This window comes from Esox lucius, chromosome 22 (assembly GCF_011004845.1).
Source record: "Esox lucius isolate fEsoLuc1 chromosome 22, fEsoLuc1.pri, whole genome shotgun sequence".
Lineage (NCBI taxonomy): Eukaryota > Metazoa > Chordata > Actinopteri > Esociformes > Esocidae > Esox > Esox lucius.
The window spans coordinates 11,986,412-12,128,146 of record NC_047590.1 but is presented as its reverse complement, the minus strand read 5'-3'; the positions used below and the strand labels follow the sequence as shown (position 1 = coordinate 12,128,146).

Sequence of the window (141,735 nt, the reverse complement as noted above, 5' to 3'; positions counted from 1 at the left end):
ACAGCTGCAATTATCAAACTCCACGCTAACTACTATTGATCCCCTCTCAGGTCAGGTGATAACAGGGCATTTCCCACTTAATATGAGAGCTGTTCACCACTAGTACTTATCTGTCTGTGGAGGGGAGCACAAGGACTTGCTCAAATACCTGATGGGCGCTACACAAATATTGGTACAATGTAGGTGAGAGGGAAAGGGAACAAGGTTGCCGTGGATTACATTTTCTGCATGGTGTGGCAGTCGTGTGGGAGGTTTTGGGTGTGTGTGCGTGTGTCTGTGTGTCTGTGTGCGTGTGTGTGTTTTGAGAAGTGAGAAAACATCTCTCAGGAATTGACAAAGGGTGTGCGACACGTACAGCCTATGATATTGACCTCTAAGAAGGGATCCATATTGAAAAATGACTGCCAAAGGGACCTTGCTTTACTGAATAGAAAATCACACACAACAACTGTTATTCACCAAGTAGAATAGTGAGTTATAACCCATTACTACACAATCAGAACAGTACAGAGCCTTTTTAATTCCCAGGAGACGGCTGCAGTGACAATGAATACAAGTTAAAACCTTGGGTCATTTGCATTGATGTCACACAATAGGAAGTAGGTAATAAGTAAGGTCTTTATATCCCATCCAATACTGAATGCTAAAGTGAAGCTGGGTTTCTACTGTCATTAGTTTCAAGTCATTAATGACCCTCTGAAAGAATTAATTAACGGGTGGTTTTATTGCTTGCTATTTCCTACTACTGCCCAGTAACATATGGCAGACCTCCTCACATCTGGCTTCGAAAGTGCCACACCATCAAAATAGACTTCAGTACTGAAGCATTCAAACTGTTGTCAGTTTTACAGAAATTCAATGATTTTTCTGATCTCCTGGTTGGGAGATTCACAGAATAATAAAGAAAAGCAAGAAATCAAAAATCCTCTAGCCTTGAAGACCTGGGAATTTTTAAGTTATCTGAATTTTCAAACGAGGACAAATCAGTCAGACTAATAGCTATTTATGATAATTAAACACTACAACTTCTATAAAATGATCATGGCTAACATTTGCAAGACCAGCTAGATGCAAGCAAAGACCCACTGGAAAAAAGCAAAACACTGTCAATTCAGTGAAAGGTTCGATTGTGTGGATCCTCTAGCTACAGTATCTTCTAGCTAAGTCCTCTCTCTAACTATACCATTTCTATGAACCCCAACACATCAATACATTTTTTAAGGGCTTTGTGCTAATCACCAGTGTACAGATAAAAAGGCAAGGTTAATGGTGGCTGACAGCTTCACCTACAGATCTTGATAAGACCAGGGAGCCTTATGTCATTGCCACACTGATAGCGTCGTCCATTTCCTGGTCAAGAACCAGGGCAGGAAGGACACCGACGATCGATGCCCAGGAGCCAATGGCCATGCGTCTCACATTGTAACATATATATCGTCCATTCAGATAGCTCCTATTCACAGGGAGCAGGATATACGAGGAGCGCAGTGGCTTAGACACACAGACAAAAACAGGCTTTTGTTCCATCCTGTCACCTTCTCAGGATTTATGATGTCCAATTACAAAGGTGTACAGTGAACACTATTCCCCATTAGCCTATCAAATGCTTTAGTGGTTGTTTGTGAATGGGTTATCAGGCCTTTCTGTGGACACAGAATTTATAGCTCCCTGAATTCCACAAAGAAGTCTAGGATTTCTTTTGTTGTCGTGAACCACCATGTAGAGGACAGGTAATTTAGAGAGCAGGAGTTTGTGCTTAATTTGTTAGATGATTATCTTAATTAAACTTGCATCTCAGTTCTGCACTTTTCCCATCTCCAACATCTCCAATTTGAAAGAAGAAGTCAATAGAGTATTGTTCTGCAGAAGAACCAAGCACACAATTACTGTTATTTTTTTGGTTTCATTTTGCTCTGAGTAAATTAAGATACACGAATACATTAGGTTGGAGAGGGCCTCTATGCAATGCTTGGAAGGGGCAGCTTCACTAATCATGCCACTGACACTAGTCAAGATGGCTAGTTCTGAGATATTGAACTTCACATTTTTCCCATTCCATATCGCAGAACTGTTTTGTAGTGAATTCTTCTTTCATGATCCAATTCTTCTTTCATGATCCAGTTTCTCAGTTCGTTTTCATAGGGCACTGCAATCTCAGATAGAACATTATGGTTCAGAAATGTACAGTGAATCTGGGTTCTGCTATATTTGCATCTGCACAAAATGTAATAATTATTTAAATAGAAACATGGATAAATGGTATAAGCAATAAATTATTAAATGAAAAGAATACCATTCAATCTAATAATATCGTAATTGACGTGAAATACACATTGGTTAAAACAATATTTAAATGAAATGACAAACAACTATCTGATGGCCAATGTAACTACTTGAATGATTTTCAACTTGCAAATTTCGGATCTTTTGTCATGTCGTCCTCTATGTCTCAACGCGTTCATCACCCTTTACTGCATATTTACTTCTGCTATCTACTACATCTTGCATGGGAGGGACCAGATAAAGTCTTAAATCGAATTCATGAATTTATTTAGGCCTGCAAATAATAATACATTCTCAAAATATTGTCAGTATCTATGTCTAACATTTGTTTTAGCTTTTTCGTTATACAGTATGTTTCACTGACTCAGGAAAAGCGAAACTAAATTCTGCCTAACATTTTATTGCCAAACTGTCCACTGTTAAGTATACATAATATATAAAGAAAAATATGAACACCTGAAAATACAATCAGGCTACACGGTGAAATGGAATCTTAGCAATCGAATAAAGTTGATGGAATATCAGTTGATGGTTAATTGTCGAAGCCAGGGTTGTGCCTGCTCCATCTCAGACAAACACCAGTGCTGGAAGACGATCTTATTCTGTCACATTTGTTGGCAAGTTGCCATCAGGGCATGACAGGAAAATAACACACTTCAGGGGAAATAATACAGTCGTACGCCGTCGGCTTCTCCAGACGGGCTTTAACTAGTATAGAGTGAAAACCCTACCGTCAATGACACACAAAAGGGTTTACTTTATACGATTTACATGCATCTTTTAGAAAATACATGGAGCACAACTTAGATGTTCAAAATGCTTTTACAGTACAATTAATGGATTAACAAATTCCTTGTCACAATGTCTAATTCTAATCAAATGCTTAGAAAGCACTGTAGACATGTTTGTTATAGCTACTGTAGAACCAGGCAATGCCCTATATACATGGTAGTACTTCTTAGACTCTTGCTAAATAACAATGTGTGCTTGTTAACGGGTGAGTGTGTGTGTGTGTGTGTTCAGCCACTACGTGGGGTAGATTGTCACATCGTAAGAGGTTGATTTTGATTGTCAAAATTGTTAGTTGTGTAGACATAAATTAGGCAACGTCAGATTGCTAGATCCAGGAATAAAAATTCAAATGGATAACATTTTGTCCAAATCATCAGGAAACGTTTTAATGCCATTGGAGGTTATAGTATAAATACGCATTTTTCAATGGCATTTCGTATACTCACTTCTCACTGATGCGCTTCGAGGCAGTGTGGAGGTATGGCATATCAAATAATTTGGCTAATCAAAATGTTTAGTTTAAAATGCTAATAACACTCATAAGCTAAGCGCCTCAGTTCCAAACCGTCATCTGTGTGAAACAATTTGATTAATTTATGAGCACAGCCCATGCGAGCAATTTCATGGGCAGAGGTTGGAATTAACTATATGTTAGCTATTTAGAAAGAGAAGAGATGCGAAGATCCTACTACTAGCATGGGTTGACTATCATAAATCACTGTCTGAACTCTTGACAATGAAAGAAAACTAACCGATCCAGAATAAAATTATGATTTCTTGAATGAATCTGTCATTTTTTTGTTCACTCCATCTCATGTGCACATATATATATTGCTTAATTACACCTTCAATGAATAATATATATATATATATATATATTTCCACAGACATCAAATAGTGTCTTTAGGTAGTTTTTAAACATTATTGAGGTCTTATACCATCCACTTTGTTGTATTACTATTCAAAAGTATGACATTGAACACAAAATCTTTAATAAAGACATAAAATAAATCCATATCTTATATATATAGAACTGCACAAAAACTTGTTGGTGTCAAATTTAAATAGAACTGCAAAAAGTTACAGTGAAACCAAGGGAAAAGGCAGTAATTGCCATTAGACACCTCAGTAAAGCCTTTTACCTTGGCTTTACCAATCTCTGTTCAATTGTATACCTTGATGTTATTGACAAGTAAACATTTGCAGAAAGATTGTCATGGAAACTCAATCCAATGGGTTTATATAGAAGGACAAAATAACCCAACACCATGTCAGGGAATCAGAAAAAGACATCTGCAACATCTGCCTCCTCATTTGGCTGAATATTTTTTTAAAACATCCCCACTTGCACAGTGCCGTTTGGGTTGAGTGTTCGGCACTAGTGGAAACGAGTGGAAACCACTGACAAATGTAATTAGTCACTATGGCACAAGGGTACCTTATACTTAAAAAAAATAAGTATAATATGTATGTATATTTATATGTGTATTTATATGTTTATGCATATAAAACATTCTTACTTAATATATACGTTTAGAATTTGTCATTTTTTCATTGCTGGTTAGAAATTTGGCCTAGCTTATCCTACACAATAAGAAGAGGTAAAACATGTGAATACAGCTAAATCATCTAGCTTGACATTTAACAACCCTAACATGAAACAACAATTTAATATTAACTAAACCCAGCCCCAATCTGACTTCATTCATATAAGTGCAAGGCAGACAAGCCTATCGATATATTTAATTTGTAATCCCTGCTACTATTCCCATATGTCATTTACATTCTGTCCAATACCTGCACGGCTCAATTCTCAATGTCAAATAGATTGTGGCGACTAGGAAATGGCACTCAATTTTCCTTTGCTAATGCAAACAATAATGTTTTCTCAAAATCAATTTAATAGGGATGACCATTACCCTGATTGAATATCTTCTGTAATGCACTTACATCCGACGACCTAGCTACTTAGTTTCCTCATACGGGCAAGCATAGGTAATAGACTAAATATCCAAATTAATGTTGATGGTTTGGAATTACAGTCAATCTTCCTGATGGGCATTTTCTCTACACTCCACCTGTAAAATAAGGGTAAGGATTATCAGAGAATATATATATATATATATATATATATATATATATATATATATATATAACAGCATTAGGATTACATACATCCAATTCTGTGGTATTAAAAGACTTAAGAGGTCACACAATGCTGTGAACAACGTAACAAAATGTCTGCCCCAAATACACACCCACTCCCTGCTTTGGCAGTAGTTGAAATTTGGGCACCTGCCTGACCCTCTGTTCTTTACCAAGGAATTGTGTTGGGAGGACAGGGTGAGGGGGGGCGGGGGGGGGGGGGCTTTAACGACCAGGGCTGCCATAGAAACGGGCGTTGAGCTCCAACCCTGCTGAGTCACCATCCATCTCCCTGAGTGACAGGAAGTGAGAGTTGCACAGTGGTTGGTCTCATGTAAACTTTTAAGACTTCTACAACTTCTAGAGCTCTGTTTCTCTCCTCTGTTTTTTTCTACATCTTCCTTAAAGTAGCTGCCACAGTCCGCCAGGGCACTCAACAATCTGCTGAACAGACAGGAAGCCTGGGGGGGGTCAGGTCAGAGAACTTACAAGTGGCAGAGGAACTGCCTGCACTTTAACTTCGAGCCTCTACTTCTTTGTTTTGTTGACTCTGACAGACGCAGAGGAAGTAGGAGTGAGAAGTTAGGACTGTGTGTAAAAAGCCGGTATGCCCTAGGACCAGCCGATTGTGTGAGGAGGAGTGGAGAAGAGGAGGAGCAGGCGAACACGTCTGTGAGGCCCCGGAGGAGAGGAGTAGGAGGTAAATCCACGGGGATAATTGAGCTAAAAGAAATTCACTATTTATTCCCGCTGGGGTTCACCATTACAGAGGCAAGGTTTGGCAAATGCGTTACAGAGTGACTGCTCCAAAATACAACAGCAGGCAAGCACCCCTCTTGCATCTTGGGGTCAGGGTTAAATTGAAGTGAAGAAAAATGCTGGATCTTTGTGTCCAGTTTGTGGCAGAAAAAAACCCACCCAAAACCAGCTGAGAACGCTGCTACCTGTAATCGCCAAGCCCGTTTACACAATCATGCACAATGAATGAATGTCCCGCTGAACAGCCACAAACACTGCTAACATGCCTTGATAGCAGGCAATTCTGGGTATATTCTGATAAGAAATGTGTGTTTGCATTGTTAGAGTGAGGAGCCCTTCAGAAAAACGCACAATCTCAGTAAGCAACGGTTGTCTTTTAGGCATCTTCTCTTTATGTCAAAATGATGATCTATTTTGGTATTTTTATAATTGTATAATACTTATTTCCCAGACATTGAAGGAAAGCCTTATTCAAGAAATGGAATATGTGCCTTTTCCAGAGAAAGACAGCATGTTTATTCTATACATACAAAATATGACTTTTCTGGACTATCATGTTTTTTTCTGGACATTGAAAAGAGACGTTAAAAATCAGTATTTTTTTTCATTCTGTGGTCCAATTTCAAATGCATTCTCAGTACATTCTCAATGAAATAAGCATTGTACCACAATAATACCAAGAAAATCTATTTAATATAGCAATGATAAGCAAATTTAAGATTGTCTCATGGAATACTTCTTCCCATCAGTTCAATGCATGGGAGCAAAGATCATTCTAAGTAGTTCAACCTACTGAATTAACCAAAAGACAACATAAACTAAAATAAGACTCTTAGTACTTGTTATGAAAATATGTTATGAATTTCTTGTTGATGTTGACATGGTATTATCGAAGTAGAAAGCATTAGAAGTTGCCAGGATAACAGCTTCTGATAAATTAGCAAAAATGTAAATATTACAATTAAAATTAAGAAAATCCACGCAGGGTATTTTTGGAACAAACTCTGCCCTCAAACAAGTGTACAACAAGGATTGTCTTTTAGGCTGCACCGAAATAACGTGCTGGTCCACACAGGACTCTAAAATAGGTCCACGATTAGTTCTAATTTGGTGTCTGTGAATTTTTTAATGTTCTATTTGTTGTCTGTTTAAATATCCTATTTCGTATCTGTGGATGTTTAAAATGTCAGTTTGGACTGGGGAATTTAGGCAACAGGATATGGCAGTAAGTTCCTATTATATCAAGCTGACATTCTTTCTGTACAGACACGTAGCCAGTACCTTGTGGGCAGCAACTTGTTTGTTGCAAGGTGACTGAAACAATAGCTCTGTTTGACCCAAGAATATATTGGACACTTTCTCTGAAGCTTATTCAATGGTGCTTTAATCAACATAGAAATAAGTCAATTTATTTCTGAAACTACTGAAAGGGAAGAAACCCTATGAATCTAAAACTCTACCTTATTTTTATGTCCAGGGCCTGTTAGGATCATCAAATAATATATTATTGCTTTGTGAATAATTTGTAATATATATATATATATATACACTCACCTAAAGGATTATTAGGAACACCTGCTCAATTTCTCATTAATGCAATTATCTAATCAACCAATCACATGGCAGTTGCTTCAATGCATTTAGGGGTGTGGTCCTGGTCAAGACAATCTCCTGAACTCCAAACTGAATGTCAGAATGGGAAAGAAAGGTGACTTAAGCAATTTTGAGCGTGGCATGGTTGTTGGTGCCAGACGGGCCGGTCTGAGTATTTTACAATCTGCTCAGTTACTGGGATTTTCACGCACAACCATTTCTAGGGTTTACAAAGAATGGTGTGAAAAGGGAAAAACATCCAGTATGCGGCAGTCCTGTGGGCGAAAATGCCTTGTTGATGCTAGAGGTCAGAGGAGAGTGGGCCGACTGATTCAAGCTGATAGAAGAGCAACTTTGACTGAAATAACCACTTGTTACAACCGAGGTATGCAGCAAAGCATTTGTGAAGCCACAACATGCACAACCTTGAGGCCGATGGGCTACAACAGCAGAAGACCCCACCGGGTACCACTCATCTCCACTACAAATAGGAAAAAGAGGCTACAATTTGCACAAGCTCACCAAAATTGGACAGTTGAAGACTGGAAGAATGTTGCCTGGTCTGATGTGTCTCGATTACTGTTGAGACATTCAGATGGTAGAGTCAGAATTTGGCGTAAGCAGAATGAGAACATGGATCCATCATGCCTTGTTACCACTGTGCAGGCTGGTGGTGGTGGTGTAATGGTGTGGGGGATGTTTTCTTGGCACACTTTAGGCCCCTTAGTGCCAATTGGGCATCGTTTAAATGCCACGGCCTACCTGAGCATTGTTTCTGACCATGTCCATCCCTTTATGACCACCATGTACCCATCCTCTGATGGCTACTTCCAGCAGGATAATGCACCATGTCACAAAGCTTGAATCATTTCAAATTGGTTTCTTGAACATGACAATGAGTTCACTGTACTGAAATGGCCCCCACAGTCACCAGATCTCAACCCAATAGAGCATCTTTGGGATGTGGTGGAACGGGAGCTTTGTGCCCTGGATGTGCATCCCACAACTCTCCATCAACTGCAAGATGCTATCCTATCAATATGGGCCAACATTTCTAAAGAATGCTTTTTGCACCTTGTTGAATCAATGCCACGTAGATTTAAGGCAGTTCTGAAGGCGAAAGGTGGTCAAACACAGTATTAGTATGGTGTTCCTAATAATCCTTTAGGTGAGTGTATATATATATATACTGTAACAGTCAAAAGCTTGGACAAACCTACATACATTTAAGTGTATTTCTTTTAAGCAGATTCACGAGGAAGTCACCAGGAAGGCATTTCATTTAACAGGTGTGCCTTGTTAATTTGTGGAATGAATTTCCTTCTTAATGTGTTACGGTGGGTATACAGAGGGTGACAATGTAGAGTTGGTGTACAGAAGACCCTCACTGTGTCTGTACTTTAGTAGTCCATATTATGGTAAGAACAGCTCAAATAAGCAAAGACAAACCGGAGTCCATCATTACTTGGTCACATGCAGTTCAGGCAATCCGGTAAAAACCTGCACTATAATCTTGCGCTATGATAAAACTGGCTCTCACGAGGAGCGCTAAAGAAAAGGAAGACCTAGAGATACCTCTGCTGCAGAGGATGCATTCATTAGTGACCAGCCTCAGAAATTGCCAATTAACTGCACCTCAGATTGCTGCCCAAATAAATGCTTCACAGAGTTCAAGTAACAGAAACATCTCAACATCAACTGTTCAGAGGAGACTGTGTGAATCAGGCCTTCATTGTCAAATTGCTGCAAAGAAACCACTACTGAAAAACATCAATAATAATGAGAAATCTGCTTGGGCCTAGAAACAGGAGAAATAGAGTGGGCGAGCGGTTGATCTCCACATTTGTGGTTCCCACCTTGATGCACAGAGGAGGAGGTGTGATGGTGTGGGGTTGCTTTGCAGGTGATATTGTCTGTAATTCATTTAGAATTTAAGGAACACTCAACCCGCATTCCCATCTGGTTTGCGATTAGTGGGGCTATTATTTATTTTTCTACTAGGAAAACTTGCAAAAACATTATTTCCAGGCTGTATAAGGACAATTTGACCAAGAAGGAGAGTGATTGGTGCTGCATCATATAACCTTGTATCCACAATTACCCAACCTCAATCCAATTGAGATGTTTTGGAAGGAGTTGGACCTCGGAGTGAAGGAAAAGCTGCCAACAAGTGATCAGCATGTCTGGGAACACCTTCAAGACTATTGGAAAAGCATTACAGATGAATACCTCACGAAGCTGTATGAGTGAATGCCAAGAGTGTGCAAAGTTGTCATCAAGGCAAAGGGGAGCTACTTTGAAGAATCTAAAACCTATTTTGATTAGTTTAACACCTTTTTGGTTACCACATGACTCCTTATGTGCCATCGTTGTTTTGATTGCACATCAATAGTCTTCACTATTATTCAACAATGTGGAAAACTAAATAAATAAAGCAATACCCTTGAATGTGTAGGTGTGTCCAAATGTTTGACTGGTACTGTACGTCTTTTAAAGTAGTTAGTTATGAGGTAGACACAATGTAAAATCGTTCATGTACACCTCTTTTGGACACATAGAAATAGGTAGAATATTTTCAGCAATATTGGTTGTCAGTGTACCACCCAATTTTCAAAGTTGGGATGCTGCGTAAAATGCAAATAGAAACAGAATGCAAGGATGTGCAAATCATTTATGCCTATATTTAATTGGAAAAAGTACAAAGACAATATATCAAATGTTGAAATTGAGAAATTGTATGATTTTTGGAAAAATACATGCCCATTTTGAATTTTATGCAATCAACACCCCAAAAAGTTGGGACAGGGGCATGTTTACCACTGTGTTGCCATGTTTACCACTGTGTTGCTTCTTTTAACAATACTCTGTAAGTGTTTGGGAACTGAGGAGACCAACTGTTGTGGTTTTGAAAGTGAAACCTATTGCCATACTTGCTTGGAATAGGATTGCAGTGCCTCAACATTTCAGGTTCTCCTTTGTCTTATTATTTGTTTCATGATGTGCCAAATTTGACTGCAGGCAGACCAGTTTAGTACCTAGACTATTTTACTACAGAGCCATGCTGTTCTAATATGTGCAGAATGTGGTTTGGCATTGTCTTGCTGGAATAAGCAAAGCCTTCCCAGAAAAATATGTTGTCTGGATGGCAGCACATTGTTCAGCATTTATGGTGCCTTCACAGATGTGTAAGTCACCCATGCCGTGTGCACTCGTGCACCCCCATACCATCATGGATGCTGGCTTTTGAACTGTGAGCTGATAAAAAGCTGGATGGTCCCTCTCCTCTTTAGTCCGAAGGACACAGCATCCATGATTCCCAAAAATAATTTAATATTTTGTTTCGTTAGACGACAGGATAGCTTTCCACTTAGCCTCATTCCCTCTTAAATGAGCTCGGGCCCAGAGAAGGCGACAGCGTTTCTGGATTTTGTTTATATATGGTTTCTTCTTCTTTGCATGTTAGAGTTTAACTTGAATTTGTGAATGCAGCGATATACTGTGTTCACAGACAATGGTTTTCAGAATTGTTCCTGAGCCCATGCAGTGATGTCCAATATAGAATCGTGTCTGGTTTTACTGCAGTGTCGCCTGAGGGCCTGAAGATCACAGTTTTCGGCATTGTCCCTTGAGTAGAGAGATTTCAATCTTTTAATGATGTTAAGTACCGTGGATGATGAGATCGCCAAACTCTTTGCAATTTTACACTTAACAAATATGATTTGACTCCGCTGTCTTTCACAGAGTGGTGAACAACTCCCCATCCTCACTGGAATGATCTTTTAATACCCAATCTTGTTACTGACCTGTTGCCAATTGACCTAATTGATATTCGTGATATTCCACCAGGTTTAATTTTCTTTGCATTACACAACTTTTACAGACTTTTGTAGCCTCTGTCCCAACTTTTTGAAACATTTGCTGGCATCAAATTTTAAATGTGCATATATTTTTCAAGAAACAATAAAGTGTCTCAGTTTCAACATTTCATATGTTGTCTTAGTACTCTTTTCTATTGAATAAAGCGTTTAAATAATTTACACATAATTGCATTCTGTTTTTATTTGCATTTTATGCAGCGTCCCAACGTTTTTGGAAACAGGGTTATATTTTCATCAGTGTATTTTCTGCCTTCAACTACACTCTTCCACTCTAGCCCACAAATGTATGGTTGAGGCGTACTGTTTTATCAAAGCTCTTTGGTGACATCTAGTGGGGACTAGTCACAGGTGCACATTCTTGTTCTAGAATCCAGAGGTGCGTTCGATCAGCTTAAACGTTTCTGCGTTGCAGAATTCTTTGTTACTGAATGATTGTACAAAAGCTTCTTGTACGTTCTGACGTACTATATATTGGTTATACCTTTTTCCAGTTTAGATGGTGTGGGGAGGTGTGGGTTGGAGCAATGACTGAATTACTAAGGCATTGCAGTTGGCAGTAACCGGAGAAGGCAGGTATTATAAATGCCTAGAACTACAAACCCACATACTTAACAATAAAATTTCTAAACTGTAAAAGCTGACATTTGTCCGTTGTTCAGCCAAACCATTAAACGTTCATACCCTTGTTAATGTCCGATGCAGAAGTGTATTTTAATTAAATCAGTACATCTGCTTGTTATGCGTGTATGCAAATCCACCCAACCCGGTGGTCATTCAGATCAGCACCTTTTCTGTTTTTCATGAACTGGACAAAGCCATCAAATAATCAAAACATTATTGTGACTGAAGTCATCAGTAGGGCGTGAAGTAGCAGTTCTTTAGGCAACACTGCCATCTACTGACGAGATGCTGAAATCAGTTCTACATATTAAAAAGAACAACCAACAATTCAGACAAAATCGAAGGGCTTTGTTGATCCAAAAGCTTGAGGCTAATGGATCAGGGATGAAAAATGCCAGGAAAGTAGTGTTGTGGAGCAAACACTAATAATTTCTGAAGCCATTGTTGAAAACATGGCTTCACAGTACCGACAGACAGTATTTCTCACCAGATGATGGCAACCAAGAGCTTATGGTTGCACATGGATAACAGTCATAGATACTACTGGGCAACATTTCTGAAAAGCTTTGGTGAAGGAGAAACACACTTAGGAAGGTTTATAAACTTTAATGGAAAGAGTCAGATCAGATGAGTGGGACACACTTACTTCTTTTTTTATATTAAAGTGATTTTCTTTCACTACTAGCCCATGTTTTATCCCTGTCACAGTTGAATGTTCTGTCTTTCACCTCATCTCCCTGTTCCTCTCCTCTATCCCTCTCTCTTGCTTTCTCTCTGTCCCTCATGCACACTCTGTCCATCTTCCCTCACTCCCTCTCTCTTCGTCCCTATCTTTTCCTCCATCTTTTTCCCTCTCCTCTTTCTCTGTCCCTTTCCTCCATTGACCTGTCTCCTTTCCTCTCTCAGTCCCACTTCCCTCTCTCCTCTTTGCCCCTGTCTTGTTCCCTCTTTTCCTCTCTCTCCCTCTGTCCCTCCCTCTCAGTCTGTCTTCTCTCTCTGTCATCCCTCTCCCTTCCCTCTCTGTGTCTTCTCTCTCTGTCATCCCTCTCCCCTCCCTCTCAACATTGGGTCAGAGACAGAGCCCCCTAATCTGCTTTACTCTGTCTCATCCCAATTCCCCTCTCTCTTCTGTCTCTCTCTCTCCCTACAGTCTATCCACCCACCTCCCTCAGTTCTTCCTCTGAACTCCTTTAGAAGGTTGCCATCCTATTAAAAAGCGAAGAAAGAGAGCCATCAGGGTTGTCTCAGAATCAATATCCTTTTTACTCCTTCCCTTTCTCTCTGTCCCCCCTTTTCTGTCCCCCTCTTTCCACTTCTGCCAAGCTCTGGCTAATTCCTTCATTGCTCTGTGTCCTTGGTGTCCTCTAGCCTACATCTGGCAATTCACCTGCACACCTGTCAGTGTATTCCCAGAAAATGTGCTTTCATATTAGCTCATTCAAACAGGCTGTATGTTTCTAATTGTATGATAGAAATGTATTGTAGATGACAATTATTACTGTTTAGATGATGTGAGATTTTGTTGAGAGATTTCTCTGCTGGTCTGCTTAGTTTAGCCACACACAGACCACAAAGCCTGAACTACAGATACCTGAGAGAGTTAAGCAGCCAACAAGAGGTGTACATTTAACAACTGATAATAGGCATGATGCAGTCTTTGTGGGTCATGTGGGGCATAGAAAACCCGCTATGATTTTTGTGCTGAAGGCGTCTTGACAGTCAGTCTTCTGGGAATTTGTATACTGTAATTTACAAAACAGTTCAGTAATTTTGGAAGCACCTGTTCACATCAATTGTCATCTTAATGACACATTGTCAAGACAACAGCCTGTAAACGTGTCTGATTTGAACAGAAAAAAAAGATTTTCCCTGTCTTCTTTTGCAATATGGCCATATACTGTCATCACCTTTCACCACCACGACTGCCTACATCCACTGTACTGTCATCACCATTCATCACCACTACTGCCTACATCCAATATACTGCAATCACCATTCACCACCACTCCTACCTACATTCACTATTCTGTCATCACCATTCACCACCACTGCTGCCTACATCCACTATACTGTCATCACTGTTCACCATCACTGCTGCCTACATCCACTGTATAGTCATCACCATTCACCACCACTGCTGCCTACATCCACTATACTGTCATCACCATTCATCACCACTACTCCCTACATCCAATATACTGTCATCACCATTCACCACCACTGCTGCCTACATCCACTATACTGTCATCACTGTTCACCACCACTACTGCCTACATCCACTATACACTGTCATCACCATTCACCCCCACTACTGCCTACATCCACTGTACTGTCATCCCCGTTCACCACCACTACTGCCTACATCCACTATACTGTCATCACCATTCACCACCACTACTGCCTACATCCACTGTACTGTCATCCCCGTTCACCACCACTACTGCCTACATCCACTATACACTGTCATCACCATTCACCCCCACTACTGCCTAAATCCAATATACTGTCATCACCATTCACCACCACTACTGCCTACATCCACTATCCTGTCATCACTGTTCACCACCACTATTGCCTACATCCACTATCCTGTCATCACTGTTCACCACCACTACTGCCTACATCCACTATACTGTCATCACCATTCACCCCCACTAATGCCTACATCCACTATACACTGTCATCACCATTCACCCCCACTACTGCCTACATCCACTATACTGTCATCCCCGTTCACCACCACTACTGCCTACATCCACTGTACTGTCATCCTTGTTCACCATCACTACTGCCTACATCCACTATACTGTCATCACCATTCACCACCACTACTGCCTACATCCACTGTACTGTCATCCCCGTTCACCACCACTACTGCCTACATCCACTATACACTGTCATCACCATTCACCCCCACTACTGCCTAAATCCAATATACTGTCATCACCATTCACCACCACTACTGCCTACATCCACTATCCTGTCATCACTGTTCACCACCACTATTGCCTACATCCACTATCCTGTCATCACTGTTCACCACCACTACTGCCTACATCCACTATACTGTCATCACCATTCACCCCCACTAATGCCTACATCCACTATACACTGTCATCACCATTCACCCCCACTACTGCCTACATCCACTATACTGTCATCCCCGTTCACCACCACTACTGCCTACATCCACTGTACTGTCATCCTTGTTCACCATCACTACTGCCTATATCCACTATACACTGTCATCACCATTCACCCCCACTACTGCCTACATCCAATATACTGTCATCACCATTCACCACCACTACTGCCTACATCCACTATACACTGTCATCACCATTCACCACCACTAAAGCCCACATTCACTATACTGTCATCCCCGTTCACCACCACTACTGCCAACATCCACTATACTGTCATCACCATTCACCAGCCTACTTTTACAATGTCCTCTTGACAATATTAACACCGTAGAAAACAGAATGAAACCAAAAGCTTGCAAATCACTAGAAAATCATCATCACGATTCAAAACATCCCAAATGATCAATCTCTTCAAGTCAGTCAAATCAGACTTTATTTGAACACACCGGAATTCTCTATTATCCTCCCCACACACACACACATCACAGACACACATTACACACACATATTATACACAAACACTACCAGCATACAGTGAATCTAGGAATGTTCAAGTCTAAACCGAACCTCTGTAAAAGTGTTTCAGGAACACTGAATAGAAACATCAAAGCAGCAACATGATTACAAAAAGGTTGTAATGAACACTCACGGAGCCAGTTCAGTTCTCCTTTCAGCCAGGAAGTGCTGTTTATATCCTATAGTTCCTCTTCCAATAGAAACTCTTCTAGACGCTTTCTGGTCCAGGTGATGTTGTGACAGCAACACACTTTGAACTTTGATCGTTCCTTCTTTGCTCTAACAGCGACAGACCTGACTGGTGCATGTGTTTGTGTGTGTTCATGTGTGTGTGTTTGTGTATGCGAGTGTGTCTGTGTCCAAAACTTCAGGAATTGTTTGGCAGGTGCTTTTCAGTCTTCTAGGAACATACACCTGTATCTTCCAGGAACACACTCACGCTACAGTTGTCCCCACCCACCCACCGCCTCCAGGTTCGGTAAACCCGAAAAAGTAATCCAGACACACACTTGTTGGTACCTAATAATTAATCCTCCCCCACACATCTCCATACATCTGCTTGAAATAGGTCCAGACACAGGAACAGGTTCCAGAAGTGAAGTTCTGCTGGAGTAAAACTCGTAATCTGTTGCAGCCCACGAAGCAGAAGCAGTAAAGTCAAATTCCAGAGAAAAAGGGAGAAAAAATTATGTGAAATAAAAAGACAAGAGAGCAAATAAGAGAGATGGTTGGAGCAGAAAGAGAGGGAAGATCAGCGAGTGGAGAGAGACAGAGAGACGGGAGTCTGGAAGAGCAGGGAGCTCAGCAGAGGCAGCGACCATCTCTCAGAGTTGTGGCAGTAGGACTGCTGTCTCCTCCAGCCCATGTTGCCTTTTATATCCTGGTCCCTATACAGTCTAGAGTCTAGCCCTGTCGCTCCGGCTTTTACCTTTCCTTCCCTGGGAGCACCAGCGTGAATATATTATTATCAACACAAAGGCTCTGCTTATTGTTTATGAATTACCAGCCTTCCAGGCAACAAAGGCTATTTTCATAAGAAAACTCCATTTCATTTCAGCTCCAATTTGATTACCAGCTAAAGAAAAGGAGCCCTTCGGTCGAACCCCCAAAGGATTTTTCTTTTTTATTCATGCCTATTGAATAGGGCTTTATTGCTTTTCTTTTCAGAGCTGACATGGAAAGCTTTTAGAGTAAAGCATTGACAAAAAATTATTGCACAGCTATTTTGTACAACAACAGAACCTAAGAGAGGGGCATCTAGTCTCTGCCGTCCTTTGTCGTATTCTCTCTTTTCTTTCTCTTTTGGGGAAAATTGCAAAGGCTGGAAATTAATGACAGGGCTGTGGAGAGAGACAGAGGGACAGAGAGAGACTAGCTATGTGCTTCACAATACATGTCAAATCTAAATGATCACTAGCTATTGAACAGAGGCAGTATAAAGAAGTCAGGAACAAGCCATGGAGTGTGTGTGTGTGTGTGTGTGTGCGTGTATACACATGGGGGCTGTACCCAGCTGATTGATTCAGGCCTTGGAAAATAAAGACACCTTGAAGGTTTTAAAGACGTACAATTGGCTGAAACCCATTGTAAAATGGATGCACTGACTTGCTGTCACTTTCATTATGTACAGAACTATTGATGGCAGACAGGTCTCCTAATCTCAACTTTGACAATACCCCCTGCTCCCTTGGGACTTTGTACACCGCAGGTCAATGGCGCTGGAAAGAGTAACACAGACCTTTCCAGAACAATGTATTTTAACCAAAGGCCTGAGGTGCCACAAGGATTATAGAAGGGATTTTGTTCAGCTCATTTCACCCACTAAACGGGAACTATTTCACATCACGGTTCGCATAATTGTTGTCTAATGACATCATGATACTCGTCACGACTGTCGATGGCATATGGGCGGTTTAACAACAGTTATGAGCAGAGATTGTACATGTTCCCCAACAGGTAACATAACTACAGGAGACACACATGGCTGGGTGGGATGTGGGGGTGCGGGTTGAGAGTGAGACCAGTGGCTGACCATTGACATTCGAGTGTTAAATTCACGCCATTATGAAATGTCGAGTGCCGGCTATTGGGAGCGCGTGTGAGAACAACCTGTTGCTATGACGATGCCAACGGTGATCTGTAGCCGGATGAACGTCGGTGGTTGTGAGTTTGGTCCTACCGTGTGAACAGCTGTCTGAGGGTGGGGGGTGGGGGGGGGGGGGGCGGCGGAGGTCAAGCTCTTCATGAACACGTCGGTGCGTGTCGTGCGGACGCTGCCCACCTTCAGGCAGGAGAATGATTTAAACGCGGGATGTGATGAAATGACTAAGGGGAAACTATTTTGTGCAACAGGGAAAACTTTGCAGCGTGTCACCATGTCAGGATAATGGACGTAAACCTTTATCTTAAACAGTTAATGAACCGGAGAATCCGTTGATAGGGATATCAGACCGTTCCTCCACACGGAGTCCCAGCAAATCCTTCATGTCCACAATTCACACCACAGGCTGTCAATGGATTTCCATTCAAAAGAATCATATGGAATTTGGAAAAGGTTGAATTCCTGTGATTCACTACTATATTTACAGTAGTAAGGGGTTTGATGCCACTCACCCAGGCTCATTTCGAGGCCCAAAAAAATTTAGATGGTGTATATTTGATTGTATGTATTTTTGACTGGGCCTATGGGATTTTATATGAATAACAAACTACCTTTATTAACCTTCTATTTTGGGCTGGATGTTTAATATGTTATTTGTATGTGCAGTGTAGAATAATTGTCATACAAAAGCCATGAAATTACAAGTTGGAAAGTAAATGGTTTTGATGACTTAGGGCACATATCGGAACATATTACACAACATACAATTTCCAGGGACCAGTTTTGGCTTTAACAATTTTACAACCAGGGACCAAAAGTCCCAGAATGCATCTTTAATGACTTCATTAACTTTTCCCAGTACCAGGACATTTTGAAAAACCCAATAGGTTCAAACTTGGCCCTGCAAAACAATAATGTCAAACAAACATCCAAATCCACAAAAAAATGATCAGATGCTCACAAATATTACTTACATTTTCTTATGGTCAAATGTCTGTAGCATAGAATAATAGGTATTTTAATATCTTTTTTTTTGTCACTTTTGCCAATCTCTATCAAGGATGTCAATAATTTCAGACCTGCTGTATGTGTGTCGATGTCTATCTGCCCTTATCAGACAACTAATCTGCTTAACCCTCCGCATTCAGACAAAACCAGGGATGTTTCCCCAACACCCTATAGTAACACTGTAACGTTTCCTCTAATCTATTTACACCAAGCTGGAACAAAAAATGAAACAAAAAAAGCACATAAAAAAATTAAGGAAACAAGAGAAGATTCCTATAGTCAAACTAGTGTGACACTACAAGGTTGACCGTGATCTCAGCCCTAATCTTGGCCCTAAACTCATTTAAGACCAGCCAATTATTTCTTAACTCCAAGAGAGTAACAGGCAGACCAAACTAGACCACACCATGGTTCACATGCTCATTATGAACGCTGGCTGGCACATCCCAGCTATCACAGCGTTTGATCTGCCAAGTGAATAGATACATAAGATGTTCTTCTTCGTTTTTCTGCCGAGCTTTTGTGTTCATGTAAGAATATTTAACGGTAGACAAAGGTGACTTATCAATTATTCATTCACCATCAAGGCCCGGGTTGGCATTCTGAAAAGAGCTGACATTTGAGCCTTTCCACCAACATCTGCAAAATTATATCCTTTCCATTGTAAGTCAATGAAGCAGAGTCATCGCCCCATAAAGGCTGTAAATTGCCTTGTCATTTTAATAAGGCCATCTTTACAGAACCTTCACTCTCACCGCTGCTGCTATGAAGCCACTAAATATGCAGCATTGTCATCTTACAATTCACTGTCTGCTTTGCTTTTGTGTTTCAGCCGCTTGCCTGTACTTCTTTTAGAAGTCTATAAAGAATGACTGCAAAGAAACCAGGAAGCGGTTTGGAAATAGGCGCCGACCTGATTACCTATTGGTGGTTCCACTTGGCTACTTTCTGAGGAAGTGAAACATTGTCTGACCTCAGGACAACTGCTGCACTCCCAAAGTATGGAAACACACCTCATCTGGCTTGATTCCCATCCAGAGGGGCTGCACTAGGCCAGTGGGAACAACCACTATTGAAAACCCCAGTCAAAGCTCCCGCTGTGGTGAAACCGTAGAGGACAACACTGGTCGGGCTCCTTGTCAGTTCTGTATGCATGGAGCCAAACAGAACAGCCACAGGCACCAACAAAACATTGTGTTCCAAGCCTTTATTCTGGAGGTATACAGCTTTATTGTAATCAGGGACAGACAGGTAACATTCTGCCTCTGTGTGGCTGTCTGCTGGGCAGGCCATCGCCACAGGCTGCTCCCGAGCTTTGTCCGCATGTAAATGTCTGCTAGGTGTCATTCTCTCTCCAAATGTCATCTCCCGTTTCGGGGAACAAACAAAGGGAAGGAAGAAGCGCTCGTACCCGACCGTCCAACTACGTGGCTCCGCCGTCTGCTGTGAACGGGTGTCCACCCGGTGATTAAATCTCCCACAATGCTGCTGAGGTCTCTGTGGGACTGGGAGGATGCGGGTTGATTCAGACCTTTGTGTTTGTTATAATGGTGTGGGTGTGAAGGCTGTTGTGGTGCTGGGTTATTGAGCAAACAGAGGAACAGGGTGCTCCGTGACTTGTATTGTTATACCTGCTCTGTACACTTGGCACTATATTCCCTGCTCTTAAATAACATGTTCTCTTCTACAGAGGGTAGCTGATGGAGAACGGCGCCGGATGGATTTCACCCACAGTATATCAGGTGCTTTTGGTCCGTACCGGCCCCAAAACCCCCCGATCAACCTGAACCTGGGGTGTTAACCACCCACCATTAGCTGAACACAGCAGAACCCGGCCGGCGAGGTTCAACACGGGACCAGAATGAGTGAGTACCAAGCCATCAGAGGCTGAAACAACGCTCCTATTCTACCTCAAGACGCACTGCTCCTTCACCGCGGCTTCAATGGAGGCCGCCAGCCCCATCATCATCCCTTCTTCCTCGGTCTTTCCGCCATCTCTTTCCCCTGCCCAAACCTGGATTACCGTGGAACAATGCACAGCAGCAGTGGGCAGGAGGACACTCACAATGCTGGAATTAACGCGGGGGGGGGGGGGGGGACTTACTGCCCAGCTTATGGCAAGACAAAGGTGGGCACAGCCCGCAAAGGTTTCCAGCCGTTTGAATACACCCATCCCATCCGCCACATAAAGGAGGCTTTGTCGCATGGTCCCTCCGTGACAGAATGGGCTCGGTTCAGGCCAGATATGCCACAGTGCCAACAGAAGGCATGGAACTCTGGGGTACCAGCTCACCTGCTGCTACGCTGCTGAAACCTATATGGAATAACAGGGCCTGTGGTAGCTACACTGTTGACTGTTTCACTGAGGAGTGCAATTACACAATTCCTCACACTGTTTACAGTATAACATCACCCCATCTAGATAACACTCTCTAATGAGTTAGTTGGGGTTGGGGCCAATTTCATTTCAGGAAGTTGACTAAAATTCTAATATTTCTGATGATAGGCATTGAGGAAAAATCACAATCAGAATTTCAATAGCTGATAATTCCTGAATTGAAAGGGAACTGGCAACAACACCATTGGAAGTGCTTCGTAGGACAGAGGAGTCAAGAGATTTAGTGTACTGGTTTAATCCACAGAGACAATAACAGGAACTGAGAAAAGTGAGAGATGATATAAATAGAGGGATGGAATGGAATGGGAGGTTTCTTGTGACTTAAGGAGTTCACAATACAATTCTCAATATATTTCATTTAAATACAGACGTAATATAGAATCTTGAATGGATATAAGTAGCTTCTTTAGTGTTCATCAGTGTTAACATTGCATTGGAATATTTGAGGAATCAAAGTGCCTGCCAGAAATGTATGCCAATATCAAGGAATCATATTCCCAAGGCACATTTCATGACATCAAATAGAGCTGTGATTATTTTCTATAGAAATTATACTGTAGGTGACAAAAAGGTAGAAAAGCAAAAGTAGAAATAGTGTGTCCAGCAAAATATTTAAATAGATATTCCATTATCAGGTCAAATATGGAAAACAATAAAAAAAAAAGTCATTCGTGACCAAAGAAAAACAATTACAAAAAAAGAGCAAAAAAAAAATCACAAAGATTCCCTGAAAACTTTCCAGTATTGTATTGCTGAGTTTTCCATGGAAAAAAATCCAGAAAAAGTCGATTAAATCCCATTCCGGGTGTTGGCCATAGGTTCCTGCAAGGCTCAAAGGAATGTGTAGGGGGGTTGGGGGTTGGTCTTAAGACGAGCTTAGCAGCAGGGTAAGCAGGCAGTGACTAAATCCCCATCTGTTAAACCCCTCTGGGTTGCATGTATATATGCCACCGTTTTTCGTTGCCTTTCATCGACTTAAAACTGGACAGGTGAGAGGAGATTCCATTTGAGGTTCAGGGGAACTGCTTCACATACATACAGTAAGAAGGCAACGTTGACTATTAAGATGCAGTCACGGCCTGTGGCACTGGTTTCCTGAGACTACTGCTCTACATGCATAGGAGGGATCTCAATAGTCTATCGCGGATGTTAGCGTACTGGATAAGTGAGAGGAAACGTCTCCATTAGTTTTCACCCATCTTCAGGTCAGTGCAGAAGGATAGAGGTAGAGGAATCCACTGTTGAGATGCATCCAGGAGAACCTGAGAGCCGGTGGGGACAGATATACAGTATCCTCGCTACTGTTACGTCCTCTGTCCAATGCAAGACAAACACAGACATTGGGTTTGACGTCCATGGTGGAAAGTGATTCAGGGACGCCGCGTTCCATTTTCACTGACCGTTTCCACTTCGGGTCACGCCAGGCGTTTTACAAACGGAGACACAGTTCAGCCTTCCGGAACGTCAGTTCACAGCGTTTGGGTCCGGTGGATTTGTGGTCAACTGGTCCAGTGACGGTGGTACTCACAGGTTGGTCTCGTCCCAGGTGGGGTCGTTCATGTTCTTTAGGACTCTCCTAACGATCTTCTCCAGCTCCTTTCTGGCACGCTGCTCTTCCTCCAGGGTCCTTCGCATCTTCTTGTTGTCCTGTTCGGGGAGACAGAGATGGCGGTCAGATCTTAGAAAATGCTCTTATTGCCACGTGACAGAATTGGATGGAGTAATAAGACTGTGGCATTGCGTTGGGCCTGGCAATGGCTTTGCAAAAGCTGAACACGATAACCGCCCTGAACGCTCACCTGTTTCAGTTCTTGCACTTCATCCTTCAGGCCGTAGACTGTGTCCACCAAAGTCCTGAGAAATAAAAGAAATTAAAAACACATAACTAGCTTAACGAAACACAACACAACAGCTCTTGATCAATGATCCTTATTAATGACAGTGGAATCAATCGAATGAGAAGTGAGGAGTTTAATCTGTGAACTGATTCTTTCAGTGGTACGCAGCTAAGGAGAACTAAGAAGGAAACTTTATGTAGTTCTTACTTTTCCTCTATGACAGTCTGTCCATTGCTCTTAGTCTCTTCCACAATTATCTTTTCCTCCTCTGGGAAGAGCATATGCAGACCTGACTTCTCCCTGGAACCTGATTGGTAGAACAACAGTCAACAGAGGTCATTGGCTGATGGATGACCCAATGATTAAAAGACACTAGAGGCAGGATGAGTGACCTTATGGAGGTTAGGGTTGCAAAATTCCAAGACCTTCAAATCAATTCCCTGATTTTCCCCTGCTAAGTTCTACATCTTCGTCACTAACCAGATGCTCTTATATAGAGAAATGTACAGAAGATATTCAAGTTACCTTTCTTGAGGGAATGAACCAGCAACCTTTCAACTGCTGGCCAAACGATCTAAATCAAATGTTTGTATTTCCTGCTTATTTACTCCTGATATCCGGAACTGGGATTAAAAGCTAAAGCAGGGAATGTTTTTCAAGTCTACGGAATGTTGCATCCGTGGGGGTGAAAGTGGGACAGTCTCACTGTAGCTGTCTCTCATATTTAAAATCAGCCTTCTGTCCTCTGGTCTTTTCCTCTGGGACCTGGCCATAGTAACTGGTTCATTCAATAAAGCAAAGGTGACAAGGAAATGAGGCTAATTTAGAGCCCAACATAGATTTAGGTGAATGAAGGTTCTGTAGAAGGGAGGGCATGCTGTTTTGGAACGGAATGCAGCCACCATCAGGTAGATCAGTAGGTAAGGGCTACTTGACTGGCCACTCAGGCCCGTCTCATACACCATTTATCCGTTATTCATATGGGCTACCCCACTGAGATTCAATGTCTCGGTTCTCCAAGGGAGATCTAAGCCATGACAGCAGAATATGGACTCATCATTTTAATGATTTGTAACATGATGCCAGGTTCTTTGAAGCAGTTAATAGTTGAGAACAGAAGGCAGGCTGAGAAGCAGTTATTCCCTTTGAACAACTCTGTTCTTTTGAGTGTTTGTGTGTGTGTGTGTGTGTGTGTGTGTGTGTGTGTGTGTGTGTGTGTGTGTATGTGCGTTCGTGCACAACTCTCAAGGTAAAGAGAGTTCATTTCAGGTTCCTCCTATTTTTGGTTTCACTGAAGTTGGCTTTAGAGAACCCACACAGCCGACAGAGCCACACTCTACCCTCCATAAACTGCTAGGCAGTAGTCACGGCAACTGCAGGCAAGAGGGGGAATTCAGGGACGTGCTCAAAAGGACACAATGCTGGCCAACATTCAGGTAGAGGTGTATAATGTTCAGCCAAACATGTTTACGTATTTAATGCGGAAAACTAAAACGATATCAGGGAAAGCGCGATGGTCCAATTTCAGTACAATAAGGAATCATACAAAATGTATTTCTATCTGCAACGCTCCACATTGGCTAATTGAATAAGTCGTAATTTCCTTACAAATAAAACATTTTAAAAAACAAGGGGGTGGAAGGGGGCCATGCTGGAGGAGTGGCTGTAGGTCTTACGAGAGACAGAGGTGTTCCTGTAACTACTCGCATTCCAAACACTGTCATAATCCAGGTCCTCCGATAGGTCAGACCAGGGCTCGGTCCCTCTGGACAGGCTGCTACGGCAACCCAGAGCATCCACACTGGACCGGTCAACTTGCTCAGCCAGTATGTGGTTGTGCATCAAATCAGTACCCTGCCATGCTAGGAGACGGGTCAAACCATACCATACAGGAACGGGGGAGTGGGTCAAACCATAACAAACAGGGACGGGCGAGTGGGTCAAACCATACAGAACAACAAGTGGGGGAATAGATCAAACCATACCAAACAGGAACGGGGAAGTGGGTTAAACCATAATAAACAGGAACGGGGCAGTGGGTCAAACCATAATAAACAGGAACGGGGCAGTGGGTCAAACCATACCAAACAGGAACGGGGAAGTGGGTCAAACCGTACCATAAAGGAACGGGGGAGTGGGTCAAACCATACCAAACAGGAACGGGGGTGTGGGTCAAACCATATCAAACATATTAATGATAATTTAGGTAGATTGTTGAGACAGGGAGTTGCAATCGTAGGATAAATAATAGATTTAAAACAAGGAAGGAAAACAGTTTGGGATGGGTGGAGATACGGAGGATGACAACATCATATATATTTGAAGGGATAAGGGAAATAAAAATAAACAAACCAACAGAATGGAGAAGAGAAGAATGCAGAGTGATGATAAGAGAACAGAAAGAGAACATTATTATTATTATGACAGCAGAGGACATCTCCGATAAGCAACAGATCTATCATGTTAGTACAGAAACAGAGGACATCTCCGATAAGCAACAGATCTATCATGTTAGTAGAGAAACAGAGGAAGTAAAGCACACCGACAACAAAGACCAATACAGTTGTTAGAACATATCTAGCGGGACTCTGGAGGGCGAATGTCTGACGGGTTTTGTGCCCGCAGGGCAGTCTTACTTGAGTTGAGTGTCTGCCGCGTTTTGGCGCTGGTGCAGTAGGCCTCGATCACTTTCAGGATCTGGGCATCCTCCTCTAAGGCGGCGGTACTCTTCCGGGACGCGAAGTCCTCCTCCGAAGGTTTCCTCTCAGGTTTGCGCTTCGGCAGCAGATTCTTCCTATTCTTAGGACTTCTGCTAAGATCCTGGAGACATGAGAAGGAAACACGAGGATGGAGAGAAAGAGAGAGGAATGAGCGTTGACTTCTGTTAGGGCCCTAGTGGGGGAAGTGTTGGGCTCTGTGAACGAGCTGTGACTTTTGATTGTGGTGGGACGGCTACTGCTGTTTTCATTAGGGGGCCAGCAGAATACAGTACCTCCTTATAGCAGAGAGCCGCCGAGGGCTTGAGTGGGGGTGCCGGGCGTAGGCAACTGAGGCTCCAGGGTTTGGGGGTGCTCGGGGGCTCCAGGGGACCCCACGCAGGGGAGGATTGAGGGGCCCCAAGGGATGAGGGGTGAGGTAAGGTGTGGTAGACTTGACCCCCAGATACTGCCCTACTCTCTGAATGTCTAGAGGGGGTCAGGGGGTGGGAAGGCAACTGGGAGGGGGGGGGGGAGAGAGGGAGAAAGGTTTAGGGTTCAGGCATAGCGCAGAGCATCACGTTTGAATTTGAAATCCAATTACTTGTCTGAGGCAAATGACAACAATGTATGCATAGGCCCTCTAGTTCAGGACACCAAATATTTTAGGACAGATAATGCTGACATCTAAACCTTAAAATGTCATTAACAAATCATTTCCAGCAAATTCATATCTCCTTTTTGATAAATTTAATAAATCTGGAGGTTGACTTTGGCCAGTCACATTGTTGCTGCCTTCGGCAGTTTCTCGGTCAATGAAGACAAGTGAGCCACTTCCAGTGGCACCACTGTTTCTTCACACTTCCCTCTTGTCATCACTGTGTTATATGTTATATATATTTGTCTCATCTGTACAAAGTAACAATTTTCCAGAATCCTGCAGGCCGATTGGGCGCTCCCACCCGGTCTTCCATCCACTGACCACTGTGGGGGCCTCCCTTGGCCTACCATGAAGAGTTTGCAGAGCTCACTAGAGTGCCTTCCCATAATAATGATGTTGGGGAAACATTTGTTTTGGTAGGCTTAAGGGTTTGGGTACGTTCTTGATTATGTGTAAAATGAGTTTTAATTTGAAATTGTCAAACCAATTTGTACAAATAATCCCAAATAACAGCTGACCATCTTAACTTTAACCTCAGAGTAATTGTTTGATTTAAAATCCAGACTTTTGGAGTATAGTGCCAAAAGAAGAAATAAATCCTTATGGAATATATATATAAGCATCTCTTGGAATCACATGGTGCTAATCTTTCATATTAATTTAGAATGTAAACTTAATTATCCGGATTCATCACCCTAACATTAAAAATCCAGACAAACTTTAATAGCTATCCCTTTAACTGACTGTGAGACAACCATTAATAACAATCCCTTTAACAAACTGCCAAAAAAAACGTGTATAGCCATCCCTCTAATAGAAGGTCATGGGTCAGGTGCGTTACCGTGTGGCACGGGACAGACTGGGGCTTGGAGGAGGGCGCAGTCATAATCATGGAGGGTGTATTTCTGATCTGGGTGTGTCTCGATAAATGCTCCACCCACTCCTGCAGATCCTGCTGGTTATTACACACCACCTGCATCCGCTCAAATGTACTGCCTGCAAATCACGCACAGACGCACAAGTTCAGGGGAGTATGAGACGCTTGGTTGACCGAGACAAGTGCAGACAAAACCAACTTCCTGTTAAATCTGTGTTTGCACAGACCCAAAGAAAATATTTTGGCTAAGTTTCCAGAAGGACCCAAACTATAACTATATATAGTTATAGTTTGAGAATAAATAAATAAATTAAATATAATTATATAATAATAATAATAATAATAATAATAATAATAATAATAATAACTGCTCCATTGCAGGTGAACGACAGACATACCGGATATTTCAAACGCGTTTTTGACCATCTCACAATCTTCCATTCTTGAAATCAGCATTCCTGCCAGCGGTAGTTTACCCTTCAAAACACAACCACAACAAACAAGCATTTCAGAAACCTCTGCTGATTATGTACTGACAAGACACAGACTGACAAGGGGCAGACAGACAGACAAGGGGCAGACAGACAGACAGATGGAGGGATACAGACCTGGTAGATGAATCCGCTCATTCTGGGGCTGGCAGACAGCAAGAGCAGAACATTTGGGAATAGCAGGAGGTAGCGTTCAGCCTTCTCCTGAAACACACACATAGTTAACACATTCATGGGTTTAGATTATAGAGGTGTGTGTGTGTGTGTGTGTCTTACCTCTGATCCGTGGATGTGGCAGATTGCCTGTGACATATAGAGGACTGGGCCCAGGGTTGTGATGTCATCACCATCCCAGCGTCTGATAGTTTCTGTCAGAATCTGTAGCTCCAACTCCTTACGCTTCCGGACCTCCTGACAATGACCCTTCCGCCATGGAGAATTTTTTAAAACACACACACAGAAACACACACACACACACACACACACACACACACACACAGTGTTTTGAAAAGACAAGTGAGTAACACATGCACACATACACAGAAAACAGCAGGATCCAGGCTGCATAGAAGCCCAAGCCAGGGCACCAGGCCACAAAGCAGCACAGCCAAACTCCAAACCCCTGAGCTCAGAGCCAGGCTACAGCTTTAGCCTCAGTGAGGATTAGCAACACCTCACTGACTGCATGCGTAAACACACCAACAAAACGGAGACTGTTTAACACATCATTTTAACCCTTCATCAACACTAGCACGATAACACATTTTGTTTTAGCTAGCCATCAAAGAGGCACACAAAACAAATACTGTGGATTTGTTTTGTATTTCCCTTTAAGAGCTAATGGGGTCGATTCATTCCACATCTAATGAGAAAGGAATACGCAGGTTCAATGAAGATTCTGTTTTCTTGTTGCTCATTTAATGGCAACATCTGAAGTTAACAGATACAAATGACATCCTCAAAACATCAGTTAGTAAGGCCTACTTCGAAAGGGTTTTAGGGAGATTTCAAATATTCCAGTCAACCCACCAGATGGTAATCATTAACCTGGCTGCACACGGAGTTATAGACAAATGTGCACACAGCACAGGAATCTAGCCAATATTACTGTTAATGAATGGCCAAATAATGTGTCAGCGCTGAGTTGATTTGATAGTAGCTGGGAGCATTCAGTGTGTGATACTTGTTAATGACAGTTAGCGGTGTGTGATTAGGTTGTTGGAGACTTTGTATTACATTCATTAAACATAGACAGTAGCTAACCAAGCTAGATGCATGACTTACAGAGAGGCTTTTAAATGCGGTCAGACACTTCAGGATGTCTGGCCGATCAGGATGATGTTCCTGAGGCAGAAGAGAGACGTCTGATTAATGACATGATCACAGGTCTACACTTACACACTGATGATCATTCATATTAGCGGCCAAGCCCCCATATCTGACGAAGACAACAGCAGGCCCCCAGCCTCTCACCTCCATGTGCCTCTCGAGCTCCTTCAGTAGAGTGGGGTATTTGTCAAGCCTCATGAAGGGTTTGCTTAGGCCTGTGGTCAGGGTTAACACCCCAGGATTACTGGCTCCCCTCTCTTCCATGAACTCCCCTAGCTCCTCACTGGAAGACACAGAAGCACTTTATTTTTTTTAAAAACTTTCCCTTACAATATCAAATACATTTTGAATTTTGACCTTCACCACAACAATCACACACGCTTTAGTTGGTTATACAAACAGAAACACACACGCACGCAGTCACTTGGGGTAGACACACGATTACCTGTGTTTTGTGAGGACGTTGACAGCCGAGGGGTGGTTGCAGCAGTATGCCACGTAAAGGCTCTTCATCTGGGGCATCAGGTTGAGGAAGAAGCGTCCTACTCTCTGCTGGTTCTCTGGAAGCCTTTACACACACGCGCACACGCACACACACACACACACACACACACGCACGCACATACACACGCACGCACATACACACGCACGCACATACACACGCACGCACATAGGCACACAGAAAGACACATTGAATTCAACAAGCACTACCAAAATCAACCACTAGGTGCCAGTATAACCTATAGAAAAAGTGTGAAGTGCTGCTGGAGAAGTAGTAAATCCCCACCATAGGGCATGTTGCAGGGTGTGGCTTTAGATCCTATTGGCAGACAGGATAGGGAAGTTGCTTCAACTTCCTCTAGTCTATTTTAGACTTGTTTCATATTTCATGCATGCGTGTGTTCTCACTTGGTACATTCCTCGTAGGACTGAACCAACATCTGCTGGAAGGTAGAGATGTCCTCCAGATTTCCAAGGATGTGACTAATCTCTGCACTGCTCAACCTAATTAGATAAACAGAGAGTGAGCGAGAGAGACCGTGAGATAAAAGGGGGTGGGATGAATGCATAGTTATGGAGGATTGACTGAGAACAGACACTGGGAGGTTTCTAGAATATTCCAGTCAATCCCAAATGTGTACCAGACCCTCCTTGACAAACACTGACACACTCACTTCTCTGTGGGTTGAAGGGAGCGCAGGTATGAGGACAGCAAGCTCTGGAGCTCCTTGGAATACTCAGTCTCTGTTTCTAGAATGTTCTGGAGCACCTGGAGAGAAACGGAACAGGGGGGTCAGGGCTGCAGGATGGCCTTCTGTTTACCCTCGATTCTGAAAGACAGACAGACGGACACTCAAATCCCTCGCGTCTCACTGGTCCTGTTCCATCTACCACAATGAGGCAGTCTTCTTTATTCTCTTTCAATTTAAAGATCTTCCCGTGGCGTTTGAACATTTCATTAGAGGCAAACAGAAAAAACACCACGCTTTCCTTTTTCTCTGGTCTGTGTCATTAATGGCCCGCCTTAAGACTGGATCCAGAGAAAGAACTAGCAGAGAGCTTGAGTTGCTTACAGCTCATATTTCAACAATCTAATTTCTTTGTTGAAACACTGGACACACCAACACTTTGTGATGATGTGGTTACTGTCAAGTGTATTGTAAATGCCCCTTCTCCAACTATTGACATTTTCCTTTCTTCCATTATGGTATTAAAACGTTTCACATTGTTGCGGGTGAATCTTAATGCAGGCTCATCCATTGGGAGAAAATACAGTACATCCCCAGTATTCACCACTCGGCTCCAGGCAACTTTGACCGCCTAATCCTGAATAGTTCATATCTCCCTCCCTGGGCTACTCTTCTCTCAGCACTAGAACTAACAGTGGATCTCCCAGGGTGCTTTGCAGTGTGGCCCTATCATCGTCACGGTAGCAGGACTAACAGTCCCTGCACACCATAACTGACCCAGACACCCGCATCACACACACACACACACACACACACAGACAGACAGTTTGCTACCACTAGGGAGACCGAGCAGCCTGTCCAAGCGCCTCGAGGCACAGCTGGCCCGGCAACCAGTGAAACGGAAGAAATGACCTACATTACAGACTACACACGCACACCCTCACACACCATGTCCACGGACACACACACACACACACACAACCCCCCATAGCCCCCCCCACACACACACAGACAGAAACACACACACACACACGTTTGTTCTGAAGGTCATGAAGGTGTGAAAGACCTCCTGGTATTGCACGCAGTGTTCAGTGGAAAGATCTCAGCAGTTTCTCGTCAGTGCTGAAGGTTCTCACCAGGTTATAGTATGTCTTGCTGACAGGGGGGGTTTCGAAGCCTTTCAGGGGGGTTGCGGGTGTCCCGGACTTAGGAGACACTGGTTTGTCTGTGTAATACAGTGTGGGGGGAAGAGAAGAGACGGAGAGAGAGAGATGAGACGAGGTATGAGAAGATGAAATGTACAAGAACAAAGTAAAGAGTATAAGTAGACCAGACAAGCCCTGAAACTCATGAACTCATTAGTCTTCTAATAGAATATGATGCCTTGTTTATCCTGCAGGGCCTTGTCCAGGGTAAGATGCTGGCTTCATTAAGCTAACGACCACGACCAGAGGCTAGCAATGCACTAACCAGAAATGGGGACATGCTGCTGTGTTTTAGTGATGTCCCCTTAGGCAGAGGTAATATTGGAATTCAGAGAGCAACATGCCACACCACAAAAAGCCAGGCTGCAGCCCCCTCTGTCTCTAGGACATCCGTCTCCCTGTGTCTCCATCACCCTGTGTCCCTCGGTCTCCCTGTGTCCCACAGTCTCCGTCTCCCTGTGTCTCCGTCTCCCTGTGTCTCTGTCTCCCTGTGTCTCTGTCTCCCTGTGTCTCTGTCTCCCTGTGTCTCCCTGTGTCTCTGCCTCCCTGTATCCTTGTCTCCGTGTGAGACAGAGAACATATGGTGTGGTGTAACTGACTGTCTACAGAAGGAGGTGACATTATGTTAGATTGGTCCATAGTTAGATAGCAGGGCTACAGTAGGCTATGGTTGGTGTTTGGTGAGGGGAAGTCCCATCCACACTCTATGGCACGTCCGGTCTTTGTTGCCCCATGGAGTTTCCTTCCTCTCAGGCCTAGATGTGAACACTGCATTTATAGTGAACAATGGCTACATTAACAGCTGCACACATATTGTCCATATGCTCTGATTGAATCAATGAGAAGTGAAAAACATTAAGTGTTGCAAATAAAAAACTACTACAAAGACGTTATAAAGACCCCGATCTGTATTATACATACATGCATCAAGTGTCCATTCTATTTGGTTTGCCTACAGCAGCCCTCTGACTACATAGCTGGCACTGGGCCAGGGCTGAGTGTGTTCACTATTGGTAACACGTACCTTTTCTCTGTAATTCCTCTCGTTATTCATTCCCTTCACATCACACTTCTAGCTGTTGAGAAATGCTGACTGTGCAAAAGAGGTTTGTGACTAAAAGCCTATGAATACCTCTTGGAGAACCACAGAAAAGGTATAAACTGCAACAGCTATCAGCAAATAGACACCTTCAGAACATCCCATTGTGGTCTTCAACAGTGAAGAATTGTGCCAGTGTTATGGATCCATTATATAGTTGTTATAGGCATACAGAAACCCTGTACAAAAACCCCTATACACACACTGTACAAAACCCATTTATCCTCCCAACGCAAACTAAGGTAAGTACTTAACATTCGAAAACAAAGCCGCGCAATTACTGACCCCCGCCGCTGCCTTTGACCTCCTTGACATAGTTGCTAGGGAACCAGCCCGTCTTGCCATTGAGCGATCCCTCCCACCAGCCACCATTTTCCTGTCGTGACACGCTGATGATGTCCCCCTTGTTGAAGGACAGCTCGTCCTCGTTGGTCTGCTGGAAGGCGAACTTGGCCTTCACCAACACCGACGGACCAACGCTCTCTGACATGTCCTGAGGAGGAGAGACACGTAGGGACAGAAGACGGAGAGGAACCAGGAGAAAGGAGAAATTGGGAGAAAAAATAAATAAATAAGAAATGGGAAAAGTTTTGTTCTGGATTTGTTGGGTGCCGCAGGGTTCTGTTGGGCGCCATGAGATTCTATCGGATTTACTGGGTTGTTATGAGGCCCTGTTAGGTCCAGCGTGGTTCTGTTAGGTTTCACAGGGGTGTGTTGACTGACCAGGCTGCGGTACTGGTTGTGGAGGACTTTGGAAGAGCGTCCGTGGGGATGCTGGGCGTTCAGAGAGTCGAATGACTTGATCCGCAACGAGGACGAATGACGCGCGCACACAGAGTCACCGCCCACTCCAATGTCTGTGGATGAAAGACAGTGGCACATTCAAAGACACGTGCACATCAGGAACAGAGATAGGAACTCAAATTCACATGCTGCTAGCAGCCATCTTTCTACACAGGAAACACAATCACTAATACTCACCAGAAACAGATGCTAATCATATCTAGGCTCGATATCCTTAATGGAATGGATTTGAATAGGAAACAGCACACGTTCCGTGAATCGTCACAGGCAGACACACTTCTCTGTTCGTCAACTTACCTTCCGTGGCTTTGGCAAGTGCCACCAGAGAGTTGAGAACCTTGGTGAAGTTCAGTCCCTGGAGCAGGTCATTGACCTCAAATGGCTGGAAAAAGAAAGGAGAGATGAAATCAAACCAAACACTGCAATGGTGAACGTTCTTTCAAGTAACCTACTGCGATCAATTCTTCTTTTCCTATTATTGGCAGACATAGCTTAGTGCTTGTACTTTGGTAATCTGGGTAATGTCCATAAACACACTTCTCACTGTGAGGAGGCCTTAGCCTGACACCTTGAGAATATCACTGAGTTAAAACAACTGCTGATGGGGCAAGCGGGAGACATCAGCCATAATCTCCCGAGACAGGCCTGAGACGTTAAACAGACGCCGAGATTTCGACAGTGCAGAGTTACTACAACCATGGGAAGGCCTACAGAGACATCCTGCTCTATCCTTTGTTCTCAGTCCAGACAGGTCAGGAATGTGACTGGCATGACGAGCTGCAACCTCTGTCTAACTGGAGACAAACCACATACTCCATAACACTCTCAAAATGGATTATTCTCCACAGAGTTACAGGGTGTAAAGGTAGCCATTTATTATCTGAACTTCGGACATTTAGTACGGGAGTGCAAAGCCTGACGGCAAAAACCAGAACCTATTAATTGTATTTCTTCTAAATGTCTGACTTAGGAGTTCATTTAATGCCAACATTAAACCAGAGTGTGTCCTAACTGGATGGGGTGTGTCTGTTAATTACCTACATGTGGAGTACAAACACAGGTTTCAGCAGGCTTCCTAAGGTGATTAACTGTACCAGCGAACTAGATCACGGTTTGAGATACTGACTGTGTTGCACAACCAGGACAACACCTTGCTTTGTTCACCGCCACATTACTTAATGTTACTCTACAGCGAGGGAGCTGTTTGTCGTGGCAGTAACACTAGACAATCTAGGAGGTCTACTTCCCAGTCAGCTCATTTTCATGGCTGAGGGCAGTACAGTTCTCTCATTGGTTTATTCAGCTCCTGCTGTCGGTAAAGGCTTTGCATTTTTCACTGAGTCTGTCCCAGTCCCTGTGGCAACACATACAGCGGAGATGTAATCGCCACGCACTCTGTGCAGTGCTCTACAAACCCCTACCCTGACCAGAGGCCATTCTGGACACAGTACAACCACCACCCTGACCAGAGGCCCGGCCCGACACACTAAAAACCCTCTATCTAACGAGAGGCCCATCTGGACACATTACAAACCTCTACCCTGGTCCAGAGGCCCGCCCTGACACATTACAAATCCTTTACCTGACAAGAGGCCCGTCTGAAAAAACACTAACAATGTTTAACCCGACCAGATGCCAATCGGGGGTGGGGGGGGATTACTACCAGTCTGAGCTGTCTCTGTAATCCATGCCACATCATGTTCTCTTAACTAACACACACACAACCACCTAACCCTCTTTAACCCCCTAATCCTATACACACACTTCTACATGACCTCTTCTTGGTCTGGCTGAGAGGACTAGGTAGATGTATTAAGCAGTATGGCGGGGCAGATCGATGCAGCCTCTAGATTGGAGTGACCTATTACAATCACCAAAGGGTCACGAAGAAAAGTTTACATGCTTGACAACGTTTCGGAACAATAAGCTTCCGTAGCCATGACTCAAGAAGCTTACTGCCTTCTTCAGACCACGGTGTATGCCGACGTCTGGTACCTCAGAAATGTAACCGTACGATCACATAGAAAAAAAGATTTGGTCGATAGACTTTATTGATTCATCTATTCGGTTCATCACCTGTTGTAAGGAGCGGATTGTTTGATTCAGTTAGACGTGAATCAGACAGACAGATGGTCAATGTCCGGAGAGCTGAGTTAGGTGTTTGAGGACAGTGCTACCCTTTTACAGCCCAGCTTCCAATCCTTCCGCAAGCCGCTACCGCATATATGGTCACGTCTTATTCCTGCTAGAGGTGAGGTACCATATTCCCGGTCCAGTATCCACACTAACATGGGGAAGGCATGCCACTTTATCATCATTGGTATGTTGTGTAAAAACAAAACCAAAAAAAGCTGTGTTTCTGTGAAGCTTGGTCTTGAAACAGTCAGTGGTGGTGGGACAAGACATTTCAAAGAACTAGGACCTGATAAAGTCTGCAACAAGGTGTACAGGTGGAGTAGTCTAAATCTGGAGTAGTGACTGACAAAGATACTCCACATCGGATCACATGTCCACAAAGCTGCCATATCTCCGCATTAGCAGACGTTTTAGGCTAATTCTGTTTCGGTGGCAAACCAAACACTGTTAAAGATGTACCGTATTCCCAGAGACAATGTGCTTTAAATCAAATTCCAAACACTCATGTTTCACAGAGCAGAATCACAGCTGATTATTATTGATTTGAAAGATTTCTGTCATTTTTGGCGTTCACGGTTTTGACTGAACTGAGTTAATGTTGGAAGTATGGCATAGAGGGGGCATTGTGTACACAATCACATTTCCTAGTTCTGCATATTGACCTCAGCTGAGTATGCGATTTAATAATACCCTTTTGAATTAAACCGCCAAATCAAGTCATTCTATCCCACATGGGTATATTCTTCTACAATACAAATGTGAAACTACTATGTTGTACATGTGTCACAGAATGTGGGTATTGTTTATTGAGAACAAAGTCATTATAAATGATAGCCATAAATAGTATCCTATTACAGAATCAAAATGACTATTGCGATTCTTGAAATGAGCTCGATCTACTACGCTGTGATACCGCATGGGACAGGCTTCCCGTGAGCTGGCACACTGTTGATACACTGAAATGTTGATAAATGTGTCCAGGCATTTATAGAATGGCGTAATGTACTTTCGATGTTTGCAACGTTGTATAGAGAACAGCAGTCAGATAACACAACTCACCTCCACGCGAAAAGAACCGCAACCTTTCAGGAACTCTTTGATATTGCTCTGGCTCTCGCTATCATTCCTTGGTTCTTGGAAGATCTGTGGGAGGCGGGGGGGGGGGGGTTAGACGGAAATTCCGACAAGTGCATGTACACACACGAACGCCCGTAGTTTTGATCGGCAAAAAATGTTAGGCCGAAATGTCAACATTTCAGTGTGAAAAGTAATCTATTGGCGTCCCTAAAATACCTCTCAACCTCCGATCGGGAAGTTAGATTATTGGAGAGGAAATGACGTTTTGTATATATTCCACCACCAGCTCCAACGTGCTATACTGAAAATCTAAGCCCTCTGGCTACACCTTGTTGCCTACCTGTGCAAATACATTAGAACCTCTGTGACTAAAGCCTGTTATCTGAAGGAGAAATCACATGCTTCGTAACCTCAATACCGTTACTATCAACTGCTTTAACCTTATAACAACCTAACAATGTGTCTATTATAGAAATGTTTCCATGTATACAATTTCCAATTGTAAATAACCTAATTTAAAATCTGGATAAATGGCAAACTTGCACTAAAAGTAATATGACCATTAATCAGATTTCACCCACCTCTTTTTTACACCACTATCTGTGCGTAACAGTGACATAAATCAATGTTTGTTTTTTTATGTCAAGAGAGGTCCACTATGTCCATATGCTGCCTTACTGTTTCCCTGTATTTCAATTAATAAATGTGAAACTCCCATAGTTACATTTCATCCCAGGCAAATGAAAGGGTAAATGGTGGTACAAAAAAAACACTGTTCCTTTAAAAGAGGGGGAAATTGCAGTCAATGGCGGCCCACTCATGCGAATCTATATCTGTAGACTACCCTTTGATAATCAATAGCAGTTTGATAAAAAAACTGTTTATTGAAGCAACATCATTTAGTAGAATATATTCAAACGCAGTGGACAAATGTGCACATACCAATTGAGACGTTTTGTATAAAATAAACAGGGAAATGTCCCTGTTATTAACAAGGAAATTAAGATTTTAACGCGATGTGAAGGCAATAGTACAGTTATTAATACAAAAACGAATGGAGTTATGGGGTATCTTGTAATAACTTGTAAACCAATGCTGAAGTAACATCTATACGGAAATGTCATTCCATTCAAGACAATAAATCTCTGTTTATAACCCAAATTGAGGTTTCAGAACATTCCAACCAGATAAATACATTACATTTGGATAAAGTAGCATTAATAGAGATCCAAGTAATAAGATATGACCTTACTTTCTCAACCGTCCCAGGGCGCAAACGCTCCACCAGTTTGCACAGGACAACTCCATCTTTGAGGGAAGACTGCAGGAATCCTTCAGGATCTGAAATTGTCTTTTTCGGTGACTCCAAGACCCCCAACGTTATCAGCCACGTTACTGTCTGTTCCGCCGAATTCATTTCTATTATTACAAAATCATCCAATTAATCTAACCGTATAATGTTTTTTGAGAAGAGAGATGTGACGAGAAAAGATTTTAACAGCCTATTCAGAATGAAAACCTATTCTTGCGGATGAGGAAAACATGAGTGCGTTTTGGAGAGATATACGCACAGCTGCTTTCTATCCACAACTTAGGCTTTTGGTTTCGTATCTTTGACTCCTGGTTAACTGTCAAATGACCACCGAGACTATGTTTTATCATCCACTCAATGTGTCGCCACGAAATGTTCCAACAGAAAATGACATCACATAGCCTACATGTAAAATTATGGCTGCTTTCGACTGTCCCCCTGTTGGCGGATTCATATCTTACCCAAATTATTTGCATGACTTTGCATGAGGTAGCTGGCCAGTCCTACGTGAACTGTTATGTAGCTAATTTTCCAATTAATCATATTAGATTTCAGATTACTGTATTTCACAGCTCATGCTAATACTTATTGTATTTACGTATTCCATAGGTAGCAAACTTCGTGTTAAATAACAAGCCTTGCATACAATACACTCCATTGTGGCTCCAAAATGTCATTCCCAACATAATCCTAAAATGTAAATATATACATATACAGATGTATATACATGAGCTGTAGCGCCCCCTAACTGTTAAAATATATACAATCTACACGAAAGGGAGCTGAATACATTGGAACATATGCAATGTAACATTTACCTAGATAAATGTAGATTTGAATATATCCATGCTGATGGAATAATGTGGAAAAAATATATACGGAAATATACATGGAAATATATAACAACCCATTGTAAAACCATATTTATAATAAATGAATTGCTCTATTCAACAGCAGATACAAAATAGCTTGTTCATACACTCAAATAGCAGAAATTGCAACTGGAGAAACCCTGAGACGGGAACTGAACACCAATAAGAGCAAAGGAAACCAGGCCAAGTAGCACTTAAGCTTTATTTTTCATAGAATTCAATTCAGTTTCCATTCATACCATTATCCAAAATATACAACAAAGGCAGAGGGCAGGGGCGGAGACTTCTATAAATATGCCATTTCTTTATTGATGTTAATGTTTTATCTTTTACATTCCAAACTCAAGTAAAGAGGGTCTGAGTAGTTTTTAGTCAGTTCATTCATGGTAAAAACAAAACATCCTTAGGCACCAGCTGAACCACCCAGACGAGGGGGCTGGTGATGGGTGATTTCAGAGTGGGAAGGGGGGAGACTTTAAAAGGACCATATAATAACTGCATTCGAGAAAAGAGAAAACACGTGACAATATTATTCAGACGTCTAAAACTTCTGATAAGCATGTCCCCGCCCCCTCCCCCATATTTTAACCAGGCCTGGGGTTTGCAGCCCCCGCGGAGCCATGGCAGATCTCAGCGAACCCCCATGTCGACGCCGAACACATCATGACACTAAGACTCATCTGCGTTCTCAGTGGAACGTCGTTGTCCTCTTGGGACTTCACCTGGGGGAAACCTGACACGTCAGAACTGGCCTCCTAAATTCTGTCGCTCTGCGGCTCCGGTGACGCCAGACCCGGTCCACGACACGCCCACCACCGATGCCCTCTCCGGTCTCACCCAGCCTGAACAGAGTGAACAGACCGGGGGGAGCCCTCGGGCAGCAACCGGGTGTGGAGAGTGGCGAAAAAGAAAAATACAATTCAAGATGATTCTGAAGAACAGGCACGTTGGAATAGTGTCGACGCTGTCTGAACTGTCACTGTTAACGACAGCGGGAAGGTTTTGGTTTCTCACAGAAAAACACTGTCGTCCTTTAATCCGCTAACAACCCCCCCTCACCCCACCCACCCACCCACCCACCCACAGCCCACCACAGGGGATGAGCAGGGGGGGGAGAGAAGGGGGAATGGTGCAACACTGCACAACTCTCCCCATTTATGAATGTCTGTGTATATTTGATCAGGTGTCACATGATCAGCGGTGTGTGTGTGTGTGTGTGTGTGGATAAGTGGATCAGTGGCCGTCTGAAGAGATGGAGGTGTCCGTCTGTTCAGATGATCTCAAAAGTCTTCTTGAGCTCCATGATTAGTTGCCAGTCAGATTTGCCCATTTCATCTCTGAACCAGTTCTTTAGGGCATCGATGGACGCTCTTGTGATCTGTGTGGGGGAGAAACACATGACAACGATTATGAGTCCCAAGTTCCCTTTTCACTGTGTTTTTTACGGGCCTCGTACAGCCCCCTTTGAGCTTACATTTAAAAGCTACACGAATACCAGTCTGGTCAGGCTGTGATTCAAACAGTTTGGGCATGGGTCGTTTCCAATGGGCATTGAGAAAAGATCGGATCGACCTTAAACTAATCAAACCACTAACACACATGACTTAGCACCAAAGCACCATCATTTAGTAACTTGATGTTCCTTCAATGAAGCGATCCCCTCCTGTTCAGATATAACTAATGCTGTAGCAGTGTTAAGGATGTAGCGATCCCCTCCTGTTCAGATATAACTAATGCTGTAGCAGTGTTAAGGACGTAGCGATCCCCTGCTGTTCAGATATAACTAATGCTGTAGCAGTGTTAAGGACGTAGCAATCCCCTCCTGTTCAGATATAACTAATGCTGTAGCAGTGTTAAGGACGTAGCGATCCCCTGCTGTTCAGATATAACTAATGCTGTAGCAGTGTTAAGGACGTAGCGATCCCCTGCTGTTCAGATATAACTAATGCTGTAGCAGTGTTAAGGACGTAGCAATCCCCTTCTGTTCAGATATAACTAATGCTGTAGCAGTGTTAAGGACGTAGCAATCCCCTCCTGTTCAGATATAACTAATGCTGTAGCAGTGTTAAGGACGTAGCGATCCCCTCCTGTTCAGATATAACTAATGCTGTAGCAGTGTTAATGACGTAGCTATCCCCTCCTGTTCAGATATAACTAATGCTGTAGCAGTGTTAAGGACGTAGCGATCCCCTCCTGTTCAGATATAACTAATGCTGTAGCAGTGTTAAGGACGTAGCGATCCCCTCCTGTTCAGATATAACTAATGCTGTAGCAGTGTTAAGGACGTAGCGATCCCCTGCTGTTCAGATATAACTAATGCTGTAGCAGTGTTAAGGACGTAGCAATCCCCTCCTGTTCAGATATAACTAATGCTGTAGCAGTGTTAAGGACGTAGCGATCCCCTGCTGTTCAGATATAACTAATGCTGTAGCAGTGTTAAGGACGTAGCGATCCCCTGCTGTTCAGATATAACTAATGCTGTAGCAGTGTTAAGGACGTAGCAATCCCCTTCTGTTCAGATATAACTAATGCTGTAGCAGTGTTAAGGACGTAGCAATCCCCTCCTGTTCAGATATAACTAATGCTGTAGCAGTGTTAAGGACGTAGCGATCCCCTCCTGTTCAGATATAACTAATGCTGTAGCAGTGTTAATGACGTAGCTATCCCCTCCTGTTCAGATATAACTAATGCTGTAGCAGTGTTAAGGACGTAGCGATCCCCTCCTGTTCAGATATAACTAATGCTGTAGCAGTGTTAAGGACGTAGCGATCCCCTCCTGTTCAGATATAACTAATGCTGTAGCAGTGTTAAGGACGTAGCGATCCCCTCCTGTTCAGATATAACTAATGCTGTAGCAGTGTTAAGGACGTAGCGATCCCCTCCTGTTCAGATATAACTAATGCTGTAGCAGTGTTAAGGACGTAGCGATCCCCTCCTGTTCAGATATAACTAATGCTGTAGCAGTGTTAAGGACGTAGCGATCCCCTCCTGTTCAGATATAACTAATGCTGTAGCAGTGTTAAGGACGTAGCGATCCCCTCCTGTTCAGATATAACTAATGCTGTAGCAGTGTTAATGACGGCTCCTCAGAGGAATCCAGTCATTTCTGCACACTGGGAGCACTGAGCAGGCGCAAATGAATCAGACATCTATGCAAGGCTTGTGAGGTTTACTACTTTTTGTCCAGAACCCAAATGCTGTTAGGGTTTAGGCCTCCTGCTGAACACAGAACTGATAAAGCGTTGACCTAACACATCGCGTCCACCACTCCGGGAACGTACCTTGCTAACGAGGATGTCAGTGGCCTCGAAGTGTCGTCCGAACATTTTGGGCGACTCCCCGGGGATGGGCTCGATCTTTACACATATCTCCTGGCCCTTCTTGGCACTGTCCACCATCTTGTGGTTGATTTCAATGCTGGTCACAATGCCGATGTCCACAAACTGACCAGGAGTAAGCAGAGAGGGAAGGTCATCATGCCGGTTTCTACTTGCATAAAATCCCGGCCTGGGACGGAACAGGCCCCATCAGGCTATGCATAGCACAAAACGTGGTACGCGCAGACCAGCAAACACACACACACACACACACACACACACACACACACTCACTCACTCACTCACTCACTCACCCCCTTGGTTGGCACACAGAGTGGGGTTCCCTGTCTGAGAACACCGGCCTCCACACTGACTCCCATGACGATCGGGTCTCTGGAGTTGAAGATGAACTGGGGCAGGATTTTCAACTTGGCAGGGAACACAGCAACGTGTCTGAGGAGAGACAGAGGAAAAGCACCCTGTTACTCTCACCCGGCGGCCCCGGGACCGTCTCAAGACAAAGTCCAGCGGACGAACGTCCCAGAAGGCAGGACGAGTGGAGAGTGTGGATCACTCGGGCCATGCCTTCAACACCAGAACCCAGTCACAGAGGGTATCGTGTAAGTGGTTCACATACTTGAACTCCTCCTGCTTGGCTTTCTTGTAGTCTTCTCTGTATTTGGTGAAGGCGTCAAACAGGTGGTAGATGATCTCGGCGCTGAACACCCTGACGCCAAGGCTGTCAGCCATCTCCTGCGAGTCCCTCTCCACCTTCACGTCGAACGCCAGGATCGTTGCATACCTAACGTGGAACAGAATCGATTTGTATGGTCCAGAAAGGGTTAATCACACTGAAACAGGAAGTCGGTGGGGAAACAGGAAGTAAAAACGTGGTCTCACTGTGGGTCATGCTCCAGCATCGTGGAAGCTTTCATAACGTCTTTCTTGTGGACCGGGCCAATGTTGATGCCAGCATACTATTAAAAGAGGAAACACATGAACATTGCAGCCCACAGCATCTCAACATCTCAGACTACCCTGTAGTTGATTACAATGTGTGTGTCTGGGACTCACAGGCACTTTGGACACTCGAAGGAACTCGAGCAGGGCTTCCAGGGATCCCAGGGTGGAGGCCTGGACATACACACCCTTCTCTTCCAGCTTGATACTGTTCAGCGTCTGTTTCAACTCCCGTATCAATTCATCCTGCAGGGATGCCACAATACAGAGGATCTCAGTACTGTGGATGTAAGAGTGTGTGTTGGTGTGTGTATTGGTGTGTGTATTGGTGCGAGTGTTACAAGCTCTAACCCGGCAATGGAAAAAGCAAGGAGAGGAAATCATTAATTATTTCTGGCATGAGGTGGCGGAGGGTTCCAGGCTAACACTGACCTGTCATCACATGCAGTACAAAAGGAGGGTTCCAGGCTAACCTGTCATCACATGCAGTACATGTCCTAGTCTTACCCTGAGCACAGGCACCTCGTCCTCCTTGTGGGCCACCAGCAGGGGGAGCCCAGCCAGGGTCTTCTCCAGGTCCTTCCCCAAGATCTTCACCCCCTGCGCCGTGGTCACCTCCTTATGCTTCTCATATGGATTCTAAAAGGGCAGGAGGTCACTTCAGACTACCAATCACCAAAGTCAAAAACACCAACTGTTCTCCGCTCAAACCAGGGCTCTTCAATAAAGAAACGTGTTCAATACCTTGACCCGGAGCTCCTTCATGGGTGGGGGCAGCAGCAGCCCCCTGATTTGGGTGACGATGGGCCCCTCCACCCCTGGGACGATGATGGTCATCCCCTCCCGGAGAACCCCGTTGATCAGGATCACGTCTATGGTGGTACCCATCCCAGGCAGGGCCTTCACCTGAGGACAGACGAGGACTTCAGTACCGAACCACACAGCACCAGGCCAGCGTTAACTGGAAACGACAGCTCAGGGCTCAGCACCAGGCCCCTTCCTCATCTCTAGAAGTGACAGCGGAGCGGTCCGTCTCACCTCCATGACCTGAGCCCTGAGCTCGTCGCAGTGGGCCAGGCGACGCGCCAGCATGGTCTGGGTGAGCTCCACCAGCAGGGCAATCAGGTTGCCCATGCCGTCCCCGGAGTGGGCTGATGTGGGCACCAGAGACACGAACGTCCTGGGATCCTTGTTCTCGTGGAAGAGGGCTGCGTTCAGGCCCTGTACCAACACAAAGACACATCAACAGACGCGTCTCACACGTCAAAAGGGTCAACTCCCAGACTGTTTTCCCAGCTCCCAACCTGCTGGGCGAACTCCACGATGACTGCTTTGGCCCGCTCGTCAAACTCGTCCTTGGTGTTCTTCTTCTGCTTCTTTAGGGTGGCCACCACGTCCGTGTCCGGACTCTTCTTCCAGTCGTACAGACGGTCGATCTGAGGAAGAAGGGGTAGGGAGAACCATGACCAGTGACTTACGCCTACCGGTTCCAGGTGGATCCAAGGGCACTGAAGACTGTAAGACAATGCTGCCCCTTTGACCCCGGTGAAAACTGACCTTGTTAAGGGCTACGATGAAGGGGCACTTCTTCTCTTTGAGCAGGTTGATGGACTCCAGGGTCTGAGGCTCCAGGCCGTGCATGATGTCTACCACTAGGATGGCGATGTCACACAGGGAGCTGCCTCGGTTCCTCAGGTTACTGGACACAGACACACAGATGTGGTCTCTCTCTCATCACACAGAGACACTGATGTGGTCTCTCTCGATCACCACACAGTGACACAGGTGTGGTCTCTCTCGATCACCACACAGAGACCACATCTCTGTCTCTCTGTGGTGAGGGAGACCACACAGAGACAGGCAAACACACAGTCACTTCTGAAAGGGTTTACCTGAAAGACTCGTGGCCCGGGGTGTCGATGATGAGCATCCCAGGGATTTTAATCGACTCGCTGTTGAACTGAAGAGGACACAAATGAAGAAAGCCCCATTAACCACCAGCCGTCTCCTAAGATCCATCATGCTTGGTGTATCAGTGTCGGAGGAGGAGAGACAGGTCCGGTACTCACGTTCTTCACCATTTTGGTCTGCTCTATGATGGCCTCCAGAGGTACGTTGGTGGCTCCTATCTGCTGGGTGATGCCACCAGCCTCTCCGTCCTGGACGTGTGTGTGTCTCAGCTTGTCCAGGATCTTGGTCTTGCCCGTGTCGACGTGGCCCAGTACACAGACCACCGGGGAGCGGAGCTGCTCCAGGTTGATGTTCTTCATGTTCTCCGCTCGCCGTTTCTACACGGGGGACCAGCATCCTGTTACAACACTTCACGGTGTGTGTGTGTGTGTGTGTCAGCATATATATTCATAAATAATATTTGTGTGTGTGTGTGTCTACCTCAATGCGTCTTTTGGCCTTATCGTAGATGCGCTCTTCTTTGGTGCGATCGTCGTCTGAGTCACTGTCACTGCTGGACTCGGAGCTGTCCTTCCCACCCCTCCTCTTACTGGCCTGCTGCGTGTGGGCCTGACTCTCGTCCTTCTCCTCCTCTTCCTCACTCTCCTCGTTCACCCCCTCCTCCTCGTCCTCCTCGTCCTCCTCATCCTCGTCGTCCTCCTCGTCGTCCTCCTCCGGTTGTGATGGAGGTTTCTGCTGGGGCTGTTTTGGGGTCTCTGGCTTCACCTCGATGTGGACCTTCTTCAGCTCTGTGGAGGGGGGGGGGGCAGGTCTCAGCAGGGGGGAACACGCCACCGGCCCACACTGATAAAACCTTCAAAGGGATCTCCCTACCTTTCTCCTGGTCGATGGTCTCAGCAATGGCTTCCCAGTCATCCACTGCAGCTTCTGTTTTTCGTTCCACCTCTGGAGGGTGGGGGGGGGCACGAGACAGGATGAGATTTAGGCAAAACAAAAAATTAGTCAGATTCATCCGTCTGCAAGACCTGGTCCGCTTTACCTTCGACTTTTGGAGCTTCCACCTCCATCGGCGAGAGGAGGGGCTCGGCCGTCTCCGACGTGGGCGACATCACCTCGGAGGTCTCTGACAGGGGGAGAGGGCAATGAACAAACGGCCGGCAGATTGAGAAGGGATGTGAAGTGGTTGGTGGAGGTGGTTACCTTCAGGGGTCTGTGCATGTTGGGGCTTCTTTTTCCGCTTGTCTCCGTACACCGGCTTCCTCTTTGGCATTGACTCGTCTTTGGATGGCACTTCGATACCCTGGGCCTTCAGCAGCTCCAGGGTAGCCTCTGCCCGGGCCCGGGCCTCTTTCTGGGACTTGGTCAGCAGCTTGCCCTCCTTTTTCAGCCTCTCCTTCCTCTCTTTCTCCTTCTGTTTCTTCTTTTCTTTGCGCTCCTGTTCGAGGCGCTCCTGTATGGGTTTCATGTAAGAAGACAGAGGTTAGAGGTCAAGGCGGGTACAGTGTGCGTGCGTGTGTGTGTGTGTGCGTGAGACTAACTTGTTCCAGTCTCTGAGCCTCCAGCTCTTCCATGCGACGTAGGTTCTCCTCTTCCTCCTTCTTCGCACGCTCCTCTTCCTCCTTCATGCGAGCCAGCGCTTCCTGCATGGCCTTCACCGTAGCTTTGCTGGGTCCCTTCTTTTTCTCCTCCTTCTCTTTCTCCTTCTCTCCCTTCTTCTTTTTCTTGTCTTTCTTGCCCTTCTTGTCTCCCCCTTCCTCTTCTGGAGGAACACAAAAACCCAGGAGAGATCCGTCAGACAGAACCACAATGTGCCCCTTAGTTAGGTACGACCTATATAATCACTGTGAGCCAACAGCCAAGTGCAACAGCAAAGCATGTATGAGGAAGTGGAATGGACACAGACAGTAGGTCCATTCCGAAAATCTCACCTTCTCCTTGTGGATCCGCCGCGTCCTGATCTCCCATCTCGGCAGCAGCCTTTGCTTCTGGGGCTGCAGGCTCACTCTTCTTCACCACCGCCTTCTCCTTCTTAGGGGCCGCCACCTCCGTAACACCCTCCTTCTCCTCCTCCTTCTCCTTCAGCTTTTTCAGCTTAGCCCTCTCCTCCTCCTTCTTCTTACGCTCCCTCTCCTTCTTCTCTGCTTTCTTCTGAGCGGCAGTCTTCATCTTGAAGGCTCCCTCCTCCTCTTCCTCATCCTCACTGTCGGCCTTGGCTTTCCCCTTCTTCTTCTTGCCTTTTTTCCCCGCCTGCGACGCGTCGACTGAGCCGTCTGAATCATCCTCCGCTCCTCCTCCTCCGCCGCCCCCACCTTCTCCCGCTTTCCTCGCGCCACCATCTTCATCCACCACGTCCTCATCCGATGCCGCCCTGTCTTTCCTCCCTGCCTTGGGTCTCCGGCGGTTCTGCGAGCCCTCGTCCTCAGAGTCTGAGCCAGCAGGAGCAGCAGCGGGGGCAGCAGCGCTCTTCTTCTCCTTTTCCCCTCCGCCGTTTTCCACGTCACCCGTACCCAAAACCTCTTTGTCGTCCCCCTCGTCATCCTCCAGGCTGGCCCGCTTGCCTTTCCGTGTCTTCTTCTTCTCTGCCTTGGTGGGCAGGGCTGCCTCAGGGGCACTCTCAGGCTCGTCTGCTTTCTGTGGAAGTGGAAAAGTGATGAGTAGAATCCAGGACAACGGGCCTGCTAGCCTTGTATGGTGTCATTACGTATGTGGGTAAGCATTGGGCTATAAGGTACCTTGAAGCCTTTAGCCCCTGTGGTTTCTAGAGATAGTTCCTCCAGCTCTTTTAGGATGTCATCTTCACTGTAAAAGACCAAACCACCACCATTTTTAGAGTAGACTGCAAAAGGCTAGAGGAAGAATAGAAATAGGAAAAGAAATGTAGCAGCATCAATTACTGTTGGAGAGAGAGAGGAATAAAGACTTACTCAAAATCCTCCTTTTTTTCTTTCTTCTTTTTGGCCTTTCCTTTGCCTTGTTCCTTGGAGGCTCCTGCACCTTCGATTTCTGCTGCTAGCTTGTCGATGTCGATGCCATCATCTTTGGCACTAAAACGAGGCAAAGCAAATGAGGAACTTCACACATGGCAAAACAGTCGATCACAAAACACCTACTACCAACCACCTGCTTCTAAGCCCAGATTTCTGAATATTACATAGCCTAATAAACCCGAAAACTGAAAAGAATGTGTGAGGTTAAATATTTGCAGCTGTGATCGTATTAACACATTCTACACAGATGTGCCTTTCACAGCTGGACAGAAAACGTGGCTACAGTCACAAACAGAAAAACGACGACGGCTTCGAAGACTTCACCCAGACTCTTAGAACAAGTCCACAGAAACAACAACTCAGCCCTGACTATGGGACGTGTGCCAGTGACAACCACACAACACCTTGGATCAAGCTTTATTCTGAAAATGTCAATTCAAATCTTCAAGATGAAAACGAAAGATAACCATCAACTATCGACGTCCCATCCTCAATCAAACCACAACTAAAAGTCTCTTACCAGCAGCACATGGATGTAGAGGCTAAGAACACACAATCTAATCTGTCTTAGCCCTTAATACAAACTGTGAGGCTAGTGTCCTTGCATGTCTGTTGCATCAGCAGTGGAAAGCACCTCTCTGTTTGAACGGACAAAGCCCCTGGCATAACCCGGAAGAAGCGTCCACACTCAATCACAGGGAGGTGAAACCAGGAAAAAGCAGAAAACTATACAGGAGAGGTATGAATTGTATTCCTTTCACTTACTTGTAATACTAGCAATAATGGTTTAAACAAACCAGTGCCTGTAAAGTCCGGGGCTGTCTCTCTAGACCAGACCCTTTGCCAGCCCTGTCACAGACTGTCACAGCAGGTCAGACAGTATTTAACTCTACCAGCTACCTAGCCGACACCAAGCCAGCACAGGACGTAGCCTTACGGTGTCAATGTCTCTTATCTGTCAAAGCTCATTCCCACAGCCAGCAGGTTGTGCAATTTGCAGACGCAAGCATACTTTGTAGACCTCCATGAGACTTGTGTCAGAATCCATGGATCATCCCTCTATGAACAACCACGTTGGATACGTTTTTTTAGCAGAGTGTAAACTAATACACTGCAACTGCTAATGTTAGTTAGGAATAAGAGTTCATTGTGAGCATACTGTTTATTCTGAGGACCCAGAGAACAAGCAGTTCAACTAAGACTTCAAACCTATCTAGAAAGAACCGGAGGTGATTTTTGCTATGACCAATTGCATGATGTGACCTCGGTGATTCACGTGGAGACAAAGCCATTGGATGGACACTCAAGCGTGAGGGGACAGTGTGGGGACAATGAATGAGGGCCCTTTTTGACAGTACAATGAAAAGGGATGATGTTGCAGGCCAGGCGTACAGCCAGGCTGGAGGTCCCCACTGGTGTTGTCACTGACTAAAAGATACAGCAATACCTTGATGGCAATGTCGTCCTAGACCTCATCATATATTCGAGTTAACATGGCCGGTTATGTATACTTTCCCCATAAACAGGCCACTTCTCTTAGTGTGCTAGCTGCATGGAAACTAGCTGGGTAGTTGGCTAACTTACGTTGCGTTAGCTAGCTAGGTAAAAATCACACAATGTTAGTTAGCTAACAAAAAGCCAACGTAGCAGAATAAGTCGTGCTAACTTCGTTCATAATAGCTAGATTATCACCGCGTGCTTATTTCGGAATGCATAAAAATATGTATGTAAGAGATATAGCTACATTGGTTCATTCATTCTCCATGAAGAATATAACTGCGTGGGTATAGCTTATCGAGACCGGAGGCCTATCCAAAGCAATCTGCCGCCACATGAAAACTCATGGCTATCAGTATCATGCTAATGCTATCGAGCTCAACGTATGACCATCTGTGGTATAGCTAGCTAGCTGCTTTCATAGATATCTGTCGCATACATCACTACTTTCTCAAATTGTATGACATGCCGGACACAACCATGTACCTGTCTTCCCCTGACTTTTTCTGTTTCTTCCCCATTCTGTTTTTGTTTTTTTTAATCCAAAATGCTCAGCCTCGTTCACCGATACAACACATATGGTTGTTCATACAAGACAATTGCGCAAGCGCTGTTGAATTTGTGTGTTCAAAAATAACATCTTGCGCAGTTGCAGAGCAATTCTTTTGCCTGTGCTGAAGGGCATATTTACTGCGCAAACTTTCCGCATAAAGAACTAAGCCGATTACATTATAAATGTGTTAAGGGCATGTTTATTAACCCATTCAAGTCCATAACGTAATAAATGTTCATGATTCCGTTGCTCTCTGACTCTGAGTATTGAATCAGAACTATTTTTTTTAATCTGTTTTTGTTTGAAATGCTAGGTTTAAATCGATCTGATCTTGATAAGTTTTTGGGCATATACACCCTGTTTGTATTCCATTGTTTTGCAAATACCAGCATAACTGACTAAATAGTAAAATGGCCTAAACAATATTATTGTTACCTTGTAGAAGTAGTTACAGATAATTTGAATTCAAGCAGCTGATTTGACTCTACTTTTGAATTGAACTCACCTTTGGATAACTATGAAAATCACAAATTCAATCAGTTTGAATAAAGAAAAGCACGCATTCTCCGGTTTGTGTCACTGTATGTAATGCAATGGAGCCGGGAGAATAGAAAGAAAACCAGAGAATTGTCTATGGTCAGACACAAGATTATAGCCTAGCATGGACAATCTCGAGGCTACATGTCCATTTCCAGAGAACTGTTCATGTTTCCACCATACCAAATGCTATCAAGAAAGATTATTAAAAGAGTAATAATTTGGGATTGTTTTGTTGCCTCTGGCACTGGATACATTCAATGTGTCCATTTCATTGTGACATCAGAAAAATATCAAGGCATTTTAGAGCACAGTGTCAAACCTAGTGTCAGAAAGTTGTGTGGTTGTTGAAGGTCATGGGTCTACCATATGGAACAATGACCCTAAACAAACTTTAAATGAATGAATGATTCCAGATACTATGCTGGTCTGTTCTGAAGTGACTAGTAATGACTCAAAATCTAATTAACACCTGTAGAGAGATCTTACAACAGCAATAGGAGAACTGAAGCAGTTTGCACAAGACAAGGGACATACTGCTAGTGTATAGTTGCATGAAGCTCATCCATTTCTGTAGGAACTTAGTTGTAGTTACTTTGGCCAAAGGCAGTGCAAATATTGAGTCTTGGGTGTCAATAATTGTGGCACAGCCATGTCTGTTTTTTTTCTGACTTAAAAGGATATATTAGTTTCTGAATCAAAACAAAGATTCTGTAATATTAACAGTGAAATAAAGAATTTAAGACAGCAAATACTTTGATAAATTTCAACTAATTTTTTAGAGACAATTATGAGTTATTTGAAGAAAGTGCAAGGACGCCAATCATTTTGGCCACAACTGTGTATGTGATTTATAATATATGCTTTTAATTTATATGTTTCTAAAATGTATATCAAAATACTTGAACTGAAGTATTATGTACTGCATGAAAAATCTGACACTGCAGGAATGATTAATGATTTAAATTAAAATGTTCAATGTGGTCTAGAAAATGTTTAGTGACTAGAAAAATATATTGACACCAAATATGGAATCTGTTTTGGGTCGCATTGTTACTAGTATGTGGAACTAAATAGGTTACCAAAGCGGAGTTTCAGTTTTGACCACTATCCCAGGTAAAATAGGGTTTCAGATCTTATAAACAATAAATGTGTACATTATGTGAATATATAGGTCAGGTTTTACAGACCAGCTTCTAGTTGTACCATATGCCACAGTCTGCTGCTGTACTGGAATCAAAAGTACATATCTGTCCACAGAAGATTGTCTTAGAATGATGTCAACAGCTGAAAATGTAATAATTGCTTGGATAGGCAACCAATGCATTTTCCATAAGCACTGCTACCAATTACTGCTACCACTCAACAAGGAGCAGTTTCTGCTGAAATGGCTCGATTGTTGCATGACTGTTATGGTGGCTAAGCAATACCACTAGACTGAAGCCAATTGTAGATTCTGGCCAAGGGATACAGATAAACCTCTGATTTTTACTTTGTAGGTTGTAGCCAATATACAGTGAGCTGTCCTTCCATGTAGCAGGGATATCTCCTGTCCCATAATACAAAACACAGTAAAACTCAATACATTTCAAAATAACTGCTTTATTCACATCATGAAGATAACTTTTTTGCACAGATTATACATTTTTCTTCCCAGTTCCTTATTACGTGAGGCTGTCCTTAGCAATTCTGCTGCAAGTACTGACATCTCATATGGACAACACTTTCCCCCTATCAGGTGCGAAGAAAACTCTTGAGACAACTCCATGGGTAGCCAGTCTGAGGGTACATCAATGTGACAATATTCTATTATGCCTTTCTTGATATCCATGTTCAAAGTAACATTGCATATAGATGTGCCATCTTTCATCTCAAAAGTCGTACAGATACGGAAATTAGGGGTCTTTCCAAATATCCACTCCCATGCCAGCAGTTCATGGGCCATTTTTTGTATGCCAGGTAAGAGCAGCTCGTCACTTGGATCCACATTTGTTATAGGGCTGCTGAAACCAAACTCTGTGTTGTACTGTGATGCGATTGCTTCCATGATAGTGTCTGCGTCCAAGGTCGGGTCCTCATCAAGCAGGTTCTTCACAGGAGATGGAACGCTTTGCGTCGCATTGCTGTGAATTCCTTGGCAGGTCGGTTTTAGCACTGCTGATAGCAGTACTCTGTCGGTTGAACATAGCAGAGTGCAGTGGTGGTATGCTGCTGTCCTCCCCAATTTAGCAGCGGTTCCTGAAATTTTATGGTGGCCATTCAGCAATATATCAAACCTCTCCGTAGCACGTACATCTAGGTCTGGCCTGAGTCCTTTCAGAGCACTCGTCACGACTTGGAGATTCCTGTGACGGTCGTACTTTTTCTTGGACGAGAAGAAAGTCAAATTTACATTTCCCAAATCGTGGAATACAGTTCCGCCGCCACTACGTCGCCTGGCAAGTGGTATCCCTTTCTGTCTCATTGCCTGAAGGTTGCACTCTTGCCATGGGTTCTGATGTCTACCTATTACCACCGCTGGGGCGTTTCTCCATAAAAAGAGTATACTCCGGGTTTGGAGATCAACGTGATCATGTATCCAGTCCTCCAAAGCTAAGTTTTCAAATACGTCTGTTGACATGGATTTGAGGATCAGTCCTGAATTAACAGTCTCGTCAATGACAGCTGACAATGTGCTCTTAGCACGAAGACATCGAAAACAGGATTGGGATTGTGTATGCAAGTTCGATAATGTCTTAACAATCATCGCGCCGGTGTTGTTTCTCTGTAAACGTCTGTGCAATACAGTTGTCAAAAATAAACGAATGTTCAATTACAATACTCTTTCAAATCAATGAGGTCCTGGAATCCACACAGTTGTTGAACACACACTTCCGCTATTCTTCCTAATGGTTTTCTGAATAGATTCCATGTATTGCTGTTGTAACACCGCCACCTTCCGTTCTGGAGTGACATCGATAAATTTCTTTCCGATTTGTGACGCTGGGCTTACATCGCCACTTAGTGGTATACTTTGTATATTGACAAACGTGGAATTTGATGGTTTATGCGGGGAAGGGTTGGAATATGATATTTGGCTAATTTTAATTTGTCAAGAAGATTATAGGTAAATACGTGTTCTGCGAAATCAGCGTCAAAACGTTGAATAGGCTGGTAGGCTTCCAAAATTCAGTTTCCCAATGCAACTTTCTTCAGTAGTCACCCTGAAGAACCACAATATTGTATCGAAAACGAATGCAATGAAAATATATTTAAATCTGTCATTTTGATGCATTCAACTTTGCATGATACTTCTTGAGCTAGGCTTTTGTATGGTTTTAGTACACGCTCATATTTTACGTTTATGAAAACGTTATCAACACGTGTTGTCTGTGTAGCGAAGTACGTTACGTCGTCAAGGTAACGAACGCAAACGTGAAGAAAAGCTTTTACTGATTGGTTTGTGAGTTTGAGACATCTCGAATTCCTATCGAATCCTAACATCTCATTGGTCGGCTCTTTTATACCGATGAAAAGCGGTTTAGTAGTCGTTCAAGGTTTACAATAGCAAGCCCTAGAGATTTAACCAGATGCCCTTACGCAGCTAACAGCTAAGTTATAACCATTTCACCCATAAAAAGTAAGTCGAAGAACTCTGTCACAAACAATATTTGTGTTTAGCAGCGGATGTAAAATCGTTAGCTAGTACCTTTATCCTAAATCTATTAACATGTATATCAAGCAATCTTCTTACCATTGATTATTACCGTAGCTACAGTAGTGACCTGTAATCAGTAAATCTTAATCTAGCTATCTCCGCCCGCAAGTAGATCGAGCTCCTTTCTTTAGGTGAGCTCGAAGTGTTTAGTTCTGGTCGAAGCCCGTCTTATTGTGAGACTTGTTGCGTTACCGTTAGGTTGCAGGATTACTGTGATTTTGAATACAATACTTGTAAAATAGTTACCTTGTTAATAAATAAACCAGTATTAAGTTAGCTTAAAATCAGCGTTTTGCCAAATGAGGAACTTAACTGCGCCGGCCGTTTGTTGGTAAGGTCAAGAGTCAATATTGAAAGGGACCAGGATTTAGTTACCATGGCAACGTCTACAGTTTGCACAGTGTGCCTTATTTCAGACAATAACACACATCGTGTTTTATTCACGTTCACCTAATGCCCTTGTCCTTCCTATGCTGCAGAGACTGTGGTTGTTCAAGCTGAGCAGGTGCAGCTGCAGGGGGAGACAGAGGACAAGGAGGTTTAGAAGTTGTCTTTGGGGAACCAACAGGAGCCTGGCCGTATCGATACACTGACTTAGCTGCAGGAAGAAGCCGGACCAGGCATCTGCACGGGAGACAACAGAGGACCTCGCACAGCAAGCAAAGGTGGGCTGGAGATTAAACAGTGCAAAGACAGGGTGTGATCGAAATGTATAAACTGTAACAATAGTTTTGGTTTGGATTTGTAGAGCGTCATTGAAAACCTGCAGACAACGATTACTTCACTGGAGGAAACCATAACCAAATTCACATCTGTAAGTCTACGATTTATACATTTATATAGTACAATTCAACAGGCGCTAAGTAAATAGCATAACGCATAGTATACTTTCACCATCCACCCTGGCCTCTGGGTTATGTCTCAGGATAGCGAGTCGGCAGACACTGAACCTGTATACCTTGCGACCCAGCGAAATCCCGCGGTAGCACAGAATCAGGAGCGGGACATTCAGGCCTTATTGGACAAGCTGCACCAGGAGAGAGACAGTCTGAGTAGGCTTGTGCAGAAGCTCAGCCTCACAGGTGAGTTACTCTGGAACTGGACCTAGGGGAGAGAGAGTACCAAAAAACAGGATGCTAGAACGAGAAGTAACGCTGTCAGCTCTCCTACAGAGAGAGATCGGATCCTGCACGCCGGTCTGGAGGGCGGGGGGAGGCGTGGCTCTCGTCTCGGCAACTCCTTGCGCGTCGTGGACGAGGAGGGGGGCTGTGACGGACGGGAAGCAGAGAGCTCGAGGAGGATGCTGAGGGCCCGGCGCTCCTGTAGCCCCAGTCGGAGGCCTCCGCAGAGCCGCAGCCCCACGCGGCACTCCCCCGTCAAGGTAGAGAAATGTCTTTCTGAGAAATAGAACCCGAACCAAAGCCTCTGTTACACTGCCCCCCAGTGTCACACATCTCTTATTACACTGGCACGAACAGGTAATTATCCCACCAGTGTGTCGTATTAATGCCCATACTGCCGGTGCCACCGTAACCTGTAGTTTACTGTGTATGTGGGGAAGGGAGGCAGTTCTGACTCGGAGCTGATCAGGGTCCTGAGGGAGCGAGACGAGATGCAGAACATGTTGGAGAAGTACGAGCGCCACCTGTCTGAGATCCAGGCCAACGTCAAAGTACTGACTGCCGACAGGGACAAGACCCGGGTGCGCTATGAGCAGGTCGGTGCCACGGATTCGAGGATGGCTCGCTCCAGCAAAACACCGTCTGTCGGACAGTTCTCTTGGCTCAGATCCAGAATAATTGGAAATAATGTCGCAGGCCCAGGAGGAGATTACGTCGCTGCGTCGCGAGGTACTGAAGTCCAGAACGTCGCGCGCGGCGAAGAGCAGTGTCACTGTGTCGGCTCAGAGCGTCCTGAAGCGCGTGGAGGCAGAGAGAGACCAGGCCACGGGCGACCTCCACCGTATGAGCACTGAGAGGGACAGTCTGAGAGAGAGGCTCAAGGTCAGTATATCCACCAGCTCGGAGAGTAAGGCTGTTTCTGCCCGTCCTAGCACGGTCCTCTAATGACCTCTATGAAAAGGGTATATGTGAAAGAGTTTTGTAAGTGCATTATGTCTGTGCGTGGACAGATTTCCCAAGAGACAGCCATCAGTGAGAGGGCCCATCTTGAGCAAAGGGCCGACGACCTGCAGGCAGCCATTCTCACAGTGAGGGAGGAGAATACTACATATATTTAAATCATCTTCACTGGTGGTAACGTAGACAGACCTATCCAGAACATGACCACATCATCGGCGTTGATCATCCAATTATGTTTTATGTCCCACCCCGTTGACTACGTTAAAACGGTAGTTGCCTTTAATGGCGAGGTCCATGCTGGAACCCGCTCTCTCCCAGTTAAGACTTCTAACCATTTCTGTGGGTGATACCGACACTGTCTGTAGCTGGAGCAGGAAAGGGGAGATCACCGGAGCCATCTGGCCGTAATGAGAGAGACCGCGATGGGGCTTGAGGAGGAGATCCACACCCTGGGAAGGAAGCTGACCTCTGCTGAGGAGGAACTCAGCAGGACTAGGAATGAGTGTGGGACTCTGAGGTAGGACAGAAGTTAGCGCTACTGGGCAAGTCGGTGGGTTCAATTTACACGTGTATGTGAGTCAAATAGCATGACAAAATAACCAAATTCAAGGGGCGTAATAAAATATCAATCAAATCTGCTGAGCACTTCCTCAGACTGTCTAACAGTGAGATACAGAACGCTTTGAGTGACACCCAGCGCCGACTGACCTCCCGCATCGGAGAGCTGCAGAACTACCAGGAGAGGAACAAACTACTGGATGAGAAAAACGGTGAGGCAAGACCTGTGTGCGTGCATGTGTGTGTGTTTGTGTGTGTGTGTGTGTGTGTGTGCGTTTACTTACATGCTTGCGTGTGTCATACCGTTGTTGTAAATAACCTTCATAAATGCTAACACATCTGCTGTATCAGACTGTTTACTGAGGCAGGTGTCAGATCTGAGACGGGAGGTGGAAGGTCTGGAGTCCACTGTCACTGACCTGACCCAGAGCAGGGACTCCCTGGACGACCAGTTGGAGAAGAAGGCTGACCTCCTCGGCTTTGCCCACAACCAACTGGATGACAAAGTAATAAATGAACTGCCACATTCTCTCACGCTCAGGAAGAACACACAGGTTGACAAGATTTTGTTCAACCTTTAAAGACTGTTTTCAAACCGAGGACTGACTACCTCAGATTGTCTAACAATGGAATTTGTCTGTATCGGTTATTCACCTTTTTTCCACGTGTTTTCAGGAGAAAACCATCAGAAATCTCAGGCTGACCATTGAGGAGCTGGAAACATCAGCTGAGTGAGTCAGCGTCAACCACAGATCCACGGATTTGACACAGCAGCGTCACATACCAATACGCTTTCCCAAGGTTCCCTAACTGATCATCTGACCTTTGACCCACCAGGAGTGCCCGTGGGGCGCTGATGGGACGGGAGCGCGAGCTGGAGGCATTGAGGAGGCGCTTGGATGAAACAGAGGAGGAGCTTGGGGCCATGGTGAAGGTGAAGGACGCCACCCTGAAGGAGAACGCTCAGCTCCGAGAGGAACTGGACAAGATCCGCCTTGACAACCAGGTCAGATGACAAAACCTCCTGACTCATGTGTGGGGAACGAAGGCAAATTCTTTTTCAGATTGGTTAGAAATCCCAGGTCCTGGATGAAGGCCAAAGCACGGGGCCATGATGTTGTTTTATTCGCGATATAGCACGTCTCTTGGCCGTTATCTCGTTAGTAGCACAGCCACTCAGTATGCCATGTGTTGACGTGGGTTGTGCTGATGTCCAGGCCTTGGAGCTGAAGTCTGATGACTCCGCTCAGGAGGTCCAGGAGCTACAGAGGAAAGTACAGAACTACGCGGCCGACGTCTCTCGCATTGAGAACCTGCTTTCCACCAAGGTATCATCTAACATCCGTGGGAGAGGACATTTCAGCCTTTGATCGGGTGGTTATATTTAATTGAGGAACATGTCACTTCCCTCCTCATGTCTGATTATAGCACTCATTTTTGTTCCCCTTCCTCTTAACATTTTCCCGAATGGAGTTGGGAAGGGACTGATAGCCAAGAACTGTTCACTTGCACTGTTTTCCTACAAGATGAACATGTCTGAATGTGCACCAGGAACGGGAGTGCAGGGATCACCAGGAAGCTCACTGGCATGTGTCTGCCCAAGCGGAGAGCTGGCAGGGGATAGTCAGCGAGCTGAGGTTTGAGCTAATGACCTCCGACACAGAGAGATGTCAATTCCAGGAGAAGGTGGAATCTCTGGAGGCCAGACTACAGGAGGTCAGTCCAACCCACTCACTGTTATTTAGGATTGATTTTCAAAGTCCATATCCTGTAATAGCTTATATTTATTCAAGGTGCAAATGGACTAAAACAGAGTTGGACTATCTAAAGTTTCCAGTAGATAGTGATTTGACTTTGTTACATTTTACTATGGTGCTTAATGAAGGTGATCCAGGACTAGAGCTCTCATATAAAAATTCAAGCCTTGTCCGACCCAAGTCCGACAAGCAATAGCTTGAGTCCAGGTCTGGTCCGACATAACAGGAATATGAGGCAAAAAACTTTCCCAAGGCAGTTTTCTCTGAAGTTAACCAGTCTACTCTGGGGTGAGGTTGTGGTTCTGTGTTCTGTGTTCTAGGTGCTGTGTGCAGAGCGGAGCTCCATCAGCCAGGTGTCCCAGCTCAACAGCAGTCTGCTCCACACTGAGGAGGAGCTTAGAAAGGCCCAGGGGGAGCGCACTGCAGCCCAGACCGACCTGGACAGGACCCGGGAACTCTGTGTTAAACTGGACGCCAGGAAGGAGGCTGTGAGTTATGGGCTGGTGTCGGGGGTTAGGGGAAGGTGTGTGTATGTGTGTGTGTGCGCCAGGGACGCGCGTCTTCAATGCACCGTATCTTTGTGTGCGGTCGTAGCTGAAGCGCGAGCTGGATACCTACCGCTCCGAGGTGGAGCTTCTCCGGAAGCAGCTGTCCAGCGAGCGTCTGAGCACGAAGAGCCTGGAGTCCACGCTGGTGTCCAGGGAAAAGGAGCTCCACAGAGAGCGGAACTCCCAGGAGAGACGGACGGAGATGGCATTGCTCAGGGACCAGCTGAGCGCGGCAGACAGCAAGGCGTAAGCCTGGTCCCTTCCCCTGGCCTCGTAACGGTTTGATTGTCCTGGTCTGTTGGTTTGTCCGCGCTCACTGTCCCCATTCCTCTGTCAGGAGCTCTCAGAGTAGAGAGCTGGCTACTCTGAGGACCCGTGCAGCGCATCTAGAGGCTGACCTAGACATGACCAAGAGACAGCTCTCCACCGAGCGATTTGAGAGGTCTGTAAGTCCGTCTGTCTCTTCTTGCTGGCTGTAAAGGCTTGTCTTACCGTCTCGCTCCCTCTCTCTCACACGCTTTCTGTCTTTCAGGGAGAGGGCAGTGCAGGAGCTGCGTCGCCAGGGCCTCTCGTGCTCCACCTCCGGCATGCGTTCCTCTTCTCCTCACCTCCGACACTCTCTCAGCCCCAGCAGACCCCTGTGGTCCACCCCAGAGCCCCTCACCCGAGACAGATCCCCTGAGCGGTGGGCCCACACACTGAACACCCCACGTTGAATGAGACACACTGATCACCTCACGTTGAATGAGACACACACTGATCACCTCACGTTGAATAAAACACACTGATCACCTCACGTTGAATAAAACACACTGATCACCTCACGTTGAATAAAACACACTGAGCAGCTCACACTGAATAAAACACACTGATCACCTCACGTTGAATAAAACACACTGATCACCTCACGTTGAATGAGACACACACTGATCACCTCACGTTGAATGAGACACACTGAGCAGCTCACACTGAATAAAACACTATTGGAGTTATGTTACCATTCATTCTGATTTGTATTCAATCAACTACTTTGTGTGTGTCATAACAGGACTCTGGGCTTCAGGGACCTCTACTGAACAGATCTCAGGAATAAAGAAAACCCTTCTCTAGTCCTCACTGAGAGGGTGTTATTGGAGCTTGGAGGGCCCTGAGTTCAGAACAATTCCATGAATGGATATCCTAGACTGTTTATAGTTTGCACAATTATTCTCTCAAATTGATTGTTGAAATATAAAGGTTTTCAAATGAAATGACATCACTCCATTAAGTGGTGTGCACTGTTCTGGACTGGACCTCCAGTTGTTTGAGAAATATTTAATTTTTTTGTATTTGATTCAAGTAAAACAACTTGAGATGGGACATTTTGTAATCTACTTTGTAATGTTTTCCATTTCAGGTAAAGTTTCTGAGAGAAGTGTGTTAGAAATAATTTTAATCTTGGTTTGCTTATGAAACTCTCGCCCTGGGCTACTTTATATCAGGAATCATCAGTAGGCGGTTCATGTAGCTTATATACGAATGACTGGGCGTAGATGGACAGAAGCACTAAATTGATGCTATAAACTGTACAGATGACAGGTACAGTTAACCCAACATGACACAGTATTTGCAGTCCGCCTACAGGACATTATCAAAGATAATATTATATTGTGAGACACAGGGCGCTATCTATTTGACTATATAATATTAATGGGGTTATCTCATCAGTCAAAATAAGAGAAGCTTCCATTGTTTTTTGTCTAGCTTAATGTTATGACTTCTGAGATGATCTGGTTCATTGGGTATGGAAATACAACTCCTCGTAACAGAAGAAAAAATGACAATAACGAGAGAAAAAACACTAAAAACCACCTTTACTTCAAAAACTGTAAAACCCTGAAAATAACAAGAGGACAGAGTGAAAGAGAGAGTGAGAGAACCCTGAAAACAGACACTAGCTACTTATTTGTGGCTAGTTGTTTTTGTTATATACTAGCTAGTTATTTGTGTGTGTGTGTGTGTGTGTGTGTGTGTTTGCGTGTGGTTTTCATGGAGTGACTAGCAGTATGACGGCTGTGTTGGTGTTGTTTCTTCCTGTCTCAGAGCTAGGCAGGGCAGAGAAAATGTCTGGGTCCAACCCAGAATTAAGGTAATGACTGTCCAAAGGTCATGTGGAGGCCGCTGACGACAGGATGCGGGAGAGACGCTTTTCTTGTGGGTCTCTAGAATAGCAGATAATCATTCACAATGAAATAAGCGTAGATAGATAGATGCAAATCATTTACAGTGGATCAAACGGTAGTTGCCTTTGAATGTTCCATGTAGAGAACGCTGAGGAAAATGCACTGAAGTCTTGGGAGGTGAGTCTAACATGCACTGAAAGAAAATGTCAGAGCAGAGAGTTAATCAAACCGACTCCCTCGACGTACCACTCAACTATAAACCACGACAGTGAGATTAATGTTTAACCAATCCCCTCAGGAGGGCAGCATCACTGTAACATGTCACCGCCAGGATATTAGAAATCTCTGACTTATCTCTAGTTAAAAGTTTGGCCACCAATCCTCAGTCAGTACTGCTTAAATCCACAGTCCACTCCTTCCAGGATCCAGTTGTGAAAGCAAATGATGTCCAGTAAGGGAGGAGAGGTACTGCATGCTGGTGCTGTCCTACTCCTGGAGGTGTATTGGGTCAGTGCTGGTGCTGTCCTACTCCTGGAGGTGTTTTGGGTCGGTGGGAGTGCCTGGTGTGCTTTTGTAAAGTGCAGGGCTAACGTTTCACTGAGGTAACAATGTACTTCAATTGAAGTATTCACATGTTAGATAACACACGAGACACATGACTAAACAGTAAAGTACACGGACAGTTGAAGGGAAATAAAAACAGTGGTCACTGTTTGTTGGTTTTAGTCTTGTGTTTCAAGCCTACAGAAGTCCGTTAAGCTTGGAAGGTGATAAGACAGACCAAGTGCTTGAACTGGTCACCAATTGACAATGATTAAATCAGAGTTTACTGGAGAAAAGTGACTCATTCACTCTAATTATTAACTATTGATGAACACATACTGAGATACATAACTGAATTCTGACATTTGGATAATTGAGCAAATAGTGGTGATGGTTTATACATGTATAGGACTAAGTATACATCAGTTCAAGAATTTCAATAACAAAGTATAGGGTGATAAATAATGCAAGACACCACAGCACTTTAGTTCTTGGTACACGGTTCACTGAAGACAGTTAGCCAATGACCACCACAATTGTTACTAATCCTAACAACATTACTCTCAGAGTAGCTCTCTCTGAATAGTCTCTCCCCTTCTGCTCTTTTTGTTTCTCTCCACTCCCTCTGTCCCTCGCCGTCCTGTCTCCTTAATCCAATCACCTCACATTCTCTACTCCCTTCATTTGCAGTTGGTGGTAGAGTAAGGTGGCTGGGGACTGTGTGTGTGTGGAAACTACACATCCTACTATTGGAAAGAAAAAGAAAACAAAGACAGAGAGCGAGAGAGAGAAGCAGCTGGTATCCAGTGACAGGGTAAGACAATTTCACCTGACTTAGAATCTTACCGTAACTGACTCTGAGAAAAAAAAGACAATGTTCAAAGTTAGAGCTGTTAGCAAAATATGTTATGAGACTTGCACTTCAATATTTGGGTTATTGTCTTAATCTTGCTGTTGTACCTTATTTAAACTGTTTCTTGTTCCATAACCTTCGAACTTTAAACTACAGTGGGTTCAGCACAGGTTCTGCATTCCTGAACGGGATTAGCTGATAAGAATCAGAATTGTCTTGCAGCATAAACATAACCACTGTTTTTGGACATTATCTCTGGACAGTTGTTCAAGGTAAAAGAGCTTTTAGAAGTACCAGATTCTGTGTTATTATTCCACAGCTTAAACAAGAACTTACAGCTAGACTTCATCCTGCTCATGTAAAAACTCATTATGCTCTGATCTAGAAAGAGCGAGGATTGCCATCACAGTGTTTGCTTTTCATTAGTTGGTTTTCAGTGTCATATTAAAATGGCCTTTGGTAAACAATGTTGCACAATGCTGGTTGTGAATAGGATCAGTGTAATTACCGAAAATACAGTTTTTACCAGTATACAGATACAGAATATGAGGAGTTCACTAACTTATTCCTGGTCCTTTTTATCAGAAAATTGCATTCTGAACAGATTTCTGTTTGTTTTTTGACCTGGGCTGGGTACCTTTACCGCAGCTACAATGGTTGTACATAATGTTGTCAAAACCTTGGATAAGAAACTGAGCTGTGTTGCTCGGTTTTTTACCTGTTAAAAGTGTTTGATACAGTAGATCACTCAATCTTGCTGAAAACATGAATAGTTCACTACCTTATTGTTTCTATTATCAGCTGCCAGGGGGAAACTGTGAGGTCTGCACTGCTCAGGTGTGTTAAGCTGTTAAAAAGGTCTCATCAGTTACAATTCCTTTTTCCAGAACTGTTTTCCAGGGAGTTTATTCTGTTGATACCTGGTTTCTATTTACACAGAGTGTAGATCATAAGATATAATAAAATCAGCATTGTTCTTGAAATATTCTATACCTCTTTGTTTATAAAATGCATTTATGTATATTGATTTTTTTTTATGTTCTGGTGCATTTTCAGACATAATTCTAGATAACGATTTCCTTGTTGTCCGTGGTGGAAATCTGTTTCTGCTCATATTGCTGGATTCAATTCATGCTGTAATGGCCTCAGTCTAGATTGTAATAAATCAAATTATTTTATAATGTGTACAATGAAATAACCTAATTGATGTTATCTGAGCAGTAGCCCTGCTTGTATTGGGGATAGCCTGCCTTTTTTATCACCACAGGGACCAGCGTAGCGGCAGCATAGTGACAGAGGTCTGTGAGGTGTATAACGCTGCACTGGTTGATGATCTCACTGAGCAGTGATACACACCCTCATCCAAGTGGAGGATAGACAGAGCCAGAGGGGTTGCCACCCCACACTATCTCTCGACAATGTTTGGCTGACACCAAACTTTCACACCCGAGTCACTGACATGTCTAGCAACAGTGCAGATTAGAGCGTTTAAATCATGGAAAACTCAACACCAACAAGGATGAGGTAACTACACTCTATACTCTCCGTGTCTATTCTGCTTTCGGCCCCAGAGCTGTGTGCTGACTGTCAGGTGGATCAGGTAGACAGCCTCCTTTATATCCTCTAGCTGTAGGATAGGATTTCACCAGAGACAGTACCCCTGCTGTTCCCTATTGTTGGGCTTTTTTGCCTGCAGATGTCCATTCTGTCTGGCAACGGGGTACCAAGCCTGGTTGCCATGTGTGGCTCAGTAGTTCCGTTGCCGAGTTGTCTGCACTGACCTTCATTCTTCTGCTAAAGTGATTATTTTCCTGTTGTCAACGCTACAGAGCAGGATTGCTATATTTGACTAGTTGCGTAGTACTATTACAGTACAGAACTACTCCGGTTGTAAATCATATCGTCAAAGACTTGGATGAGATTTGTTGACCTGTAAAAAGCATTTTATATAGTAGATCACCCAGTGTTGTTGAAAACGTTGTCTTCGTTGGGTCTGGCCAGGAATACTTGCCTCTGGTTTGAAAATTACCTTAGCGACTGAACCCAGCAAACTGATTGGATTAAATCTAAATTTTTTGTAGTCTACAAAGCAGTTCCAAAGGGTTCCATTTTGGGTCCTATATTGTTCCCTCTATATTCATGAAACCTGTAACTATGTGAGATATTGTACATATAATTTGTATGCTGTTGACACAGTTCTATACTCTGCATCTCCCTCTCTTGAATAGGTTGCACAGGGAACACCTGCTGTCTGAATTCTAACTGTTACAAAACTCACATAGGTTGTTACTAATTACCAATAAAACTAAGTATATGCTATTTTCTACGTCACCCAACCAAGTGTAAAATGACCCCAAAATGACTACCCTAAAAGATTTGTTTATAGAATGCGTTAATTCCTACAAATACCTTTCAATTTGGTTACTTGAAAATCTGTCTTAAAACACACGTTACACTGTTGGTGAGGAAGCTAAATATTAAAACTTGTTTCTTTTATAGGAACAAATCATGTCCGTCACATTAGCATAGAAAGAATATTGTGCAAGAAACATTCACGATTTCTGCTAGATTATGGTGATGTGCTATATGTAACTAACAGTAAAATGAGTATTTAATCAATCAATCAATAAGTAATATTTGTTTTATATAGCCCCTTTTACAACAGCTGTGGTCACAAAGTGCTTTTATAGACACCCAGCTTGAAACCCCAAAGAGCAAGCAACAACATAGTTGATGCACAGTGTCCAGGAAGAACTCCCTAATAGGTTGGAACTTAAGGAGAAAAGTAATGTAACTAAACAGAGTAACAGAGACAATGCAACACAGAAGGTATGAAAAGAGACAGGTATGAGAGAGAAACACTAATTAATAATGAATTTAAAATCCCTAACCTGTGCAGGTGTATGGGTCGTATATGTTTATCACACATAGGATAGGGTAGCAGTGAATACGTCATAAACAGAAGTAATGTGATGAGTGTGTTTGTGGAGTGTGTGTGTATGCAGAATTTAGTATGTGAGCATACAGTATACCCAATACTGACGGGATAGTGCGAAAAGAGACTTTTGAGAATCTTTAATTTGGCAGCATCGCTTGGATGGCTGAGGTCATTGACTATGCCTCTTGTAGAGGTCTTGAAGACTCAGACAAAAGGTGTGGGTGGGAGCACCGGTGAATGGGATCAGGGTGGGACAGTCTTGGGTGACAGGAAGCGTGGCCTCATGATGAACTCAGCTATTTGAACCACCCTGTCATGCCCCTTGTGATCATCAGCTAAACGCTGATGAAGCCTTTCAAGATGATGGGGCATCTGTGGAATGTTTGGAGGATCGGAGGGCCCATGACAGATACTGTAAGCTTCCTAAAGGCTCTGATGTGTTCTGTTCACAACTGTCTGGGTCTGTGTGGACCAAGTTAGTTTTGTTGGTGATGTGGACCTGTGGAACTGACAACTCTATCCCAGGGCTGAGCAGACCTCTGGGCTCGAGGGATGCATTGGGATTTTGGAATTCAACAGAGGGAAGCACATTTGTTTTGTAATATATACAATGTTTGTCAAAATCGATTTACAGTAAGTGTCAGTTCTAAAAACATTTACAGGTCACAAAACATTCAGTAAAATCACTTTAAATCTAGTTCTATTCTATTTTTTAAGAGTAGATTGGACTGTTTTTTGTTTTCTTTTTTCTAATTTCCTGTGGGCCACAATGAATTGAATTTGACCCACTGGCCTTTTAGTTTTTTCCAACCCTGCTCTACCCTCTCCACTTCAGCTTTGTCAGTGTGCATGTGGGCCTTTTAGTTCCTCCCTTTCCTAAAGTACAGATCAGCTCCTTTGTCTTGCTGATTTTGAGGGAAAGATAGTGCTAGATTGGTTCCTGTATCCCCCCCCCCCCCCACACACACACACACACACACACACGCACACACAAGCACTAACCTTAACCTCACTGTAAACATTGGATAAGAATTAGTGGACTGCGTTTTTTTTATTGCTTCACTGGCCTTTTGATATGGGGGTTTGAAAAGCCTTTAACATGCATGGGTTTTAATTGTAATTTTTTTAACCTTTTGTTTTGTATTGACTGTAAAACCACTCACTATTCAACACTTCCTCTCACTTCCTGACCTGTTTAAAGCATATAGGCCGTTTTCTGTGCTGTCTAAACGTGTGTTTATGGTGGGGAACCACTGTTTGGATGTTCTGTGTGCATTGATGCCGGGATGGAATCTTGTGATCTTTGGGGCAAGGCCACTCAACATCAAGGATTTCACCCACGGCACTAAGGCCAATCAAGCAAAATAGCCTATTACATCTTCCCGAAACAACAAAACACACTTACGGTTTAAAACACTGATGCAATAACTGTAGAAAAGTGATGTTGACTCTGTGTGGCCCCATGCCTAGTGACTAAGAAATTATGTCCCACCAATATTATGTCCCTATACTTCTGTTGAACTTGAACTAACTCTTTGGTCCACAGCTGTTGCAGGTAGATACATGTAATCCATTCTAACAGCCACTTATGTTTGTTATCAGCCAAAAATCTTTCCCCCCAAATATACCATAAAATAAGACACAGCATACACAGGCATTGTCTATTAATACATTTATTACTAGTGACTAGAATGCAATCTGGTTTGCCTTTTATTGCTCAACTAACACAAATATTCTGCTGCTAATTTAAGGTCAGAATGTTACCGTGGTAATAAAGAGTACAACCTGCATTGATGGCTGAGAATATTTCGACAATTGCGAGTTTGCACTTTAGTCAGACTAACATTGAAGATCCATCCGAAGGATGTTATGTTGCAACAAAACAATATAAATATCCAATAAACAAGAAAATGAAGTCTCAGCTAAGGATATTTTCTAATTATAATATGTACAAATGATCAGCGGCAGGGATTCTAAAGACGAATCTGTTACGTAAACTCCACGTTACGTAACTTCTACGTACTTTCCGCAGCCTTTGACTGCTACTGCGTGCGTTGTTGAATAGAATTATGAGGGACACGGAGTTACGCTATGAAATTAAATTACAGAAATACTTTGAAACCAGCTGTGGATTTTATTGATACGTGACTACAGAAAACATTTTGCTGTATAAATTGTAATGAAACACTGTATAGCGCCCTGTGACCGCGATTTTATTTTGTTTCATCCAGCCAGAGGTTATCAAGTCCACTTAGGTCGTAAGGATTATATTTTTTGGGGGTATGTGCACACATTGGGTCAGGCGACCATGAAATTCGTATGTATTGTGGAGAGGTGTAAAAAATACCAACTACTGAGCTGGGTTCGGGAAGTTTCTAATGATTAGGTTAATGGAGTTGATCAATGAAATGAGAAAGGTCACTTGTTAATTATAAACTCTTCACCTGGTCAGTTTACTCTTTATTAGAGACTTACACAGCCAAGTACATACTCTTTCTAGTTTTTACACCTCTGATTCTATGTATGTATGTACTGTATGTGTTTATGTATTGTGGCACAAATGCACCCTTTCCAGCTTCAGCGTCAAGCTAACTTCCCAGGGAAAGCCCAGGAGCTGCAAATTTGTGCCTTTGAAAGCAGCCCAGCTACTATCCCTGAACACAGGTCCCAATCAGGCCTCATCAAGAGGAGGATATAAGGACCCAAGGAAAGCAGCTCCGGGCAGCAGGAAGACAGGAATGAGAGAAGACTGGGCAGCTGTACTCCGTCCCACAGGATTTTACATTTCAGTTTTGATTGTGTTTCTTCTGCCACTTCCTGTTAATACAGATGTGCTCAAAAGTTTGCATACCCTTGGAGAATTGGTCATATATGTACCATTTGTAAAGAAAACATGATTGAACAGGAAAAACATGTCTTTTATTTCTTAGTTGGATTCACATTCAATTGTAGGTCATAACATAATGGCACAATCATAAAACAAAACATGGCAACAGAGAAAAAAAGTCTGCATACCCTTAGTTCTTAATACTGTGTATTGCCTCCTTTAGCATCAATGACAGCGTGCAGTCTTTTGTAACACATTGATCAGGGGCATTTGGGTGATGTCTGTTATTATGATTTAAAAAGGAGCCAAACAACCACATGATAATAAATGGCTTCATATGATCACTATCCTTAAATAAAAGACAGTTTTTTTGCATGATCAGTCATATTTTCAAAATCAATGCCAAAATGTCACAATTTCTGCCAGTGTATGCCAACTTATAAGCACAGCTGTAAATGTCCTTGCAGGCCCATAACACTGCCACTGGGTCAGTTCCCTGTGTGTCTCCCATTACAATATGTAGTTCTTACTTCACCACTCCCCCATACAAACTATGGTGAATACCATATTCCAAATGTCTCTGGCCCATATTTAGTCTTTAATGTTACTGTCATACCTTCCACTGCTTTTCTCGAGTGTAACCATTATCTTTTTATTAAAGGGCAGAGTAGCAGATCGTAATGTGCAGCAATGTGCTGACTTTTTGAAACCTTTAACTACAGTTACTGGCAGCTTGGTAATTATTGGTATAGCCTCAACATATCCTATCACAGGAGTTCTAAATGGCATCTTGAAGTGTAACGCCACAAGGCTTAATAGTGGAACCTCTTCTTTGCAACACTTATCTCTACCCAGATGTTTGAATTACAACTAGTACGTTAAAAGAGGTAAGAACAATATTTACTGTGTCCAAAGTTAACAGAAATGTGCCAACTAAGTTATCTAGTTTAGTAATCTTTCCCTGTGCTGAAAACCATCAAGAAGAGTTTGGTGACAGGTAGAGTGTGTAAAATTCTGGCTTCATTCTGTATACACTGCATATATCTTAGTGAAACAGATGGGTTGTTTTTATTAGATGGGTGACTGTATTTAATATGCTGCTGTATGAGACGGGTTGCTGTATTAAATGGGTGACTGTATTTAATATGCTGCTCTATGAGACGGGTTGCTGTATTAAATGGGTTGTTTCATTAGATGGGTGACTGTATTTAATATGCTTCTGTATGAGACGGGTTGCTGTATTAAATGGGTTGTTTTATTAGATGGGTGACTGTATTTAATATGCTTCTGTATGAGACGGGTTGCTGTATTAGATGGGTGGCCATAAGATGATTCGGTGGCTGTATTAGATAGGTTGTTGTATGGGGTTCTAACCTTGGTATTTTTTTCTCCCTTTGTTCTTGCTACTTTAAAGGTCTTAGAGAAAGATGAATTGGATAAGTTTGGGCTTGCTAACAGCCTTGGTGAACCACTGGTTTTTGTTGTCTTTCTTTAAACATTGTGTAAAAAGAGCTGAGTGTGTGTGTGTAGGTGTATGTGTGTGTGCGCGCAAATGGATACATGGGAGCAGGCATGTAATGTCTGTGTGTGTATATAAGTATGATGATTCTGGTAAAGGTTAATCCCCTGTGTTGTTTAATTTACGATATTTAATGTCATGTCATCAGTTGGTTTGCTAAGCAACTACTATTCCAGTCTGGATGCATAGTCAACAGAGAGGCTGAAAGCCTCTGGTCTGGTTGGCTAGTTTAACCCAATGGCTTCATAACAGTTCTGCCAAATGAATAAATCTATTCAAACTAAATAGAGTTGCTAAACCAGTATTACTAAAATATCATGAATCTATCTAATGAAAATATCTAATCTATCTAATGAAAATTGATCATTAATTAGCTATAATAACAATGATGATACTAACAGAATATAAACCATTTATCTCGTTTGCTAGGTTTCATGATTGTTTAAAGGTGTTATCAACTTGTATAAGGGTGTGTGAAACATGATGTTAATAGAGTTCGCAGTTTTCGGTCATTCGCTCTGGATGTGGTTGCCAAAATCTTATAATGTGCCATTACAAAATAAGATAGAAAATGATTATAACAAATCTAAAATGTGGCTATGTGACAGTCTGCGCTGACAATGTCAGGCACCAGGGCTGAGGCCCCTCCTGAAAACACACTTTGTCTGGGGAGGGAGTGGTGTGGCAGAGGTCAACTGTAATCTGCAACCTGCCGGTACCTGAATGGCTCATGGGAAGTTATTGTTCAAACAGAACACCGTGACGTTGCTAAGTACAGTGTTGTTGAATGGTTGGCCAGTGTACTGATGTTTCTTGACTTTCCTCTAGTCCTAGGAAAGATCAGCTAATTCCGGCTTCTGACATGGAGCCTACCACGGGGGAGGTGGAGGGAGCAGCTGAAATTACAGGTGGAACACGCCTGTCTTCTTTCTTTTCAAATGACTGACATGTCTAAAGCATTGTTTATAGACAAACATGCCGATCAAATCATTCATTTACAATTCACTGTACCTGTACATTGTTTCCACGTACCAAACCAGATATGAATACAAGGGCATACATTCACAGCCAAGTCTTCCAAAAAAAACGTTTAAGTCAGTAACTTTGTGGGGGTTTCAGGGAAGAAAAAGTCCCGGTTCAAGCTGCTGAAGAGTCGCCTGTTTAGTCGTCTGAAGAGGAAGGACATCGAAGGGCTGATGAAGCAGAGCCAGTCTGCCAGTGATGTCACCGCTGATGTCACAGCTCAGAGTGAAGTCTCTGAGGATGACTGTCTGTAAGGATCTCTTTCACATACTGGAAGTATACAGCACTGTGTCTATAAGTAGCATACCCACAGGGAAATGCTGTGTTTATGTAGTAAACATGTTTGGGGCCCGTGTTACTTACAGGGCCAGTCTGGGGACACTGGGATCTAGAGCCATGTCACATGACAGCATCTTCCTGGCTGAGCAATCGCAGAGCTCCGCCGAGCCAACTAGGGTTCTGTCTCAGGAGAATGTACACGAAAAGATACGAGAACTGCAGGTTAGGGCCCTGGTTGGGAGTTCCTTGTAGTCTAAATTACTATTGTTATTGGTCATGGGGTGTACTATTCACACATGTACTTTTGTCATTGGGCAGCTAAAACTGCAGCAAAAAAACATCCACCTTGGCCCTCCTCCACTGCTGATCACTGGGAAGAGAATGGAAGATTCTGGAGGCACCTCTGAGGATGATGGTTTGCCCCAGAGCCCTCCTGAGATCTCATTCCATGACAGAGCAGATCACGGGTCCTCCTACAAGGTGATTAGGGCGGATTATTCCATATTAGCCAAACAATATTTTTCATTGGTAAATTACAGCCATTATTCGTTTCTAAACCCATGCCAAAATGTGTAGAATTGCAGCAAATGTCTTTGTGTTGGGGTGGGCGTGGATTTTAGTGCATTGACCTGGAATCCAGTGATGCAGACCATTACAATGAATTCAGGAATTTATATGGACTCCAGCCTCTGCTGAAAGCCCCAGCCTTAATCGAATTACTATCAGCCTTAATCTAATTACGGTTACATATTAATATATTATATCAAGCGGATTTCCTATTTGAGATGTGTATATATAGCATCTTTGTTTTAGGTATTAGTAGCCTACCCTTTTGTCAAACAAAAGCAATGTAACCATTATCTACATCATCACCATCATCACCATTCATCCTTACTGTTCCACCTCGTGTTCCTGTCGGACTGACCCCCTCTCCCTCCTTTCCATTCCCAGTTCACTGACACTCAAAGGCACCACAGCTCACTGAGTTTGGCAGGGACAGGGAGTGAAGAGGAGGAGCAGGTGATGGAACTTCCCGTCTGAGACCCAAACATTCCCATACTCCTCATCCTAACAACATTCACACAAAAACATCCCTTACATCTTTTGATCTGATCGTTGTTTTTCTTCTTTCTCCTGATTGTCTCTCCCAGCCGTCCTCCCGTCCTCTTTCCCCAATCACTGCTCCCCTCTGTGATCTGGGACCCTCCCCTGCGGCGGACTTCAGCTGTCCAGCCCAGTACACTCCCAGCCTGGACAGCTCTGCTGCTCGCCACCGCATGTCTGTAAAACCCAGGAACCAGAGAGCCAGCACCAAGGGAAGGAAAGGACCTCCGGTAAGATGTCACTGTATGACGTCAAATCGAAATAATACAGTGGCTACTGGGCAGCATTTGACTCTCCAATACTTACAGTGAAATATGAGACCATGGTTTAAGCAGGTGTGTGTCTTTCCTGTGCTATTAGAGATCAAGTAGACCTGGCTCAGAGAGCCTGAGTGACCTGGACCAGCCCCTGTCTGAAAGGGAAGAAGAGCAGGAGGAAGTTGAAGATGAGGGGAAAGGGGAGGACAGGGAGCAACCTTTACCTTCATCTCCAAAAGACACTGAGGAGATACTTTGGCAATCAGCGCCCCCCGTTGGTCAGATAGAGGTATCACGGAGACAAGAGACCTCTGAGCTAGAGGGACACATCACCACTAACCCTCTCTACCTCCAGGCTTTGCCCTTCATGGCAGACCTCATTTCTTTACCGGAGCCAATTGCCAAGAGCACTCTCCTGGACACTCCCAGCCTGCTCACCCCCATTTCAACTGCAGTAGATGAGCCCCAGATGCTCCAAAAACCCCCCAGTCAAGAAAAGAAAGAAATGCTGGCCTATACATTCCAAGGAAGTAGGCTTAGGTCTACATCTGAAAAGACACTCTCCAGGCCTCTCAGTCCTGTCTGTACATCAGATATTGTCGCTAACAAAAGAGACAGTTTGAGAAGCGACATGCAGAATGTTAGCCAAGAAGACTCAAGCAACTCTCCCCAACACACTGCTTTCTCTATCCCTGCCCAGCACTTTGGAAAACCAACACCAAAACCTTTCTCAGATAAAGAGCTTGTCAGAGAAATGAGAACAGTTCTACCTTTTGGCATTCATAAAGACAACCCCAAACTGGATCTGATGCAGTTGAGTCCACCTTCTGGCCAAGAAGACAAACTGTCTGGATCGCACAGTTTCCCCATCTCCTCCAAGAGACAACATCCCAAAATGACCACTGGAAGTGGCCACACAGGGACCAGAGATGGAGAGATGAATGGAGAAGACAGAGAAGGGGAGGGTTTGATAGCCAACAAAGTGAAACTAGAGGAACCCACTTCTAAAGCCCTGATAGGGACCCAATCACATCCCTCACCCCAGGAGAGGATATTCCGTGATACAGGACTGAGGGGGGGAGAGAAATGTGATGTACAAATTGAGATAAAGGAGGAGAACGAGCAGGAGAAGAGTGCTTTCGGAGTGAAGCTACGCACCACTTCCCATTCTCTGAAGTATCGCTCGGAAAGGGACCAGGAAGTCGGGATTCAGCGTTACAGTGCGGAGGTCCTTACCAGGTCAACAGCAGGACCAGTCAAAGGCGAATTAGACACAGGTTTTGAGATCAGCGATGTCTTGGCCAATAAGGCTTCGAAGAAGCAACTTTCACAAGTTACTGGCTGCACCCCTTCCTCCATGGCCACCCCGCCATTCACGACTCACAGAATCAGACAGAAAGACATGCAAAAACCACTGAAACTAAGCGGTATGTGCTCTAGAAAAGTGGTTCTCATCTCCAAGCCTGGAAATCCGAAGTACTGGTAATTTTCTATTTTACCCGTTAGTAACCTACATTCACCTGGTGTCCCAGGTCTAAATCAATTTATGGTTAAGGGCTAGAATGAAAACCGGCTCTTTGTCCAGAGACCTGGAGTTGAGAACCACTGCTCAACAACATCATCAAGGAGTTGGAATTAATCATCTTTTAGTTCAACCATGACTGCACTAACTAGTTAGACTAATACTGTTTTCTAACTCACTCGTGATACAATACTTTGTCTCTAATGTAGGTCCTCTTCCAACTTTATGTATTAATCTCCAGGCCCTGTCTTGGTTCCTTCCATAGATAATGTTGATACTGAGCTTCTAGTAGATGCCTTTCTAGACCCGGGTAACATATCACTTCTGAAGCACTTAACACTTCTCTCAAAACACTTTGTATTAAAACTGTAATGACCACTTGAACTGGAGTGGGCCATTTTCCCTCCAATCAAAATTGCATCTGTACAATAATATTTAAATCAATATGCTGGCCAAACTAAAGTTACCACAACATAAATAAGGATAATTTAATGAAATGAATAAATAGTTATTTTCAAATATGTTGTCACTGATTGCTCCTCAGATAATGGCTCCTACTCCAGACCTGCTCTGGAGCTCCTGAGAGGGACAGAGAGCCTTGAGTCCACTGGGTCGGCTGGATCAGAGCCTGTCTGGATGTCCATGGCCCGGGAGAAAACCAGGAGTCTCCTACAGAATCTTTCTCCAGAGTCAGAGCCTAGGACAGGGGGGAAAACAACACCCCAGCCGACCCCATCCCCACGTCAAACTCTGACCTCGGCCCCACAACCTAGATTCCAGCCAACAGCTCTGCAATCAATGCCGCCTCCATCACAATCACAGCCAGGCACACAAACAGCTTCACAAAAACAAACCTCCCACAGCGAAGTACAGCCGCCCCCTCAACCAATACCAACCACCAGAACAAACCTATGGGGATTGCAATTGACAGCTAAGCTCAAAACATCACCCTCAGAACAGCCAGACACGCAGCCTGCGTTACAAACGGCACAGCAAGTGACAACTCAACAGACCACACAACTCTCCTGCCAGCCTCACTTGCCAACTTTAGGAGTGTCAAAAACATCCTCCACTTATGTAAAGAGAGCTGAGAAGATGCCTGTGGAGAAATGGGCCGACAGCACACTATTACCTGGGACTAAGGTAAATATTTGACTTGTTAAAGCTTTGTGGCCCAGCTAGGGCAGGAGCTTTTCCCGGTCAGGTCAGGTAGTATGGAAAATGTCCTGGCCCGAACAGAGTAAGTCAGGATTTTCTAACTAAGATATGATATGAACGGTTCAGGTGGTAATCTGTTATCTATGTGTTTTTATCTAAGATGGAATCTAGCAGTGGTCAAGCTGAGATTGACATAGAAAAGACGGAGATGTCTTGTTTATCCTCCCCTTTGTCATCATATCCGTCATCATCGCCACAACGAGTCCAGCCAACCTGGATGGAGCTTGCCAAAAGGAAATCTCTGGCCTGGAGCAACAAAACTAAGGACTAAAAGAAATGCTTATGTGTGGTAGTGTGTGTGATTGTGTGTGTGTACGAGGCCGATAAGAGGGTTGCTACGGAGAGTATGCATTAGACTAATCAAATAATGAATTGTTTCTGACTGTATTCTTTTGAACTACTTGATTCAAAGAATATGTTGAAAACTTATTTTGCAATTCTGTACTCTTCTAACCACTATTATTCATTTTGTAATTAGTCTCAATGTTTGTCTCCAATAAATACAGTATCTATAGTAAAGTGTGTTCTGTCTAGTTTGAATTGGTTTCATTACCAACCATTCAATTATTGTGCATTCTGTGCTGTCGTACTCACATTAAAATTATTTTAATGACACAGTTTGTTCTGTCGGTCAGAGAGGAGTGTTGATATTTTGACTACAACAATGGGCGTTTTGTTTTTGACTACAATCCCCAAAATCGAAGTCGAAGGGCGTGCTAGTAGTCACGTACCGGAAGTTTCTACGTGTTCAGTTTGTCCGGAAGAGTTGTTTTCACTAAGGCACAAGAGGTGGATGAGCTTTCTTTTAATAATAGGTGAGGTTTCGCAGGTAAGTTTATTCTAGTGTATATATTTATCTCAAGTATGTTTTAGTTCTCGCTAACTTGCAACTAAGACCAGCAAATTCCAAATCCTTAGGTAAACGCCAGCATAGTCAGACATAACGATAGCAAGCTAGCTAGCATTGCACCTACGTCCATACTTTGTTTTGTTTAACTTGGTGGTCGTTTGACAGTCTTGTGGCAAAAATTTATTTTCTCACTTTATTTGGCAAAAAAAAAAGTACTAGCTACTTGGTTTGTTAGTTTGAAACACGGTTGATAGATCAACAAAGATCTGTAAACAGTGTGTCCTACATTTGTGACTGAGTCGAGCAGTCTTTTTATCAGCATCCTAGCCGGCATTTATATCCAAACAGACAAATGAACAAAAGCATTTAATGTGATGTTTCAATTAAGTTATTGAAATTACTTGATGTACTTCCTAAATCGACACTGTACCTATTGGTAATCACCGGGGTAGGCCTATGCTAATGGCCTTGCAGTATAAATCAAATCCTGTAGCCATAATCTGCGCAAGATTTGTGACCCTTGCCATGTTTTCCAGCAATATGTTGCCGACCACCGCGTCGCAGAATGGAAGCCTGAGCGCCCGCGATGCGGCCCGTCACACAGCGGGTGCCAAGCGCTACAAATACCTGAGGAGGCTGCTTCACTTCAAAGCCATGGATTTTGAATTTGCCATGTGGCAGATGCTATATCTCTTCACCTCCCCACAGAGAGTCTACCGCAACTTCCACTACAGGAAGCAGACCAAGGACCAATGGGCCAGGGACGACCCGGCCTTCCTGGTGTTACTGAGCGTCTGGTTGTGCGGTAGGTATATTCAAGGCAAAATAATCTAACCCTGGTACTACATGGCCCTCTACTTACGGAGTTTGGCTTGTCTCATAGTTTGTGCTGAGTTTGTCATCTGAAGGATTCATCAGGCTTTATATGATACAATGTAGAACGTTGTCAAATTGGAATGTTCCCAGGCTTTTTCATTTCAAATGACATTCAGCTGACCTGTGGGTGCGACACGCCTACCTTCTCCCGTGTGTAGTGTCTACGCTGGGCTTCGGGCTGGTGCTGGACATGGGTTTTGTGGAGACACTGAAACTGCTGCTCTGGGTGGTGTTCATAGACTGCATCGGAGTGGGCCTGCTCATCTCCACGCTCATGTGGTGAGTAGAACAATGGTCCCATCTGAAAGGGCTTCGATGGGTGTAAGGTATATGGAATGGGCTGGGTTTGGAAGCCTAGAGGGACTGTAAGAACTGTTTGTTTTAAACCCCATGCTCTCTAAAAGGCCCTTACATCCCTGTGTGCGCCCAGGTTCGTCACCAATAAGTACCTACTGAAGCAACCCAGTAAAGACTTTGACGTGGAGTGGGGCTACGCTTTTGATGTCCATCTCAATGCCTTCTACCCCCTACTAGTCATTCTGCACTTCCTACAGCTCTTCTTTATAAACCGTGAGTGTAGAGTATTGAAGGTGCAATCCAGTCACATGATCACCACACCGAAATTGCCAAGCTGCTCCGAAAATACACTGTTCAGAAAAGATGATCTCAGCATTTCTGTAGGCATCACCGCCAATCACAATCCTGTTCAAAATGAGGTTCAGGTGTTGAGCAGGTCATTTGGGAACAGGGATTAACGTTTCTCTGTTTCCACCTTGCTAGAACCGGTAGTTTCTCTCATCTTGTCTTCTAAACCAATATTTGTTTTTGCAACGTGGGAGTTTTTAGCTGGAACGAGATTTGATGGATAATGATGTGTCTGGAGTGGGCCTAATTTTGTCCGGCATGGTCTTTGTCTCAACATGTTGTACTGGTGTCTGATTGATCTCTGTTCTGTTTGTTTCAGATATAGTAATGATAAAGTCAGACTGGTTCCTGGGATACTTTGTGGGGAACAGTTTGTGGCTGATAGCCATTGGCTACTATCTGTACATCACCTTCCTGGGATACAACGGTGAGGCCGGTCGCCTCGGTTTTTATAACCACACGGTTTGTGGATTTACCTCAGTATTTACCATGCTCCCTTGTCTCCAACTCCTTTGCAGCATTGCCCCATCTGAAGAACACAGTGGTTCTGCTCTACCCCTTCGCCCTCCTGGGTGTCCTCTACATCCTCTCACTCTCCCTGGGATGGAACTTCACCAAAGGCCTCTGCTGGTTCTACAAGTACCGCGTCCAGTAGACACAATGGGTCAGGATCAGAGGGGGCCACTGATAGTCGACGGTGGCCCTATCTGCCAATGGGCTCCAAGGACTAATGGACAATGCTTTCATGTTGGAGTGTGAATGGATGGGATGATGCAGTTTTGTATACTTTGTAAATACTTTGGTTGTAAGATATATTAATTGTGGATTGTTTCTAAGATGATCGGTTTCCTTTTATTTTGAAACGACATACTGAAAATCCCGCTTACTAAAGGCGGGTAAGTAATGGAAAGTGGTGAATGTGAATGTAAAACGAGGTTTGTCAGAATGTAAACTTCTGAACACATTCAATAAAAAGGTTTTACTTGATCCAGATTTTCTTTAAATAAAAACAAAAAAGGAAAATAGTGTAAAAAAAAGCCATTCATAAGATGGCATTTTGCTACTGACCAAATATACAGTATGACAAATTTGGAAAGTAAAACAGTGCAGAAAGTGTTTGCTATTAATGATAATGGTCTGTCAAAACAACATTTTACCAAGAAATGTATCTACATTCATCTCTACAACAAAATAAAATGCACAATCCTTTAGCCTACTCGAAAACCAATATGGAATAGTGGCCTAGATACAAGCTAGGTTACCAGTCCTGGTTACTTCAGTGAGTCCATCAACAGACCCTTAAAGCTCTCTAGGTCCACCGTTTTCATTAAAAAGACCTGGTGCTCCTTCTCTAGAACTCCCAGCTTGTCCAGGACCATCATGCCTCTGGTGTAGGTCCCCTGAAGCTCTACTGTCACCGCCACCGGCTCAGACACCCACATAAAGCCGTCATCGATGGCCGCCGCCATGGCGTACGAGTTGCACGAAACAAAGCCTGGGCCTGTCATCGTCTCCCTCTGAAAGCAGTGAGCGCTGGAGGCTACAGTGTTCATGGTGTGTTTGAATATGCTCTTCATGAAGCGGGCCTTCTCACTGTCCTGGGCCAGCCACTTGTCACAGAACGACTGCAGAGCAGGGAAGACGGGAAGAGTTGCAAATCAATTCACTACACAGAAATATCAAATCTATGAGGAAATACAGCAAGCAATACAATACTTTTTATGATATGAATCATCTATATTTCCATTGGGAATCTCCATTTAAATTGTCCTGTCAACTTTCCATCAGATTTAAGTGAACTAAACCATTTTTGACAATAAACCTGGTCCTGTGTTTATAATGCAGGTAAATGACAAGAACATTTGGCCTTACCCATGGAAGCTTGTTTTCACAGCAGAACTCCCAGGTGGCAATGTAGGTAGGACAGAAGAAGCGGTTCAGGACAATGTAAGCTGCCTCGGGATCAGCAGCAAAGTTGAACTCTGCGCACACTGTGGAGTTTCCCCTTGCTGCAATACCCAAAACACACCTGGTCATTCTCCAAAATTACAGTGTTCGCTGCAATACCCGAAACATGCCTGGTTTCTCCAAAATCACAGTGTTCGCTGCAATAACCAAAACACACCTGGTCATTCTCCAAAATCACAGTTTTCGAGCTACACTTGAAGCTCTGGAGATGATTGAGTAAAATTAGTTTGCAACATTCCAGAAAAAATGGAAAACCTAGTGTGCTCTCTATACAAAATTCTATGTTGATTATGTTTTAATCAGTGATTTCCCAAACGTCCTCGTGTACTGCTGCACTTACTGAACTAACCTAGTGAGAACTGCTAGAACTCGGCCAAAGCAAGGCGGGTTGGTGTTTTTCAAGGTGTCAATGATTTACAGTGGCTTCAACCCATCCAGCAATTTTTCTACCACAGACTTCCTGTATAGGAAAGCCTGCTTTTTGACAAAGCTATATAGTATTCTCATATAAAGGCCTTACAGTCAGTGTTACCACCCATGATGAAGAGCCCTTTCAGTTTCTGAGGGAGGGTGGGGTCTATCTTCACAGCAAGGGCCAGGTTGGTCAAAGGGGCAGTGGCAACCAGGCAAACCTAGACAGAGAAACCGCAGAGTCAATCTGCATTGCATAAGCAGATAGGTGGTAAACCTTGTAGTTTAGAATCTAAGCATCTCTGGAGATCTAGGACTGCTTGGGTTGGTTACAGCCTATAGGAACCTAACTTTTGCCACCTACCTCTCCGGGGTTCTCATTAGCCAGCCTGATTATGGCTTCCACAGCCCCTTCTGTCTGGAGTAGCTCCATTCCCGGGGAATCGGGGTCAGGGGCGTCCCCGAGCCCATCCTTCCCGTGAAAGGAGCCCACCGTCAGGGGACGGCCCAACAGAGGCTCCGCCGCACCGCCGAAAACCGGGATCTAACACAACGCATCAGAGTTGTGCTGCAAACCAATCACCGCTTGATGAAATTACAAGACGAGAGCTGCCGTTCCGCCAGACATACCTCAAGTCGCCGGCAGACCTTGAGAACACGCAGCGTGTTCCTGCAGGCGTTTTCCAAGGAGGTGTTTCCGCGTACACAGGTTATGCCCAGCACCTCCACGTTGGCGGCCGCCAAAGCCACCATGATAGCCAGGGCATTATCCACCCCGGTGTCCACGTCAAGCACCAGTTTCTTCTCGGTCCTCCTTGGATCCTTTAAAGCTTGGATAAGACAGCATGAGACGTCAGGACGGCGTTAACATCAAAAGGACATCACACTGCAGAAAAGACGGCCTTCACATCTTTACCCGGAAGGTTGTGTCTGACGATGGGTTTGACTGTTGATGCTTCAAAGCCTTTTGGAAAGACAAGTGCCTGATTGCTAGACCTTGTCAATTGTTACATGTCGAAGAACACACATATAACAATAACTACTGTATTATGTTATCATAATGCTGAGCAGGGAAGCTACAGAGAATTGGCAATGAATAAAAAAAAAAAGCTCTGTTTGAAACCCTGAACGCTGTTCTTTTGTTTAGGAACAGGGTTTTTCGATCAGGCAGGGTTGCCATTATTATTTTTTTAATACAGGGTTATGGTTCTGTCTGTATACTACTTGAACCCAGTGCTCCACTGGACAAATGTTCTGTACAAGTAGGTGATGAACCAGAGTGTGTCAAACCAAGTATGTCACAGGTCCGGGAGTTTGTCATGAAGAATAATCATGGAGAGCTGTGATGTATTGGTAATATAGATTGGTTAACTCTGACGGCTGATAGTAAAACAATTACGCTTTCAATGCTTTCTGTGCATTTCTATGCAAAAGCTGGGTGTGTAGCAGGTGGTCAACCGTGTGTGAGATTTGTTCACATGTTGTGGTAACGCAATGGAATAGGTCAGTCCTTAACATAACCGTATTGTCTCAGAAATACTAACCACACCCAGGCCGCCTTTTTCTTGCCTGTTCTCTTAGCTTTGTGTCAGTGTCCATCACCATTCGAATCCCTTTTATAACTTTTTTCTCCTTTTTCTTTCTCTCAAATTTTGCAGGCCAGTTCACTGTTGCTGCAATGTTGTGAATGTCCTTTGGTAGGATGACTTTTCCAGTTACTTTGGTGAGATCTTCTATTACCAATCTTTTGTTGCCATCATACTTTGTCAGCAGTTCTGAACACTTGGCACGTTCAGCTGGACATAGTTGTCTTTTCCTGGGGTAGTGCCTAAATGCAGCCTGAGCAACAATAAAATGGGAAAAAACATCACAACCAGTAGTTGGAATTACATGTGATATTGTTATGATAAGCCACAGAAAGTGTAAGACTTCATTGTTGTTCCACATGAATTCAATCACTTTCTGACTGGACACAGCGGTTAACTTTGGTATATTGGCAATATATCACAATCCCCCTTATTGCTCTTCTCAACTGGCTTGTGACACATTCAGAAAAAAGTGATCTAATGTCATAAACCGGTTGGTTTGATTCCTGATTGGCAGATGGCCATGGTATATGAGACTGTATTCCATGGGTATGACATCACATCACTTCTTACTGCTCTAATTGCATTGGTATATAAGTGCAATTAGGCATCTCAGGGTTTGTGATATTCTGCCAATATACCACGGCTAAGCACTAGTGTCCGGACACTCTGCAATACTTCGTGCCTAAGAACAGCTCTGAGCTGTGGTATATTGGCCATACACCACACCCCCTTCTGTGTTACTGCTTATATCACAGGTGTCAAACCGGTTCCACGGAGGGCCGAGTGTCTGCAGGTTTTCGCTCTCACCTTGTACTTGATTGATTAATTAGTTCACTAATTGGTTAATTTCTACCCCCACCTGGTTGTTCAGGTCTGACCTGGGAACCAATTTAAAGGAAAACCCAAAGACCTGCAGACACTCGGCCCTCCGTGGAACCGGTTTGACACCCCTGGCTTATATATACTATGGCTATCAGCCAATCAGCATTAAGGATTCAAACCACCGGATTTATAAGATCTGATATACCACGGCTATCAGCCAATTAACACCCGTTTTATAAATGAGTTTATACTGTTGAAGTGCACATTATTTTTCATTGAGCGCCTAGAAAGATATTTGCATAAACATCAGCAATGCATAGCTGAATATGTATTGTTAACCAGCAGATGTCAGTACTGTGCAGTGTTTGAAAAGCTTCAAGAAAAGAACTGTTATCGACACAAACCTCAATGTATTCATAGTCTCTGTTGCCAATCACTAGTGCTCGTGGTTCAGCATTTCTTTCGCAATTCACTATACTCTAATGACGGAATCTACTGAGCAACTGTGTTTACCTGAAGAAAAGAAAAAAACACCATGTAATGCAGGAACATAAAAAAAAAAAAACGGGGTGGGAATGCTTAGGCAAACTACTGTATAAAAGCATTATTAGCAACCTACAGAAGTACTGGACTGGGCCCAGGTATTGAGATATCCAACACTAGAATAGGATATGCTGAAGGAGAACTTTTAACACTACCACTATATCCTGAGTCTTTCTGACTGCTCTTGGGAAAGGTATAAAATCAAAAGGGTTGCAGTCAGAGTGAATAAAATCATATGGAACAACCCTGTTGCCATCATTAAAACCATTACGTAGACCACTCACCTCACTGACGTCGTGGTTGTGTATTTTGACAATATCCTTCACAACTAATCTCTCTCCATCCTTTGTAGTTTTGACTTTGATGAAAGCAGGGCATCCAACCTTGCAGGTACTGTGAAAACAATCAACCTATTTTAACCATGTCGTTTTTAACAGTTAAAATACTTATTAAACATGCAGTGATAAAAAAAAAATATCACCCAATACATTCATTTTTTTGTTCTTGACAACTTAATAGAAATAGAAGATGGTGGTTATAAAACAGCGCCCCCATCAGTCAGAAATATATGCTTTCAGGGCAGATCTATTGCAGGCTAAATGTCCGTTACAAGCATGTAGTCCTGCATACACCTGATGGTTGGATTTTACTCAGTCCTTCATTTGGATCTTGTCTGTTTACACTGAAGATCAGAATCCGATCACAGTGAATGGGTCTTTTAATGTTATATACCGGTCTAAAACTGGACACAGTCAAAACAAAGGACGCATAATTAAACAATTCGTAATTAGGGCTCTAGATATAAAATAGCTAGCTACCTCGTTTTCGGACGCACTCCTTTAGAATGGGATAAGAATTTTTTGCCACCGTGTACACAAGCCAGATGTATGTTCGCATACTTCAACTCAGGATTGTAATAGTGCCTTGGATATAATCGTTTGACTTTTTCAATTGTTCTTGCATCGCGGCGGTAAAACTGCACAAAATTCTCATTTTCGAATTCAGTGACCGCATTATGAAAGTCTGTATAATTTGAATATGTCGACCCAACGTCAAGAGAAGCCATTGCTCTATAATAAAAAAAAAAAAAGACGTCCTTCCACGGAACCGCAGCCACTGTGGATTTCTTCTTCTCTCAGCCACTCACAGCCTTACTGCCTCCGTCTGGACTGGAGTATCGAGACAGACTTTTTCCTAACCCAGTTAATATTAAAAGACCAATGTTTGGACGTATTCTGAAGATTGAAAAAATTAAATGATTTATATATTTTAGGTATGTTTTACAAAATGTACCAATAATAACCTATAACTTGCATTTTTCATAAACGTTACAAATGGGGCTACTTGAGCTTTGTAGAATAGCATTCACTGTGCATGACACTAACTGGCATGACAAGAAGTTCAATTAAAAGGAATTCTAGCCTTATTTCATTTGTAAAAAATCTAATAAATAAATTACCTCCAACTCTGAAAAATGGAGAATGCAAATGGTGATGCCACTGTCTGCTGTATTTTAGGAATCAAAATATGTTGAACCTGGATTCCTATAGTTCTGAGTGTCTTTCGATCGCTCCACTGCCATCTCCACTTTTGCTACAATATGACAAGTGACATTTTGCAGACAACCTTTCACTTCAACTAAGTCACCCAGATAAGAAACATTGGTGGAAGAAAGCTGTGCATCAAGCGCTTTGTAGTGACTTCATAATAATGAAAAATAAACAGAATAAAAATATTCCATGCATCCAAACCTAGTATTAACATAACGTCATTTTTTAAAATATATGATCCTTATTTGCAAGCGTGGAAATGTCATTGTGATATGGATATGAATGAAATCAGCAGAAAATCTGTCCGATAAGCACAGGCAACATTTTAGAAGAAAACTTGCTTTAGTCTACATTATTCCAGACAATGGGACTGGTGTGAAGCAACTGCAGCTACTTTAAGTAGACTGCAGTCAAAATGTCATGACCTTTAAGATCACCCAGTAAAAAAAACAGACAGCCCAAGATGGACACTTTTCTTGCATAATGTAACACACTTGGGAAGATATAACCATGTCGGTCAATGACTTAAAAAAGTGATCTGCTTGAACGTCTCCTGTATCATGTTCTCTATCCATTCTGCCATGTTCAATACCCAACATCTTGATAAAATTCCAACTTTTCAAAAAACTTTTTTTCCCAAAAAAAAGATGTTAAACATGTTTTATTAGCATCAGATATTAATTAAAACATAATTCATACCAATAGTCAAGCCTATAGAGATATCTTATCTCAGTGTGTGATAAAAGATATGCGATCATTACAATAAAAAGAAAATAGAAATACTATCCCAATGCTTATTGATTTATACAATATAAGGTACTGAAATGCAAAATAAAATCTGCTGATAGCAAAAAATATCTTTCCAATAATTTTAAAAATAAAAGCGTGAAAGAATATTTTATGCAGTACAATACATTTACACAAACTGCATTTCACAACTGAGCTTATGGGTAAATCCTGATGTATGCAGTAGAGGTGCCCGTTTAAACACAAGTGAAGCTCTGAAACATGCATACACATGACTAATCTCGGCTGTGTATGAAATTGCTAAATTAAAAAAGAAAAATGCAAAAAAAAAGTTCACATTACTTTTTTGTGATGAAAACATACATTACAAACATGTTATTGTTGAGCAGCACTGTTTCCAGACTGATATACAATGTAACTTCAATACAGATCACAAGTTTACAGATTTTCTGAACCTGGTCAATTACAGTGATAGTCCAAAAATAAGTGTGCAAAAAATGCGGAAAAGGACAACATATGTATGTAATGCAAGGTTCCTCTAGGGTGTCTCAAAGGTTCTGCTGGCCGTCACTTGGCAAAAAGAAACGACAGGACAAAACATCTTGACATTTCCTTTAGTGGCAGATACTGTATCATATAACATTATTTCCTTGGCTGCCCACAAACCCAACTCCTTCCAGAAAATAAACTTGGTTAAAGATGAAAGTATATTATTTTAGAACATCCAGAAAGCTAAATCAATTCCTTCTTTTGTCAAGCAAACGGTTAAAAGGGAGTTTTACAAAAACTGAAAAGGGATACAGTAGTTTAGGTGAGGTACCTAAGACACAATGAAAGATCTGGTTGGTCTTATGTTGCCATTGAAGTCTCATTGGAGTGCAGCTAAATCCACGGGGGGAAGGATGTATTCATCAAGTCCACCAGACAAGCTTGACTGGGGCCCAGATTGACATGTATAGTACAGTATTGTCCAACCCTCACTAAACAAGAACTCCGAAATGCATAGACTATGACCAGGGATCCCAACAAAATACATGAATCACATGTCAACTATGGGTTGAAAATGTAACTCAACATTGCATGGAACAATTTTTGTCCCAGGAGTTTCAGATCACTTTTAGATTGCATGAACCTCTGAAACAACTAGCTCACTCTGTATAGCAATGAAAAATCTGGAGAACACCCTCTCTCATCAGGGAAAAGTACCTCCTTGCGGTATCTTGACTAACTTAAAAGCATGACAGTGTTAATTGGCACTTTGGCTATATCTAGAACTTCAGATCAATCTAGAAGGTATGTGGGGTCTGAATACATTGTATACTGTTTTTCAAGCAGTAGTTTGGGATTTTCCCAATTCCGTATATACACTCAGTATATACTGTATGAAATGGAAAATATGCATCGACTCAGTGCACGGACATTTACCACAGGGGTATAAGCAACTACAGTCCAAGACCATACAAGACCACCTAAACATTGCTATTGCGGAAAAGAGGCATCTGTTTTTGTCTGCTCTTGTAATTGTCCTTATTACATACAAGAGAACAGATCTTTGTTCAAATCAAGTCTCAACTTTCCCAAATGTTCCATCGGGGGGCCTGTAATGTTTGGGGAAGGCCTTGAGCTGCAGACAGTTAAAAGCATACTTGCGACATCCCACATTCTTCATGGTGTTCTCCCGTCTGCAGCCTTCACTGGGAAAGAGGAGGCAGGGAAAGGGAGTGGGGGGCAAGCACAGATAGAGAGGATGACAGCAAAGTGAAGGAAACAAAACATAAAGGGTATGTGTTAAAAGACAATGAGAACCCCCGCCCCCCCACCCGACCCGATACCTTGAAGCCACTGTCAAAGAAACATGAAAGCAACAGCTGATGTGAGCGGTCAGTTGAATGGGAGGACAGGGGGGGAGATGAAGGGAAGGGTACCAGTACCGTGATTTCACCCAACGTTCGGCTTTCTAGATAGTTCCCATCAAAAAGCACGACAAAATAGCAAACAACAATATACCTAAAAGAACGTTCGACATTATAATTCCCCTGCAACATTTTCAGAGCAAACAAAATAGAGAACTGCACTATTCCAATAACCTAGTGGCATCATACACCTGACGCTGCACTACACATTTGGCATGAAGTTTATTACATAACATTAAAGCTGAATCTTTGGGGGGACTCACTGTTATTGCACTGTCCAGAGAAAAGCCATCACGAGAAACAGGGAGAAGAATATAATCTTTCAGAGTACATCCAGAAATAGTCATCCTGATATTGTTTTGCAATGGCTAAGTACCACACCCATGGACTAATACAAAGATACCTGAAACAGAAACTAGAATTTGTCCCTCTTGTGACACCTGCATAATGTCAAAATCACATCAAACTCTACATATGAATAAATATATCTGGCAAATGTAAGCATTTAGATATAAGTATTTAAATATAATGCACAGCAATATAAATACATAAATATTCTCAATAGTCATTTGATTGTTTTCTTATGAAGCTGCTTTTACAAAACCTCAAAAGGAATTCAAGAAAAAGGAAAATAAAAACCTCAGAATTGATCAAGTTTAAATATTCCTGGATTTGGCTTCCCTATGGTAACAATACATTCAGGGGAGTGGATTTCCTCATCCCAATTAAAGATTCCGGAAGAACCAAGTGTAATTTTAAAACTCACATTTTAAAACCAAGTGTAATTTTAGAACTGGCACCAAAGACAAGGGCCTACAGAACAAGTTCTGGCCCGGGAGGTTTTTTGTGAGTGCACATTATTTCTGCCTGGATCCAAACTAGTGGACAAGCTGGTAGTACAATGCATATTTATGACCTTCACCAACCAGCAAGAGTTGAAGTTAGTGCACTATGTATTTTAGGGAATAAGGAGTCATTTGGAGAACAGCCGAAGTCCACTAGTCAAGGACTGCATACTAATGGGACTCATGGCAGATCTGATTCCTGGCGGTAAATATGATGTCGATTTCATGGGAAAATAGAGGTAGTTCTAAATCAGCAAGAACATCAGATTTTATACAATTCTATTATTTACATGATGGATATGGGAAAACTGAAAAAGTAAATACTGTACAATATTGACAAATAAATGCTGCATATACCTTTTCTTTTGTTGACAATGTAAACAGAATAATTTGATTTAAATTGTATTGATCGGTTAAGACTCTGTCCCGAACTACAGCACTTATCTGAATACACAATCAAATCCAGATCAGCTCTCCTATTAGTTACGCATGAGAGTTGTATCCGGCTTTCATACAGCTCAACCAAAACGAACCACTAAAACAAAAGCATGCCCCAATTTTAAATAGTAAGGGGTCTACAAGTCGGAGATGGAGGTTGGAAGAGTGAGAATTTCCCAGCGGAGGCTATTTTGGAACTGATGGTCCATTTCTTTAGTAGGTCACTTTAGATTGGACTGAGTGTGGCTGTCTTGGGACATGACACGACGCTGAAGACAGGTGTTATTCTGCTTAAAATAACGACTATGGGGTTGTAAAATAACAATACCACCAAAACTGTTATTAATGACTGAATATACCATTGCATTGCTAAATGTTTCAATGGGATAACAGAGCAGCCACGGTACAAAATGAAACTGGAAGCCCAGAGCGCAAGTCATAGAAATAAGTCGAAGTGTCTGCTATTGAATTCCATTTCTAGAGCACTTCTCTGCGGCAGCTGGTTGGAAATGGGAGCGGGGAGCTTTGGAGGTCCCATTTTGACCTGGACTAAAGACCCACTAGCTGGATCTACCTATCATCTGATGAATTTGGCACAACAATAACGGCCTGAGTCTCAAGTCACCCCGTATTCCCCATAGGTAGGGCACTGCTAGTTAGTGGTTTATGGAAAACACGGGGTCATTGGAGATGAGTCCATATACATTCTTTACATCTTCTCACTATTTGTCCTGTAACTGAAATTGTACAGGTCAGCATTTTCATAGGAGAACAAATTCAGACAAACTACAGTAAAGAGAACATTTTTGTCAAGAAATTCAATTGGATACAAACTGAAAAAATCCCCCAAAACCACAGAAATACTGTTTTAAGTCAATGTTATGCGGCATGTGATAAAAATCTTCACTGCATAATAAAACAAGCCAGAAAGGTCCCCTGAAATATCATACATTCCCAGATTTTACCAGCTGAATTTGCTCCAGTGCGAGACCAAACTGCGTCAATTGGCAAGTCAAGCAAATCTCCACGAAAAAGGCAGACAACAACAATAAAAAAGTGCATTTAAGTGAAAGCGAACACGATTGCCTCCTGCTGTAAGAGTAGGAAGACTTGAGGAAGAACAACAAAATGGCCGCCATATCAAAACAACATCAGCTTGATATTGCATGGCCAAGCCTTTCCTTGGCTTATGCTGTATGCAATTCGTACGGAAGACAAACATCTAGCAAGCCAGAACATTTGCATGATTGAAAAGCTCTGTGCAAAACCAAAAGATCCATGACTTCATCTAGTTATCATAGCATGGTCATAATCATGTAATGGTTTGGAAAACTGCATTGTACATGAAACTCATGGAAAACATAAATTCCATTAAATTCAGCTAAATCTTCTAAGTGGCAATATTTTCACAAAGGTTCTCTCCAGGCCCTCATTGATAATATATTTGACCAGTGTAAAACAATTTGTGTTAAATGAGAAATAAGGCAGAAGACTAACAGTACCAGTCACATACAGTAGGAGGACTATATAGACCTTTAGATCAGCCTTCTGCTCCCACACTGGATTGGTTAGGACAGAAAGCAGGGCAGGAAGAATGCTGGATGGGTTGGGCAGAACAGCTGTCAGGTTAGCTGAGTGACGCACATACAGTCCAGTCAGGCAAACGCTGTCGGGTCTTGACCTATGACAGGTTCTCCCAGCTGAGCTCCGGAAAGACTGACTCCTGGGCTGACAGGCTTAAAAATGTTGCCTTTCTTCCCGACTGCCTGACTGTCGTACACCGTTGGGGAGGGGTTGGGGGGGGGGGTCACTGTTTGAACTGGCTGAGAGGGGGCTGGTAGAGGGCTGGGGTGAGGGGGCAGCGCGTTCAGCTGCAGCGGAGCTTTGCCAGGAAGTAGGCGACGCTGAGGAACAGCCAGACGACCAGCAGGTTGGGGCTGAGGGCCAGCAGGGGGAGGGAGTACAGCAGGCTGGGGTCCAGCCTCAAGTCGCGCACAGGCAACAGGCCACTGAGATTCTTCTGGATGACCCCCTCCCTGGTCCCAATGCTGTGGAGAGGGGGGGGGGGGGGGGGGGGGGGGGGCGCAGCCAACCGGGGTAGTTGGCGTGGGTGGATGGGGGAGGCGGTGACGGTGATTGAGATGGTGTTATGAACGGTGAGTTCGCCCCGTGGCAAACCAACAGACGACCACAGGGTTGCGGTTCCCGCGTGATCATGAGGTCACGGCGATGGGAATGAAACGTGAAGTCAAATCCATTCAGCCAGAAAGGAATCCGAAACAATATTAAAAACAACCACACCGAAATCATTCCAACCAAAACATGAGAAATCACAGACAAAATGCATTGTCAGAGCAGAGGAGGAGAGAGAGAACAGAGAAGAGAAAATTAAGAAAAATGTTCTGCATTTCTGAGTGAAAGAAAGTATAAAAATAGGTACAAGAAGACACAGCGATGAATCACCATGTTCACATGACATAGGACGGACATGGTCGATGTGGGGAGGGAAAGCCAATCTCCAGCCATGCAACACAAGCGTATCTTTTCCCAGAATGCCTGGCACTTCAAATGGGCTGTGCCTTTCCCAAAGCAGGGACAGAAACAGAAAGAGCAGCGTGAATATAGGAGCAAGTGACCATGCAAGGAGTTGCGGGCCAGCTTTCTAATTTCCACCTAACAGAACGTGTTCTACACAGTCTTCCTTTGGAACCATTTCTTACACAAGGTTTTCAGTCCTCGGCTGACCTTATCGGGAGTTCCAAAACACCCGTCCGTTTCCCCTATCCCTTTCAGGCAGGCCTTTTCAAGCAAGCTGTGCTAAAACATGGGGATGGAGATGGGTTGGAGGAGAGCTGGAGAGGGAGGTGACGTGAACGGATGGAAGGCAAGCTCTGTCAGTAGATCATGGAGGAGCATTCTCAACAAACTGGCAGGACCAAGACAGACATTTTACTGCTGGACAAGCAGAGAAGAGGACGACGACGATGCGTGAGGGACCAGTGCTAACGACAGGGAAAGGAATAACTGCCAGTTACCCTTTCGTTGCTTGAATCTTTCAATGGGGCGGGGGGCACTGACAGCACATGAAACCAGCCGTGCGTGGGTGCGTTTCATTTTCCTTCAGGCCGTGGGCTGGACACCTACCTGCGCATGCAGTCGAGGGCCTGAGTGAAGACCTGTGGAGCCATGCCGTGTTCGTGCTGGAGGATCAGACACTGCTCCAGGGTGACCGACATGGCTGTGCGGTCCTTGGCACTCTTGCAGCTGGTGAAACGCACGCCGTTCAGCCGCCGACAGATCTAGGTGGAAGAGATACGGTGAGATAAAGTACAGCATGCAGCTCCTTCAAATGGTTTAGGAAGTGTAGCTTGGAACCAGACTAGTAAAAACATACAAGTGACTTGAGATAGTCTTCAGTCATTAATTCACAACCCCCATCGATAAAACTCCCTGGTGCCAAGGGACAATTGATCAGGACGTGTCGTCCCAACTACATTCTGCCCGAGCTGTTCTGCTTCTTATCACAGTTCTTGCTTAACCAGGAAGTTACCACCAAATTGTATTTGCTGGTAAAGAGTGTTTCCTCTGACTAACGACTACAGTCCAGTGTGGAGGCAGCCTACCCAACACAAGAAGTCACCGGAAGGCAGTGAACTAAGCTAACCCTGTTCATGTTCCCGAACGCCCACCCCAGACAGTGATGTGCTAATTCACACCACACTTTATTAGAGTCCTTAGAACTGTCGGTATGCTGCCATCAAGAACTCCTCATCACACGGACACAGCAGTAATGCAGGGACGTGTCTCAGACCACTGGCCTTTGGGACAAAATGCTCATGAATCTACTCAATCTCAATATGTCTAGGTACAGAGCAAGCTTCGATGACAATAGTAGCGCCTACCTCTGCTGCCTGCCATAGGATGTCCACGTTCTTGTTCTTCCTCGCGTGGACGTTCTGTCCCAGAAACCTCAGCAGTTCTGGTAGACACGTTTGGGAACGGGACCTGGGCAAACCTGCGGACAGGGAGGTTACAACATCAACATAACAAAGAGCAGGTCTTTATACGGACATAAGGCTCTGGTCAGGTCAGAGGGACTTACAGTCTTCCGGTAGCACCTCCTTGAACTGTTGGTAGTAGGAGCTGAGTCTCCCCAGGCTCTCTAGGTTAATGATCTCCTGCAGAGATGTGTCTCCAAACCTTAACCCAACAGGAGACATCCAGGTGTTACATATACAGAGACTAGAAGATGCAGAATCTCTCTACCCTTTATGGTCTTAAATCAGGGTACTTCATTTCCAGTCCTGGATGTCCAACATACTACTGGCTGGTATTTTAGGCCAGTAGTTAGGCTTTACGGGAAACCCATGTATCTGATGCTATCTGGCTAAAAAGATAATAGCATGTCATACACACCAGCAGATAAATTGTCTACATAAAGACAGGGGGCGCTGTTTCACTGCTTTCTCCAGTGACATTTGGCCACCAGGGAAAAGAAGGAAAGCTGGCAGGTGGTGTGGAGCATTGGGGTTTGACAAACGTGCAAAAAAAACACAACAGAATCCTACTTTTCAAAGCGGGTGTTAGTGTTATGTCCGTAATATAACACTAACACCCGCAAAAAATATCTGAAAAGGTACTGTCTTGTGGAGAAAAAGATCCCACTTGCGGAAAACAAATGCCAATCCAAGTGATTCCCCCCGACACTGGCCCTGGTCCCAGGTTTAAAATCAATGCCTCATTAGAAGAATACAAAAACACAGAAATGTTTTGGCCATCCAGGACTGGAGTTTAACCTCCTCTATTCCACACTCACTTCTCAGCTAGTGTCTGCTGTTCGTTGATTCCCACGTTGAACAGGACCGGTTGGACTCGCAGCAACATGCCGTTCTGGATCTCCCGGGGCAACGCGTCGAACATGGTGACCGGTAGCGGGATGCGGACGTTAAAGCCGTCCCGGTTCCCGGTGATGATGGGCAACATGTCGGGGGCGGAGCTGGAAGTCGCCTGGGTTACCTTGAAGGTTACGTTCCGCAGGTCCATGATGCCCACTGACATGTCCTCCAACATTGACAGCTCCTCACCTGGACGACACATGTCCAGTTAAACATGAAGAGAGAGATAGAGAGGGATAGAAATACAGAGGACGAGAGAGCTGGGGAGGGTGTGTGGACTTTACCGTAAGTGCTGAGCAGAGACTCAAACTGGGCCAACAGGCCGATTGTATAGAGCTGCCTGAGGAAGCCGTCGTCACGGAGACAGTTCCTCAGCTTGATGATGAAGCCGCAGATGAGGGCCGTGAGCTGGAGACAGATATTGGCATTTGTAAGCGTTCACTATACACACACATCATTCTACCAGCCCCGACCCAGTGGACAGGCCTTGAGGGGCTGGCCCGTCCCACTCCCCTCAGCCCGTTTAAATAAAGTATAAAATAGGAATTAGAATATGAATCATTTATTTGACACGCGCCAACAAGCGCCAGCGAGTGAAAGGTAATATATGAAATGTCCTACTATTTTTGGCCACACAGCCTCGGATATATTGACTTGAATTATTTTGACAGGGGGCGCCGGTTCTCCCCCTTTGCCCAGCCAAAACTGCATGTGCGCTTTCGTGTGTACAGCACTAACCGTCTGGCAGAAGACCACATCTCGTCTGTACTGGAGGCTGAGGTCCATGGCGATGGTCGGCGCGGTGTCCTGCATCAACAGGAACACCATGGACTTCTTAGCCTTGTCACTCATCATGGCCACGCACTCCGTCAGCGTGGTGAGGAGAGGGTAGAGCGCCTCGCTCCACTCCCCTGGACCGAGGCACGCACGCACGCACGCACGCACACAAACAGATGTACGTTAAGCGCCGTTCTGTGGCAGCCTACTGAGAAACCTACAGAGAAGCCCTTAAACGACCGCTGTGCCGCCTTCCTAAGCGGAGCTGGTGGTGACGAAACGCTTCCAGAAAAAACGGAACAGAGACGTGCTACAGACGGAACGCCCGTTCAGTGTTCAGAGTGAGCTGAGGTGCTGGGCTCGAGCTAGAGGCAGCCAGAGAGGCAGGGGCGACAGAGAAGCAAGGGGGGAGAGGACGGAGCTCTTACCTGGTGAAGCCTCCTCACCACCGGAGCTGCCACCTGGAGGGGGGTGGAGGCGCCACATGCGTGATTTAGGGAGCGCCACCGGGGACATGGCAGATAGCACACACAGTACAGAACAATGAGCACACAAGCTAGCTGGCTACTGTAAACACAGGGCACACAGAAGGTCAGGGCAACAGGGTCATGTGGGGCCCCCAAGGCTCTGGTAACACAGCATGAGCAGACATGACACGAATGACATGACTGAACACACGCTACACTTTCCAAACGGGAAGGCCTCCCTGCTCCCGGAGTGTTGCAGGGACTGTAGGCTTTTCATCCCACCAGGGAGCGCACCAGACCAACTGAGCCAATCTACCTTTTCAGTCATTTTCAACACAAAGTGCCTGCAGCACTCCAGGTGAAGGGTCTCCTTCCCACTTCACAATGTCTAAAAATCGATATATTTATTTGCAAAGCGGCAAGAATGACAGTTTTTGCAATTATCAAGGAAGCGTTCCTTCTAACACTGTGATGGGGAGATGAAATGAAACCCATTACAAAAGAGATATGATGATGGCTATGATCACAGGATGATAACGTATGACAAAGCAAAATGAAAATAAAAAAACAGGGAAAAGGGAAGACAGAGAAAAAGAACGAAAAACCTACAAGGGACTCTGTCGGGGCTGGATGGGCATGCAGGAGTCAGACTGAGGACCAGAGAAGGGGGCAGGGAGGATGACGGTGATGAAGATGGTAATGATGTGGGTTTATCCTGGGTCATGCGGTCAGGGTTTATCCAGAATGCTCTGGTCTTCTGTTCACCTCGCTTACTGCAGCCACTCGGCGGGTCGCCCGGGGACGAGTCCCACTGACTGGGGTCGCTATGTAGACGGTCCTTCTGAAGGAGCTTGTCCACCCTCTGGATGATGCAATCCAAACTCTTATCCACGTTAAGCCACACCTTCTCCTGAGGGGAGGGAGGAGAGGGGAGGAGGTGAAGTGGAGGAGGAGAGAGTTGAGACAAGGGATCGATGAGAGAACAAAGAGGGGAAATTGGGAGGGGAAGGATAAAGGGGAAGTGCGCATGAGTAAGAAGAATGAAGAGAATAAAAAAAAAGTTGCAGTCCGGGCATCTGAGGGACAAACCTCCCAACCACATCATATAAATTAAAACAAATCCATCAGCAAACACACAGCTTTCCTACATCGACCGGAATTGACCATTGAACTCCTGACCCCCGGTGACCCCCTACTGACCCACTCCTCCTCGTGCCAGTCGACGTGCAGCGAGGAGCGGCTGTTGCTCCCGCTCCACTTGGCCAGCAGCGTGTCCTGGTCGTTGCGCAGGACCACTTGATCGGCGGCTTCGGCGGAGGGAGACGCCCTGGAGGCGATGTACTCGGGCCGCGCCGCGTTCAGCGCCTGGATGGCAGAAGCTAGCAGCTTGCAATCGCACTCTGTCACCAGCTGGCGTGTCTAGAGGAACCGCAGAGATCACAGAAGGTTAAAGGTCGTCAGAACCCCCATGTCGGCGGTCGGTAACCGGGCTAGTGGCTCCCCCTCACCTTGTCAGCCAGGATAGCGAGGGTCCTCTCCAGGCCATTGGCAGAGCGGTCCTTGGCGGCGCGCGAAAGACGCTCCGCATAGTAGCTGACCTGGGTCTTTAGGGTGTTAATGTGGGCGATGATTTCCTTGGCCCGGACGATGTCCTGGGGGATGAACACTATGGACTGACAGCTGGACAAGGCACTGCTGAAGGGACAGACGGACACAGTGGGCTGTTAGAGAACACACTCAGTACATAGAGACACACACACACACACACACACAATGACATGGTCAGATATGCACATAAATACAGACAGACAGAGACACAACAGATAGACACGCAGTAATATAGGCAGACAGTTGGTGAGGTCACACAGAGGAAGGTGACACTGAAGGCGCACTACATTCTCGGAACTGAAGGAAATTGGAGTTTGGGAACGTTCTCTCACATGGCTTGACATACACATGAATAGTTCCACTATTTGACAATTCTACTCTGCCTGAGTCTGTGCCTGAGGTGAGCTTTCACAGCCACATGCAAAAGCCTTGCCTCACTACAGACCAGCAAAAGCTTTTGGTGATGTACAATGCTATTGTTATGCAAGTGTCACAGTCTATCTGTGCCTTGGAAAATCCATAGCAAGCACTCTGTCAGTCCATTCCACCATACTCACAGGCAACGGTTGTGTTCGAACGTGTAAAACATGGACAGTGGAACTCTTTGTAGGGAAATAAACTCAGTGACATATTTCCGTGCAGAAAGAACCAAACACACAGTGCGGAGAGTGAAATGACTGGAGAACATAATCAGATTATGTAACAACTCACCATTCCTCCTCATAAACGCTGAGTAGAAAGTAAAGATGCAATTGGACAAATTAAAAAGCCAGAAAACGTAAATCATCTTAAATATATATTATAATCATGGGAAAAGACCATGGCTTAAAGCAGCATGTCATCTTGTGAGCTATGAGGAAATGAGGAAAACAAACAGGGGTCTAAAGTTGGCCATTCAAATCTATATCATGCAGCAGTGGGGAAAAAAGAAAGGGAGATGGATTTGATGAGACACTGCACATCACAACATGTTGTCATGTATCATCAAACACGGTACAATGTGAGTCTATTAAAAACTTGAATTAGCATGGCTCGAGCTACACACCCACCTGTATTTCAGAAGTGGATACACTATAAAATCTTTTTTTTTTGCCCTTTCACCGATTGCTTCCAAACTGACAATACTAAAAGGGTTACCTGCAGAAACCAAATTTTTACTGGAATTTTCCAACAATATGCTGAAATAATGAATGGAACAAAAAAGTTCAAAGCTGATATATGGCTGGGGATGAAATACACAGAAACAGCGAGAAATTGGTCTCCCCCTCTGTGGGATAGAAAACTCTTGATGTCTGATGACATAATAATGCAACCAGAGATTTAAAGCTGGCAGTCACAAATTCTTGTTAGATGGACAGTGGAATTTCAATGACTATTATATTGCGTTCATATGTATTCGTACATACATGCAAATCAAATATTCTTCTCAGGCAACATTATTTACTCAATATAATAGCAAAACACAAAAGAGACTAAAAAGTGGTTAAAACATATTGGCAAGTGCATTTTGTATTAAGAAAGAAAATATATGTGGCATTTAATTCAAAGTCCCAACAGAAATGTCTGGATTCCAGTAACTTAGATTCCCACATTTTGACGATCGTTGCTAATGCTAATACAAAAGCTGCTGTTTTTGTTAAGTAAAGTCATCCATAATGCTAATTGTTAAACTGTTAAGTGTAAACCTATTAGATACAGTTAAACATTTCAACAGTATTTAAAAACGTATAAGGGTTCATCTCTTTTAAAAGTAAAACGCACATTCTACTCCATTAGGTAGTTGTCGAATAAGAAAAAACTACTTTAAAAGCCTGTTAACAGCCAGCCAGTCGTAATGAACACTGGAAAATCTGATCAGATTAGTGACCATAGCGACAAGCGGAACATATCTGAGACAAAAGTCTAAGTTCTACTGGAGGTCCCAGCTGTTTCAAACATTCTCTACTTACTGTTTCTTGGCCTCCTCGAACTTGGTGATTTGTTTTCGTAGGCCGCTGTTTTTGAAGCCTTGGCAGTGGGCGGCGGCAGCCCCAATGGTCACCACGTCATATGTGTGGTCTGGGGGAACATGACACGTCTGAGGGGAGGAGCCACAGGAACAGCAACAACTGAGAACAGGGGGCGGGGCTAAGCTCACCGAAGCCAGATTCATCCTGCACTCTCATCCTCTGGACGTGCAGGTTGGTGGGCATAAACTCCATCTTCCTGTCGGCTTTCAGATTACTGGCCTTGAAAGACGGACCTGAATGAGACACACAGCGAAGGAAACAGAGGGAGTGGGAGAGACAGAGAGAGATAGAGACCAGGAGTAGAGAAAAGGAGTAGAGAAAAGAGGGATTGATGCGAGGAAAAAGGTATGGATGAACAGGAGAAAATCAAACATCTTTCCTCACTTGCTTCGTTAATGACATGTGATGGCCAACAGGGGAATACTTAGTATGTTAAACCTCAACAAATTGTCTTGTAATTGAATTTGTGTGTGTGTGTGTGTGTGTGTGTGTGTGTGTGTGTGTACTACTAACCTTTGTAGTCAGTGAGGTCAGAGAGCGTCTCCTGGTAGGTTAGGATGATGGTCTGATACTGAGTGACAATTTGTCTCCGTAGGTTCTCCCAACATGGAGACAACTCCCCCAGCTCTTCTAACTCACACACCCTTCTCACACACACACACACACAGCGCCAAAGAGATGCTTTATTGACGCACTCAACTGACAATCCATGGACACTTCCGAGTGTGTTTGTGGTAAGGGTGTGTGTGTGTGTGTGTGTGTGTGTGTACCTGGCAGCGTCCTCCTCCAGCAGTAGTTTGACATACTGTCTGGGGATGTGAAGGGACAGGACACTCTCAGCCATCTGCTCCAGCACTCGCAGGTGGTTGCCGTCCGTGGTGGGGAAACGGTACATCCGACACATGGTCCCACCGAACACTGGGAGACACAAACACACATCAGTCCCGCGGCGCCCCCTTCAATTAAAGGAGCCAACATAGTATTTTGTTGGGGACGTAAAGAGGCCTGGGACAAAACCCTCTCCTCGGGGGGAGGACAATAAACCATTTCCATTGAGTCCTGCCAGACACACACAAACAAATGCTAACGATGCCTCTACTACTGGACGACGTGTCTCAGGTGACACAGGTTCTGGCCGCTCGGAACGTGGCCCGGGGAGCAGCCTCCTACCTGATCTCAGCAGGGTGTCTTTGCATAGGGATGCGTATTTGGCCCTGACGCCCATGGACTCCGTCAGGCTCTCGTCCACCGGAAGCACGGTCTGGGAAACGCCCCGAAAGAAGGAACACGTCACACACACCCGGCGCAACGCAGCCCACGATAAACCCGCCACCTCGCAAGTTGCAGACGGAAAGTCGCGGGGGGGGGACCTCACCCTGCCGTTAATGGTGTCCGGTAACCTGGCGACGGGCAGCGTCCTCTGGTCCCTCCGGTCGTCGATCTGCCAGGCGGTGATGTTGATTTTCCCCACGCTCTCGTTCTCCGCCGACCTGATCATCAAGAACACATTAGCCCTCAAACAGTGGCCCGGGAACACGAAACAGAAAAACAACCTTGTATTTACATTACTGTGGAGAAATACATGCCATGCATTTAGCCATCCCGTTAAACCGTGGCAAGACATACAGAATCACACTGACAGACTCCATTGCTGTGACTGTTCAGAGAGGTGGTGTGAAGTGTTACACAGTCTGTCTGCTTCATACCTCAGGATTAGTTGTAATCTGTGGTTCTTTTCCTGGAGCAGTTCTTTCACAGGAAACAGAGCCGAGCCCAATAAATACATCTAGACCAGGAAAGGGTGACAACCATTAGAATAAATGGCGCCCTCGAAGGCAACAACCACTTCGAGGGCGAGGCACAGGAAGCATTAAGAGAAACGGGACCCCAGACAGTCTCATGATCTGAAGGGGACGCTGACATGAGACCTGGTCTTCACCCAACAGTGTTCCACTTACAGTGCCTTGGGAGCGGTCTTTGACATCGTATACGGACAGCTTGACCTGCGTCTGCTGGTTAATCTGGGAGTCCTGGAAGAAGGCTATACTGCTCAGGAAGATGGGGTTACAGGTGCCCTGTAGGGGGGAAGCAATGTGTCAATCAAACGGCCGATCGACTGGGGGAACGCAGACGCTCTCAACCGCACCGCGCGCACCGCGCCCTGTGGCAGAGGGACGGAGGAGTGCGGCGCGGTGAGTGGGACGACAGTCCATCTCACCTCAATGATCTCCGTCTGGGCGTGTTTGGTCCAGAAGGCCTGAGGCGGGGTGGTGCAGCTCACCGCCACAAAGCTGTTGGGTTTACGCTCCAGGGCTGGGGTCACAAGGTCGACGCAGGCTGAGGGACCGACAAAAGGGACACATACACACGCACAGTTGGAATAGATGGCGGGAGGAAACGCCGGTACAGGGCTAGGGAGCTGTCATTGACTGTACTCACCCACGCTAAACTCTAGGACCGGCTCATCTGGATCCTGGCTGTTCCCTACGAATGGACAAAAAGCATACAAGTCGAGTTGGCAGAAGTGTCTCGGGACATGTACGGACGGTGACGTCGACTCGTCACCAGCATTGACTGGTTTCATTGTTAAGGATGTGAACAAGACAGGATATGATTACATGACTAATCCCACGGTGTCACATAGCGTTTGTTTCCTTCATATTTTCCTTGGGACCAACCCACAGTGGTTACCTGCGAGCGCCAGTCCGATCATCTCTGAGGAGAGGTCAAAGGTGTTGGCCCGGTAGACAGACCAGGGCCTCTGGTGGCGGGGGCTGCGCTCTCTGGCTTCCGACATCCTGACGGCCTTCTCCGGGGAGGGTGGGAGGGGAGGCACAGGGCGGTGGCGGGGAGGACAAACACTCTCACACAGTTAAACCCAGAGCTGCTCCACGTACACGGCCCCACCCGGGCCCTCCTTCAACAGCTGAGTGAGAGGAACAGAGGAAAAGAGATGACACCAGGGAGAGGAAGGATGAAGAGAGACAAAAACAGGAACAGTAAGAGAGGGAGGGAGGAAGAGAGGTGAAAACAGGAAGAGGAAGAGGGGGAGGAAGAGAGATGAAAACAGAAAGAGAAAACAGGAAGAGAGAGGAGGCAAAGGACTTCCTCCATTCTCTCTCTCTGCAGGAGAGCTGGAGGCTGTTTATGTCGCTGGATTACCAGAGGGAAAGCTGGTCCACAGACATTGACAGAGAAAGAGAGGACAGAGAGAAGTGTTGGTGACCATGATTGTCCTCTAGCATCCTCCTCTGAGGCATCATGACTTCCCTCTAGTATCATCCACTGAGCAATCATGACTTCCCTCTAGCATCATCCTCTAATGCATCATGACTTCCCTCTAGCATCATCCACTAATGCATCATGACTTCCCTCTAGCATCATCCACTGAGGCATCATGACTTCCCCCTAGCATCATCCACTAATGGATCATGACTGTCCTCTAGCATCATCCACTGAGGCATCATGACTTCCCTGTAGCATCATCCACTGAGGCATCATGACTTCCCTCTAGCTTCATCCACTGAATTCACTGCCTCATTCCCTCTGCTTCTTTAAGACTGTGCTCACAGGCATGCAGCAATTCATCGCTTAGTAGATACTGTACATTACTAATACATACATATACTATAAAGTAAAACAATACTGTAATATCCAATATCATGACCTAAATAATTCAGAAATTTAGGTTTTGATACAGCGAGTCTGTGTGTTTTCTTTCCTTTGAAGAAATGGTTCCCACAGTGAAGTAAACACTTCCAGAAAACCAACCGTCCCCAGCTTGCCAGTGAACAAGAACAACATGCTCTGAACAGGAGAACATTATCATGTACACACATTATTCTGACATTATTCCAAAACTGTCAAATTTTTTGAATGAGGATTTGCTCTTATTTATTCAGATTGAGTGTCAAATATGTAGAATATTAAATATTACCTTTGGAATAACTTTCGGAAGCTATTCACACTTTCACTTTCTCCACGCTATGTTCTATTATAATGAAATCTCATGTTGTGGTGTAAAAAAAATATTTTTTTGGAAGATGGTGTAATTTGATGTGTATCCCATAAAAGGATGAATTCTACAATATGTTTCATTATATTGTTCCTGTCATGTATGGTGTACTACAGATAAATGTCTGCCGAATGGCAAGGCTAACTTGCAGAGAAACAAGACCAAATGTCTAGCTTTGGAGATGTGCTAATTGTAATCAGGTACATTTGTGAAAGCCTGACCATTTGATAAATTGTGTTGGCCAAGGGGAAGTATTGTACATTTGTTATTGTGGGGGTCTCTTGAGTTAGCCCTTAAATAATCAGACACATCAAACGGGACATCACTGTGTCCAGATTGCTACTTAAACACTGAATTTGGAAACAAAAAGATGCCAGGATTCCACTTTTCATAATTAATTGTAGGCCTGAGCAACTATTTTTGAAACAAAAATCACAGCAGGTTCGCGGGCAAAGTATCATTTTCACAGACTATGCACGAAACTAATACAAAATGTACAGGCTATTTTCTTTAATGATCTACAGTAACGTAACAGGAGGTACAGAACAGCTTACCTCTGTGGCTATGAAACACTCCTGCTGGATATTGCTTTGCACGATCGACTGCCGACAAGTTTTTTTGCTTTTTTTGAGACCTCAATTGTGATTGTGTTTAGCTCATTGTCCCAATGAAATGAAAATCTTCACTCTAGTCTAAACGTTGCTAGATCTAATCCCTGACCCATCTAGGTGAAGAGTCTGTTGTTTTGTCCTTGACTAAGACATCTGACCCTGTTCAGTGTAGAACACTGTAGAAACTGCTGTTTACACTGTCACATGTGGACCTAATAAATGTCAAAACAGGTGTATTGGAAACAGGTCGATGATCAAAGGAAAGTGGATTTAACATACTTTGGAGTGTCATAGCAAAGGGTTTGGCCAGTAACTGACGCATCCCCTTTCATTTCTGAAAACGAATGTTTACTTCACACAGGGTAGTCTTTGTTGGTCACTGACACAAATTCACATTTTAACTCATTTTCCATTCAGGCTGTAGCGTAGCGTCTTTTGGACATGGCTAGGGGGTTTGAATACTTCTCAATCGTCATACACTGGCATTACCCAAACAAGAGTCACAAGTGGAGTAGAAAGGAACAACAGCTTCCCCTAATGCACAAAAGAAAAATGCTGAGCTGACAAATGATCAAAACCATATATTATCAAACCATATTCCAATAATAGTTCTAGTCTCACCTCAGACAACCATCTAATAGCTCTCACCCCACTTTCTCCCTTCCCTTCCCCCAGGGCAGGTCCTTCACAAGTGGACATTTAGCCCATGGAACCAGGTCTCCCATCTCCTCATGGAACAGTCACTCCTCATGGAACAGCTGTGGGAAATAGACAGCCCTGCCCTATTTAACAGCTCAAAAAGACATCCACCCTATTTCTGTCACAGCCAACGTCTGGAGGACAGCAGCAGGCGACAACCCACACCACCTGTGACACCTCAGAGACAAGAGAGAAGACTGACAATGCCTAGCTTAATCAAAAGGACAAACTAACTGTACATGCTGTATAAATACATAGTTTGTCATTTAAGGTTCCACTGGAAGCTCCATTTGTTTGTGACATAATTGGTGATATTTCTGGATTTAAAATCAAGTGTTTAGCAACCTTTATGCAAAGGCCGTTTGTAGCATGGAGACTATCCCAAATATTCAGTTGTACAGACATGATACTAATCATAGCAATGTGCTAAGGATTCTGACGGAACCACTCTCCTTCATCTGGCCCTGGATGTCTCCATGGTAACAGCAGTGAGCTCTTCAAAGTTCTCTGGATCTTGATCAATCCAAGACACTCAAACCAGGTCTCCTAATCAAACGAAAATATTTTGTGGCAAGGAAACTGATGAATTCGGATTATACGGTTTGTGACTGTGGTATGCTGGCCTCGAGTCCTTTGAAGACATTTTGAATAGCTGGACTTCAAGGTCTTCACTTGGCTGAAGGGTTGGTTCTCAGCTTGGCTGGATGGCACGTTACTGTGTGTTACGGTGACATGCCGGGACGCAGCCTTAAATGTTTCCACTAAAAACTCTGCATGGACCTGCCCTGCTGACCAACATGATTACATTCAGGATGAGAAGCAACAGGCCCAGAGGTGGTGTCACAAATCAACAGAAAAAAATGGAGCAAATAATCAAGGGTGTCTCTCCGAAGCATTCATAGGGGAAACACTGTTCTGGAGACATCCTCTGACACATACTGTGAGATCGGGCATTTTTCCACAGAGGCTTGGATGGGGGCTCTGCTGGCAGGACCACATGACGCTGGCGGGGGTCTTCTCTAATCAGCCAGAAGCAAATGCTGGAGCAGGGCCCATCTATAGCTGGTCGCTGCCGGTGAAAACTACAGCAGATGCATCTCTGGTTTACTCTTTAATCGCAGATCCTCTTCTGCCCTGTCAGAGAACATGCATCTCTGGTCAAAGGATGTGCCTTACATAGGCCACAGGCTGTACTATGTAGACAGTTAGGTGCCCCCTATATCCACGGCTAAGCGTACTACATACTGGCAATAGCATAGCACAAGCAGGGCAATTAATTCACAAATCTCATGTGTGTCGTCTCTGCTCAATGAATGAATGAGTTTGCCAATTCTCTGGCTAATTTCTATGGATGTTCTGTAAATTGGCTGGGAATACAGGACACATTGGTAACAGCCAAATATAGTGTGAGAGAGGGGACCCAGATGATTTGTTAATCGCATGAACTGGGAGACATTGGTCTATTGGAGCTTTGGCGGCTAGGTTAGGCTAATCCCTGTTGGGTTTCTGACATAGTTTCACTCAGCTCTACAACTGGAATATACATGCTGTACATACTGCAGCGTCGAAGCCTGATAAACTCAATCCAACCCAGTTTAAAAGACATTTTCTTTAAGGGTTGTCCACACACAGACAAGCACTAGTTTGCAAAGGAATAGAGGAGAGGGAATCGTGTGACTATGATTGAGAGAACAATTCACATTCTCCACAGTGAGTGAATCACATTCCGACTGACTGGGTTCAATGGCTTTCACTACAGATTGTGATTGGTCTTTATAGCTGGATGCAACCTACAAGATGTGTTAAATTAAGATCCTGTGAAGGATCTGCACGAATGCCTTAAAAAAAACAAAAAACACAAAATATCTTTTTACCTAGACCCACCCCCCTTTACCCCATACAGCACATAACCTCCTGAGAGTGACTGACCAGTCTAATTTAGCCATGTGACTCCAGGACTTCGTCAGGATTACAAGCCATGAGACAAGACAATTAGTTTTGAACCTCGACATGCATTAGTCGTGGATTTTCCCATCCGGAGCTCCTCTGAGTGGGATTAACACTATCAAACACTGGGGCCTTGTTCAAACATTCCTAGAAATGAGGACATGTTTGTATCAACGGTTTCTCTCCTCTCTGATGGAGTCTCTAATTCTGAAAAGGCCAGTACAGAGCAGAGCAGTCTTATTCCCTTAAAAGGCCAAAGTCAGTTTCTGTCTTGACCGGTTGCCAATGTCCTGACAGGACAGCAATGGAGTGCGCACACACGCACGCACGCACACACACACGCACACAAACACGCACATGCACACAGGATGAGCGAAAGCCTCCAGTACGGTCTATGAATTCCATCAGATCTCGGCCTTATCTGTACTGACGTCGAGTAACGACTCAGCATGTGGTTGGTTTCCACGATCCTCTCCATCCTCCTGCACTCCCAGCCCACATATTCTTTTTATAGAGCCGGCCTGGCGTAAACACAGCTCAACTCTGCACCCCACCAGCATCTGTGTCCTAATGACTGTGGAAAAGATGCACAGCGGCTGCTATGGACGACCGGCGGCACATTCATTTGAGAAATCAGATCTCTTTTGACACCGACGCTGCGATTCTTCTCGGTCTATATATGGCGCTGTGAGTGAGCCCTGGATCAGGGTCACACAGCACTAGATTCATCACAGAGACTCAACTATTAAATTCTATAAACGTAGTAACTCAATGTCAGACTTTCAGAACCATTTTAATTTCTGGCCGCTCCGGACCAAAGCAAATATCCATATTAAACTGTAGGTTCAACAAGCATCTTTTTTTATTTTACCTTCACCTGGAAATCTAAGGCTGGGAATCTCAGTTTACCTCCTGCATGAACCTACTACAGCCATAACAGAAAATGTATGGCAAGTGCCTGCAATCAGAACAGCTGTACTCATTTTTATATAGTGGGGAGAACAAGTATTTGATACACTGCTGATTTTGCAGGTTTTCCCACTTACAAAGCATGTAAAAGTCTGTAATTTTTTATCATGGGTACTCTTGAGTGTGAGTGACGGAATCTAAAACAAAAATCCAGAAAATCACATGGTATGATTTTTAAGTAATTAATTTGCATTTTATTGCATGACATAAGTATTTGATACCTCAGAAAAGCAGAACTTAATATTTGGTACAGAAACCTTTTTTTGCAATTACAGAGATCATACGTTTCTTGTAGTTCTTGAACAGGTTTGCACACACTGCAGCAGGGATTTTGGCCCACTCCTCCATACAGATAATCTCCAGATCCTTCAGGTTTCAGGGCTGTCGCTGGGCAATACAGACTTTCAGCTCCCTTCAAAGACTTTCTATTGGATTCAGGTCTGGAGACTGGCTAGGCCACTCCAGGACCTTGAGATGCTTCTTACGGAGCCACTCCTTAGTTGCCCTGGCTGTGTTTCAGGTCGTTGTCATGCTGGAAGACCCAGCCACGACCCATCTTCAATGCTCTTACTGAGGGAAGGAGGTTGTTGGCCAAGATCTTGTGATACATGGGCCCATCCATCCTCCCCTCAATACGGTGCAGTCGTCCTGTCCCCTTGCAGAAAAGCATCCCCAAAGAATGATGTTTCCACCTCCATGCTTCACGGTTGGGATGGTGTTCTTGTGGTTGTACTCATCCTTCTTCTTCCTCCAAACACAGCGAGTGGAGTTTAGACCAAAAAGCTCTATTTTTGTCTCATCAGACCTTTTCCCATTCCTCCTCTGGATCATCCAGATGGTCATTGGCAAACTTCAGATGGGCCTGGACATGCGCTGGACCTTGCGTGCAGGGGGACCTTGCGTGCGCTGCAGGATTTTAATCCATGATGTCATAGTGTGTTACTAATGGTTTTCTTTGAGACTGTGGTCCCAGCTCTCTTCAGATCATTGACCAGGTCCTGCCGTATAGTTCTGGGCTGATCCCTCACCTTCCTCATGATCATTGACCCCATGAGGTGAGATCTTGTATGGAGCCCCAGACCGAGGGAGATTGACCGTCATCTTGAAATTCTTCCATTTTCTAATAATTGCGCCAACAGTTGTTGCCTTCTCACCAAGCTGCTTGCCTATTGTCCTGTAGCCCATCCCAGCCTTGTGCAGGTCTACAATTTTATCCCTGATGTCCTTACACAGCTCTCTGGTCCATTGTGGTAGGGTTGGCGTCTGTTTGATTGAGTGTGTGGACAGGTGTCTTTTATACAGGTAACGAGTTCAAACAGGTGCAGTTAATACAGTTAATGAGTGGAGAACAGGAGGGCTTCTTAAAGAAAAACTAACAGGTCTGTGAGAGCCGGAATTCTAACTGGTTGGTAGGTGATCAAATACTTATGTCATGCAATAAAATGCAAAATAATTATTTAAAATCAATGTGATTTTCTGGGGTTTTGTTTTAGATTCCGTCTCTCACAGTTGAAGTGTACCTATGATAAAAATTACAGACCTCTAAATGCTTTGTAAGTAGGAAAACCTGCAAAATCGGCAGTGTATCAAATACTTCTTCTCCCCACTGTATGTAAAACATTGGTGGGGCACAAACCATTTCAAAATATAGGATACATACAAGTAAAGCTATCATGTTGATGTGATAATTTTCAGCAGCGACGGTCTCCCCAAAAGCCTCCTCTAGGTTGTTCTCATGGATGGATCTTAACAGAGACAGGGCCGTCTTACCAGTGTGAAGCTCAGTGTGGCAGTAGAGTGGTCAGCACACTTTGTGAAAACCTCTGCTCCACCTGGGAGATGACTGTGTTGCATGCCTCCTTCATCACCGGCGCTATGTTGGTTACTCGTCGGCCTGGCTCGTCTGTTCCATCGTGAATGGTGGCAGCCCATTCATAATTTTGCTTCCGCATTTTATGGACATGCTCCTTGAAACAGGTGAGCGCACTGCAAATCCCAGATGCATCGACGCCTTCTTTTGTATGCTAACCGTTAGCCACTTTTTCTTCAAAAACCACTCCACGTTAAACCCGCGGTTACTTTTACCAGCAGTTTGAGTGATGACAATATCCCGTGGCTGATGGGCACCAAGTCGCTTTACTTCAAGTTTCTCCTCCAAATTGAGGGTTTCAAACCCACTTTATTCATTTTCTCAAGTTATCTGGCGTTGGTGAAGCTATGCCCCACCTGCCCCCTAATGACCAGTCGCCCCTGGCTGTACTTACTGTCACTGGTGAGGGATGGTGAGGGAGCCAAATCAGGAGTCACAGAAGAGAACTCCGTACAGGACAGGAGCGACAGGCCGGTTCTCCCTCAGGACCTGACGAGATGAAGAGACAACCACAGAAATATAAATACAACCCAGAACCCAGTTTCCAGCGCCTGAGGATCCAGAATCAAAGGACCCAGCACAACCCGGTCACCCCGAGAGCAGAGGGGCTGATGGGTGTGACGCCACAAAATGGCCGCCGTTAAAATGGAAGCTTCATACATGATGTCTCTGCCAAGTGACATGTGGATTCTGAAGGTGTGTGTAGTGGGAGCGTGCGTGACTTCGGAGAAACACACCCGCCCCTAGTGTCACACACCCGACGGCCTTAGGCATCAGCACAGACTGTCTATTCTGGCATTTTGCCCCTCGCGCCGACTGGCATCGCTTGGCCTCCAGACTGTAGGTCCCTATAAAACTCAGTGTCAGTGGTCATGGCCAATCTGATGTTATTGTGCTGTGGTACGTGGATTCCGGATTGTGTGTGTGTGTGTGTGTGCATAGTTTAAGGGTGTGTGGAGGCATTGGAGTGCTTGCTTGGATATAAAGAGCAGTCCTGTTTGCGGACCGTCCAGATGGCCCCTGGCATCACACGGGAGATCCTGATCAACATAGCGGAGCGCTATATACGCGCAGAGCAGGGGCGTGTGTTTTGTATCAGTCCGTGTGTCCGTGTGTCAGGACAGCATGTTGGGGACGGAAGAGTCCCATTTTCATATTAAAAGGCTACAGCTGCTCTGCATTTGAGAAAGGAATGATTCATGCCGTAACCTGCAGGGTCTGTTCCCACGTCTGTGTCCGTCTCTTTATATCTATCGCGCACGCACACACGCTCACACAGCCACAGTCAAAGGTTCTGACAAATCTTTCTATAGGCTGTGGCTGCACGCCGGCGAGAGAGAGAGCGCAGTTCTGCCTGCAGCCGTGTGGAGCCACTGCCAGCCAGCCGGCTGATCGGTTAGATTTCACGATGACATAATCAGTGAGGAGAGAAACAACTGCCATTCACTTCGCTGAGGTCCACCCATACAAATGCTTGGCTCCCAAACCAGCCAGGTATGACTGAATGATGATGTCCTTAAATAACGGGATTGTCTGTCATTACTACGGCATTCTAGTTTGGCCGGGAGGACCTTTTGGGGATTTGTGTTTGTCCTCTGCCTTTCAGGCACATGACATAGGCTTCTCAGCGTTGGCCTGTTTTCCGAAACATTATCTCGGGAGGAGCCCCTGAGATAAGAACCGTCACAGAGTCTCATCTGAAACACCACGAAAATATACAAAACAGCGTCGCCGGTTCAGATAGGAAACCCGAGTGGTAACTGGCAAGCAATGCATCAGCTGACATCGGATCCCTCGAATCACAATATCTGCCTAATATGTGTCTATTTAGTAGTTGCGGTATGCACTCCGTCAGATATCCCAATGGTCATACTTGCATGAGGGTGCAAATCCACCAACCCGCCCCCTGTTCAGTTGTTTCCCTTTGTGAGGGGATCAGTGGTCCTTGTTCATTGACTATAGTGATTGCTATTAACAAGAAACCAGGCAAGCCTAGTTCAGCCGGCCCCCAATAAAATGTGTAAATCGTGGTTGCCCCCTCGAGAATCTAACCTGAGTCGCCCACGTGAAAGCAACTGTCCTACGCCACCGAACTGCACTGTTATGGGTTGGCGGTGTTCTCCTTTCCTGTGTGTGGCCCTTTTCCCCCTGGTGTCTCTGTCTGTGCTGTGTTCGTCTACACCTGAGGCTGTGAGAGGCGTGACCAGGGAGGAACTAGTTCAAGGGGCGTGGCCATTCAATCCTGCACAGTTTCCACACAGCTGCAACTCATTCCATTCATCACCTCTGCAGTATATCTACCCAGGCTGTTCACCTCTTCGGCGCCAGATCGTTAGTCTACACCTATGATCTGCTGCTGGCTACTTACCTGAGTTACCTGCTTCACTGCCTCCCGCAGAGACCTGTTGAACCATTCTCTGCCGTTTTCTGCGAAGCTGCCGACTTCCACCCTGCACTGCTCACTCACATTCCCCCTGGATTTTCCGTCGGTGAGTCAAGACTGGACATTCTGTGACTACCCACTCTGATTCTCAGCTCTGCCCTGGATTCCTCTCTGCCTGCCTGCCTGCCTGTCTTACACCTCACTACCATCCAGAAGATGCACTCCCCCTCTTTGCACAATTAAGTTTGACTGTTCAAATAAACATCTCTGATAGCCATCTGCCTCCGTGTGTGTTGTCTCTGTGTTTTGGGTCAAACGGCATCCTAACATGCAAACATGCCAGGTGTTAGTATTGCCTCTTCGCATTATCTTGTTTTCACTCATTAACATCACTTCAAGTTTGAATATTTTGTTAGGCACCATTAACCAGCGTTAAACTGAGTAACGTTTCTTATTGAGTTTACCTCCACCACAAATAGCATCTATGAACTTTATAGCTTTTACCACTGGCTGTTTTAACCGCTTATTAGGCATTCGTGAATTACATTGATACAATAACTACTGTATCAATATACATGACGATAACAGACTTTTTCGTCAAGAGAAAAGACGAGAGAATCGTGTAGCCAGCGAAGTGTTTGTCTATCCAGGCGGTTCGAATGTTATCATTGGATTGAATGGGTGTTATCAGTGGTTATCAGCCTCATAGATATGGGTCAGAAGGGGCCTGCTAGCCTACTGGTAGGCTCAGAAGGCTGTTATCATCCATTCGCATGGTTAATTTAGTATTTAGATAATTAAGTATTGACGAAATCATCACAGTTTAAAGGCTCTCATTTTAATGGTCTTACCAGTAGCAGCTACCTGAATTCGTCTGGGATTGGATCTGGAGTCTTCTCGTGTATTTATCCGTGATTAACCATGTGAATGGATGATAACAGCCTTCTGAGCCTACCAGTAGGCTAGCAGGCCCCTTCTGACCCATATCTATGAGGTTGATAACCACTGATAACGCCCATTCAATCCAATGAATGAATATCCTGAACAAATCCTGAGAACATAATTTGAAAATCCACCAGAAATAGTCACAATTTAGTAAACAGTTTCATTTTAGGCTTCCCATAACATATCTACTGAAGGTTGTAGCCAGCTAGGTTTTTGTATCTATCAATATAGGTGACGATAACTAGTAATGGCCATTCAAGGCTTCATTCGTGTTATTTTAGCAGCAGGATATTATGCTGGCAGCACTCAGATTTTCTTTATCATAATAAAAGCCATAATTGAAATGTATAAGGCAATATAGTTAACAATCTAGTCTGTGAAAAAGAACAGACAAGAATAACATTGGAACGGCCATTAAACATAAAATGTACAGACAAGATTGTTAAACATATTAACTTATTTAGTTCAATGATGGCTTTTATTTTGAAAAAGAAAATCTGAGTTAGCGCAACTCATTCATTGTGAACCAACTGACATCACCTTCGTTACTGCAACCCAAAACATTTAATATTCCTTGTCTCACATGGATGTGGTCAGATTAGGCTATTTCTTTGGCACTAACTTTGGCACGGAAACACTAACTTTATAGGATGAGTGTGAAGGAAATCAAAAAAAGTCTATCAAAAATAACAAGCTAGTTTTTTAGTATGTGGATGGGAACTCAGCTCAGTGAAAGCAAACATCTCTTCCCTTGAACCAAATATGTGCATGGCAGATTTAAGGAAGGAACACATCCCCAATTCAACAGATAAGTCCAAATGTCTTAGTTGCACTATCAGTCACGTTTTTGACATTCTGGTTTTACAGGCCGGGGCGTAAAAAGTGACGCCTAGTAGAAACCTCTCAAAATGGCCACAGTTCAGTCGATACATAAGCCAACCACAACGCGTTTTCCTACCTTCAACCAGCCACTCTCTGGTCACCGTTAAATGCAAGGCCGCATGTGCACAGAAACATTAGCACGGGACCTAGCAGCTGGCAACTGAAGCGGCGCGTGCTGAAGCAGCACAATCGCAGTGCAGGCCCACATGAGTCATCCACATCAGTCTACATGCTACGGCCGAACACAAAACAGACTCGGCTCGGCTCTTTGTCCATGGCGGTAAGATGAGAGCATAACCGGCGGGCGAAGGGGCCCTATCAGCAGAGGTGGATGATGTCCCCTATCAGCAGAGGTGGATGACGTCAACAGACCCGCAATCAGCAGTGGACGTCGTCCCGGTCACGAGTCCGCTTCTCGTGCTCACCGTCTTTTGCTCCGGCTCCACCTCGCCGTTTCGTCCCTCCCTCGTCCTCTCGAGTACTCTGGACCCTCCGTCTCGCTTACACACACCCCATCTTCCTCCCTCTCTCCACTCCAGAATTCCTGCGGCAGCTAAGAGAGGCCCACCAGAATGGCTCTGACCCCTCTAAGGCTCACTGTTCTCTCCAGAGGAGGTACACAGGAAGACGGACAGGAGGAGTTGGGAGTGGGCGCTCTGAGACAAACTGGACTGACAGGACTGGACATCATCAAGTTGTCCTTAGACCCGTCTAAACACCGGTTCTGAAACCGCCAACCCTTTAACAGGGACTGTTGAAGAGCAGTACCATACAGGCCTGTCACCCATGCTGTGGAATCCCAGACCAATAGAGAAAACACTGCGGGGGCTGGAGAACGTTCTCTAGTTCCGTAAGCAATGTCACCTTGTAGCCTCGCTTCCTCTCCATCTCTCGCTCTCGCTCCCCCTCCTCTCAACTGTTCCATTTCCACATCCTATTGTGGTCTACATATGTTGGTCACCCTCATTGGCAAGGCTCTGCTTACAGAGAATTTACATAGGCAGGGTATTTCTTGGGTTAGTCAATCTCTCATTCAGGTTTTTTTTTTTTGGGTTGATTCTTTCCATTATATTCTCATTTCAGTCATAAGGTGGTCAGTTGTGTTGCTCTGCTCTATGTTAATGCTGTTGTCATGGAAGTTTCATTTTTGCTTTTGTTTAGGTATGAAAAATCTAACAGCTCTCCTCTGGATTTTGATAATTTGGGGTACAGTCCAAACTCACAGCCCATACTTATTTAAAAACTATAGTTTGGTGTTCAATACGTTAGTGATTTATTGATTGATAAATGGACTCAAGACCACACACCCATAGAGGGCAATGGGTTCAATAACTTCATGGATTATTTCAAGTATTCCCTCCTTCTCTCCCCCTCTCCCCCTCTCTCTCTCCGATCTCTCTCCCTCTCTCTCTCTTTCTCTCCGATCTCTCTTTCTCTCCGATCTCTCCAGTCCCCACATCTCATTCCTCTCCTGAGCTTTTAGTGCAGGCCCAGGCCGATCGACGGGTTTCGCTTTTCCACAAACGACGACTTACTGTCTCCGTTTCCCCTGCTGCGATCAATAACCCAGCCTGTCGCATGAGTGGGGGGAAAACGCACCGAACCCTGTGTCTCACGCGGCGTTCCGCAGGAGGTGCACTCCCTTTGACCAGACCAGTACGGGTAGAGACAGTCACCCCAGGGGAGTACCATCCCACACAGGCCAGGTGAGGAGGCAGGGCAGGGTGTTGCTGCCTGTGGCTCCAGCTCCTCACCAGGGTGCCACAACTACAGTGGAACTCGTAAGTCATTTAATGAAGGAGAAAGGAGACTTGTCGTCAGACATTCACGGCGGCTCCGGAGTCATTAGCGAAAGAGCAGACACTGTGTGTGAACGCATATTGGGAACATTTCAATGATGGTGTAAGGGCTTGCAGAGGGCTTGGTTGAAGCAGGATGTTGCACGAACTTTTAAAGATGATGTAACATGGATTGGCCCTTCTGTAAGTGTGTGTGTGTGTTTATAGGAACAGTGAGATTGAACGCAATCATTAACTGGCTAATAATATTGATATCAATGTCTACTAGAGAGATCTTTGACCTTGTAAACAGAGTGGCTGTTGTGTGACGCAGAGAGACTGAGAGAAAATAAAGAGAGTGAGAAAGAAAAAAAAAGCAAGAAAATAGAGAGAGAATCTGCTTGTGGGTTGGTGCGGGCATCAATCTTCAGGCTGCTGTTCGCTCTCTGATCCTGGTGGGAGAGACTCTCAGCCCTGAGTCACAGCGCTTTCGTACACAAACACACAGTGGACACAAACTCTGGATGTGCGCTTGCTTGCATGGGAGAAACAGGGAACTGTGAGCACCGTCCTAGCAAAGCCAACCTGGAGTGGACTCAGAAATTGGTCCCAGTCTTTCCAGATCCTCCAGAAGCCTGGAAGTAACCTGCCTCTTAATCAATAAGCATTTCCCCCCTTTTCACTCTTGACCTCGGCTCTGATGACTTTCCAGTAAACACAATCCATTCTGACTCAATTCAGCACTCTTCGCTCCAGATCAGACTACTGTCATTCTGTAGGAAAGTGATCGGGTCAAGCCAAGACAGGAAGATCTAATGCCGGCCATTATCACTGCCGACCCAAACAACTTGTTTCTGGTCATCCGTTCCCACCAAATCTCCAGAACATTTCTCCAGTTGTTCACATGAGACCATAACCCAACCCAATACACTGCAACACAAGAAGCACTATTCCCACTACAGGAAACATCGTCCCTGTGATGGACCATTCGTATGGGTATTTCTATTTAGCACGCAGCCAGCAGCATAACACCCGAGAGCCCTGGGACGGGGACAGGAACACAGGGTTCGCTGGGGTTTTTAACATAATGGGTGATTAGAGCCTGTGAAGGCGTGCTGAGGGGCTGTTGGAATTCAGACAACACAGCCGAGAATCCAGTTCAGCCCATCACATCAAGACGGTTTAAAATACGCTCTTGGTGACTGTGTTGATACCGATAACAAACACACAAACACACAAACACACACGTTTGTACAGCTATCCTCATGTGGACCAGAAAAATAGAAATTTGCATGCTCCCTTGCCCTAATCTTAACCCTAAACCTAACCCTTACCCCAACCTTAACCTAACCCTAAACCTAACCTTAACCTCAATAAAGTAACATTTATGCCTAGACTTTACCTAGATGTAATGCCTAACCTTAACCTTAACCAACAACGCCTGGACCTTAAAGAAACCCCAATTCTAACTATAAAATAAATTGCACGTTTGACCCTAAACCTAAACCCTGAGCCGGAAAAAGTGACTTTTGCCTCACGGGGACCGGCAAAAGGTCCCCATGAGTAAATTTTTTTCTGGTTTTACTATACTCAATCGGATATTTGGTCCCCATGAGTTTAGTAAGACCTAAAACACTCTCACACACACACACACTACATTGAGTATTAAACTTTCAGGGAAACATCTCCAGTAAAGGCTGGTAAATAAGACTTCACAGGTGTTGTTGGTTCATAGCCAGACAAACACCCCATCCATCTGTGAGTATAGCTGGCACTGTCATGGCTAGACGTAATTTTAGCCATGTGGAAATAACTGAGGATCCTGGTAAAGGGTTTTCATCTGCACCACCACTCTCCTAACAGACTTACATAACTCCGCACTGCCCCCTGCCCCCCATCCCAGCAGAGCCCCGACTACCAGCCTAGAAGCCACACACACTCCTTATAGATTTATGGCTACACTGCCGCCTGACAATGTCTAACACCAGCCAAGGCGACAGTGAATGCTACCTGACAACATTTACTGTTCACATTATTATTGTTAATTCGGTACAAGAATTTGGTTAATCAAGAGAGGAGAGAGGATGAACACAGATGAACTCAGCCGGGTATGTATATTACTTCACAGAGAGCAGTTACATGGTCATAAAATATTAGACAACAATACATACGATAGTTGGGAAGGAACGCAATGTCCAACGACATTCAAATACCCCCATGTCTTGGTCATTGAGAGCAGCAAGTGCGCATCCTCTGCTTTATGCTCCTGCTAGAAGCCAATCCATATGAAAACATTACGTGTAAAGAATAGCCTGAGTTGCAGGTTATGTTATTCAAAATGGATCGTATGAAATAATAACTTCCACAACCCAATACATAAGATAATATACTTGACAACTGTCTATACACTGAAGAAAATACAACTTTAAGTAGAAGATGAAAAAAACAACTGAATGAGCAAATTAGCTGTTATGCTAACCTTTTCATGACGTCTTTTTCCTCCTTGCTATATCTCCCCGGCTAACCAGAAGAATGCATTCAAAATTGAAGACACAAACCTTTTTACAATGTTTGATGACAATCAATTTGTTAAAAAAAAAAAAAACAGGCTGCGTCTGACGTTGAGGATCGGTTGGTTGCTTCCTACATTTGCTTCCCCCTGTCCACTCCGCAGTGTGATCTCGCCCTGCCTGTTCGCCACATTGTGTCATGTGACTTCGCAACTATCTCAAAAGGAACCTCCTCCCTTGAGTCTGCAGACATCCAATAGTAGTATACAAATTGTTAAATCATGCCCAAACAAAAATACTTTTGGGAAATTGAACTACTACTAATAATGATTTTGAGAGTAGTACCTCGATTGAATGGTTCCCTGTGCTACAGTCCTTACTATTACTAACCATCTACAACAGAGACAACTCTGCTCATCTCCCTACATCTAGATTGATATACTGGAAAATCTGTAAATATCTCCATAAACTGTAAATAAACGTATAGGAAACAGTACTCATATCCCATCATCTTATACACTCCCCATTCATTTTCTACCAATGTATGTCAACTTTACATAAATGCTGTGCATATTGTCCCTGTGTGTTGTCTACCTACATAATCACCATTAAGCCAAGCAAAATGCCGGGTCTGTCTAAATGTACTTGTGAATAAAGGCAATGCTGAGGCTAGGGTTCGGATAAAGGTAAAGGTTAAAGTAGGGGTTAATAGATAGTTAGTTGAAATGTTACTGATAGTCAGTAGACACTGGATAGCAACACTGAAATGCAATAACTCTCAAGTCTCTAACTGAATAATTCTTCATGACAACAGGAAAATAATATGTTTTGGATCAAGAAAGGCATCAAGAAAGTATGATAATGTATAATTTTAAAAAAATAATAATTGAATTGGGTAATCAACTAGACAATCTGTCCTTTCAGATCCTGTGTAGCCCGTTAAGTAAGAGCATGCCATGGCTGTGGGTTTCATAGCCACGGGGGCCCGGTATGAAAATAAATACACTCAGCTACTGTACGTTCCTCTGGGTAAGAGAATGTGTAATGTTACTTATTTGTAAATGTAATAACTCAGACTACAGAACAAATGAAGGCAGACATGTCATTCAGCTGAAACAGAAGACATAGCCATGCATCCTCACTTTACGGCTAGGATTGCAATTATTTACAGTAACATTTTACATATTGCATTATAATGTCCAGTTATCAGAGCACATCAATATTTAAACCGAATGGTTATTCTTCAATATGCAATTATAGAGCTTAGGCCTTGTCATACTGTTATATTTCAGTATGCAGTTTGATAAAGCTGTACTACCACCTGGTGGCCACTGTCGGCAATAGCAGTTTTTCACACAGGGGTTGACAATAAAAGATTTCTCTTTGTACTGTGTATTGCTGTAGGCCTATACCTGTAGAACCGACACAAGTATGATTTTAATTGTGGGCTACAAATTCATTCTCAAGGAATCTAACCAAGCTTCCAAGCTTCTGTGCTTTGCATATATTTTGTGTGTACTGTCCCTACATGTTTTTATCATTACTAGTGGCACTATTGCCATGACAAGAAGTAACATTCTGTGTAAATGAACTTTATGAATAAAGGTGATTGTGATTCTGGTACAGTCCTCACAATCGAAATATTTGAAAACATTGTCTGATGGTGATTAAATGTCGTTGCCTGGAAATTGCCCAAGCACTGATCACTTCTCAACTGATGACTGTTAAACAAGAAAGTGTTGAGGTACTTAACTATGATTTACATAGCTCTGAACTCAAGATCAGGGTTTTCACACCTCTCCTTAGGACAAATTACTGTTAAACTTTAATTTAAGCGTAAACTGGCACACCTAATTTGGTAGGTCACTCAATCAATAAAATCAAATACCTCTTCAAATCTATTCAGTGCCAAAGACACAACTGACAATTCTCACCTTTGTCCCGGCCAGGAGCCACGTAGTTCATCACCTGAGTGGTTGCAATGATAAACTGTATCATGGCCGAGAAGCTTTGTTCTGGATGAAAGGACTCCCAATGTCCCCGTTATTTCTGAAGTCTCTAATCCACAAACACACAGTACAGTAATTACATTGCGCTCTTCATCTCTCTCCAAGAGTGTGTCTAGTGGTTTAAAACGTAGAACTGCTGAAGTGCAGTTTTCAATTTTGATACTAAACCCATTCAAATGCCTTGCAATCTTCCTCCCAGTGGAACACAGCAATATGTCAATGTGAGCTTAACCCTCTATTCATGTTCATCATTGGGGAGATTTCAATTGTCATCATATTAATCTGTATTGTACTACTAAAGGTTTCCCCTCTATTAGTAAATGTAATTCATGTTTTTGTGTGCATCCTTGGTTCTCTGTACAAGTAGAGGTGTTCTTGAGGATTACGTAATCATTTGTATTCATGCACACTACCGTTCATAGGTTTTTTAAAGAAAAGCACATTTTTGGTCCATTAAAGTAAAAATAAATTGATCAGAAATACAGTGTTGATATTGTTAATGTTGTCAATGACTATTGTAGCTGGATATGGCTGATTTTAAATGGAATATCTACATGGGCATTCAGAGGTCCATTATCAGCAAACTTCAGTCCTGTGTTCCAATAGCACATTGTGTTTGCTAATCCAAGCTTATCATTTTAATCAGGACAACAGTTTTCAGCTGTGCCAACAAAAGGGATTTCTAATGATAAATGAGCCTTTTAAAGAAGCAATAAAACTGGACTTCTTTGGGCTAGTTCAGTATCTTCATCATGAGCATTTGTGGGTTCGATTCCAGGCTCAAAATGGCCAGAAACAAATAACTTTTTTCTGAAACACGTCATTTGAATGTTTAGTTTGAGAAACAGATGCCTCACAGGTCCTCAGCTGGCAGCTTCATTAAATAGTACCCGCAAAACCCCAGTCTCAATGTCAACATGGCAGTAGAATATTATTATACTCTTTCAGAATCTGGTCTTTAATGAATCATCAACATACATTTATAATGCTCTTCCTATACTCAAATAGATACAGAAGTATATGTTTTTTTAAGAAACTGGTGTGACTGACGGACTGTTTCTGTTGCACTTTTCACATTAACACACAGGCTTCTATTTCTGTAAGTAACAGTAATTGTAACCATATCCCTGGAAGTCTCAAAATCATGACAGCAGTGCTTATTTATACACACACACTCCCTCACGCGTTCCCCCACAGCATTTGATTGGCGGTGGAGGTTGCTGGGAATACAAGGGAGCATAAACATAAATAACCAGCTCCTGTTCTGAAGCCTCCATGTCCAAAACAAATGTCATGGTTCCAATCCAATAGCCAGTGGCCAGTTCTATTTGTTCTGTCTCTGGCCACTCCCATGTGAACGGATCGGCGGAAGGAATTTGCTACAGCCAATTAGGTGGATAGGTCTGCTACATTATGTAGGGTAGTTTTAGCCTGCTTCCCAACCATGCTTTAGATAGGAACAAAGCTGACAGACTGACCGAGGGACTGAAACAGACTGACGGGTGGGAAAACAGACACAGAAACTCGGTCAACACCAACACTGTGACCACCAACACCAACACAGTGACTTTCAACATCAACACCGGGACTACCAACACCAGCAAAGTGACTATCCACACCAACAGAGTGAGTACCAAGACCAGCAAAGTGACTATCCACACCAACACAGTGACTACCAGCACCAGCAAAGTGACTATCAACACCAACAAAGTGAGTACCAAATCCAACAGAGTGACTATCAACACCAACAGAGTGACTACCAAATCCAACAGAGTGACTATCAACACCAACAGAGTAACTACCAAATCCAACAGAGTGACTACCAACACCAACAGAGTGACTACCAACACAGATGCTTGGGCAGCACCTGACAGTCTAGCTGACAGATTGGCCTGACTAGTGGCATGTCTCCTGCTGGGAGGTGGAGTGTCCTTCTCTTCCTAGCTGGGTTCTGCGGAAGCCTGGGGTCCCTGTTCCTAATGCTCTCTTTTGGGTCAGACTACTGGCTACTGGCCTCTGAGACGTGTGGCCCCGGGGGGTCCAGGAGTGCTGGGGACCTCAGATTTGGCGAAGGGGAGGTGCAACGTCAGGACACCTTCTTCCACCAAGGCCTCTTCTGGAGATGCTCTTTCCTGGGAACAAGAGAGGAAGACTTACAGTGGCTCTTCTGGATCAGTAAGTAAGAGTTTTTTCCCTTTCTATTTGTCAATAGGAATACTGTTTAGTAGATAACAGTTCAATCATTAATCCAAGAATCATCTGAACTAAATGTAATTCATTAATGCAAGAATCATCTGAACTAAATTTCATTCATTAACGCAAGAATCATCTGGACTAAATTGAATTCATTAATGCAAGAATCATCTGAACTAAATTGAATTCATTAATGCAAGAATCATCTGAAATAAATTTCCCTCATTAATGCAAGAATGAACTAAACTTAACTTTAATATAATGTTATTTTTCTCTAGCTAACCAACCAAACCAAAAGATATGTGTGCCCGCCTACCTCTTCCCATTTCCTGCCTCTGATCCGACTCCGGAGTACCAGTTACCTGACTCTACTGAGGAGTACCAGTTACCTGACTCTACTGAGGAATACCAGTTACTTAACTCTGCTGTCTACAGGGCCCTCTGGAGCATCTTCCTTCTAGTGGGCACTTCCACCATAATGGTTGGAGTGTTCCTCATTCTCTGTGGCTCCCCATTTGCCAACTTTAGACTCTACAAAGTAGGCGGGGCACTCTTTCTCACTGGAGGTGAGTCCTCATGAGTTTGCTGCCAAGGTAGGGTTCCACTCCACTCTCAGTTCTTTTGGAAGCAATTTAAAGTCCTTTTAATGTTTCACTCTCCCCCTTGCCCTGTTCTCTATCCAGCTCAGTCTCACTCCCTCCAGACCTTCTCCTTTCTCAGGCCTGCCTCACTTTCTCCCTACCTTCTTGTTTCTTAGAGCTCTGTCTCACTCTCTCCAGACCTTCTCCTTTCTCAGGCCTATGTCTCACTCTCTCCAGACCTTCTCCTTTCTCAGGCCTATGTCTCACTCTCTCCAGACCTTCTCCTTTCTCAGGCCTATGTCTCACACTCTCACTACATTCTCCTTTCTCAGGCCTGCCTCACTTTCTCCCTACCTTCTTGTTTCTTAGACCTCTGTCTCACTCAATACAGACCTTCTTCTTTCTCAGGCCTATGTCTCACTCTCTCCAGACCTTCTCCTTTCTCAGGCCTATGTCTCACTCTCTCCAGACCTTCTCCTTTCCCAAGCCTATATCTCACTCTCTCCCTACATTCTCCTTTCTCAGGCATAAGTGTCCCTACCTTTTTGTCTTTGCAGGTCTATGTCTCCTGACCGTTGTAGTGATGTTTGTGGTGTGGACCCAGGTGTTGGACACCCTAGAGAACTACGCGGCCCGGCGACAGCTCTCCTCTCGGTGTCCAGCAGTGTACCACCTGAGTGTCCTCTATGGCCTCTCTTTCCTGTTCGCTCCCGTCTCAATCTTCTTCCTTTTGTTGGCCGCACTGCTCTTCATTCTGACAGGCCATGTCAGAGAGGGCTCTGCACGGAGAACATTGGAGGTTGAACCAGCGACAGTCCTGCTCCATAAAGACTTAGACTTCAGTCCGGATTCCAGAGCCAGTAGTGACTTATAGTGTGGTCAAGTCTTATTTCCTCTCACAGTTTAACACAGATGAATTCCATTAATACCACTGAAATTATAAACTGTGATTAGATTTGAATAAATAGACACTTGTCCCTGTCACTGGGAGTTGTGAAATGATTCCAGCGCTTCAGCCAGATGTGGACTCTAGCAGACAGTCAAGTCAGGATGGGATGGGTAGTGAATTAGATTGTCATTATCTGCTGGGATAATCAAGACAGTGGGCTCCTAATCAACGGCAACATCGAATGGAAATGTTTCTGTGTTCCCTGTGACCACTAGAGGGCAGTGTTGCTTTAACAGTAGTTAGCCACCTTCAGAGTATTTCTCATCCACATACTTCAAGCCATGGTAGAGCTTATACATTTTCAGCAGGAAGACATGCAATCACAACGAATGTGAAGTTGCACCATTCCAATCTGATTACATCAGAGGTATGAAAAAGTGAAACGCGGTCGGAAAACGTATGCGAGATAATCTATTCAATTGTGAAACTGTTCCAGATCAAACAATTGTTTTCCTTTTGTACAGTAACAGTTAACTCCATTTTAAAGTAACATACCATCACACCTTTATAATTGGAAAAGGCAAACATGGTCGCCTCTCAGTTGCCAGGGCCTGAGTCAGGGAGGCAGCGATGAGATGAGACTGACTTGGGGAGATAATGAAGAGAGGAGCTGTAGGAGGAGGAGAAGAGGTGAAGCGTCTCATCAGTGTTTTTCTTTTCTTTTAATGTCTTTCCTTCTCCATCCCTAATCTGAGCCGTGAACAAGGTGAGCGTAATTACACCTGAGCTTGTCACGTTCATTTCCGTGGCCTCACACTGCCTGAAACATTCTGTCACTAGCCCCCCCCCCAACCCCCAACTCCCACCGCCTGCCTCCACCCCCCCCCCTTCATCACCCAGCCACGTTAAACCCACACCGGTGCCACAAGCCGCTCGTTTTAAGATGGAGAGATTTTAATGAGAGCCTGATTCAGTCATCTCTTGCTTTCAAATTCTTTTCTTTGGAAAAATAGATGCTGTTGGCAGATTCATTACCGGCATGTGGCCTCCCTAACCCCCACCCCCACCTCCGCAAACCCACCCCCCCCCCCCCCCCCCGCCAACACCGCCACCACCCCCCCAGCTCCGCCTCCTCCTTTAGAATCACTGTGTTGTGTCACGTGTCATCGATGTCGCCGTGGCTCACACGCTAATGTTGGTCACCCCCCGTAACCTCTTACGAAATAAATGACGGATATATGAACGTTTATTTTTCACCTGAGAACGGATGAGAGTGAAAAGCAGTTTATTTTGTCACATATTCGGAGCTAGCGTGAGGCGGCATAGTTCCTTTCCATCTTATCCTTCCCAACCTCCCTAGACAAAACCCTCTCCTCCCAATTGGTTGGGTCCTGGATCAGCCCTGGTGCCTCAGGGTCCACCCACGGGCCGTAATTATTCATCCCTTTGCCCAGCAAGTAGAAGAAATTACCCTCTCTCCAGAACCAGGACCTTGGAACCTGAATCAGGACCCCAGGCTGAAGCCCCATGCCTGGGCCGCAATTATGACCCCCCGTGCTTCCACTCTGCAGACCCAGTGTTTTCCATAAATATGAGGACCGTACTCACCCAGCCCCTGATCTGATCTGGATGTCTGGTGTGGGTCTGGGAAGCCTTCAGGCTGTGTGCCTACTGGTCCTTAGAGAGCCAAAAGCTGAGGAGACTTATATTGGACTGATAGATGAGAAAGAGTCAAGAGAGATGGGAGGTATGTCTTAGATTTAATCCTTTGACGGTTCTTCACATTGAAACTGTGGGAGAACCATTATAAGTCCTTCTAAGAACCCTTTAAAAGGTTTCCTCAAAGAATCCATTTTTAATGGTTCCTCAAAGAACCTTTTATGGTAGGTTTTTGAACAGGTAGATGTTCACATGGCTCTATGAGTAACTTAATGTACAAACAGTCCTTTACTATACCATTCACATTTTTCCATAAAGAACTTCTAGGTGTTTCCCCACAGTTTTAAAGAAGGAGGACACTCCAAGAACCTTCTCTTTTTTTTTAGTGTACCCATTATCCTGTTTCTTCCCCTCAGCTTACTTCCCAATCTCCATGTCCCCTTCTTTTCCACAACTCCCCTGCCCCTCCTTCCCTGCTCCCCACTAACCTGCATCTTTCCCAGGGTTACAGGAAGCTTTTCCTCGTTAAGAAGAGGTGGTTAGACCTGGCCAAGGTGTTGGGATGTAGGCCCTCTTCACCCATGGTGCTACTGCGATCTGTCTTTCTGCTCAATCTCCGTGGTTCCTCAGGCCACCTCCCCTGACGCTTCCCTTTAGTCGACCCCCCAGTCCAACCGTCTCATTCTGGAGCTGTTACTCCCTTTCCTTGTTCTGTCTCCCTGGTCCCTCTCTCATCCCTGGTCCCTCTCTCTTTCCTGGTCCCTCACTTATCCCTGGTCCCTCTCTCATCCCTGGTCCCTCTCTCATCCCTGGTCCCTCTCTCTTTCCTGGTCCCTCACTTATCCCTGGTCCCTCTCTCATCCCTGGTCCCTCTCTCATCCCTGGTCCCTCTCTCATCCCTGGTCCCTCTCTCATCCCTAGTTTCACACTTATCCCTGGTCCCTCTCTCATCCCTGGTCCCTCTCTTATCCAGTGGACAGTATTACATTTAAAAGGGTCAACTGATTGAATTTACCTCCCTTGCCTCCACCTACCCACCTCCCTCCCCAACTCTTATGCCCCACCTCTCTCACCTCCCACACCCTTTTCACCTCCTCCACCTCCCTGTCCTCCTTCACCTCCTCCATCTCCCCCACATCCTCCAACTCCCCCCACTGCCTTTACCTAGTCCACCTCCCTCCCACCCTCCATTTCCCCTGCTTCCGTCACCGCCTCCACCTCTCCCACCTCCTTCGCCTCCTCCACCTACCCTGCCTCTTTCCCCTCCTCCGCCTCCCTCCCATTCTCCATCTTCACCACCTCCACCTTTCCCACCTCCTTCTCCTCCACCTCCCCCGCCTCATTTCAACTCCTCCACCGCTTCTTATAGATCAAAATGGGCTTAAGCCTGTTCCTGTTTTCTCAGTTCTCTCTCTCACTCATTTCTGTTTCTCTTTTTTTTCTCCCATCTTTCTCCCTCTGCTTCTCCTCTTCCAAAGGAAATGATCAACACAGTACACTGGAAGACGGAGAGAGAGAGAAAAAGATTAAATCCAAGTTTCTTTCATCCATGAACGCTTTCATCTCTTTTTTTTTCATACAGAGGGAATTATCAGTGGTGCTTCCGACACAGCCCCTACTGAGGGGAAGGAGAGATGGGGAATAGAGGAGTTGGATGCGGCGAAGGGGGAAGCAGTAGGTGGAAGTGTTAGGTGGCAGTTGACGTGAAGATGGAATGTACCTCTCGTCCCAGTGTTATGTTGGTTTGAGTTTCCATGTTGGAGCTGAGCGGCTTACTCACATCGACTCTTCGCTTCTCATGCTAAGTGAGAGTGGTGAAGTAAAGCAAAAACGGATTGCCCAGGCTATGTTGTCATTGGTGTAAGTTGGTCAGCATATCCTCGGTTTAACCTACCGATGAACAACGAAACGAAACAAAACCTCCATCTTCACTGTTGACCTTATAAAAATATAACCAGACAAAATTCAAAAAAAAACTTGATGCCAAAAAATATTATTAATCCACTCTCCCAAAATGGAACCCAAAACCTAAAAAAAATAAATGGATTTTTTACCCCCCCTCTGCAATACTTGGCTTCACTTCTAATCTCAACTGTTCCGAGTGTTTTTTCATTAATTTTGTGTCAAGACTAATTTCGAGGCGAATGAATACAGATGTCAGGTTGCCATCGAATCCCATCGTGGGCCTCATAATGAGATAACCAGCTTTAGTCAAAGCATTAACGCTATTGAAAAAACCGAGATTAGTTCAATGGGATGTGGATACGGGTCTGGAACCGCGGAACGAGAGCTTGGCGGGCAGAAAGGCTTGGGAGAGAAGAGAGAAGGCAGTGTAGCTCCAGTCAGCCTATGAGACCTGCGCTGCCAAATCACAAATTTATTTTCGACGTCGGTATTAATTATCAAACTGAAGCCGCCGTTACGTACTGATTCATCAGGACACAGCAGTTGTATTATCTCCTATTAAGCAGGGAAAAAAAGAGACGATTATGGAAGCCTTCAGGGGCGTCTTCTGAATTCTGTGAGACTGTTAAACCATGTCATGGACTTTGGAGCAACAAGGCTTCCTGTACTGTTCTCTAGCTGTTCCTTATGTGGACTAAAATGCATTCTAAGCTCCAAATTATTTTGGGGCGCCTTTTTCAATTATCTTGAGGAATGACACGGTCCTCCATATACTGGGTGTTCACAGATGATGTCACTTTCCCAAAGTGGGTTTCTGTGTGTGAATGGAAGCCCAGTGCAGGCTTAGTCTTTTAAACAGAGCATCATGCTTTTGTATGCGTGTGTGTGTGTGTGTGTGTGTGTGTGTGTGTGTGTGCGAGGGCACGGTGTACATACTGTACGAAGCCATATGCGGTGTCGTGTGGTGTAAGTGCCGTTTAGCGCCCCTGACCCCTCCACTGGAACGGTAGTCACCAGTGGAGCTCAACATGCTAATGGCTCCAACCCCCACTGACCTATTCCACCATTTGAACGTTACAGGAAATGAGCATCCACGAGGGCTCAAGTCTTCACAGTTTCCTGGTAGTAACCTTTATTTATTAATGACAAAGAGAGACCCAAAAGCAGGTAAACAAACAGCAAAACACAAGTTGACGTGGATGGGTTATTAAACCATATTGACCAAGAACGGTCAAAATGGAGGGAAGAACTCCATTCTCATCTACAATCTAATCCAATCATTTTCAAAATCCAGCTGAAATCCAACGTCGCTGGCGTAGGCAAAAACCAACGGACATCTCAAGAGCCTGGTCCCGGGATCGACATCAAAATAACAACGTGGTCAGAAACAGGCGTCGCAATTCTCCCCTTCCACAATGACGCACATCGTCCCGCCGCAGCGTGGCGTGCGCCCCAACAGAGAGACACCCATTTCACACATGGATGACAGCGGTGATAGGAAAACAGATGTCGGGATTGATAAATAATTACGGGCGTAGAGTTCTACTTCCTGTAAGTCGTCTGAAATGACTTCATGGAAAGCTGTAAGATGATGTTGGAGAGTAAGAGGCCTCCCCACTCAAAACCCCGCTGACTGCACTCAATCGTTACCTGATTATGCGGCGAGAAAAGAACACACGGCTTACGCACTGTCCGTCCGCTAGGTGCGTGTGCGCGCGCGTGTGTCCGTGTGTGTGTGTGGGGGGGGGGGAGACAGTTGTCACCGACGGACATCTTCCTTTTCTTCCTCTCTGCTCACACGCCAGTACTCTGATGATAAGGATCGGGATGGTATTAGGTAAGGTGGGTTGGGAGCGATATGACTGGCGCTATTCATTTGGCCTTTGAAGACAAAAACAGCGGGCCTCCGCCGGGGCTGTGGGGTGAACGGACGGGAGAGTCACATAACAATAGAGGAGAACCTGAAAGTGATGAATTATTATGAATGCAGGGACACACAGAGAGAGAGAGAGAGAGAGAGAGAGACAGTGAGAGAGAGAGAGAGAGAGAGAGAGAAAGAGATCGAAAGAGAGTGGGCCAGAGTGAGAGAGGGACTGAAAGCTAAAAAGAAAGAAAGCGACCGAGAAAAAGCGAGAGACAGAGAGATATATCGAGAGAAAGGTGTGGAGTTAGAGGGACAGAGAGAGAGGAAAAAGGCAAAGTGTGGGGCAGATAAAGGGGGGAGTTTGGTAGTGTTGGGGGTGAGGGGAAAGGGGATTGGGAGGGAGGGAGGGAGGACGAATGAGACCAAATTTTCTTTGGCAATCTCCCTGTTCCTGCTGCAGGTGCTAGGCCATTTCACTAAGGCAGGCCAGACGAGAATGTCATTAGTTCCTAAGCCCCAGGTGAATTTGCCACTGTTCCACATGATTAACCCAGATAATTGTGTGTTGATAGCGAGCATGGTCGATGGAATACAATTTTCGGGCCCAGATTCCTAAACAAACAGCTCAGCAGTGAGCTAGCAAGAGAGCGGGGGTGGCGAGCGGGTGGGGGTGGGGGGGGGGTTTGGGTAGAGATGGGAGTCAGGAGGAACGTGGCACTTGTGATGCCGTCTGTGTTCAGGTGCCAAGTTTGTCAGAGGAGAAGATGCTTCCAGAGGCTTCTAGAAGTACTGGGCACCACCGAGCCAGGTCAGACTTGGTTACAACAGGCAGTGTTCTATATTTATTTAATCTTTATTTAAAACCATCCATGTCCCCGTAAAGGGACTGTGAAAATTGTTTCTCCTTGTTATAGTATAATAGTAGTGAATAGCTCAGGAAGTTGCTGAATAGGCTTATAAACATGATACCTTTATTCTTTAGGCTTATCCATATCCTGGTACAATGTGCTGAGTCTCATCAGCTTCACCTGGAAGGTGAGAAAAAAATCTCTGGCAACTGAGAGACAAACCCAATCTGCTGAGTAAACAAAGGAAGGAAACAGATATACCAGCGTAAAATGTTCAGAGTGAAATCAAAATACAGTATCATCACTGATGTGCATTATCATCGTAGTACGACTACATTATTGATGAGCAGGGAAAAGGCGAAGCTATGCACAATCAGATTTCCTCCATATATATAGAGTTTTAGTTCATCACTATAGCCATATGTTATATATATATATATGTAGTACCTTTCTGCCTTCCTGAACAGTAATGTAATTTCCTGCCTTGCCCTAGCATTGATGGAAAGGGCAGTGGCATGTACCTTAAGGTTGAAGAGGCTGGCTATTCCCCTCCATCTCATACACCCTCGCCTATCACTCCTTCTCACCTCTCATAACTGATTTCTCCAAGTCAATGGGTGGCCAGGCTTTTGTGTGGAATCCTCTGAAAAAATATGGAGAAAAGACCACCCGTTTTACATCCTACACTACTCTAAATAGGATGCTGAGACCCTAACTGAGTTCTTAAATAACTGATAGATAATCTGGCCTACCACCCACACAGTCAGAATGTGGATCACTGACACATTCCAAGCATTCCAAGACCATTTGACAGTGCCAGACCAAAGAAAGGCTAAAAAGGCTACGAGCTTGATTTTACAATCAAAATTTGAGCAAAAAATAGTAGAGTCTTCTACTATTTGGTGAGGTGGGAGGAACACAGCAAGGTAATATCTGAAACCATCCATGCCAGAATCTCTCCAGATCCTTGAAAGTCCTTGGCCCTCTCTTGTAGACTCTCCTCTTTAGCTCACTCCACAGGTTTCTATAGGGGTTAGCTCAGGGGACCACAATAGCCATGGTTGTCAATGAGCCATTTTGTATCTAGAGGAATACTTTGGATCACAGTTCTGCTGGAAAGTCTGACCATAGGACCGACTACCAAACAACATTCTAATGATGTTTAGCAAACTTCAACTGATGATCTAACAGCTTCTTGGCATGGAGGTGGTGTCCGATAGCGGTTTTGCAGACTTGGAAATCCCAAAATTCAACCAACTTCTACAATTCTCCAGTAATAACTCTGTGATCATTTATTTAACGTTTTGAGTCATCCTCTTCCACACTGGGGCAAAATACACTTGGGTCTTCTTCCAGTTCAGTTAATCACAACTTCTGTTGAATTAAACTTTTTAATTATTGCAGACCTATTTTTAGGCATTTTATATTTTATAGCCATTGCCTAATTAGTGAAGGTTAACAATATTATCTGTCTTTTAATTTATGTGTTCTCTCCCCAGAGAAACAAGAACTTATAGAAGACAACTTATGGAGAGAGTTCTGATTGATTGTTGATCATGATTTTAAATCACCCAACAAAATTAGCATATTTGATATATTAAAAATATGTTGTAGCAACCAATCCAATGTGCTGATTTTTAGCCGTTTCATAGAGGATTTCTATAGAACCAATCCTGTAAGATTTCTTATAGAGTTATTGCATTTTCATAGGAATTAGGGAATAATCTCATAGGATGGATTCTTTTTTTTAAACTAGGGATAGCACAATTATAACATAGCCAATGTAGGCCCTGTCCAGCATGATTCAACATTACAGTGAGTTCACATATACATGTATTCTATTGGTGTAGTACATCAGAATTATCAATCTACGATGTTTAGAACAATTCTCCTTCTGGGCTGCATGACAAACTCTGGCATTTCTTCCAAGATAGATGCTTTTATTAGTCCATTGAGAGTATATTGGCACCCAAGCCATTTCTGGTTCCAACAGTACTCTCTACACTACAGCATGTTGCTAAAGACAACCCAAGTCGTTATGCTGTTGACGACAGGGTACCGCAGATTACAAACATATTGTCGGGAACAAAACAACAGATGCCATATGTGTTAAAACAAGGATCCAAAGCTCTTGATACTTCCTTTTTTTAACGATGATTTAAAACAGAAACATAGGTTTGGGCTCAGACGGGTGAACTGCGAGGATTGATGGGGTTAAAGTGGAAAACAGAATCAAAGAGGAGGGTGGGCTCAATACCTCCATCTCCTGCTTTGTTCTCACCACGTTAAACAGAGTCAGGAGAGAAGGAGAGAGTCGACAGCCAATCCCCCCTGGTGCATTCTGGGACTTCAACCTGGCAGGAGAAATTAGCGGCGGCACTAAGTGAAAGGAATAATCCCTCCCTCGCTCCACAGAACGGAGGAGCGGAGCGTTATGAGCAGAGGAGCGCCAACAGCATGCCAGCTGGATCCAACCACTGATCCCTATGTCTTCAGATAGCCTGTTCCAGGTTTATTTATTAAGAGGATAAGCCACTCTCTGTAGAAAGGCCAGAAAGAGGTCTGAAGCAGGTCTGAAGCCGTTTTTTATGCAAGGGGTCGACAATCTCCCAGCCCTCCCTCAGCCCTCACACTGATCCTCATTGATCTGAGCCGGGGCCCTGTGTGTTAACGTGGGCCGGCTGCAGTGAAGGGCCACGATTAAACGTGCCTGTTTTCTGTACCCACTCAAAAAAATGTGACGCACGCGTGATGTCACTCGTGGATGACATAAACCCAGAAAATCACATTGTGTGATTTTTTAAGTAATTACTTGGCATTTTATTGCATGACATAAGTATTTGATACATCAGAAAAGCAGAACTTAATATTTGGTACAGAAACCTTTGTTTGCAATTACAGAGATCATATGTTTCCTGTAGTTCGTGACCAGGTTTGCACACACTACAGCAGGGATTTTGGCCCTCTCCTCCTTACAGACCTTCTCCAGATCCTTCAGGTTTCGGGGCTGTCGCTGGGCAATACAGACTTTCAGCTCCCTCCAAATATTTTCAATTGGGTTCAGGGCTGGAACTGGCTAGACCACTACAGAACCTTGAGATGCTTCTCACGGAGCCACTCCTTAGTTGCCCTGGCTGTGTGTTTCAGGTCGTTGTCATGCTGGAAGACCCAGCCACGACCCATCTTCAATGCTCTTACTGAGGGAAGGAGGTTGTTGGCCAACCTCCTTCCTTGGTTTTCTTTGAGACTGTGGTCCCAGCTCTCTTCAGGACATTGACAAGGTCCTGCCGTGTAGTTCTGGGCTGATCCCTCACCTTCCTCATGATCGTTGATGCCCCACTAGGAGAGATCTTGCATGGAGCCCCAGACCGAGGGAGATTGACCATCATCTTGAACTTCTTCCATTTTCTAATAATTACGCCAACAGTTGTTGCCTTCTCACCAAGCTGCTTGCCTATTGTCCTGTAGCCCATCCCAGTCTTGTGCAGGTCTACAATTTAATTACTGATGTCCTTACACAGCTCTCTGGTCTTGGCCATTGTGAAGAGGTTGGAGTCTGTTTAATTGAGTGTGTGGACAGGTGTCTTTTATACAGGTAACCAGTTCAAACAGGTGCAGTTAATACAGGTAATGAGTGGAGAACAGGAGGGCTTCTTAAACAGGTCTGTGAAAGCTGGAATTCTTACTGGTTGGTAGGTGATCAAATACTTATGTCATGCAATAAAATGCAGATAAATTATTTAAAAATCATACAATGTGATTTTCTGGATTTCTGTTTTAGATTCCGTCTCTCACAGTTTACATATGATACAAATTACAGACCTCTACATGCTTTGTAAGTAGGAATACATGCAAAATAGGCAGTGTATCAAATACTTGTTCTCCCCACTGTACATTAAAAACAGTTTCATTACGAATGTGTTTCTGAACCCGTTGCGGGCATCTTTACCAAAACAATCCTTGTTCCACTTAAAGGCAATGCCATCAAAAGACATCTAACTATCAAACAACCTCAAACACAATGCAAGTTGTCTGAACACTTGAACAGTCTGTCTATCTAGCCATGTCTGTTCCCCACCATTAGAGTCAGCGGGAAATCCATTCCCGTTATGTTTACATACCAACTTTGACAAACTTTTACAATACATTTCTCTTCCTTATTCAAAACAGGCTCATCATTCCATAGAAATTGTGTGTATACATAAGGAATCATTACGAAAACCGTGTTCTTTTTCCTTGATTTCGAATACATATTCATGGTGTGAAACAAGTTCAAATGACTCCTGCTTCATTTCCTTCTGTGGGCATAGGGAGAAGCTTCTTAGATTTGCCCAAATGTACACAAGCAGCCATGAGTACCAGCCTGAAGCAAAGCTCATTTGCATAGGGCGGTAATAACATTATTCTCATTGTCGTATGGCAAGTTTGATTCTTCTTTAGTTGTGTTTAATTTTGTTTTTGTTTTTCTTCTGTGTGCTGAATGACCCTGTACCCCGGCTGCTGAATGACAGAGCCACACTGACCCTGTACCCCAGCTGCTGAATGACAGAGCCACACTGACCCTGTACCCCAGCTGCTGAATGACAGAGCCACACTGACCCTGTACCCCAACTGCTGAATGACAGAGCCACACTGACCCTGTACCCCAGCTGCTGAATGACAGAGCCACACTGACCCTGTACCCCAACTGCTGAATGACAGAGCCACACTGACCCAGTACCCTCGGCTGCTGAATGACAGAGCCACACTGACCCTGTACCCCAGCTGCTGAATGACAGAGCCACACTGACCCTGTACCCCAGCTGCTGAATGACAGAGCCACACTGACCCTGTACCCTCGGCTGCTGAATGACAGAGCCACACTGACCCTGTACCCTCGGCTGCTGAATGACAGAGCCACACTGACTCTGTACCCCAGCTGCTGAATGACAGAGCCACACTGACCCTGTACCCCAGCTGCTGAATGACAGAGCCACACTGACCCTGTACCCCAGCTGCTGAATGACAGAGCCACACTGACCCTGTACCCTCGGCTGCTGAATGACAGAGCCACACTGACCCTGTACCCTCGGCTGCTGAATGACAGAGCCACACTGACCCTGTACCCCAGCTGCTGAATGACAGAGCCACACTGACCCTGTACCCCAACTGAAAGGTTTCCTCTTGCCAGGCCGCTAAAATCCATTGGATGTGCAGGTATAGCAAAAAAATGTCTACTTTTTGTCACTGTCTCCCTATCCTCCTCTGTCCTCCTCTGTCCTCATGACCTCCTCTATCCTCCTCTGTCCTCATGACCTCCTCTATCCTCCTCAGTCCTCTTAACCTCCTCTACCCTCCCGTCCCCTCCATTCCTCCTTTACCTCCTCTATCCTCCCATCCCCTCCATCCCTCCTTTATTTCTATCCTCCTGTCTTCTCATCCCTCCTGTACCTCTTCTTTCCTCTCGTCTTCAATTCTTCCTTTACCTCTATCCTCCAGTCCCCTCCAACTCTCCTTTACCTCTATCCTCCAGTCCCCTCCAACTCTCCTTTACCTCTATCCTCCAGTCCCCTCCAACTCTCCTTTACCTCTATCCTCCAGTCCCCTCCAACTATCCTTTACCTCTATCCTACAGTCTTCTCATCCCTTCTGTACCTCCTCTTTCCTCTTGTCTTTAATCCTTGCTTTACCTCTATCCTCCAGTCCCCTCCAACTCTCCTTTACCTCTATCCTCCAGTCCCCTCCATCCCTCATTTACCTCCTTTATCCTCCCGTCCCCTCCATCCTTCCTTTACCCCTCCTCCCTCTCCCATCCTGATCCACTCAGTGCTGAGCAGGCAACCACTGATGAGCGTCCCAAGGCTAACGAGCGCCTCATCGATTTGTTCAGGACAAGAAGAGATAAGAGAACAAACAGGCACTGGGAGAGAGAAGGGGAAAGAGACAGGGGGAGAGAGAGCTGGAGAGAGAGAGAGACAGGAATACAGATGCAGCCTTCTCTCCTCCAGGGTTATAATGAAGGTCTCCGTTCGTTCCACCTGAAAATCGCCTCAGAAACAGAACAGGATTAAACACGCATTATCAAGAGAATGTCAACCATGGCCATCTAGAGTCGCACTATTAAGAGTCAGTCCACATGCACAAGTAAACAATGATTAGAGTCAGTCCACATGCAGGAGTAAACAATGATTAGAGTCAGTCCACATGCACAAGTAAACAATGATTAGCTGGTACCTCAGCCTCCTGGAACGCCGATATTATGTGTCATGCCAAAATACAGGATGATGCTTATTTCGCATAACCCACGTGAACAATCACACCACCGAAAACCAGGAAGACATTTCCTCCGGTACCCACAGGATACGGATGGTAAACAGGTATTTTTCTGTCTCCTCGATAAGGTTGAGAGGAAACCTGTGTATGGTAATGCTCCCTATCCTTTTAAACCGTGACGTCCTCCTTTCCTTTAAATCTACTGTCCCACCAAGCACCTTGGAGAGCCAGGAACGCACGTGAATGCCGGCAAAGTCCTTCTCTGTTCCAACATCTGGACGAGCAGATGATACGCGTGACAAACCTCTGAGGAATAACATCGACTCAATCCCCCCCCCCCATATGGCGGGACGATGGGGAAGCTACAGAACCAACCAGTCCTGTGTGACACGTCAAAACCTTCGGATGATACATGAGGACACATAAGGACCTACCAGGAACAGTCAGCCACAGTTTAGAGAAAACTCTGGGCTCAAAGAAATGTCTCCTTTTCTCCTTAAGTAACCGGTCATACCTCAGCCAAGAGCCTTTATTTCTTGGTTGGCCTGACAGAAAAGTATCAAAATATACATTTGTTTTCCAAGCCAAGTGCCCCTTCAGCCACAGAGGCTCCCCCCTAAGTGACGGCCTCACCCGGCAACCGAGCTGAGGGTGGACTGAGGGGGGATGTGAGGTGCTGCCTGGGACAAAGGCCAATTCTCCTTAGTGTGAGTGATAAAAATCCATCTGATTGAAACGGCGGGTGATTATGATATGAGGAGAGGGAGGGCGAGGAGGGAGGGCGAGGAGGGAGGAGAGTGTCTTCCACAATCGCTGAGGTGCTCTTTTTCTTTCACTCGCTCTCCGTTTTGCCACCGATGAAAGCTAATTACGCCGTGCGGCGAGGAGAGGAAACAGAGGGAAGAAATGGAGGGAGGACAAGCAGGGGTTGGGCTAATTGGGGTGTGTGATTACGTAGACTTCTGTTAGGGGGATTTACCCAACAACAGACTCCGCAGATCACTTCTCTGCTCATCAGTGGAGAGGGAGTAAAACAAGGCCGTAACACTGATCATTTTCTAATGGTGCCACACACACACACACACACACACACACACAAAACCACCTTCACTCCAGTCACACATAGTCACATTCAGTCGACAAGACAGTGTTCAGCCAAGACTAACAGAATAACACGAGGTAGGAGTTACATTTAGGCATTATAGCAGATCCTCTTATCAAGAGTGACCTTCAGGCTAGGTGGAACCACCACACATCTTCAGTAGTATTAAGTACATTCTACTCAATGAAGTAGATATCAGCAGAAATCGGTGCCGGAAGACAAGATAAATAATAAACATGGCCAGAGTAGATTTACGAAGGCCACGGAGGTTGTGGCTGTGCTTGTACAATAACTATCGGCTACTTGACTGAACAGACACTGGGTCAACCGAAGGAAGGTTCTGTGAGTCTAGTCCTGGGTTGTGTGCTACTGACACCATAGCAACCATTGAAAACCAGGCTAGAAAAGACAGGGCTAAATTAGAAGCATGGGGAAACCACCAGAAAATAAATGAAATATATTTAAATAACTTTCTCAATTTAAGAACCAATTCTTATTTACAATGAAGTTCAACAGGCCACAAGGATGCCCTGGAAATCGCTGACTGAAAGAATAAGAATAAGGCGATGCATGACTATTGTGTTTAAAGAGTACACTTCTGGCAAAACTAAGCTCCAGTTCCCTGCAGGTTTTCCTTTCTCTGCACTGTTATAACCCATCATACACAACAACTCTCTGGAAAAGATGTCAACAATGCCTGAAAACAGGACATCGACAGACACGTTAGGGAGGGTTTCTGAAATAACACCCAATAACACATCCAGTACAAATCCCCTGTGCTCCATTCGAAGGGTTTTGGCTAATATAAAATCTCTAAACCACAGAGCGAAGCATGACACTGAGGTGATTTTGGAGGTGTGGCTAAACAAGACAACCGGCAACACGACGACCTCGAGATCTGGGGAACATCCGTCTCTCGCTCTATCTTACTGTTAGATGGGTCATAATATTGATCAACAGTTCATTCAAAGTGTCCCCCCTCCCCCCATGTAGCTCTCGCTTTTATGCTTCAGGACAAAAGCCTAACCAGTGAAAGGACAGAGGAGAGGTGAATTAGGGGCCGTTGATGGTAAAGACAAAACCAGACGACTGGTTTGACTAAGTGTCAGTGGTTATTCACACTAAGAATAAGGGTCTGTCTTAAAGAAAAGACAACCTTGTTAAGCCGAAGACATTCGTCTCAGGATGACTTTATGTCCTGACTCTAAAGGTCCTTATGAATTACTCAGCTTTAGTTCAACAGAACTCTAAACCGAGCGTCCTAAAAGAAAGAGTTCTCATGTTGTCAAGAGCTTAGGGGGAATATTTTATTTTATATGGCAATGATAAACATGTTGTCCTCTTTTTCACTGTTGGAAACAATGTCATTTTGGATCACCAGATCCCCACGGGAAGATGAATCATCCGCCCAGATTTCCTAAACATTGGTCAGTGGTGTCTGGGATATTGACAAACACATTTCAGTTGATAACTGCAGCCTTTCAGTCAGTGCTGTCTTGTATATGCCTGATTTGCAAGACAAGACAAATTTTTAACAAAAGTTTTGTCAAGTTTTAGATCACGTGATGTACCAAGAGAAGGATCCGTAGTCCGACTTCTACCTCCTCACTGGGTGAAAAAAAAGACATTTGCCAGGTATCTGATGTTTTCTAGCACCAGCCCCACTGCAAGGAGTGACCAGTGGGTGACCTACGAAAAGATGAATTTGGCACGGAATGAAACTGCAGCGTCAAAAAAGGAATATTGATTTGAGACGAACGAAGAGACGAAGAAGAAATGAATATGGATTTTCCCACTCCGGGGTTTGTCCAGTGGCCTGTTCTTGGGCCTAATCAGTGTTCCTCCCCGGTATCCCATCAGGCCGCGCTGCAACGTAGCCCGTGAGCCCTCTTGACCTTTCTCCGCGACCTTCCGTATCAATGCTGCAGGTGCTGCGCGAGCGGCTTCACATCAAAGCGCCCCGTGTCCTCCTAATGAAACACAACGTCCGTCACAGCGCCATTGTCTTTGAACCGCCCCCCTCCACCAGACATGGCCGACAAAGGTTCAATTAGCCCCCACATCAGAACACCATGCAGCCGCGACATTAGCCAACCACCCCCCCCCCACAAAAGTGGCGCCCGGGAAACCAGGGCCAAAAACAGATGCATATAAATACATGAACCCATATGACTCCAGAAGGTCATCACGGGCAGTATGGGCTCAAAGTGTCTTGTTGTTCTGACACGGCAGATTTGTATTGCTTTGATAAAGCCGATCTGTTTTGTTCTGATACAGCAGGTTCCAGGTCTGGAGGAAACTAATCAAAAAAACAAATAATTTAGGCCATTTGATACTTTGTCCAAATGTCAACTTATACAAATAAAATACTAGACAGAGGTGCAATGACTGAATTGAGATTCAGAAGGAAATGTACTATTTGGCCACTAGATGTCACTATAAGACATGGGGAAAGTTGAAATCTACACACCTCACACCAAGTGACCAGAGCATAGGCCTACACATAATGTATATAATGTCTACCCATATTGTACTATTCAAAACCAGTATTTTCAGAATTTCATTAGGAAGTCTGTATGAAGAGAAGGTCCGGTTTGGTTCAGTTTGAACAGAATGAGTTCAAAGCTTACAGGGGCCTTTATGAAAATGCATGAAATCACTACTGTAAATTACTTTGAATGAGACCTTCCGGTAAATTACTTAAATGGAATAGGAAGTCACACACTTGCTTCCGCGTAGTTAAGAGTCCGCCTTCTCTTTTTACCTAAGATTCATTTACAGACAAGAAGGCATCTTTAAGTCTACATCCAATAAAAAAAAAAAAACTAATCATAATCTTTACAAGCGTTTGAGTTTCAAAGGATCAATCACAAAGACTGAACTATAGCCTATGATACGATAAGTACAAAAAACATCCAAACTCCCTGTGTTTCTTCTTACATAAACAATAGACACGGCTGGTTAAATAGCACATTGTAAAGATCAAGGTGGGGGTGTATACTTCTGTACTGATAAGAAACCCCTGGAGTTCAGAAAATGTATAAAGTCCATTGAAATGATTTCCTGATAAGCTGTCATCACTGGGCAAGGATGGGAAACAAAATTCATACCTAACAAAAGTATTCCTATCTCTCTCTCTCCCTCCAGCTTAGAATAGTGCTTGTTTATGGTGAGACATTGACAGTACAATTAGGTTTTAGTGTCTCACGGCAGGGAAAACTGCTCTTTCTACTATCACACTCTATTGGCGGCTCTCCCTTTTATTGTAAAAGGGATACATCAAGCCTGTGTGACCAAAAAGTTTCAACACCTAACTTTTCCAGTACCCTTGCAGGGAGCTCCCAGAGTAGGCTTAGATCACAACGCCCAAGCAGATTGTCATTAAACCCCGTTTATTTAGGGTAACCTTTTGTAAAATGTCCATATGCTTAATAGCATGAACTCCCTAGCATGCTTCTGTTTACTGCCATAATGTTTACACATATGGACCCAACTGCTGGGAATGGTGAAGCTGACATCTGTAATGGTAACTGATCTAATTTGTTGTGCAATGACATTGTTGTGTAGGAATGTTATCAAATCATGAAATGAAAAGGAACGAATTGACTGTTTTGATTTACCAAGCTTGTAATTTTAAATAAGAATATATTTTAAATAAGAATATTTTTATGCTGAATGGGCCATTTGTAAGATTTGTCTTGTACTGCTAGCATAAATAACCAGCAGAGGGAATGTTTTAAGCCAATGTTTCAAATATGTTTGTTTTTTCATTCTTGCAAAAGAACAGATTTTACACACTGCCCCTTTAATGTAATATAATTTAAGTAAGCATTATTATTGGGGTCTATCACACTTAATTTCTGAAATGTATATTAACAGAGATTTTGTCATCTTGCATTACAAACATTTTACCGTTTAAAGACCAAATGGAAGCAAACAGAGCTAAATGGAATGAAACTACCAGGACTTACAGTACCTCTGATGAATTAATTCAAACAACATTTTCTTTTGCAAAATGTTCTGCATCAAATCAAACACATGAAAACAGTAAATAATAGCCTACCCCTGTTCTGTAGACCCACGGTCAGCGGAAGCCGGGTTTTAGGGGGAAGAGAATGAAATAAAAATGACATTAAAATAAATGTAACCTTATTTGAAGCATTTCTAGTAAAATATTAAAGGTAATGGAACAAGGCCAGTTTGTCAAGGGATTAGCAGTTCGTAGGACTGAAGAGCAGATTCCTGGACTGAACCAGACTAACACAGTGAACACACAGGTCAAAAGGACAACTGGGACAAGGCAGTTTCATCGAAAGAGTTGATCAGCTCATCATGGGAAGATAATGTCGACAATATCAACTTTCCCACAAAGGGCCGGACAGGATGATACTGTGAAAACAAACACCACCGAGATGTTCGGTTGAACTAAACACGTCAACACATATGTGATAATGTTATGCTGCCATACAGACAAATGAGAGCGTTATGTACAGTGTTAAGAAGGCACCGCACCGGAGGTCAAAGGGGAAATGGGATAGGGGGCTGCTTCACTTAAAGAGCAGCGGCAGAGGACAGCCTCATCAGGGCTGGATGGTGCTGAAGAACAGCATGACTGCGACAGAAAGTGAGTTCAAGCAACGAGTAAAATCCCACTGATGTTCATCCGTGTGATTGTGTATGTGCAATTCTACACTAGGACTGCACCTGAGGATGCCCTTCACGACAATGACCCAGCCCACACAGTGATATACAGCCTACATTTCCCCTTACTGACCAGTGTCACTCATGTGAACGACTGTTAGCCCACCCAGCTGGTGTTGTGGAGTCACCCAGACAACTCCCTTCATCCTCGGTGTCCTTTCCTGTCCCGACATACGTACTCTGGAGCTCTGTGCGACTTATTGCCTCTCCAGCTAACAGCTATTTTGAGTTAGCCCCTTGCCACGCCATGGCACCTACGGAACCCACGTAGCGCCCACATTAGTTAGGTACGAATGTATCTGCCTGAGTAGGTTCGTTTCAGGGTACTTGGTAAAACCAAAATAATTGGCAGCCTTTGAACATTTTCAGGTGGTAGAAAAGCAGCCAGCAGTGTGTTTGTCACGTTAGACTCATTGATCAATGGTTTCCCTTCACTATGCTTCTATTGCGGACTCATTTTCATGATGCTTGATTGGATACAGATGCTTTTCCACGTTGTCCTCAACGTGTGTGGTTTTATGAATGGGAGGAGAACAACTGACCGCAATACCATGTCTTAAAGGTCCGTGTAAAAGGATGATTTCCTTCAGCTGTACCCTGGTCTAGCCCAGAGACCTCAGTGGACCTTCACTCCAAACAGGCAGATGCAATCAGATACAGTCTTTGGTGAAGGCTATGTGCCTTATTTAATAACA

General features: G+C 44.4%; 9 protein-coding genes across 33 annotated transcripts; 4 read left to right on the top strand and 5 right to left on the bottom strand.

The window, feature by feature from the left end:
* Positions 1–21,459: 21,459 nt before the first annotated feature.
* On the bottom strand, positions 21,460–38,343 carry arhgef7b (Rho guanine nucleotide exchange factor (GEF) 7b). Of its 3 annotated transcripts, XM_020042489.3 has the most exons (21): positions 37,896–38,341; positions 36,626–36,709; positions 33,728–33,812; positions 33,350–33,483; positions 32,912–33,119; positions 31,459–31,547; positions 30,308–30,402; positions 30,042–30,137; positions 29,578–29,700; positions 29,277–29,415; positions 29,088–29,147; positions 28,080–28,226; positions 27,921–28,007; positions 27,711–27,789; positions 27,277–27,431; positions 26,071–26,292; positions 25,715–25,898; positions 24,755–24,940; positions 23,286–23,385; positions 23,040–23,094; positions 21,460–22,887 (listed from the first exon to the last, which is right to left on the bottom strand). In XM_020042489.3, the coding sequence occupies exons 1-21, from the start codon at positions 38,058–38,060 to the stop codon at positions 22,765–22,767; spliced, it is 2,616 nt and encodes an 871-aa protein (XP_019898048.1). In that variant the 5' UTR covers positions 38,061–38,341; the 3' UTR covers positions 21,460–22,764. The 3 variants fall into 3 exon arrangements, with proteins under 3 accessions (XP_019898048.1, XP_034145726.1, XP_012995372.1); XM_034289835.1 differs by lacking the exon at positions 26,071–26,292 and having other exon boundaries at positions 37,896–38,343; XM_013139918.4 differs by lacking the exon at positions 24,755–24,940 and having other exon boundaries at positions 37,896–38,340.
* On the bottom strand, positions 28,051–50,135 carry eif5b (eukaryotic translation initiation factor 5B). 3 transcript variants are annotated; one of them, XR_004575166.1, is made up of 23 exons: positions 49,986–50,135; positions 47,940–48,059; positions 47,748–47,814; positions 46,944–47,646; positions 46,554–46,774; positions 46,216–46,465; positions 46,055–46,138; positions 45,889–45,960; positions 45,496–45,803; positions 45,174–45,392; positions 44,997–45,064; positions 44,662–44,803; positions 44,409–44,540; positions 44,143–44,325; positions 43,849–44,010; positions 43,612–43,743; positions 43,219–43,350; positions 43,045–43,121; positions 42,782–42,946; positions 42,459–42,597; positions 42,109–42,270; positions 40,036–40,205; positions 28,051–28,074 (listed from the first exon to the last, which is right to left on the bottom strand). XR_004575166.1 is itself a non-coding variant. In XM_013139907.4 (22 exons), the coding sequence occupies exons 1-22, from the start codon at positions 50,018–50,020 to the stop codon at positions 40,098–40,100; spliced, it is 3,681 nt and encodes a 1,226-aa protein (XP_012995361.3). In that variant the 5' UTR covers positions 50,021–50,135; the 3' UTR covers positions 39,908–40,097. The 3 variants fall into 3 exon arrangements, 2 of the variants coding, with proteins under 2 accessions (XP_012995361.3, XP_034145725.1); XM_013139907.4 differs by lacking the exon at positions 28,051–28,074 and having other exon boundaries at positions 39,908–40,205; XM_034289834.1 differs by lacking the exons at positions 28,051–28,074; positions 49,986–50,135 and adding an exon at positions 48,523–48,560 and having other exon boundaries at positions 39,908–40,205.
* A 2,042-nt stretch (positions 50,136–52,177) lies between these two features.
* lipt1 (lipoyltransferase 1) lies at positions 52,178–53,529 on the bottom strand. Its single transcript, XM_010886297.3, has one exon. The coding sequence runs from the start codon at positions 53,333–53,335 to the stop codon at positions 52,196–52,198; it is 1,140 nt and encodes a 379-aa protein (XP_010884599.2). The 5' UTR covers positions 53,336–53,529; the 3' UTR covers positions 52,178–52,195.
* A 542-nt stretch (positions 53,530–54,071) lies between these two features.
* On the top strand, positions 54,072–61,146 carry tsga10 (testis specific, 10). Of its 4 annotated transcripts, none has more exons than XM_020042433.2 (20): positions 54,072–54,208; positions 54,766–54,951; positions 55,035–55,100; positions 55,212–55,368; positions 55,459–55,667; positions 55,848–56,003; positions 56,104–56,289; positions 56,418–56,495; positions 56,733–56,884; positions 57,022–57,137; positions 57,277–57,431; positions 57,601–57,656; positions 57,763–57,931; positions 58,143–58,253; positions 58,477–58,641; positions 59,003–59,170; positions 59,277–59,476; positions 59,568–59,672; positions 59,763–59,915; positions 60,279–61,146. In XM_020042433.2, the coding sequence occupies exons 5-20, from the start codon at positions 55,587–55,589 to the stop codon at positions 60,304–60,306; spliced, it is 2,079 nt and encodes a 692-aa protein (XP_019897992.2). In that variant the 5' UTR covers positions 54,072–54,208; positions 54,766–54,951; positions 55,035–55,100; positions 55,212–55,368; positions 55,459–55,586; the 3' UTR covers positions 60,307–61,146. The 4 variants fall into 4 exon arrangements, with proteins under 4 accessions (XP_019897992.2, XP_019897993.2, XP_019897991.2 ...); XM_020042434.2 differs by having other exon boundaries at positions 59,568–59,676; XM_020042432.3 differs by lacking the exon at positions 60,279–61,146 and having other exon boundaries at positions 55,217–55,368; positions 59,763–60,136.
* A 2,449-nt stretch (positions 61,147–63,595) lies between these two features.
* cracdlb (cracd like b) lies at positions 63,596–75,994 on the top strand. The gene is made up of 11 exons (XM_034289789.1): positions 63,596–63,625; positions 70,901–70,980; positions 71,192–71,345; positions 71,461–71,596; positions 71,693–71,854; positions 72,326–72,394; positions 72,526–72,708; positions 72,839–74,162; positions 74,499–74,567; positions 74,802–75,400; positions 75,576–75,994. Exons 2-11 carry the CDS (start codon positions 70,935–70,937, stop codon positions 75,744–75,746), a joined length of 2,913 nt encoding a protein of 970 aa, XP_034145680.1. The 5' UTR covers positions 63,596–63,625; positions 70,901–70,934; the 3' UTR covers positions 75,747–75,994.
* Positions 75,995–76,186: 192 nt separating this feature from the next.
* unc50 (unc-50 homolog (C. elegans)) lies at positions 76,187–78,833 on the top strand. Of its 3 annotated transcripts, none has more exons than XM_010886290.3 (6): positions 76,187–76,290; positions 76,862–77,130; positions 77,360–77,480; positions 77,632–77,771; positions 78,166–78,273; positions 78,365–78,833. In XM_010886290.3, the coding sequence occupies exons 2-6, from the start codon at positions 76,866–76,868 to the stop codon at positions 78,499–78,501; spliced, it is 771 nt and encodes a 256-aa protein (XP_010884592.1). In that variant the 5' UTR covers positions 76,187–76,290; positions 76,862–76,865; the 3' UTR covers positions 78,502–78,833.
* Positions 78,828–84,335, bottom strand: LOC105019825 (inosine-uridine preferring nucleoside hydrolase-like). Of its 3 annotated transcripts, XM_020042524.2 has the most exons (9): positions 83,998–84,335; positions 83,464–83,572; positions 83,041–83,149; positions 81,770–82,064; positions 80,856–81,055; positions 80,590–80,769; positions 80,335–80,446; positions 79,719–79,855; positions 78,828–79,471 (listed from the first exon to the last, which is right to left on the bottom strand). In XM_020042524.2, the coding sequence occupies exons 4-9, from the start codon at positions 81,828–81,830 to the stop codon at positions 79,118–79,120; spliced, it is 1,044 nt and encodes a 347-aa protein (XP_019898083.2). In that variant the 5' UTR covers positions 81,831–82,064; positions 83,041–83,149; positions 83,464–83,572; positions 83,998–84,335; the 3' UTR covers positions 78,828–79,117. The 3 variants fall into 3 exon arrangements, with proteins under 3 accessions (XP_019898083.2, XP_010884594.2, XP_034145681.1); XM_010886292.4 differs by lacking the exon at positions 83,041–83,149; XM_034289790.1 differs by lacking the exons at positions 81,770–82,064; positions 83,041–83,149 and having other exon boundaries at positions 83,998–84,334.
* Positions 84,336–85,372: 1,037 nt separating this feature from the next.
* Positions 85,373–117,216, bottom strand: inpp4ab (inositol polyphosphate-4-phosphatase type I Ab). 14 transcript variants are annotated; one of them, XM_010886283.4, is made up of 25 exons: positions 117,007–117,215; positions 108,934–109,028; positions 101,120–101,354; positions 100,868–100,912; positions 100,647–100,765; positions 100,387–100,503; positions 100,135–100,214; positions 99,804–99,918; positions 99,599–99,689; positions 99,199–99,346; positions 98,942–99,072; positions 98,557–98,661; positions 98,369–98,477; positions 97,131–97,148; positions 96,320–96,506; positions 96,012–96,230; positions 95,421–95,721; positions 94,773–94,805; positions 94,306–94,478; positions 93,852–93,975; positions 93,489–93,756; positions 92,775–92,872; positions 92,575–92,687; positions 91,817–91,971; positions 85,373–87,165 (listed from the first exon to the last, which is right to left on the bottom strand). In XM_010886283.4, exons 3-25 carry the CDS (start codon positions 101,223–101,225, stop codon positions 87,111–87,113), a joined length of 2,910 nt encoding a protein of 969 aa, XP_010884585.1. In that variant the 5' UTR covers positions 101,226–101,354; positions 108,934–109,028; positions 117,007–117,215; the 3' UTR covers positions 85,373–87,110. The 14 variants fall into 14 exon arrangements, with proteins under 14 accessions (XP_010884585.1, XP_010884577.1, XP_034145589.1 ...); XM_010886275.5 differs by having other exon boundaries at positions 85,373–87,170; positions 117,007–117,214; XM_034289698.1 differs by having other exon boundaries at positions 85,373–87,170; positions 96,320–96,503; positions 117,007–117,214.
* Positions 117,217–120,457: 3,241 nt separating this feature from the next.
* LOC105019856 (transmembrane protein 182) lies at positions 120,458–122,812 on the top strand. The gene is made up of 3 exons (XM_013139897.3): positions 120,458–121,221; positions 121,518–121,805; positions 122,378–122,812. Exons 1-3 carry the CDS (start codon positions 120,951–120,953, stop codon positions 122,692–122,694), a joined length of 876 nt encoding a protein of 291 aa, XP_012995351.2. The 5' UTR covers positions 120,458–120,950; the 3' UTR covers positions 122,695–122,812.
* The last annotated feature ends 18,923 nt before the right edge of the window (positions 122,813–141,735 follow it).

Bases quoted from the DNA above. Each gene is read 5' to 3' on its own strand.
- tsga10 (XM_020042432.3), top strand. From the start codon at position 55,587: ATGCTGAGGGCCCGGCGCTCCTGTAGCCCCAGTCGGAGGCCTCCGCAG. The intron at 56,885-57,021 runs GTAGGACAGAAG...GCACTTCCTCAG, and splicing joins AATGAGTGTGGGACTCTGAG to ACTGTCTAACAGTGAGATAC. The intron at 57,657-57,762 runs GTGAGTCAGCGT...TTGACCCACCAG, and splicing joins GAGCTGGAAACATCAGCTGA to GAGTGCCCGTGGGGCGCTGA.
- inpp4ab (XM_013139909.4), bottom strand. From the start codon at position 101,225: ATGTCGGAAGCCAGAGAGCGCAGCCCCCGCCACCAGAGGCCCTGGTCT. The intron at 100,215-100,386 runs GTAAGTGGAACA...TTCCTGGTCTAG, and splicing joins AAGACCGCTCCCAAGGCACT to ATGTATTTATTGGGCTCGGC. The intron at 98,478-98,556 runs GTGAGCTTAGCC...ATGTTCCCCCAG, and splicing joins GCAGGATGAATCTGGCTTCG to ACCACACATATGACGTGGTG.
- lipt1 (XM_010886297.3), bottom strand. From the start codon at position 53,335: ATGATTGTTAAGACATTATCGAACTTGCATACACAATCCCAATCCTGT.
- cracdlb (XM_034289789.1), top strand. From the start codon at position 70,935: ATGGAGCCTACCACGGGGGAGGTGGAGGGAGCAGCTGAAATTACAG. The intron at 70,981-71,191 runs GTGGAACACGCC...TGGGGGTTTCAG, and splicing joins GGGAGCAGCTGAAATTACAG to GGAAGAAAAAGTCCCGGTTC. The intron at 71,855-72,325 runs GTGATTAGGGCG...TTCCATTCCCAG, and splicing joins ATCACGGGTCCTCCTACAAG to TTCACTGACACTCAAAGGCA.
- eif5b (XM_013139907.4), bottom strand. From the start codon at position 50,020: ATGGGGAAGAAACAGAAAAAGTCAGGGGAAGACAG. The intron at 47,815-47,939 runs GTAAGTCTTTAT...GGTCTTTTACAG, and splicing joins GAAAAAAAGGAGGATTTTGA to TGAAGATGACATCCTAAAAG. The intron at 42,598-42,781 runs GTATGTGAACCA...GTCTCTCCTCAG, and splicing joins GCCAAGCAGGAGGAGTTCAA to ACACGTTGCTGTGTTCCCTG.
- LOC105019856 (XM_013139897.3), top strand. From the start codon at position 120,951: ATGTCTCCTGCTGGGAGGTGGAGTGTCCTTCTCTTCCTAGCTGGGTTC. The intron at 121,222-121,517 runs GTAAGTAAGAGT...ATTTTTCTCTAG, and splicing joins ACAGTGGCTCTTCTGGATCA to CTAACCAACCAAACCAAAAG. The intron at 121,806-122,377 runs GTGAGTCCTCAT...TTGTCTTTGCAG, and splicing joins GGCACTCTTTCTCACTGGAG to GTCTATGTCTCCTGACCGTT.
- unc50 (XM_010886290.3), top strand. From the start codon at position 76,866: ATGTTGCCGACCACCGCGTCGCAGAATGGAAGCCTGAGCGCCCGCGAT. The intron at 77,481-77,631 runs GTGAGTAGAACA...GTGTGCGCCCAG, and splicing joins CTCATCTCCACGCTCATGTG to GTTCGTCACCAATAAGTACC. The intron at 77,772-78,165 runs GTGAGTGTAGAG...TGTTTGTTTCAG, and splicing joins ACAGCTCTTCTTTATAAACC to ATATAGTAATGATAAAGTCA.
- LOC105019825 (XM_010886292.4), bottom strand. From the start codon at position 84,245: ATGGCTTCTCTTGACGTTGGGTCGACATATTCAAATTATACAGACTTT. The intron at 80,447-80,589 runs GTAGGTGGCAAA...TTCTCTGTCTAG, and splicing joins CTAATGAGAACCCCGGAGAG to GTTTGCCTGGTTGCCACTGC. The intron at 79,472-79,718 runs GTAAGGCCAAAT...CCTGCTCTGCAG, and splicing joins GTGAAAACAAGCTTCCATGG to TCGTTCTGTGACAAGTGGCT.
- arhgef7b (XM_020042489.3), bottom strand. From the start codon at position 38,060: ATGAATTCGGCGGAACAGACAGTAACGTGGCTGATAACGTTGGGGGTC. The intron at 33,813-36,625 runs GTGAGTTGTGTT...TTCTTTTTCCAG, and splicing joins GCGGTTCTTTTCGCGTGGAG to CCATTTGAGGTCAATGACCT. The intron at 30,138-30,307 runs GTGAGTGTGTCA...TTATCTAATTAG, and splicing joins TCCCTTCAACCCACAGAGAA to GTTGAGCAGTGCAGAGATTA.